This window comes from Numenius arquata, chromosome 1 (genome assembly GCF_964106895.1).
Source record: "Numenius arquata chromosome 1, bNumArq3.hap1.1, whole genome shotgun sequence".
NCBI classification, from domain to species: Eukaryota; Metazoa; Chordata; class Aves; order Charadriiformes; family Scolopacidae; genus Numenius; species Numenius arquata.
Window position 1 is genome coordinate 82783564 of NC_133576.1, and position 106843 is coordinate 82890406.

A 106843-nucleotide genomic window follows, 5' to 3' on the forward strand; every position below is an offset into this window, starting at 1 on the left:
CCCTTCGCAGTGATGAATAAATGGCATCGCTGCCACCGGATGAGTTTGGGACCTTGTTTGTGTGATGGGTGATTCCCCTTCCCAGCCCCCTGTCCTTTCTGGTGTTGATTGGACTTGCAAAAACACAAAAATAAGAGGAGTTGATGACAAGAAGACGACAATGAGTCACAGCCTTTGTTGAGACGCTCACACCGAAATCACAAGAGATGCGTTTTTCCAAATGACTCGAGCTGGGTGCTGCTGCCAGGAGGGTGGCAGGGAGCAGGGGACAGGCCTTTCACAGGCCCTGCGGGTGCTGCTCCCGTTATGGATAAGCTGCAAGTTTCATGTCTGTTCTTATTCCAAGGGAGAGGGCAAGAGCTCGCGAGGCGCCGCGGAAATGGCTGTTGCGGAGGTTGCCGTGTTCCCGCCCGCCAACCTCACCTCCAGCAACCAGAGCAGCTGCAACGTGCACAACCACCACTTCTCCGCCAAAGTCACCTTCTCCCTCTTCTACACTGCCCTGCTGGTGTTCGGCGCCTGCGGGAACATCCTGGCCCTCTGCATCACCTTCCAGCGCAGGAAGAAGAAGCTCAACTCCACCGACCTCTACCTGGTGAACCTGGCTCTCTCCGATGCCCTCTTCACCCTGGCACTGCCGGGCAGGATTGCCTACTACATCCTGGAGTTTGACTGGCCCTTCGGGGACTGGTTCTGCCGGGCCACAGCCTTCATTTTCTACATGAACACCTACGTGGGCATCTACTTCATGACCTGCGTGAGCGTGGACCGCTACATCGCCGTGGTGCGCACCAGGCATCCCGGCAGGATCCGGAAGATGAGCCGTGCCAGGGGCGTCTGCATCCTCATCTGGTCCTTGGTGTTCCTACAGACGGCGCCACTGCTTCTGCGACCCATGACGCGGAGGATGGGGGACAAGCTGACGTGCATGGAGTACTTCAACTTTGAGGAGATTCCCAAGCTGCCCTACCTGCTCCTGGGGGCCTGCGTGCTCGGCTTCTTCCTGCCTGTGGGCATCATCTTGGTGTGTTACGTGAGGATCAACCTCAAGCTCTGCCAAACGGCCAAAGAGAACCCTCTGACAGTGAAGAATGGGCACCACCGCCGGGCCTTCACTGTCATCCTGGTGGTGCTGCTGGCCGTCCTTCTCTGCTTCAGCCCCTACCACCTCAACATCGTCCAGTTCATGGTCAGGAAGATCCTCTACCAGCCATCCTGCCGTGAGCAGCAAGCCTTCAAGATGTCCCTGCAAGTCACCGTGGCATTCATGAACCTCAACTGCTGCATCGACCCCATCATCTACTTCTTCGCCTTCCGGGGGTACAAGCGGAGGCTGCTCCGTATCTTCAGGAACAGCGGCTCCATGGCCACCTCTTCCACTGCCAAGACCCCTTCCGAGAGCAACAGCAACAGCCAGCCGCCTGGCTCCGTCTCTGTCTAGTGGCGCAACCCTCTCCCTTCTGCTCTGGCCTGCAGCTCATGAACCATCCCCGACGGCAGGAGCTGGAGCCGGGCTGCAGAGCAGGACCAGCACCTCTAACAAGGCTTCATCACTCCCCTGCTTGGAGCTGGGGGCTCTCACAAAGCCAACCTGACCGGGACACAGCCCTGCCTGGCTCCACTTGCCTGGCTCCATGCTCAGCACTGCTGGACCTGCCATCCTGGAGCACGGAGGTGCCCATTTTCATCCCCACACCAGAAGAGGCAGCTCGTGCAACCGCTCTGGCTGGCAAACACCGCTGGGGGTTTTCCAGCACTGCACTGTGCCAGCCTCCCACGTCTGTCCCGCATGCCCTGTGGTTGTAACCACCATGGCTATCCCTGCCTCCTTGTCCCCTGCACTGACACCAGAGCGCTGGGGCAGCATCCCTGTGGGGCTTGGGGTGGCCAGCATGGAGTGCACGGACTCAGGGCATTTCAGGAACAGGCTGGGATGCTACTTGCATGCAGAAAGTTGCCTGCAGATCCATCCCCGCACCACCAAACGGCAGCTCCGCTCTCCCCCTGCCCAGCATCCTGCTCCTGCATCCAGGCGCTGCATGGGGTGGGCGGGAAGTGCGGAAGCTGCCAGAAAAGCCCTTCTTCAAGGGAGAGGGGCAAGGAGAAAATTTGCAGAGCTCCCAGGAGCGCTGTTGCCTGCGTCTGCTGCTTGGGTGGCTGCTTCTTTCTTCCCCAGGGTGCCCTTCAGGCTGTGGTCACCCCAGGACCCGCTGCCAGGAAGGGGATGTCGGGGCTGGCCTGGCTCCCAGCTCAGCTGTAAGGTTGCAGACCCATCCTGAGGGTGGTACCTTCCCACCCCTCCTTAACTTGAAGGGCGTGGAGGAAAGGGGACAAGGACACGAGGACTGAGGGTGTCCTGATGTGACCTTGACTGACCTTTGCTTGAACCCGGTGCCCTGACGAGTCCGAGAGCCCTGCTAAGGGCAAGTTACACGTGACGATGGCCAGAGCGAGAGGAGGAACCCCGAGACGCTGGGTTCCCATCAACATTTGAGCCCGTGCAATGAGGAGAAAGTCAGCAGGAGCAGGGACCTCCTTGTCTCTTTTCCGAAGTCGCTGGGCTGTGATAAAAAAACCCACAGGTGGGATTTCATAGTTCCTGGGACGGCCGGTCTTACGCTGGAGGTTGGAAGGGACAGAGACACGCACAGAGACATGAAGAGTGGAAAAAAAGCAGCTTTATTTTGCTGAAAAGTAAAACTGAAGACATTTCACAAACGGCCACTTTTGATTATGACAAATCATTCTTTAAGGTAATAACCCTTCTTTATGGCTAGAAAGTTGATAATAGTGTCACGTGCAGCCCTTTCTTGTTTAAATGCACATGAACGAGCTTTCGGATGACGGTGGTTTTACTTATGGTACGGGTAACCGTAGCATCCTGACGGCTGACTAAGCGGGATGCCTAAAATAATTCAGGTGGGAAAGGGACTCCAGGAGGTCCTTTCAGGAGGTTATCTGAGCCCTCCTCAAAGCAGGTCTAACCTCAGCGCTGGTCTGAAGAAAGCCTGTCACCTAAAAAGCATGTTACAATGGAGAAAGAAGAGCTGGCATGCAATAATACAAGGATATCAATGGTCTGAATACCCTGAAGGAGCCTGGCTGAGCTGCCGAACAGTTCTGGTGCACTGTTAATTTATCAAAGAAGTGTTGGCTGGAAAGGAGCTCTCTGCATCACCTCGCCCGACAGCCTCCTCAAAGCAGGACCACGGCTGGCATGATGTCAGGCTGCCCATGGCTTCGTCTAGCTGAGGCTTGGAAACTCCAGGCAAGGAGGCTTCCCCCGCCGAGGTGACGGTTCCAGTCAGATGAAAACATTTTCCCCGCTGTCCCGTCTGAACCTCCCCATCCTCAGCTGGTGGCTGTCACCCCTAACATCACCCACTTCTGCTCAGAAGAGCTTGGCTCTGTCACCTTTGTAACTCACATTCCTGTATGACTGTGGTGGTTCGGGGTCTGCCAGGAGAGCAGTGGTACGTAGCTATGGGTCTCAGCGAGCCTCCACACGAACACCGGAGCACAGGTCTCCAGCGGTGGCCAACCCTCCTTCTCAAGACCAAGGCGTAGAGACCTTTTTCCAGGCTGGAGCCTATGGCAGAGGCAAAGGCAAAGCTGTCAGGAAGCCTCCTCAGGAAAAGGAGGAGTATATACATAACCCACACGTAAACGGGGGGCTCGGTGCAGCCTCCGCGGCGCGGCTCCGCAGAGAGGAGAGGGGCAATGCCGGTTCCCGCCGAAAGAGGGAGTAGAAACCTTTACTCAGGGTTAAAAATACACCCACGAACCTGAAATAAAAAAAAAAATATACACTCGATGCAGCTGGTGCTTCCCACAACGCGTCTCCTGCCACGCAGGAACGCGGAGGATGGTTGTGAAGCGTATGGCAAGCACACGGCAGCACACTGGGATGGATGGATAGATGGATGGATAGATGGATGGATGGATGGATCCCTGAGGGCTTTCCAGGTAGAGAGTTATTACCGCACAGCACGCGGGTGTTTCTTACCTCACCCGAGGCCGCAGCCTATTGCCACACCGCCTCCTAAAAAGGGAAGATCGCATTTTTATCTAAGGGCAGCGAGCTGTTACGCTTTTTGTGGTCACACACTACTACCGTTCCTGCGTACGGATTACACACCTACGGGGTGCGAACTGAGATTTCCCTGGCAAACTCATGCTGTGACCCTCGTAGCTACCCCTTGTGAGCCAACCACTCCCCCCCAACACAGTGTATTTCAGGTTCCCCCTGAACCTCTGCAGAAGGGTGATTAGCTCGTGCAATCGAATGGAGTGCAGGCGGTAGACAGGATCTCTGCAGATGGCCTGCCCTTCTGATGGTGTCAAAAAGGCCATATCTTGATGGCAAATAAGCACGTGGAGCTCAAACAGCACTGCCTTTTTCCCCTTAGCCGTGGTTCCAAATTTCATGTTTTCCAGCTAAAACCAGGATTTATTTCCAGGGGAGCGCTGGGGGACAGCAGCTCCGGGCTGCAGTTAGACGTCACCTGTTAGTAAACCCCCCGCACCGCGCAACACACCTCTTCGGTCTCTGCTTTAAATGGTCCCGAGTTAAAGCTATTGCACGTCGCGACATCCACCTTTGCAAGCCAGTAAAATATTGTCATGTAAAAACGCACACATCCACTTCAAATAAAAGCTTCTCACCGCCAAGTAACAAGCCCCGGTGTGATTGTTCGGGCCAGGTAACGTGGGTGACTGTTCTCCTCTCAGAGAGGCACCCGTGCCTCTCCTCCCAAGCAAAGCCAACGCTCAGAAGGGGCGAGGGGCAAGCACAAGGTCTCCTTCCCACCCCCTTTACGCAGGAGACGCCCGTTTCCCCAGGAAGGTGGTGTGCTCTGATGGCACAGGGGATTTATAAATAACCTGGAGTGGAGAGTGGCGGGACCTGTGTCCTTTCCGGAGCAGGTTTCTCAGCAGTTGGGATGGGGTGCCAGAAGAGTCGGGTCGGCAGCGCTAAACTGCGCTTTGAAAACCAGCAACATCTGCTTTCTCGCGTCCTGTGGTGACTCCAGGGTTTGCTTCACTGCCGAGTGGCTTAGGGTTACACCGTTTTCTCTCTCGCTTACAGGTACTATCATACAAAACCAACAAAATGGAAGGATTCCCCTGAAAAGAGAGTGGAGTTTCACTACAAGATTAGCCACAATATTGATTATTTGCATTTTCCGCACAGAATCTCTGTGAATTCTTTCAAAACCGAGCGGAGCGCAACGTGACATCCCGCCCCGCTTCTGTCATCAGGTCTTTTCTTTCTGGCCTCTGCAGTCTATCTTCTGCTTTGCTCCTTTCCTCTAAACCCTTTATTCCACTCGGTTCCACCTCCCCAGTCTCCCTGAAGTCCTCTCCTTTGCTAATCTGACATTTGCGGTCTCCACTTGTCTCCGGGCAAAAGGCCAAATTCTGCTTTCGGTTCAGCCACTATGCCGGAATTCTTCACCCAAAGTACCTATATTCCTGCCTTCTCCAACCCTACTGTTCAGGTTTGGAAACAGTCCCTTACAAACATGCCTGAGCCCAGCCAACTTCTTCTTTCCTCTAAAACTCTCCTTTGCAAAAAAAATCAAATGACAACAGCTGACCGAGCCATTTGCTGAGATTCTCACCAGTCGCACCCATCCACCAGGTGGTACCGCTCCTGCGCTCCCAACATCGGCTCCTTGCCTTCTATTTGGTCTGAAAACAATTGGTGCAACCTGCTCTAGGTGGACCTGCTCTGGCAGGGGGGTTGGACTAGATGATCTCCAGAGGTCCCTTCCAACCCCATATCTTTCTGTGATCCTGTGGTAGCACGTACCCCTTTCAGTTAAGAGTGGACTTCCTGCGGTCAAAGCATCCCTTTGTATATGGAAACAGGAGGAAGGTAATCCCACCAAAAATTAAACCAAGCCCAGCATGTTTTAAATAAACACATACACATATCTATAAAGAGAGTAAAATAGGCATACGTGTGCATATATATAAATGCGTATAGTGCTTGTGTGTTCACGTGACTCTCCTAATAAAACAGTATTTATACTTATTTATATAAAATACTTAGTATTATGGCTACCCAGTTAAAGGAAGCTAATCTCATTTAGGTTTATCTTCTGGAAGAACACACACACACAAAAAATTAGTTGCACTGATCTATCAAAACCCCCCTATTAGTTCAAATTTGCACTGGGCATTTATTTTTCCTCAAACAGACGCAGTTCCCCTGCAACGTGGCAGCTGCAGTTTTTTCAAAGCGTTTTCAAATTTGGGTGCCTTTGCAACCACATATATACTCCAAATACACACGTTTGAGAGATGGGAGTCTTTGAATACAGGCTTTTAATTTTCTTCAACAAACTCTTAGCTCCAGTTAAACTCATCAAACCAATATATAAACATTCTCACTCACTCTCTGTATATATACATATGCATAGACATATATATATATGCACGTATATATATGTGCACAAACAGGAGCCAAACGTTACCATTCGCCCAGTACCTTGCGATAGGTTTTGCGTGCTTGTTCTTCTGCCTCAGAGAAAATTAACGAGACCTTTTCTCCATCCCATGTTCACAAAGGCACTGGGAAGCGTTAGGACGGCACAGGCTGGTACCCGAACCAACTCAGACAGCCTGCGTACCCACACAAGCAGCAGCCAACCTTTGACACTTGTTTTGGGAGAGGAAAATGGTTTTGGTAGGTAGGGAGCCCAATCGTTTCTGCATCTTAGCAAAAATTTAATGCTTGAGAACATGGTGGCTTCTCAGGCAGGTTTCCACAAATACAAACCTCGCTGTGGGTGTATTTCAAAGTATCACAAAGCCATCTAGGAAAGTCCCCAATAAATTACTCCAACGTTGTCTCAAAAGACAACATTCTCAGTCTAGCAGACAACATTTAACAGCAGCAACTACTTTTATTTGAAAATACCAAATCTTGGCTTTACTAAAACCCGCATGAATTTCCCAGGCGCTCAAAATCCTCTCCGTAGAAAAGTGTTCTGCATTCTCTCGCTGCCTAACAGATAACACTGGGACACACAGGATGTAGAAACTGTGTGATGAGATACTCAAAACCCTATCGACAAACACTGTGTAGGCTGTGAAAAACACACTCCTTGCATTCCCAGAAATGGTCCATCATGAAAGTTTCACCAGCAAGTGGAAACCAAATTGTTTTCCAGCTCTGACATGTGAATCTTTCTTCTATGGTTCTTGCACGAAACAGGAACTGTGTTCAACGGCATCCGAGACCCCTCCTTTTACCACTTCTTTTTTTTCTTTTCTTTTTTTTTTTTTAAATTGGAAATCACAACCCTGGAAGCGTTTTGAGCACAAACTGTTCCCACAGATGTCAAGGGGAGTTTTCAACTGACATCATCAAGACCTGAATTCTACCCCTTATGATTGACCACGTTTTGTGAAATGCCCAGCAAAATGGGGTTTCCAAACAACTGTGACACTTGGATACCCCTTGTACAGATAACAGTAAGAAAGGATTTAGACTTGGAGAATATCTACTTACGTGTCCCGGATGCCACTTGACATGTTTTAAAATTCCAAGGAATAACTGTTCTTTGTGCTTGTCCCTGGAGCAGGGCAATGCCTGACAGGGCAGAGGTCATATTTAGTTTACCTTGGGCTCGGTGGACCTTTATTTCCTACAGACAAAATTTGACTTCTGAAGTAATTCACTGGTCTTTATTGCTCCTTTTGATAAAATATTTGGGAAGGAAGAAGCTGTATGTTTCAAAATTAAAAATCTGTACTTGTTTCAAAACATTTAATTAGTTTACATACACAAATTATTGTAGGGCTTTTTTCTCCCTTACATTTGCCCATTCCTTTGTAAGACAGCAGGTTTCCAGAGTTCTCTGGGTACAGAAACGTCTCTAGCCTACACACACACACACACACACACAGACTCTCAGCTTCACACAAACAAAACCTTTCACTTCAAAAGCAGATCCTGCCTAAATAACGTGATCACAGCAGCAAAGCAAACCCTGGACAAGATTGATCAAAGCCCAGGAAAACACACGGTCATTCCAAAACCCGCTTATTTCACCCACTGGAAAACACTAAAAAATACATACAGGACATTGACTTTATTAAAAATGATGTCATGTGTTGAAAGCTGCACAAATTTTATGTCATTTCTGGATAAGGACCTGAATGCCTGAAGAACTTTTTTCAGTTTTATCAGTCAATTAAAAGAAAACAAAAAAGGAACAGAAAAAGGTATCTCTCTCTCCCTAAATCCTGTCTTGTAATTTCCCAGTAAAATTTCCAGGACAAGTGAGACTCTGCAGGTCAGTACTTTGGTACACACATGTTTGTTTGGATGTTCAAAACACCCTTTGCTCCTCTGTATTCTTTCACTTCCTTCCCTTTGCACCCGCTATGGCCTTTGTTATGCTTCTGATGATCTATATCTTATTCTAAATATATGTATATTAAATATGCCTGTGTGTATATAAATAGACACATACATTCACACAATGTACAAAAAAAAGTACATACAGAAACAGATTAAATGCTTGAGATACATGTGTAGATTGGTTTCATGGAGTCACAGTTGGGAATCTTGTATTACTTCACCCTGGTTTTATAGAGATGTTCATCTCTCCCCAATCCATCTCCTGAAACTCCTAAGGTGCTAATACTGAGCACTTCTGAGAGTCAAGCCAAGTAAGTTTGTTTATCAATCTAAACTTCACAATCAATATCGTATTACCTTGGCATTAGCATCCTGTTACCTCCTGTGTTAGCCTGAATCACCCTTTAAATTAATATTCCAGTCTGTGACCAACAGTAAGTTGCTTCAGACAGTGAGGATTCAGCAAATGCAGGGTCATCCACATCTTTGACAGTAGAAAACTAGAACTATATATAGAAAAGTTAGCTTTTTTTATCATTTTCTTTTAAGACAGTACGTAGCCAGCTCAAAAAATGAAACCAGCACATAGTACACTGAGCATACATCCATCGTTACGGAAGTCTGTCTGAATTAGACATGGAAGTCGTTCAAACCATTTCAGTTCTGATCTTATTGTATCATTTGATTCACCTTTATTGCTTGCAGTGAATATCTTCATGACCTGAACAGCAAATCACCCAGTTTGTAAAAATTTTAAATTTACAGAGGTCACTTACCATAGCTTGCAATACGCACATGAATTTTCTCACGCCCTATCTGCGTATTACGTGCTGAATGACAACTTTTATTGAAAAAGGAATTCAAGAAATAAAATATTACAAGCATTAATAAAACTTTCTGAAGAATGACATAATCGTCCCATAAACCTTTACGGAGTTGAAAATGAAGTGATCTTCAAACCTCTTATTACTGCAATCAAAAATCAAGTACTGTAAAATAGCATGTAAGCAAGAGAAATTAGACAGGTAAATGAAGAAAATGTGATTTTTCTTAACAGGTAAATCTAGTCGTTGTGGCTGTTGGAGCTTCTTTTCCTAGTCATTAAGTCTGATAACATGTTTAACAAGGATTTACAAGAAAAAAACCCACCTACTTTATTTTAAAAATAAATTTAGGTGATATCCAGTAATAAGTAGAAACTAAAGTTACTTCGAAAAGGATAACCGGACTAGAAACCACCAAGTGATCTGAAGGCTTGGGAACAGTTCACGTCATTTGTTAACATCACTTTGAATCACCAGTCACGCGGAGCCAGTTTCTCTTTTCTGACGCTCGTGCGGGGACGACCTTTGTGAGTCTGTCCAGCAGGTGGCTTTGATCCCCTTTCAGATGTGTACAAACCCATCGAGTGGAGTTCCTTCGCACAGAAAACCCATCAGTGCTGCAGTAGAAAATTAGTGGCTACATTTAAGTCATTATTTGAAGCCCTCAGAGCTTCTAGGGCATCTCCCCTGGAAAATCCCATTTCCATAAGTCGTGCAACCTGGTAAAGAAATAATACCGCTTTAAAACCAGGGTTTTATTCATGCTGTCTCCGCATTAGTCATATCGATAGTGTCAGAGATCACTTTTCCACCGATCAGGCTGTTCAAAATCTTACCTTTCCAGACAAAAAGCAAGCATGGCTATGCACTGTCACAACAACGTATCTGGGACAGCATGCTTGAAAACATTGCCACAGGCAGAGATGACTGCTTTCTGATAGTTTATTCACAAGTTAAGTTTGAATGAAATGTAAGAAATTAATTCAAACGTAACAGTTTGCTGAAAATGCCACACCTGTATTTTTTTAGCCGGCCCAGTTTTGGTAAAAGGGTAAAATAAAAAGTATGGCACCACACACACGACAACTACAATCTAAATATTCTCAAAACAGCGTAAGTCAATGACAGTTGACGGAAGAACTACCTGGAAAAGGGCATATTAAGCCAGTGATTTTGGTAATCAATAACCACTTGACCATCCCTCTTCATAATATCTGGTACTCGACACCTAAGCTTTTTCCTCTGTGCTAACAGATACTCACATCACCACATTTAAAAAGCAATGTAGGTATAACCAAATGTAATTTAAATTGGTTAAGTCTAATCTTAAGTATATTTAACATCTACAATTCTCAATTACATATGACTGAAAGTCACCCATATAACTAATTCACTTTTATAGTTAATCTTCCAGAGAGGGGAAAAACAAGGGGAGGGGGGGCAGCAGAGAGCAGCGTGTAAAATTAACCGTGGCCACTGGCAGCATAAGGTGTTCCCCGTCCTGCTCCAAATGGCTTGTGACCGCTTGTGACCAGAAACCACAGCTGCTGAACCTTGAAATTCTGGGCTACAGGAGCTCTCTGGGAGCTACTGCTGCTCCTCTTTCTTCTGTATGGAATCTGCGGTGCTGGCAGGATGCAGCTGAGCAGAGGCCGTTTACATCTCAGGAGGACTCTTCCCAGGGTGCAAGAGCAATATGCACTAGTACTGAAAGTACTTTAAATGCCTTTTAAAAGAAAGGCGCCATTAGAAGCAACCTCCCCTTCCTCTAAGACACCTCCAGAACTTTCAGTATTTTTAATCTTCTCTGCTTTGGCAGCTTACTGAGAAATACACTACTGCCAAGTAAGCCCAGAGGCAGGGGACTTCATTCCCTTAATCTAAATACACCGTTACAAAACGTTTGAAAACAGCTACCTTGGCTGCCACAATACCCAATATGCTACCAATCATTTCCTCCTTCTTCCCCCCCTTAGAACCCAACGTCTGTTTCTCACTTTCTTGTAGAGAGAGGAATGAATCGCTGTTTTCGACACCTCTGCAACAGTAGTGCAACTTCAAACTGGATTTCATAACCCGTAACTTTCTAAAGTTTCCTCTGTCTGATTTTTCATCTAAGACTGAGGTTTTTTATGAGAAAAAGGGCAAGCAGTGGAATAAAAGCTAACCACAGAAATAAATTTCAGAAGGAAGATTTTTACCTTAGTTGACATGAATTCTAACCTGAAGAACTGGCAGATGGAATTGTAACGTTCCCAGCAAGCATCGCGGGGAATAGATTCTAACAACAAAAAGCTCTTTTCATCTGAGTATTTTAACCACAGGAACTGAATCCAGCTCCAGGAAACAGAGATGTATACCGGTAACAGTAATTTAGGGTGCTAAAAAACCCACAACAAATGCAGAGATTTTTGTACTGAAAGCATTGCAAACGCTTGCAAATTTTATCTGAGTAACAGAAGAAAACTTTGCATTTCTGCCATTCTAAGACAGCTTGTGCAGTTATTAGTGTAGTCCTGAGAAATCAAAGGTGCTTAGATTACTTTTTCCTTTGCAGGGTAACTAGACAGCATTGCAAATGACAGCAATCAGGTGGGCTCTACAACTGCAATGCATGAGAAAATATAAGCATATATTGCTTTCATAAACCTGGGCCTAAAGATTTCAGGTAAGAATCCAGCATAAGTCAGACTAATAACTATTTCATTAGTTCCAGCCCAACAATAAAAGTTTCCATAAGCAGAATCTGTCAAAGAACTACAAAGAAACAAACGAACCCAGCAGGGAAATCTTTTGGTCCACCCCGTACCTGGCACTGAGGCCAAAACTAAGGCTAAACCACTTCAGGCTGGCCAAAACTTAAGTTTCTGGGTTTTGTCTCAGAAGGTGTTCTTTGGCATTCTTTTTGCCTTTTCCTATGTAGCCCAACGGGTTTGCAGTCAAAATCGCCAGTGCCGAAAAGGCAAAAAGCCATGACTTGATTTCTAGTTTTAACATTTTGAACATAATCTAACATTGAATTAAAACTAGAAATCAGATGATAGCAAAGATTGCTGTTTGGGACGATCTAACTTTAAACTATCTAGTAGTGACAGTGTGGTGCTAGCAAGGGTATCTCCCAGAAAAAGGGAAAGACAAACTCACCCTGGAAATCTACTCTTGTTCAATACAGAAAAAAACCCAATCTTAAATTCCCTAGTAAATCATCCTCTCTTTTGAGAATAAAACTATCAACAAAAGTCTGAAAGACTAAATCTGCACAGTAAGTCTAAATCTATCCTTGGTAGAAAAGACAAGAGACTTCTCTGTGGCATCAGTATGTGAAATCAGTCAACCCCATTATTGAGGGAAACATCCAAGTTTTACACCAAGTGTGTGTTGCAGTCCACAGTTGACGTAACATTCTTATTTCCAAAAAAACTACATGACTGAATCGGAAACTTAAGCTGGAGACCTCAGTGAAGGAAAACTTGCATGTCTACAATGAAATCTATTTGTCATTCTTCCTTCTTTGAAACATTTATCAGATTTGAATAGCCCTCACTAGTGAAACTTTCTCCTCTTTAAATACAAAAGGCAGTTACACATAAAAGCAGAAACTCCCAAGCTGATTTGTAACTCTGGTTCGGATGGCAATGACAGTTTGTTGTCTCTGTATTGTGACTGTTATCTGATATTCTAATTTATGCTACTACAGAGAATGTTTAAGAAACCACGTCAACAGATGATTAAAAAAATAGTAGAGGTAATTCCTAACCAGTTTTCAAATGCCATTTTACAATAGAGAAATGTTTACCTGCTCTTCAGAAACCTCGGTAGGTGGAGGTGTGTCTTGTTCAGACGGGCGATGATCTTGATAATTCGCATTATGTCTATGACGTAAAGGAGGAAACAGTCTATTCCAGTTAATCATCCCACCCTGAAACCAGACACTGCTGTCAGTCTTTGCAAAAAGAAGGACAGATATTTTTAAACAAAAAGATCATCCACTCCACATAATATCAAAGGCAAACATTTCAGTAAAATACTTTTATTTTAAACAACAAAAACTGCTGCAGTCTTTTATGCAGTCAAAATTGGTACTGGTTACGGCTTTATTAGTTATTATAAGGAAGAGTGCTGATAGAAGGAGGAAAGGATGTTTCACATCCATTGCAAAAGATTTGGTTTACTAGAGTGCTAGATTTTTGAGAGCTGAAGGCCCTGCTCTCTCTGCTAACAGGGATTTGCCTGGCAAGAGACACAACAGCGGGTCCTGCAAGTGCTTTGCAAGACTGTGCTGGAGTTAACCAGGGAAAGAGAGTGGGAGATATAAATCAGGGGGGACAAAGCAAAAAAGGATTCTGAGCACATCAGCAAAACCATATCAGGAAACTTGGAACAGTTTTGAGATCAGAAGCCTTAATTTTCTGTTAGATTAGTGTGAGTTAATTAATGTCTTGATCCTAATGAAGCACTTGAGCGAGAGACATTCATAGCGTTAATGTGAAATGTGTCCCTAAGGATTTTTCTGGATTGGGACATAAAACTGAAAGAGGGGAAGTTTAGATTTGATGTTAGGAAGAAATTCTTTACTGTGAGGGTGGTGAGGCACTGGAACAGGTTGCCCAGGGAAGCTGTGGATGCCCCATCCCTGGCAGTGTTCAAGGCCAGGCTGGATGGGGCTTTGAGCAACCTGATCTAGTGGGAGGTGTCCCTGCCCATGGCAGGGGGGTTGGAACTCGATGATCTTTAAGGTCCCTTCCAACTCTAACCCTTCTGTGATTCTATGATTGTGATTTTCACGCAAGCGATTACTTCTGTGATACCAATGCAACTCTTGCAGACACAACGACCACCTCACCTAACTTCTGTGTATTAAGCACCATTGCAAGATCTGGCCATATTCCAGTGCCAAAACATTTTGTAACTACATAGTAATAATAATAATAGTAATAATAATAATACAAACAACAGTAATGTATGGTGTAAATCACAGAACCGAAACTTCCAACAGCCAAGATTCAAGTCTTGTAATGATAAGATGTTCAGAATATGAAGTACAAATACTAAAGTAAAAGGTTGAAAGTTGTCCAGAAATAATCCATCTTCATTTTACTAGCTTACACAAACATTTTTTAAGGGATTTTGAACCACACCAAAACCACAGAGGAAGAACAAACCCTAATTTTCTCTTTTCTATACTTTTTGTTAAAACATCTTTTGCAGTTTGTGTTGTCCTTTTCCTCCTCCCCTGCTCCCTCTGTTACTATGGAGAAGATCCCCCCTCCCTTTCTGTATATATAGGACATGGACTTCCTTCCTCTAGTTGCTCTATTTTAGTTCTATACTGTCGTTTCTCAGAAGACCTTCCTCTTAAGAGAATTTTTTCTTTTCTCTCTCAGCGAGGTCTCTTCCTGCCTTTATGCACCCCTAGAGCATTAAATGTTGTCTGCTCAATCAGATCAGCAACAACTAAACCTGCTCCTAGACCAAAAAAATAAATATTTAAATTTATTTAGTTTTCCTGCCCTTTCCTTTGTTTTCTTCCTTTCTCTCCAGAGGAGACCCAACCAGACCAGACACAACAGGGGGCAGTGCAATCACCCTTAGTGATTTTGAATTTTTAAAAATGATTACGTATCTACCTTTCTCTTTTGCGCACTGTATAAAACATTTGCGTGAAAGCCATGAGGTTTTAAGCAAAGGGTTCCGTATAAGCCTTACGTTAGCCAAACAGCGCAGCGTAATAAAAAGGAGAACTGGTTTGTAGTTTAAACCCAGAGAGGGATCTCAGACCTCCCACTGACACCACTCCACTGCTCTGTGATCTTGGAAAATCACATCCTGTAATTCCCCGTCTGTAATTTTCCCCAACTCAGAATTATGTTGAGTTTTAATTCATTAACTTTGAACTTCCAAAAGTCTGCTAAGTTCTATAGTTCAGCAAGAATGCTGCGCTAATGCTGCTTTACCTGTTTTTATTCTTTTGAAAAGACCTGAGAGGGAAAAAATAATGCTTCCAAGGGTCATTCACGTTAAATTGGTGAATTGAAAAATGCTTACAGGACTATGACACATTTCTTTGTCAGAAGTCATACAGAATAATGCTTATGAAATATAGATTCAACAATAAATGAATTAATTTAGCAGTTCCAGTGTAACTGCTAATAATTCCAGTGTATCTCAAGATTGAAACAAAGCACTTTTCCATCTGTGCCCTCAGCTTCACTACAGAGCTGCCTATTCCAGTTTGGTTTTACATCTTCTCTCTCCTGTGCGCTGTCACATAGCACTATAAAGAGACTTTTCTACCTGCATACCCTAAACTTACAATGCATTTTAAATTAATTACTTTCAGTAAAAAAAAAACGCAGTTTCTTTACTAAGTCAGCTATTAAGTTTTGAAGATTTACAGCAGATATCTTGGTAAACTATAGAGACTGATGTATTCAGAAGAGTTACATGTGAAGACTACTAAACCTTTCCCAGAAATAAGACTAGACAAATTAGATAAAAATAGTTGTGAAAAAATCTTTTTCAATTGCCCTCAGAATATTCCAACTACCTTTGAAAACTGTGACAAACCCATCAGTTCTTAACTATATGAATGAGGTAAGAATATCCAACATATAGTGACAAGAATTAAAGGCTGAAACCCTTAATGGTATGTGAACACTGATGTTTAAGATGAATCTCAACACTACGGTCCATTTCTCATCTGCGCGTTACTTTACAAACTGCACCAAAACCAGGCACATTAGGCTTCTTTATCTTGACTGCAAGAAAACTGTTTCCCATCACAGACTTGCTTCTAATTACATGATGGACATGAACAAAGTCAGGTTTCAAAAAGCAAAGATTCAGGGAACCGCAGCAGGAACTATGGGACCAGTACTGGGGCCAATCCCATTGAGTAAAGGTAAGGAAAAAATTAGGAAGTGCAAATAATGTCTCAGATCCACAAAAGATGGAGATCAAGGCCATGGATTTCCAGTATGGATGGTGACTGCATAAAGACTTTCAGACAACCTTAACTATCACAGCAGAAATAATTCTAATCTGTGAATTTTAATTTGACCCCAAGCCAAGAGCAACACATCTTCATTTGAGTGAAGATTGCAAATTCCAGTTAAAAAAATGTGCAGAAGGAGATTTCCAGACCAATACTCGGCCTTGCCTCACAGAAACTATTTTGCAGACTTCACCTTCATAATGTTATGATGACTTCTGTATTCTAGTGGGTTTTGACTGTGCTAACACACTTGCGCTGCGATAAGTCAGGAAGATTTCACATCAAGATATCCAATCTGATCAATTTATTTAAGGGGTGCTTCTAAACCATCTGAGAGTCCCTACTGGGGAATCAGCAAACAGTATTTATGCACTTTAGAATATACCTGAACCCTGGCAACAGGGTGCTTTGTTACTGCCTGATAGGAGACAAAAATACCTAGGAGACCTTTTTATTGGTCTCTGATAAACCACTACTAGAAGAGGACTAGGAGAACACCAGTGATGCTGGAACTTCTGTTACAGGAAGACGGCAAACCAGTCACAAGTTTAGATGACCAAAGAATGAGATTTAAGAATGGACTGGATTAATGGAATGGGAAAATGGCAGCTCTTCATCGCAGAAAAAGTTGTAAGGAAATGCCATATTGATGACTTATTTTGGAGAGCTGCCAGAGTTCTACGTACTGAAGTTGTGCCTTATGAGGTCACATCCTTGATGTCTTTTTTTGTTTCAGGTTGTTGTTTTTTATTTTTTTTAATGGTGTCTGGGACAATACTGTTTACAAGGAAAGGAGTATCCTCTTTTCCTACAGAATAAGGAGGAGATACACATGCCAGTCTAGAGCTAGCAAATGTCTCTGTACAGCTTACTAAAACCTGAGCTATGGAATTTCTTTTCAAGCAACCTCCTTCCTTTTTTTTTTTTTGAAAAGGCAGCTCTACCTGTTTCCCATATATATACCTGCTCCTTGGCGTATTTTGCAAAACCACTTCTTATCCAAAGCTTGACAATTGAAAATGCTGTATTATGGACAATTAACAAATATCCAGTTAAGTAGCTGTGACATCTGCACCTATTTTAATTAGATTAATTTAAAAAGAAATGGCATAAAATGCTTTATAAAAGTCCTCTTGAAAGTGATGCATGTGGTTAAGATATTTTGATAATGTTATCTCATATATATGGTTAATGCCAACTCGCCATCTGTTTGCACAAACAGGAAGCACCTCCTGATATCTGTCCTGTTCACCTTTTCTTAACATAACAACCGCAGAGAAAGAAAAGAAAAAGGAAATTGCTTTGCATTTCATCTTTTAAAGTAACATTTTCAAAGTTTGCTACTCTGACATAGGAGCCGTTACTTGGTACAGACATAAATATTGTCTTACTTCTTTCATATAGAGCTTCATTTTTAAAAATGTACTGAAAGCAAGAAACACTTACTTGCTTTTCAGACGTAGTTTTTTCTACAAATTATTGACTCCGAAGTGCACATACTGATGATATAAACAAAGAAAAAGCATAGCCATGAATGACACAATGATACCTGCTGCCCTGAACACTGCATGAGAAAGATCAATGGCAACGGTGAAATTTCCAGTAGATTTATTCAAATGCCTAGCCTGCCTCTTATCTGCACAGACAAAACTTCTCTGGTTTTTTTGGTTGGGATTTTTTAAATTTTTTTTTACTTTATTAACTTCCTTCTTTTGGAAGGGGGCAGAAATCTAACAGTATCAGTGTTGTGAGCATTGTTCTTAGCGACGGAAAGAATTTTTCACCAAGGAAAGCACTCCAGCAATTTCTAATTTCTTCTGGAAGTTTATCCTACAGACAAGCCTCTTTAGCCAAGAAGCTCTGTCTCCAACTCTTAGTTCCTGCATCCTGAACTTTGATGCCTGCACTGTCCCAGAGGAGCTCGTGTATTCACAGAAGCTCAGAAATCCACATGTGGTCTTTTCTGAAGCCTGATCAGCTATTTCCTTTGAAATCGAGAAGGAACACCTTACACTGGCCTCTGAAGCTGCCTGAGAGACAATGGAAGGGATTTCAGCACAGGCACGATGCTTTCATAGTAGCTGAAGCCAGAAACGCCATCAGGCAGGCATATCCGCTCCTTGGAGGCAAGGTGGGAATGGCTGCTTCTGCTACTGCATTCAAGGGAGGTGCAGAGAGCTGCGAAGGCTTCCTCGCATACTCGTGCAGACCCAAGCCCTTGGTCTTCTAGCCCAATGCTCGTCACAGACTACGGGATGGGGTGCCATTATTTGACTCAGACACACGACTGGCCGGCAGCAAGTCAAGAGCTGCTTAGGTGCTCCCAAAAACTGGCTGTTGGCTCAGAACACTGAGAGTCAGACTACTCTGCATTTACCCTGCTAAGGTAAGGCTAAATACCTGTTCTGGACCGAACTGTGCGTCACGGTAACATTCACTTTTCAGTACTGCCGCGACGCAGTAATTCAGCCAGAAAGTGATGGACCACTATGCCAAGAAGAAAGAAGATTATTTCAAATCAAGCAGAAGTTGAAGGATGGCATTTTGGAGAACTGATGTTATTTCATTCATCTAACATTACGGAAGCGTGGATCAGGATTCTCAGACTTTGTTTGCACTAATAAATGGGGATTTGGATCCTCCCTAGACTACAGAGGCAGGTCTTCAACCACCTTTTCAAAGCATTTCCTATTCCAGGCTTTCCGCTTCACTCTTGCTCTTCATCCAAACTGGGCCCTTGCTGGCACTGTGACATCACAGATATGGTCATGGCTACATCAGTTGGAAACATGCGTCAACGACATGCTATTGGCAGTGGGGCTTGTCAATTTTTCCCCACAGAATCTTAGGTATATATTGAAAAATAAGTTCCCATTATTAAAAATGAATCTTTGTAGGTGAGTGCCTTCTAAGAAGTGAAGCTGTCAATCATAATCACCACCTGAATTTTAAAGGAATGACATGATATGGAGCTGTTTTTATGTTGGGCGTTCAACACTTGCTGAGCGAGATAATTGGGTAGGGGGGTCCAGTGTGCCAAATGCTGAAGGCAGGTCCACCAGCACGAACACAGAGTCCGTACCTGATGAAATAACGTTAGCTCCATTTTAGACATTTTACACAAAACAGAGACAGCTCTAACACTTAGCACATGGCTCTTTGGATGCTGACTGGCGACAGTGAACTGTTATTAAAGCATGATGATTAGACAGAAAATCCTTCATTCACCTCCTGTGCACAAACCTTTTCAAAGAGGAATAAGTAGAGGCTGAAACAAAAGTGAGGAGTTGGAGTTCCAAGATTGTTTTGATTTGACAAGCTGAGATAACAAACACTGGGCACAAAGAAAATTCAAACCCGAATTCTCCAAGATACTAGCATAAACACAAATACTTGAGTATATAATGGGCTATTCTGTGACAACATAGGGAAAAAATCAGATTAGCATCCCATTTTGGGATGTAAAGATTCAAGTTCTGTCTTAGGTTGCAAATAGGATGGGCTTCCATTTGTTGACACCCCAAAGTCAACATACAAGGTGTCATACCTGCAACACTGGTGAAACTTTTTGTATCTATTGTGCCTCCTAAGAGCAACTGGTGAAACCACCCTGCGATTGTTATGTGCTAATATCAAGAGTTCTAATCAGGAAACCTCAATCGCACTAAGATGGACCACTTATCATCTGAACTACGTGCTTCTTGGTTACTACATTATATGGAAGATGGCACTAGAAGAAGGAATGGCCTCCCATCAAGTCTCTTTCAAGTGCAGACTGGAAGGACAACAGAAACAGCCCTGGAATCCAATAACCGACCAGCCCCCAAACTGGATGCCTCACTTACCCCATGTTCAAAGCTAGAAATGAAAGGACAGGTGCATCTAAAAAGAAACTGGCTTTCACAGAATCACAGAAAGATACAGGGGTGGAAGGGACTTCTGGAGATCATCTAGTCCAACTTCCCCACCAAAGCAGGTCCACCTACAGCAGGTTGCACAGGAACATGTCCAGGCGGGTTTTGAATGTCTCCAGAGACGGAGACTCCACCACCCTGGGCAGCCTGTTCCACTGCTCTGCCACCCTCAAAGTAAAGAAGTTCCTCCTCATGTTTAGATGGAACTTCTTATGTTCAAGTTTGTGCCCGTTACCTCTTGTCTTGTCCCTGTGCACCACTGAAAAAAGACTGGCCCCTTCCTCTTGACGCCCACCCTTTAAGTATTTACAGGCATTGATCAGATCCCCCCTTCAGTCTTCTCTTCTCCAGACTAAAAAGACCCAAGTCCCTCAGCCTTTCCTCATAAGAGAGATGTTCTAGGCCTTCTGTAAAAAGAAATTGATCAGGCAACAGAGAGTTAAATACTCTGGAAATGCTTGGGGAGATTTGGACTCTAGGAGCTTTCTTATGGGGAACTCCCTCAAGTTAAATTGTCAGAAGAAGAGAATATTGAACAATCACACAGGAGAATAAACATTCTCTATTTCTCAAAAAAAATATTTGCTTTGAAATAAAATAGTATTTTGCTTTAGGAAGTTGCCCAACCACTGTATCAATGACTGCTTCTCTAGGGAAACTGATTACAAATATCAAACCAAATTCAAAGGCTACAGCTCAAAAGCCCAGTCAAACAGAAAGAGAACTTCATAATCCCCGTCTAAAATGACAGTTCAACATGTGAGCAGCATGCTACCAAGGACGAAGAGTCAGAGCCTTGGGACCATGACAACTAGAATAAGCTGAATGAGATACATACTAGTACTACTAGTGTCTGTCAACTTGCAGAGTTGGCAATACCCATGAAAAAGAAAAATAAAGTGGTCTGTGGAGGAAATAGTCATAAACTGTTCATTACCTGGATCAGCACCCTGGAAATTCAACATTTTTAATTTCATACCCGGAATCCATGAAAAAAAGTTATACAGAAAAAGAAAACAAAAATATCTAAATAAAATGGGGTATCGACTGCAGCAACATGTCATTGAAATGAAACAGTAAAAAACCAGCGTTCACACACGCCAACATCTGCAGTCTATGCAGTTCTTACACTCAACAACCTCAAAGAGTAAGTCTCTCCTTTTGAAATTAAAGCAGGCTTATTCTCAACACAAAGAAAACATTATCAAACAATTACAGAGAATAACCAAGATTTGAAAATGCCAGAAGAGTGCCAAAAAGCAAAGGATGAGTTAAAGACTCACTGAGGTCTGAAGGAGAAGATACTGTTTTCTCTATAAAAATGGAAGCTGTCTGTGATTTCAAAAAAAAGCTTGGGGTTTGTCCACACGTGTACATCAATATGCAGAGGAAGGAAATAATGGAGGAATACTGAGTCTAAATTTAGCCCCAATGACTATTGCTGCAGCACACGTGCTTCATTCACGGGCTGAAACAAACCCATAAACCACCGATTAGTTAACAGAGTTCTTTAAAAATATGATGCCAACAAAAATATGATATACACACATGTCTCAGGAGTCTGAGCTCAAAGAACTTTTGTATCCCATTGGTACCCTACATATAGTTGTCTTTGAAGTTTATAGCACAGTTGCTAAAGGCTGTTTCTGTCCAATTATATCACAAAATCCCGAAGTACCCTTAAGTAACACAGACTAGTTGGAATGGAAACCTAGTTAGATAAGAAGACTTGCGTAACACTTGGCTGAAAATCTCAGCTGTTTATTCAGGTAAAGAAGTCTGGTTGATTCCTTCCTGAAAATAATATGTACATATGTGGAACAATACAAACAAGTTGCTTCCATCCAAAGTCCTGGCTGTGACAGCAAGAGTTTATATGGACCCAGCAAAGTTTAGAAGTCACAGGTGGTCTTCAGGGTTCACAATGTTTGTTTGGAGGACTTCTTGTTGGTACTCAAACCTCTGAAATTATCCAAGAAGACTTCGCCAAAGTGGCATCTGTCAGTGTGGGAGAGCTAAAGAATATGCTGAGGTCTGGTTCTTAAACTTCTTTGAGAAGGCAGAAATAGACTGTCTGGAATTATATTCACCGAGGAATTTTTTTTTCTACCACCATGAATGAGGATAACATTCCTGAGGAAGAATTCTTGTGCCAGGAAAGTCTTCGGTCCATTAATTTATTTTTTCCCAAGGTCAGGAGTTTACCACTTAGGTACAACCAGAAGGTAAATCATCAATCCAGCCTCCCAGTCCTTAGCTGAAAACACATGAAACTTGCACATTTCTCAGGATACAAGACTCCCCATAACAATAAAGACACTCAGTGTGCCTATCCACAGAGCATCTCGCCAGTGTCCCTGGAGAAAGACACCTAATGAATAAACAATTAGAGGAAGTCACATTGTTATAGAAGAAATCTGGTCTTTGCAAGTAGAAGAATCTCATATAGAGGTGCCATGTGATATGAATCAAGAGAGTCTGGCCTCACTGAAAGGTAAAGGCAGCCTGGAATAGAAGAACAGAAAGACAGGAGGCAAAAGACAAAATAAGCTCAAAGTGGAAGATGGGGCAGAAAAGAGGTAATGAAGATTTTCATATATGGCTGTAGACTTATCACAGTCTGAAGCAACCTGGTGAAGCTCTTTTCTGAGCCAAGAAATCTAAGAGAAACAAAAAAGCAGGCAATACAGCGTTTTTAACATACTCAGCATGAATGAAGGAGTAAATGATTTTTTAAAGATGGAGGGACTGAGGTTCATACATCACCCCCCCCAAAGGAACACAGCGATGAGAGCTCAAAGGAGAAGTGGTATTTAGTTGACAACATAAGGCACTGACCACCTTTTCTGCAACTTTCCACCACCTTCCACATATCTGTCTTTAGTGACAACAGCGTTGTCAACAATACCTAGGCACAGACTCTTGCAATTTGGTTATTTGCCAGCCTCCCTCCAAGTTTCTCAATAGGAAGTGAAAGTCAAGTTGACTCCCTACTACCACATTGGTGCACAGATGCAGCAGTTGCTTCCCTTTTCCCACTGGGGCTTTCACTTGGGTTACAGAAAAGATAAACTTTAGAAAAATGCTGAGAAATGAAACAATCAAAAAGTAGAAAAGTCAGGAGAGGAAGACCAAAAATGTTCATTGATATTACAGTATCAAAACGATAAAATCGTACCCAAACACCTCAACTACATCTTGTCTGAACCAGAGAAAGGCAAGAGGCATCTACCCCTAAAATCCAATGAGCTTCACGATGCATCAGCAAATGATTACTGGTGGTGAGCGTGTCGTGACGGGAGAGAACATCCCCCAAAGGGAAGAAGGATTTTTTACAGGAGCAAAACCAAAGTATTGGAAACAATGGAGATGAAAGGGAAGAGATGATGAAAATATGGGAGGAAAATGGCATCGTGGGGAATGAAAATGTGAAAGTGACATGAAGGGAAAAAAGAGATCAGATTAATGGGAAAAAAAAAGAAAAGTAAGATAAATTATTTAAATTAGAAAAAAGGACAGACAAAACAGCAGGAAAGAAAACTAAGAAACTGAAGTTTAAAAGCAGTAGCAAACCAGCAAGCTGGTATTTTTTGAGGGAATGAATACATATGGCACACATTTTATTCTACTGCCTCCAAAGATGCACGGAGGTGATGTATGAATTTATCACAAATTATGAATTTGTGAAAAATTCATAATTTCTCAGGATTATCTGTGGAAGAAAAAAAAAAAACAAACCTGAAAGTTTTCAATAGGCACACTACCATCTGTTTAAGGGCTGTATCCACAGCAACTAAAACCCAAGACAAAAATCAGTCACCATGCAACCACACACCCCTGAGAAACTAGCAACGTAAGATAATTTTTTTCAGTTTCTAACAACATATTCAGACACGGTGCCACTGAATATTTAAGGGCTAAAATGAGGTACATCAAGTAATGAAGTTGGCGGTTTATTTTCAAATTCTACCACATACTCAACCTACTCCTCAAAGTTATGGGTGTCTGACAACCCAGCACTCACACGCACAGCCCTGTGCTTTGGGTTCCTCATTTCAGCCAGAGAAAGGCTGGGAAAGATAAAGGTCAAAGAATTGCCAGTGAAGAAATTCTGGGGTGGTTGGTTTTTTTTCTTTTTTTGTAGAAGGCATCCAAAGTTAATTTTGCTTTGGATAAAAGAGCTCAGTGAACAGCAGAAAAATAAAAGAGGTAAAATTATTTACATGCCAGTATCTTGGATACTACAGTATCCAAGTACTGGTTTACTACAGTAAAAACAACTTATGAAAAATGTTTTTTCTCCAGTTACTTTCCCTGTTTTGGTTTGTTTGTTTGTTTTTAATTTTTTAAAAACTTTTACTCTTTTTGTGTTAGCTTGCCTAACTTGTCAGCCTCACATTCTTCAGAATTTCTTGCAAAGACTGTAAGAATAAGCTTACTACAAAAAGTGTCTATTTAAGAAAAGGGCCTCCTTATGGCCAGAACAGTTTGCCACATTGTTCAGGCAATGGAGCACCATTAAAAGAAACCATCATGTTCTTGTGTTCTCCTTCCATATGCTACCGATATGCAGGGAAACCTCCTTGTCTCTTTTCTCAAATGATGAACTGAAGAGTAAAGGAGTAGGAGGCACAAGCAGAGCACGTTCTCAAGGGGCAACTACACAAAATTGCTGCACTCTGGCATACAGAGGAAAGTTGAAGTTCACTTCCCATGTCAAACGAAATGGAAGGCAGGAAAGAAAATGTTAATTTGTTGCACCTATGGCATATTACCTATGGACAGCATATTGGGACTCCAGAAATCTGCACGACATTCTCCTAGAATATAATTCAAAGCCATATTTGATGACTGATATATACTTCACAGCTTTTATTATTTTCTGTTTCACACAAAAAGCTCCCTAAGAAAGTGATCTGCATTCTTTACCGGCTTCACTCTGACAGGGAAATTATCATCTAAATTCTGTAACGTGGTCTGTTCAACTGCACTGTCTTCAAATTATACCTTTCCAAGCCTCTAAAGGCAAAACAATTGCCCAAGTACAACAACCCGGAAAACGTTTTCAATTTTTTAAATACTGAGATTGAAATCAGTCTGCTTTTCATTTTTACCACTGTATCTCATCTGTGAATGATGCTTTTTATGATTTAGTCAGTGGCCAGCAAATTCGTTGAGTGAGTCATTAAAAAAAAAACAGGCTGGCCAAAAGCTTTCATGACATCTTTTCTGAAGAGCCTCTCTGAAACGTTCACACATTGATCCCATTGCCTTCCGATCACTGGTTTCACAGATTAGCACTATCAGTTAATTAAATGATGCACTCAAGTTAAAGGCTAAACATGAAGGCAACTTGAAAGTGTTTCAGCAACGTGTAAAGGGAAGCATCTTACTGATGTTCAAACAATGTTGATTTATTTTGCTTAAGCCTCTCCACCTCTTTAAAGGACTCTATTTGAAGTCTAACATGAAAAGATGTTTTTGCACTTTCATTGTTTATACCCTGAGGAAAGGAGAAGATGAAAAGAAAACGTTATCAACTCTTCTTTTATCATTTACCATTCTGAACTTATTTACCACTTTTTGCAATTAAAGATGTATTATAAAGATTGTCCTTCGTAACTTGAAATGGCTTCTTCCTCCTATCTGAAGAAACTTGGCTGCACTCTTCCCAACAACTTGTAGCCCAACAGACACTTTCAATTCATTTTCTATTACAACGGCAACATTCAAGATTTGAGTAATTGTTAGTTCAGTTCTTTATGTTAACACTGATTAATGTTCTAATGGGACTAGAGAAAAGGAGATTAGGATCTTCTACCTGAGGAACAATCGTTATCAGACCGAAATGTTAAGATATCAACAGAAACAGAATTATGTTATCAGGGAATGGAAACAAGGATTCATACTCCAGTTGTTGGCCAAAGCTTTATGCTATCACACCTCTAATTCTGGTAACACGTTAACAGTAATATAGCTGTACCTACTTGCATTATACTACCTTGTGTATCCATACAGAGCTGTGTTTCAGGCAGAGGAAACTCAGTAAAGACCTCAAATTGGCAGGCTGTAACTAAATTATGAGCGATATATGTTCACACGGAGCAATTAAAGGCCTGTGTGTCTGCTTGATTAGTTTGATAGGGTAGTAACACATGCAGCTAAGGTACTGGAAAAAGTGAATTGAGCCACCATCTGCCTTGTTTTACTGCCCTACAACACAAAGTATGTGAACATCTGCATTTACTGGTTTGACTAAAACAGAGAAAATAAACAGGCTCTGCTATTCTATTAAATAACGAAATAAAACAAGAGCATTAAACGCGGCAAACAGAAAGTCCCTGTGGTTGACCTCTGTAAGAAAGTTAGAGAATTTAATTTCTGCATTTTCTTAAAAGACACAAGCCTTATTCAAAGTACATCTGCAAAAAAAGGAGTTATGTAGACAATTTTCAACCTCTCTGAAAAGGATGCTAACAATACAAATACTCAGAAGAGTCAGGAGCATTTTGATTTCTTAACTTTCCACAATGGCTCTGCTAAGGACCACTGACAGGCTTTAGCCTGTCCTTCTAAGGACCACTAATGGACCTTCTAAGGACCACTGACCACTTTAGCTTTGAGTCTCATTTTTGGTGAAAGAATGCCAGAAGTACTGATATCCTAATAGGACTGTCTGATATTCCACTTACATCTTGTGAAGCAGTTTTAAAATATAATGCTATATAAAACACTTAAATAGCTATTAGCAGTACAACCGTGTATGAAAGACTGGTGGAGAAGAATAAAGAAATACATCATATTTAAGAAACAGGAACCACAAAAGATATGTAAATCAAAAAAGTATTTTTCCCATAACTTAATACAATCCTTACAGAATGTATATTGATACCTGCTGCTGCCTTTGCCGCCTCATTTGGGCAACCTGAGACATCATGATTTGACGATCCAATAACTCCATTCTCTGCTGCCTCTGAATGTCAACTGTTGCTCCCATTCCCACTCGAACTTCATTTGTTGGCTCCGCAGATGAGAAGATTGGTTCAAGAGTCCAAGAAAATATCTTTGCTACCCAGCTGGGTACACAAAGAATTCGATGAATTTTTAATATACTGCTGTTGTAGCAAATCCCAGAAACCTAAAACCAAACAAAAAAAATTGTTAAAAAAACCCCCAATCCAAAATTTACTTTGTATTTAGCTGCAGATAGCAGTTGGTCTTTCTGTTTTTTAAAGGACTTTTTATTGTATTTACCCAGAGTTCTCAGTCAAGAATCAGAGAAAGATTAGGGGATTTCTTTACCTCCAACTTCCCCACAGCTACAGACTTACTTTTTTAAATCTGTGTACTGCATTGCCTGTGACTCAGAAAGCTGCTTGGGTTTTTTTGTTTGTTTCAGGATCCAAGCCCAAACTAAGCGACCCTTTCTCAAACAGCTCAAAATTCAAACAAAATTTTCATTTCTAGTAAAGGAACTGGTCAGGGTATGCTGCATGCTGCCCTGAAAAGATTTAAGACTGCCATTGAGGATGCTGAAGCATTGTAAACGCTCCTCAAAAAACCAACCCCCTTAAGGCTTCTGCCCCCACCACCCAAGTCTCTCTCTTCTAGTAAAAACAAACACAAAACATCTGATTTGAAGTTAATTCTCAAGAGTATGCACAGACTTATTCCAAAAGGATCCTATCTACCTTCTAGGAGAGAAAAAAAAAAAAAAAGGTTCAAAACCCAGTTCATTAAAAACTGTGATATTGAAAAAGCCTTTGTGATGCACTTCTCCCACCCATAAGAAAAAAACCCGTTCCCTGCATTCACACTCATGCTTGCCTTGGGGCTTGATTTCATTTCAGATTAAGGAGGAGCAACAGAAATCCATGTGTCCCATCAGCGTTTTACAGCCATCACTCAACCATCATTTTAAATCCTATTACAAAGCTCTAGCACTTGAGCCCAAAGTGATCCATCATGAAGGCCAAAGTTCTTGCACAAATTCCGAGTCTGCCATTCTGCTTTATGCCACATTTCAGTATTCGTGACTATTTACTGTCTGTTATGCCACAAGAATCATGTTATGACAACAGAGTGAAATGAACAGGAAGAGATATGAACCCATAAAAATCCGTAAACATACCCAAACAATGCACTTATGCTAGAAGCAATGTAGAAACTCCCCATCTGGGCTATTTATTTGGGGACACTTATTTTATCTCACCAACATTTGTATGAACATACCAAATGCATTGCTGCATATCCAAAGGGAGACAGTATAGGAAAATGCAACGTTCTTTGGGAGGGGGCTATTTGTCACATTATCTACAAGGTTGTTTTTAATTATCCAGTGAGATAATGAGACTCTTAGCAAAAATACATTCTGCTTTGGGAAACACTGATTTTCATTTTATTCTACTTTCATTTTATGACTGTTCTCAGGCTTGGATGTAATACCAAACACAGGCTACCATTCTAAAATAAGAAAGAACAGCATTAAACTATCTATAACCCCTTAAATCTTTTTGTGCTATGAGGAAGGAGGTGAATGGGATGGGATGAGAGGAAGGCCATAATCTGTGGCATCATAGTGAAGGCTGCCTTTAAGAAAAATTTTCTATATTCAAAGAAAGGTCCTGACTGGACTCCAGGAATGACAGGGCACTGGAACAGAAGCTTCTTCATGACCTTAGAAATTCTTTCCTCAGCTCTAGTGAAACTGTTCCAGATGACTGTAAACCCATGACCAAAACTTGCACACATCAACTGGAAACTTAAGATAGAACTATAATGGCCAAAGAATAAGTGGAGGAAAATTCGTATCACTTCTGCAATTCATCTACTTTTGGTATGTAGTACTTGAGATACCTACCTAGCAAGAAGGTCCCTTAGAAGCTAACCACCTAGTCCCAAGTTATGTAAATCGGCTCCTCACTCAAGAAAACCTAGATTGTAGAGTTACCAGGACGGTTGCTTTTTTGGGAGCAAGAATTACTGAACCAGGTTGCAAATACTACGTATACATTGAATCTGATGATTTGTTAGATGCAAAACGCACAAGCAGCACCAGAGCCTACAAATTATCTTCCTCCTTCTCACCTCACATCTTTAGGCTATGGAGCCAGGCCCCCTCTTTGGTCCCAGGGATTTTGCATTACTGGTTGCACAGATGGAACCAGGCACGGAAAGAGCACTCCAGCTCAAAATACTTTGTCTAACATCACACCAGCATTCCTTCACTTCTTCCAAATGTCCCTCCCAGCTCTGATCTCTACCCACTCTTATCACCTACTGTCCTTTGGTAAGTTCTAATGTTTTCAGGTCACCCTAAATCTTGAACGGGTTCAAAAAGTCACAAGAAGCAAAACAAAACAAGTGGTGATAGGAAAATCTACATCTCCCTGAATGTATGACAAATCTTGACACGTGTCTGAACACAGTAACCACAAACAGAACCAGTCTTTTATCAACTCAAGACAGAAAATACAGCGAAGAGATAGCAGCAGCAGCACGTCTTCAGTGCCAGTACTTTGGGACTTGTTTGTCTCAGAAGGGAAAGTGTACTGCAAGCACCAACTAGTAGCTGCATCAGTGAAGGCATTCCCATATTTTTCCCAGTAGAGACAGCTAGTCATAAAATCATTTAGGTTGGAAAAGACCCTTAAGATCATCAAGTCCAACTCTAAACCTAACACTAAAAACTCCACCACTAAAACATCCCTAAGCACCACGTCTACACATCTTTTAAATACCTGCAGGGTTGGTGACTCAACCACTTCCCTGGGCAGCCTGTTCCAGTGCTCTCCTCGGAGAGAGAGGTGGGAAAGAGCATCTGTAGTACGATCCAGTGGCCAGTCTGGCCCAAACTACGACCGCTTGATAACCCTTTTGGTGAAGAAATTTTTCCTAATATCCAATCTAAACATCCCCTAGTGCAACTTGAGGCCATTTCCTGTTGTCCTGTTTGGGAAAAGAGACTGATACCCACCTCGTTACAACCTTTCAGGTAGTTTTAGAGAACAAGTCATTTCAGAGTACTTAATCAGAAGAGAAGGCTTTATAAGGCTAAAAGTTTATAGACACTGCTCAAATGGAGAATGGCACTTAGCGCCGTGTGTGAGACTTGTACACATGGCTCCTACCTGCCTTCCTAGCCTCACTGAGCTCACTGGAGTAGCATGCTTAGTCTACAGGCAATGCACCAGTTGCGGTGGGCTGTCTTCTCTCTCCTTCCTGCTCCTCAACAGCAGTAGTAGTGTCTTGGCCCCTCCTTGTCCTGCCTCAGACAGAAACTCATTGCGTAACCCAAACCTGTGGACTCCTGTGCTCACAGAGCAGTAAGTCAAGAGGTCTGACAGCATAAAGTTCACAGTAAAATCTAAAATAAAAAGCACCTGGTGAAGGAACAAGAGAAAACTCTGTGAGACTAGCAGAAGAGACGTATCTCTTCTACGTATAGTTGCCAAGAAACTTTTTGTGGATCAGTAATGGCTCAGAGTAATCATGTGATACTGCTGATCTTCACAAGGGTAAGCAGATGGAAAGACAGACTCAGCTGTGAAGAGCACCAAGTATACACTGGCAATCCACCTTGTTACCTCCACGTCTGTTAGGATTTCAGTGCCACCCCCCATTTTTTCTCCCTCAATTTACTACTCCAAGCTGTTACATGGAAGTATAAGGAATTTTAAATGCTGTGCTCAGTTGTAACAAATTTTCAAGAAGTTTCGTCTAGTGAGGAAGAGATACCTATTTGCATATTTCCAATAAACCCAGAATGGAGACATTTGTAGTTAAAATAGGTCTCGTGATTCAGTCTGGTTTAGTGTCATACACCCATCTTAATGTCAAGTATTTCCAAAGAACTTCCTCTTTGGCTGGTTCATATGCAGAACCTGATATAGATAATTTTTTTAAAAACCACGCTTTTATACCATTTTTGTTACAGACATGTAGTGAATTTTTAGTGTTTGAGAAAGCAGACCAACTTTGTTTATTCAATGACGATAAGGTTCTCATAGGAATGAGATCAAATGATGATCTCATTATATCCCAACTTCAACACTGTACATCAGGTTAAAGGGCTAGTTCCCCCAAACAGACAAGCCTCCAGAGTATTTCAGGCTCTAAAAAGTCACCACAGAAAGATGTTGCAGTTAAGTTCACACTGTTAGAATGGAGAATTTTTGGCTGGCAACATAAAATTCATCTTAGTTGTTTTCTTGTAGTCAGATCACTATAACCTACAACCTCATCCACCATATCACATCAGGCAAAATGCTAAGCAGAGGAAATGGAGGGTGCTGGAAATTGCCTGGCAAAATTGCGGAAAAAAGCATGCTCACAGTTTTTCAGTTTCTTAACATCATGGCTTACTACTGGTCCTTCATATGAAGTTTCCTCCCCTCTTCCCACCCCTGTAATAAGCCCAACTTCCTCTCCCCTTCCCTCATGTCCCTCCAAAGATGTACACTTTTCAGAAAAAAGGAAGTAACTGTAGTTTCTCTTTCACATTAGGTAAACCAAACGTGGAAGCTCTCCAATATTTTACACGAAAAAGACACATATGCTCCACTACTAACTGAAAACTTTAAAATTGCTGTACTTGATTAACATTAAAAAAAGAAATCAAACAAAAAACCAGTAGGCAATTGGTGTAGAAAACTATGTTGAAAATTATTTTGCCTAATGGTGACAACTTGACAGAATTAAATGTCAGCAAATACTCAATTATTTTGTTCTGAATAATTTAAATATATTCATTGTGTGTATTCAAGACTTTGCTATTTTCATATATCAACAAACTGAAAGCAAACAGCAGTATTAAGATAAAGTGACATTTTAATACCTATTTAATCTGCTTTATTCTTAGTATGCTCTGAATTCTATACAACTAGAATCAAAACAAGGGGTTAAAGTTTGTGTCAAGATCCTGTACTTAACTTGTTTAGAGAAACACATTTATCAAACCAAGAGAGATCGTGTGAAAACCACCCAACAAGTAAAATCACTACACATGTATTTACAACCTGTAGTCATAACCTGCAATGTAATTGTTGCACAACAGATCATTTTGTTTGGGTTTTATTTGTGGAAATAGTCACTAAGACTATAAAATCCTTTTGCAATAGTTAGCTAGACAGAAAAATAAGATTATTATAATAAACAAATTTTCTTCAATTTCCTTCCCAACTGACTGGGCTCATAAATTTCCCAGATTTTTTCTTCTTCGAAGTCTATCAATGCTATCTTCATTGGTCAGGTGCAATCACTTCCAGATCTCAATTGTTCTTTGTGTACGTGCAAGTATGACTGTACTGCCATTTCAGCACAGTACATCTCTTCTTAACTTGCACTTGTGACCTAAGGATAGGTTCCTGTGGGTCTCTGCTAGAGCTCTGCAGGTGATCGTCACCATATTGTTAACCAAACCTAAAACATAAACCAAACCAAACATAAAAGATCATGATTGGATTTATCTGACCCAAGTAAACATCTGTAATTTAAAAGCTTACCTATGAGCTGCTTGTTTGAAGTCTGTTTCATAGTCAATAGAGAGAAACGAGCACTGCTAAGATGTGACTCATCCCATGGCAGACATCTCCAAAGTACACACACAGCTAAATTACTCTCACGGATTCCCTCTCTAAACAATGGTGATTTTGCAGCCACGATGGTGTTCATGTACAAGCTAAAAAAGCTTGATAGAAGCAATCTAGCTCTTACTGAACCAGCTGGCACAACTGACAAAGATTTCGGGCACACAAACTCTTCCTCAGATCTGAGAGAGAAACTGAAAACTTAAGTGAAATACAAACAGAAAACTAAAATCCATTTTTCTACAGGATCTTAGAAGCCATGGATATAGAAGAGAAAGTATCTTCTGGCACATCATTACCTTCTCCCCTCTCCCACTACTTTCTTTCTCCTTCTTCCAGAATTGGAAATATCTGCATCTCTCTCTTCCACAAACAATTACAACCTGACTTCCACACTAACATCTCCTGTATGCCAGATGGATCTACTACTTTTCTTCCCAGGTGCTTTAACTGATGTAGGAGTAAATTGCCATGTGTTTACATGTAGATGTCTAGATAGGAGCAAGGTGTCTAAGCTCCCACCACAGAGGAGATACAGTCAATACAGCCAGCAGAACATAGACAATCACCTGAAATTGATGGCCAATGGCATCCTGGCCTGTATCAGGAATAGCGTGGCCAGCAGGAGCAGGGAAGTGATCGTGCCTCTGTACTTGGTCCTGGTGAGGCCTCACCTCGAGTACTGAGTTCAGTTTTGGGCCCTCACTACAGGAAGGACATTGAGCTGCCGGAGCGTGTCCAGAGGAGAGCCACCAAGCTGGTGAGGGGTCTGGAGAACAAGTCATATGAGGAGAGGCTGAGGGAACCGGGCATGTTTAGTTTGGAGAAGAGGAGGCTGAGGGGGGACCTCACTGCCCTCTACAACTACCTGAAAGGAGGTTGTAGAGAGGTGGGTGTTGGCCTCTTCTCCCAAGAGAATAATGACAGGACCGAGGAAATGGTCTGAAGTTGCGGCAGGGGAGGTTTAGATTAGGTATTAGGAAGAATTACTTTACTGAGAGAGTGGTCAGGCACTGGAGCAACCTGCCCAGGGAGGTGGTGGAGTCACCATCCCTGGAGGTATTTAAGAAACGGGTAGACATGGCACTTCAGGGCATGCTCTAGTGCCCGAGATTGTGGGTGGGTGTGGTGTGTGGTTTCACTGAATTTCACTGAATTTTTAGAGTTGGAAGGGACCATAAAGATCATCTAGTCCAACTCCCCTGCCGAAGCAGGATTGCCCAGAGCATCTCAGAGCATGTTACTCAGGACTGCATCCAGGTGGGTCTTGAAAATCTCCAAAGAAGGGGACTCCACAACCTCCCTGGGCAGCCTGTTACAGGGCTCTGTCACCCTCACCGTGAAGAAATTCTTTCTCATATTCGAGTGGAACCTCCTATGTTCCAGCTTGTGCCCGTTGCCCCTCGTCCTCTCACTGGCAACCACTGAAAAGAGCCTGGCTCCCTCCTCCTTCAACCCACCCTTTAGATACTTAGAAGCATTGATAAGGTCTCCCCTCAGCCTTCTCTTCTCCAGGCTAAAGAGTCCCAGCTCTCTCAGCCTTTCTTCATAAGGGAGATGCTCCAATCCTTGAATCATCCTCGTTGCCCTTTGCTGGACTCTTTCCAGTAGTTCCCTATCCCTCTTGAATTGGGGAGCCCAGAACTGGATGCAGTATTCCAGTTGTGGCCTCACCAGTGCAGAGTAGAGGGGGAGAATGACTTCCCTCGACCTACTAGCCACACTCTTCCCTATGCAGCCCAGGATTCCGTTGGCCTTCCTGGCCACAAGAGCACACTGCTTGCTCATTGTCATTTTGCTGTCTACCACGACCCCCAGATCTTTCTCTTCAGAACTTGACTCCAGCAGGTCCACACCTAACCTGTAGGTGCCTAACATTCTTCTTCCCCAGGTGCAGGACCCTACACTTTTTCCTGTTGAACCTCATGAGGTTCTTCCTTGCCCAGCTCTCCAGCCTGTCCAGGTCTCGCTGGATGGCAGCACAGCCCTCCGGGGTGTCAGCCACCCCTTCCAGTTTGGTATCATCAGCAAACTTGCTGAGGATACACTCGGTCCCCTCGTCCAGGTCGCTGATGAATATGTTGAACAGGACTGGACCAAGTATTGACCCCTGGGGGACACCACTGGTTACAGGCCTCCAGCTTGAACCTGCTCCATTAATCATTACCCTTTGGGTCCTGTCACACAGCCAGTTCTCAGTCCACCTCACTGTCCCCTCATCCAGCCCACACTTCCTTAGTTTCCCAATGAGGATGCTATGGGAGACTGTGTCAAAAGCCTTGCTGAAATCAAGGTAGATGACATCTGCTGCCCTCCCCTCATCCAGCCAACCAGTTATGGCATCATAGAAAGCTATCAGATTGGTCAAACATGATTCACCCTTGGTAAATCCATGTTGCCCACTTCCAATAACCCCCCGCTCTTCAACTTGTTTGGAGATGACATCTAGAATGAGTCTCTCCATTACCTTCCCAGGGATGTAGGTGAGACTAACTGGTCTGTAGTTCCCAGGGTCCTCCTTCTTGCCCTTTTTGAAGACTGATGTTAGCCTTCCTCCAGTCTTCAGGCACCTCTCCTGTTCTCCATGACCTTTCAAAGATGATAGAGAGTGGCCCAGCGATAACATCTGCCAGCTCTCTCAGCACTCGCGGGTGCATCCCATCAGGGCCCATGGATTTATGAATGTCCGGTTTGTTGTGGGTTGTGGGTGTTTGTTTTGGTTTGGTTTTGGTGTTTGTTTTGTTTGTTTTTTGTTTGTTTGGGTTTTTTTTCGGTTGAACTCGATGATCTCAAAGGTCCCTTCCGACCAAGAAGATTCTGTGATTCTGTGAAATTAAGCCATCTACAGTCACTCATCTGAATATTGACCATTGCCCACATGCAGACACCTCACGTTAGTTTTGGGAGGGATTCAGCACATCTGTTAGCTTACATATGGGTATCTGCATCCGTTAGGACAGACAGACAATGCTTCTTTTTCATTCCCCAATCTTTGTTCTTCTATTGCTTTTCTGTTTCTTAATTCAGGCTATGCACTTCACAGTCTATGTGCTGAGGTTGCCCAGAGAGTTGGTAGAGTCTCCATCCTTGAAGATACTCAAAAGCCGTCTGGACTTGGTCCTGGGCAACCAGCTCAGCGTGCCCCTGGGTCTAGATGTCAACCTCAGTGATTCTATGATTCTGTGAGCTCCCTTATCACTTGGGCTTTGGTGTGGAGTACTATCAACAAAGTACTATCAAACAATCACAGCAGTTACAGATAAAATATATATTTTCAGTTAGGAAAATACTTCAGCATATGCAGAATTTTTAATAACTGAGTAGTCTCACTAGTATTAGCAATACTACTGATACATATGTTGTAAAACCAATATTCAGAAATCACAACTCAAGTTCTGAAAAGTCACTACTTAGATTGCCTTAAAATCATAAGCAGGTTTTTTGGTTTTTTGTTTTGTTGGTTGGTTTTGTTGTTGTGGGTTTTTTTATTATTATTTTTAAAAAAGTTTCCCTCATTATTTCTAAGCCTTTGGGGTATTCTTTTGGATTTTGAAGCAGTAGTTTGCTCAAGGATTAAAAGCTTATTTTACTTCTAGAAAGCTAACATTCCCCCAAAACTCCTGATTCCTTGAGCTGGGACTTCAGGAAACACTGACAAGAAAAAGAAGAAAAAAGAAAACAAATCAAAGTGTTGCTCATACTTTCTGCATCTTTACAAACTTTCCCAAAAAAGAGCTGAGGTTATCCATATATAATCCAAAAAGGACTGGTGCTTTAATTTGAATATTAGGTGTTGAAGTTGTATCCTGGTCTATATTTTCATTCACATCTTTTATACAATAAACCAGTTTTTTAGAACATAATCCTCAGCAATTTGCAATATGATCTAACTGTAGAATAAAGACCTCTATATAGGTGAGGAGTCTGGAGAATAAGTCTTATGAGGAGAGGCTGAGGGAGCTGGGGTTGTTCAGCCTGGAGAAAAGGAGGCTGAGGGGAGACCTTATTGCTCTCTACAACTACCTGAAAGGAGGTTGTAGGAGGCGGGGGTCGCTCTCTTCTCCCAAGTCACAGGTGACAGGACAAGAGGAAATGGCCTCAAGTTGCTCCAGGGGAGGTTCAGATTGGATATTAGGAAAAATTTTTATACTGAAAGGGTTATTGAGCATTGGAATGGGCTGCCCAGGGAAGTGGTTGAGGCACCATTCCTGAAGGCATTTAAAAGACGGGTTGACATAGTGCTTAGTGGCATGGTTTAGTGACGTTTTTTTATTAGAGTTAGGTTGATGGTTGGACTAGATGATCTTAAAGGTCCCTTCCAACCTAGACAATTCTATGATTCTGTGATAGCGCTTTGTTACATGGGTAGGTATGTATGTTGGACCTTTGCTGACCAGTAAAACAGGACCCATGCAAGTGCTCGTCTGATCTGGAAAGCCCAGCCCACAAAGCAGGCACAGCAAGCGCAGCTCTATACAGAGCAGCCCTGTGTATCTCCAGAGCAACACCCGTGGGGTGTTTAATGGGATTTCTTGACAGTGTGGTCAATGACGCTGGGCAATCAGCTGAAAATGATGTTTTGGCTCACTGCACCTGGCGCATGTGCTCAGCTCTAGCTGAACAGCCAGTGGCAGTTCCAACTCCAACCAGGCATGCTGATTTCAAACACAAAGGCTTAAATACCAATTGCAGTTAAAGACAAGACAGCAGCAGGAAACCTTTAAATAATCCACCTTCTCAGATTTATTTAAATTTTCTTAGTTATTTCTTCTAAAAACTATGTTTCTTGCTACTGAAAATGATAGAAATATGTTCCCCTTGTGATCATTCAATGTTTCCACAAAACTAAGGACTTGAAAAAAAAATAAAAATCAATGAGAAGGTTACAATATACTTCTAAGACTATTCAAAATTTAAAAGATACTGTTAGGGATACCCCCCCTTTTGTGTCAGCTTTTCAAGTCAGAAATGCACTGTAAGTAGTCTGTTACCAGGCATTTGGGTGAAAACAAGCTGAAGATGGAAAAATAGCAATCTGAGTTTTTTTAAAGTGTTATTAATGTTATTATGAGTGCACTAGATTTAAACAGTAACAATATTCAAAACAGAAACACATCATTTAATTATTTCTTAGTATTGTTTTATTTAATTCACACTTTTAGTAAGTTTTGCTTTCACCATAGCTTTTCATCATTCCAAGTTTAAAAGAATGAATTAAAAATGTGATTTCACTTATTGCAAATAATTCGTTTTTATCTATCCCGAACTCCAATTCAGGTATGACTTGGCTACAAATCAACAGCGCAAAAAACAACTAATGCATAGCTTTCATCTACTTTTTTTAAATTATCCAAACTCACACCTATTATACTGACCCTCTTTTGTGGCACCAAAGCACTACCACAAGACATCAAACTAGATGTAAGTAGACTTATCTGAATCACCATTTATAATTACACAATTACAAAGAATTCCAGGAATATCATACTTTGACATTGACTACAGACCTACATAAGGCTAGATGTGGATAAGTTGAAGATGTCCTCCAGACTAACTGGGGGATGAAGAAGGACGCATGGCAGGACATGAATGTGAAAGTAACTGCGTAGTACATTATCAGGCTCTGATCAAAGATTCTCTTCAATAAAATCGGCATGTATTTAAGACTAATTTTAAGTATGTAGAAGGGATGATATTTTAAGTGTGAATACTGCAGTGTGGAGTAATACAAATGTTTCTGTATTTCCTTCAAAAACTTTTTAAAACCAAAACCAATTCAGAGTAAGGACTGTTTAAAATCACTTAAGAAAGATGTGGAAGAGGAAGAACAACAACAAGAAAATCAACGACTCTTAGATCTGATCTGGTATCAACTATATAATGTTGTTTTTATATCAAGAACTACAAAAGTGAAAGTCTGGTTTAAATATTTTGGTCCCCAGCCCAATCACATCTTATCTTAAAAAGGATGATCAATCATGGACAGGAATTCACTAAAGCAAAACACCTCAGCCAAACGGATAGCAAACAGAAAGGATGAATAAAGTTCTTAACAAACAGAACTCAAAACAATCTAAAGTACACTCGAGCATTTAGCAAACAGATACCTGTAGTCTGTGTTAAAACCAACTCTAGGGAATTCAAATTCATGAATAAGAACTAAAGCACTCAAAAATCAGAACTGAAATTAAAACTAACCACTCAACACTAAACTTTCTATCTTAACCTTACTTAAGCCTTTAAAGTACATTCCTTACAGATTTTCAACATCTAAAGTATAAAAAGCACAACTTTTCATACAACCTGAGAAAAGTAAATCACAGCGTAGCATAGAAACAATGCAGAAGGCACTGATTTTGGCTTGGTGAAATCTGCAAAGTAAACAGGGTTTTAGAAACTTCAGAATTTGTAAGGCTAAGACAATTTCAATTTCCTCAAGTTTGAACTGAACTCTACACAAATTCAAGGCAGCTCACAGAATACTCAGGATATTCCAAATTTTGAACTTTAGGCAATGCATCTCACCTTGCAAACAAATAAACAAATGACACTAGATAAGAAGGAAGAGTCTACAACACTGGTATCACGGAAAAGGCCTGAAAAATACCTTTCCTCGATGAAATACAGAACTAGCTACATGGTTAGCAGAAACCCTGGCACATGAGCTGTATGATGACAACATTATACTGATGAGCAGAGGGAACTGCATGTCCCAGCAGGCACATTTCATCTGCTGGTACCAACCTCAGCTTACTGCTTGAAGCAGGTATGCTGTGGCTACAACTGAGTGAGCCTTGACATGCCCCTCAAATTTCAATCCTGCAAGAGTGTAACAATGAGAAATGCAAGCTGAGAACGCGAGAGATTTTCAAGGGGGGAAAAAGAGGGAGAGAAGATGGGTCGATCTGTATGCATCCAAGGAAACATTCAAATGGATACCATTTTCTAAGGTGTTTTGACTGTTTTAAAGAAAAAAAATAGTAGGGAAACTGCTTCTGGCATTCATGAAACTGAGTAACATGCACTATATGGAAGCACTTCTATAAACAACTACTGAAAGAATTTTTAGCTTAAAGTCAAATGGAAATTGTATGACTTTCACGATACATCTGCATCTCTAATATGAAGTTTCCTTATTTTATGACATAAAAAAACCCCTATAATAAGAAACAGATCTGGACTGTATGTACCAAGTATGGTATATTCCTGGCAAAACAAATCACAAGAAACTAAATCAGTCTCATAAATTATAAGAAGAATAACATTACAGATTACTGCTTACATCAGCTTTGTGAATTTGTTTACAGTCTACTTCTTAAATTTTCCCTTTTTGTAAATAAACATCATGTATTTAAACAGCACCTTTTACACAACACACCAGCAACTGGAATGACCAGGCCAATATTGACATACCAAAAGAACAATATTCAAGAGGCACTCCATTTTCATCTGGAGAGTAAAAAAGCTGCCTTTAAGAGTGTATTCCTATGCTGATTCAAAATTAGAGATCTAAGAAGCTCTACCTTACGGCAAAGACAGACACAGCTGACCTTTTGTACTCCAGTAACAAAACACGTACTGCAATCTCAGTAACTGAGAACAATCCAGCATCAAACTACAAACTGTCTAAAATTCCCTATCACCAGGCACATTACGTCAATGTCTACTTGCATACATAGACACACACGCGCACACACATGCACATTTCTGTTATGATTGCATCACTTAAAACCACTGAAAACAAGAACTCAAGGTGGTAGAATTCCCAGTTGTTTTACACCCTGCCTGGAATTCACAGGGAAGTCTAACAGCACTAGCAAGGATGAAGACACATTAGCAAGAAATCAGTCTCCAGTGCGACACCTTGTACCTACAAAGTCAGATCCCATTTAAGTGTAAGAGTGTTGATTACACGTTAAACTATAAATTGTGAGAATTTAAATAAACCTAAACTGGGAACATGGTGAAGAGAAAGTGGGAACTGGCAACAATTCAGAAACCGTGCCGGCACCATCCATTTTAATTCTCCACATAAGCAGAAGTCCAACAAAAGCTAAATTGCAGAACAGCATCATATACAGTCATATGAGTGTCTAAGTGATCTTTAGAGCTAAAAATACACTGATGTGTCTAACAGACAATGAACTAGTGACTAAATATCACACCTAATTGACTTGCTGTTCGTGCATTTACTCAGCCTTTTTGTACAAATACATGAAAACTTGATTCAACAAAGATAGAGTATGTTAGAAAATGTCAAGAGCAGTAAGAATTACAAAAATACATAGGTTTTCAGAATGATTTAATATAGATTTGACAACCTGTGTATTTCTGTAATTGAACATATACATATGTTATCAAGTATCTACACTTCTAATGTTAAAAAGTGCCTTTATAGTGTTTCATATCGCTCTTCAGATGATTTAATATAACGTGAAACCTTACTCCTTTATCAAGTTTTCTCGAAAGATGCCAAATTATCATTTACAACAGAGGTGAAAGAGAGACTTCTTATTCACAGAAGCGTGAAGAAATTCATAACATGAACTTATTTCCAAATTGTAGCAAATTATTACGAAACAGTAGAATGCAGTTCTCTGCTTGCTGCAGAAAACAATGAGACTGTAAACACATCATCATTGATGATGACTTAATTAATGCTGACTGAAGCAATATGAAAACTTCAAATCATTTTTTTAAGCCGTCCTGTGACACAGAGAAAGCTCAATTTATTCCTATGGATTTATACCTATGTCAAACATACTGCCAGCCTGCAATTAAAAAAAAAAAAAAAAGTCATTTATGAAAAGAATCCTGAGAAAGTTGCATTATACAACTGAATAAAACTGTACATTAAAAGGGAATTAAAAAAAGAACGGCATAATATATTATGAAAAAAATAATATTTGAGCCGTTCTTTATAAGTCTGTATAACCAAGTATACACACAGTTCCTGCCACCAGGAAAGAGAGAGTTAAAATGCCTTTCCTTTCCTTTCCTTTCCTTTCCTTCCCTCTCTAATGAACACCTGTTTTAAAGGAAGGGCTATTAAAAGAGCCAGAAGAGTAACAGGAAGGGTAGTGCGTTTGAAGGAAGTCACAAATCCTTAGGCGGGCACAGAGGCTTGGGCCGATCTCTCCACCAGAGAGAAACTCTGGTTTGTTAGTTGCCCTGTTTGCATGGATATTTATGGTCAGACCAAACAGCTGAGCAGACTTCATTCTTTACTGCTCTGTCACTCTGGTTAGTTATCCTGTGAGCTCACACAATATTTTGGAACAGCCAATGCAAATGGTAAGAGACCAAACTCCTGAATTACAGCAGCAATATGTGAAGCGTCAACAGGCATTTCACTCTGAGCTCACTGCAAATTCAAATTAGTAGGTTCTAAATAGCAAGGGCACAATTTAAGTTCTTCTTAAGATTGCATCACCTTGAGAGTCAGCTGATTTGGAAGAGCTGGCACCTTCACTGTTGCAAAAGCACACAGTATTTTGGATCTAGAAATGAGAGTCTGAGCTCCTAATTTCTAAGTCTGCAAAATTTAAAAAGAAGCTTATCGGTATCTAACAATCTGGAAGATTTAGTACAATCTGGTTTAGCACTAAGTGCCTTAGTACTAAGAACAGAGTCGGAAAGGAAAAAGACAGACCACACTGGCTTTATCTGACTGGTGTGAAGAGAGTGATTTTGCGCTCTTACTGCCTTTATCATAGTGAGAAATGGTTATACAGATGTCCTAGGAGAACAGCAAAACATTAAAAATCCTCACAGCAAAGTTGTTAAAAGCTGCTTCCTGGAACAAAACCTCGAGTCTTACTGAAAACTGGAAAAAAATAAATAGGGTAAATATTTCTACCATTTCCTCAATAGTCTCATTTACAGTTGTGGGTCTAAAGCTGTATCCATGGCAGTAAAATTAATTTTAGGAGGTCAGAGAGCAGTGGCAACCTGCAAACATTAACCAGGACTTCTGTTGTCTGCCCATTTATTACCAGCCAGTCAGTGCTTTACACCTTTGGAAGCTAAAGATGAAAACCTTCTACTTACCATTACAAATAAAAACATTACTCAGTAATTTCTGTTCTTTTGAAGTCCACATATACTGGACTGATTGTATATATAACACAGTGCTTTAAGCAACACACGATTTTTAAAACAGTAGGACTTACCAATCCACTTAAGGCTAAAATCCAGATGTAGGAACCAGAGGTTAAGAGCTAGAAGACAAAAGCAGTGATTTAAAATTTTAATTTTACATAACTGTTGTTGTCTGAGCTACTACGTTGCAATATGACGTAGGCTGTGTACTTATCACGACAATGAGAGAAGTCAGACACCTATTTCTGAGAAAATTCAGTTTAACATTAAAAAAGATGTATTCCAGAAGTAGCAGAAGTGGAAAAAACACAGGGATCCAACAATTGTTCTCCTTCTACAGAACAATACATTTTATTTTCCTATAGCGTACTAAGTATAACAGGATGTCAGTTATAGGCTGCAGAGAAAAACAAGTCTGAAAGACAGACTGAAGCAAAGGAAATGACTCAGCAGCAAGAGGAGAAGAGTTCCAAGTGGGGCAGGCAGTGCAAGTGAAGCTCTCAAACGTGCAGCCATGGAGAGACTAAACGTGAGCACCAAAATTAAAGAAATAAAGTTCTCACCCAGTGGCATATTTGTCGACATGAAATCATACAAACAGGTTGGAGTGAATTTTTAAAAAAAAAAATCCCGATAAGCCAACAAGGCAGCTCATCGTTTCTAGTAAAGTATGTGATTAATCACCTGGAGAAGGTTATTATCAACTGGAAAAACAGGCTGAAAATCAGACTGATACTGGTTACTAAAATAGTTCTGCACCCTGCCGACTGAATCATGAGAACACCTTCCTTCTACACTTCTGCCTACGGAAAGAATGACTTGAGATAAGGGCAGAGTTTACAAATAAGGAGAAGGCAAATGATTTTTCCCTCAGCCTCTGTGTGACGGCAGCAATCGTTCTGTACGTGGCAGGGAAAGATCCAGCGAAGAGACAGTGATTAGTAACAGCAGAGATCTGTACTGGAGGTGGTGTGTGTATGAAAGCCAAAGGCAAAGGACACGATGGAAAAGAGCTCAGATTATACCATGGTTTTCCCACAGACCGGAATAATAGCAGTATCGATGGGTTTGGAAGAGAAGAAACAAGACTTCCCTAAGATCAAGAAAATAAAGTGCTGGAGCAGAAATCGGAGGAGTCCAAAGGCTGAACAGCGAAATGGTTGAATGAAAGATTTGTGTGGAGCATGAGTCAATATTCTGAAACTGACCATTCATTTTAAAATACTTTCTGCCACAGTTCACATAACTATGGTGCTTTCCATTGCTAGTGCTAGAGCTATTTTTGAGTCCCTGGAATATATAAAAATGAGTATAATTTCTTATAATTTTGCAGACCTCATGTTTCATAATTCAGGTTGTGACATGACTGTCCATTCATTTCTAGGCTGCTGGGGTTTTTTGTTGTTTTTGTGAATAACTACTGCCTTTCTGTACCAAGTACCTATATTTTTCCACTCATATTTAACATATTACTACATGATATCACTGTGCTCTAGGTTACATTATTTTAAATTACCTGTAACATGGTAATGCTTGATATACAAATAGTACTAATTTATATAAAAGTGGAATTCAGCCAAAACCGTAATCATTTACTGAGAGTCTTACCATGGAAAAATAACTGTATTCTATAGCTTTTTGTGATCTCTAACAGACACGGGGAAAATAAACAAAAGCAAGAATATAAGCAAATTAGAAAGGTGAAAGATACATATGCCTTAGCATTAGGTTCCATCTATTTTCATCCAGTTAATTTCATTTACCAAAAAAAAAATATAATTACAGAATTGTCTATTATATTTTCCTGTGCAAGACAATCAAGGTAGCAGACAATGGAAGAAGAGATCATTTGCCCACCACTCCAGCATATAGAAATGCATACTAGCAACACATGTTTTTCAATATTTTAGTTGATGGGACAATCGCTAGCTAAACATATGTGGAATCATAGGCATTGGAAGCATCAAAATTCATAGACAAACATACTATTAGATAGACAGACTATTACATAGACAGAAATACTATTACATTAGTAATTCATTAAAATATGAACAAGCAAGTACATACCATACCTGTAAACCCAGTATATAGACCAGCGTCTTGTTTGTGATAGAAAAGTGGCCTAATACTTGTGTCACCTGCACTCTTGGAATGGAGGAATAAAATGGTACAAACAGAGCAAACACAGGACCCAAGCTGCAAAAAGAAAGATAGAGATGCTTAATGAGAATGACAGTAGCAATAGTAGTGTAAAACAATCAAAAGTAATTAATCCTAAGTACATAACAAACAAAATGTAATACCACCTTGCAAGCAAAGGTCTTTTTTGGGAAGCAATGATTAGGTAACTTGTGGCATTCAGGATAACAGATTCATTAGCAAACTATGAACCGCTAGTCTTCGGTAAATATCTTTGCACAGAAGAAACAGGTGACAAATAGTATCTTATTTCCAGATGCTTAGGACCGGAGGCAGCGGAGAAGGCAACATATTTAGTCTAATAGCAGACTGTTTTTATAAAATACAGCACATAAGAACAGCAGTAGTGTCCCGCATCAGAACAAAACTGCGTTGATCCAAGCAGACAAAGGACAAGGATTATATATATCCCAAAAATTCATAGAAACCACTTCATTTATGAAGTTAAGCTTCATATTCACCATGTTTAGGTATTAGAGGATTGCTGACAGACTGCAGCATCTAAGATGGGATACTGACAATTTAACTTCCCTTTGCCAGTGACTTCCATGGCCCTACAAATAACTAACCTTCTTCAGGGTCCTCACCTTAATCACAGCACAAGATGTTTATTAAGTTTCTAAACCCTTGTTTATTAAGTTTCTAAAGTTTTGTAGAATCTGAAACTCAAGCACCTTTTACAATGACCAGATACCCAGACTGAACTCGTGAACATAACCAATGGATTTCATATGCCCAGATACAAAACCTCTGTTCCTCACGATAAAACATCCAGAAAACTAAACCACATATTAAAAAAAACAGAAGATGCCACAGCAGAACCAATGCCAAAGGCATGGATATGGGAGATTCTGGAAGAAAAACACTTCCTAGGATGGAGCAGGGGAAGAAAAAAAGGTCACTTCAGCTAGATGCGACCTGCTTCACTGGTGGAGCTGTGGTGGTGGTGACCTCCAGGCAGCAAGCTGCAGGCAGGAGGAGGCTGTCAGCAAAGTGCACATCTGCCCCAGCTGAATCCTCGTCCGTGCTTCCTGCTGTCTTGTCCCCACAGGTGTGGGATTCTCCATGGGGTAATTTTTCATGGCTCACCAGCTTATCAAAACTTGCAAGCCTTGCAGTTTCCACAGGTCTTTACATGAAAGGGATCTTACTGCCCTGCCCATGGCAGGGGGGTTTGGAACAAGATGATCTTGAAGGTCCCTTCCAACTTAAACCATTCTATGATTTTACGATTATACTCAGTGGGAATTCTGCAAACAGCATAAACCATGAACTAAATAACTTGAAGCGTTCACTCAAAAATACTTTTCCCTTCAGGAGGAGCTACTGATAGGAGTAATACTATGTGAAATGATGGTCTGAATATTAAAACTTACATTTCCTGAGTAACTGCCAAGTGCAACACCCACAGCTATGAAAAAACCCCTTTGAATATTAATTTTACTCATTTAATGGGCTGTGGCTTAAGAGCATTTCGTTGATGTTTCGTTTGTTATATTTGAAATTCAGCTTGCTGAAAAGCTTCCTCTCTGAGGACTTAAATACAATTTAATTATAGAAACATTTTTAGTATCATCTGCTTAACACACAGTAAGATGCACTTGAATGTATAGAGAATGCTAACTCGGGAACTACTAAAAATGTTTAGTTTTGCATATAATCCTTCTTACATAAAAAAATCCACCTGTATAAACACAAACAACACATTCTTAAAATAAATTGAAATTATTTAAGTTGTAGGAGTTGATAGGCACAGCTAAAGAGCGCCACATACAAAAATAATTCTTCATCAGAAGTGTTCCATTGTAGACAATATTCACTGAAGTAAATCTGGCTTTCTAAGTGAAGAGAGAAGAAAAACATAGAAAAAAGATCTCTTGCCCTCTTAGACAAGTCATTTTAAATTATTTCTTTCTACTCTTACCACATGACCTGAGGGAGTACCAAAATTGTGGCACGCTTTTCAGGTTTTATTCCTCCTGTGATAAATAGTGACTCAGACACAGAGATTTCACATGCAAGAGTGCACTCAATCACAAGATGGGAAAGTACAAAAAGGAATTTCCTATGACTGCAAGTGCATTTTATAAAGAGATTAGAGAATGTTAAAAGGTTCTTTAAATGTTAATATTCACCATTAACGTCAACAAAGACCATAGAAAACACCACCCCAGTCAGCCCAGGGTAGTGATCCGTGTAGTTCCAAGTCCAGTGTCTGACACCGCTCGGTACCTGACAATCTAGAGGAGCTAGAGGAAACCTAGTGATGGACCTTTTCCCCTAAACCAGTAAGTTTGTAGCCACCACAGAAGTACGCCTCCAAAGACAACGGTTTTTGGATTGTTAGACAGAGTTTACATCTAATATAAATAGATATTACACAAATATCCATTCAGGTATCTTTTTTTTAAATGTCAAAACTAGTGCCCTTCAAAATATCTTGTGAAACTCACTCCTGCAGGTGAATCCACTGTGTGAAAAGCGATTCCTGTAAATTTAAAACCTTCCCTGTCAACTTTCATTATATAATTCCATGCTTCTACTTGGAAAATTTCAATTAATCTTTTCTGTTGCCTTCAGAATTTTCTATGCATTACCTGTCTCCTGTTTTAGAGTATCTATACGGAGATGCTGTTCATCTATAGCAGGTCTTTCAGAGAAGTTACCTATGAAACGATACTAGAATATGACTGACACATCATGGGGCAGCCAAAGGGTCACAAAGGAAAATGTGGACCCACTGCCTGGTGGAAAAAGGGACCTAGTGACAAAGGACATGAAAAAAGCCAAATACTGTTTGCCTTTTTTCCTTCAGTTTTCACCAGTTAGTTTTGCCCTGAGGTCTCCCAGGGCCCTGAGCCTCCTGCAGGACTGGAGCATCACCTGCTGTAAAGCAAGAGAGTTTGGAAGCTCTTGAGCCCAACTGGACGTACCAGAGTCAATGGGACCAGATGGGATGCAGCTCAGGGCGCTGAGGGAGGCGGCTGGTGTACTATCACTGAAACATTGTGGTGATCAGGGCAGGTTCCTGATGACTGAAAAAACGCAAATGTCACCCATCTTCAAAGAGGGCAAGAACAGGATTCAGGTAGCTACAAGCCTCACCTCTATCCCTGGGAAAGTTATATAGCAAATCTCCTAGAAGCCATTTCCAGTCACATAACGGACAAGGTGACTGCTAATAGCCCCTGTAGATTTACCAAGGGTGACTCTGGCACTGCGGGCAAGGAAGGGGAAGGCAGCAAATGTTGTATGCTCTGACTTTAGGATGCCCTTTGACTCAATGAACAGAGAGAAGTTGTTCAATCTCCTCTTGTGTCCTTGAAGAAAATACGAGGAGATGAGGACCGGCTAAATAAGCAGACTGGAGGGAAGCTGGCTGTACTGCCAGGACTCTGAGGGTTCTGGCCAGCAATACGAAGTCCAAGTGGCAGCCAGTTACTGATAGTTTCCCTCAGGGATCCACACTGGGGCCAACACTCTTTATTGTCTTTATTAATGACCTGGATGACGGGGCAGAGTGCGCTCTCAGCAAGTTGGTGAACGACATCAAATTGGAGGAAGCAGTCAATACTTTGGAGAGCTGGGCTTCACTTAGATACTCCTTGATGGGCTGGAGAAATGGGCTGACAGGAACCTTACGGAGTTCAAGAAAAGCAACTGTGAAGTCTTCCACCTGGGTCAGAACAACCCTGTGCAATGGTATAAAATAGATTTACAGACAAGGAGCTGGAGAACCCTTTGAATGTTAGTCAGCAGTTCACCCTCCCAGGAAATGCCAATCGCATACAGGGCTGCATTATCAAGAGTGTAATCACCAGGCCAAGAGAAGTGATCACTCAGCACTTCTGAGCCTGAACCTGAATCACTGTGTCCATTTTTGGGCTCCTCGCTTCAAGAATGGCATTGATATACTGGAGCAAGTCCAGCCGGGGGTAATGATGGTCCAGTACCGTACCAGGTTGCCCAGAGCCAGAATCTTCATCGTCAGAGACACAACCTGGACACACAGCTCTAAGTAACCTGTTCTTGCTGGACATGCTTTGAACCAAGGTTGAACTAGATGACTGCCAAGGGTCCTCTCAAACCTAAGCTACTCTATTATTCTGTGATCAACCAAAGCCCTGCTCTTAAAGTTCATAATCACTAGAGGGATTTCTGTTCCTGTATTTCACTAGACGCACACAAACATCCATCCATATACTGTAAATAACAGGACTCATTCTTAACTCTTTTAATTATGTTAATTAATTGTTTGGTAACGTACAGTGAGATTCAACATCTACAAGTGCAAAACATACTTTTATTGGATGACTACTACAATTCTGTCTTTTCCTCTTATTTTTGCTTTTCCCCTTGTCCCTTTTCATCCCCTTTCCTCTACCTTCTCTCCTTTTCCAGAGACCTTTGTCCTGGCCCTTTGTTCATTATATTATGAGAATTATCAGGAACATCCTTTCAAGTGCTATGATTAACTTCTACTAGAAACTTGAGATGTCTGTGTGCAAAGAAGGGCCACAGACACGCATGCAGACTCTAAACAGAGTTTATGCCCACTTCATGTTTAGGAAGTTAATTTCAGCCATGTTGGTTAGAAAATAAAATTTTCAAACAAAACAGAAAACTCTAAAGCCCAAAAGATTAAAATACAGAGTTTGAACACTCCATATGGACAGCATGTCTATTCCAAAGGGGTACGGTAATAGCAGGCTCTTTAACAATTATACCCTCATTGTGGACAGCATGTTAAATTTCAACATTTGCAGTGAAAAAGAAACACAGTAGACAAGATGGGAACATTCTACGTCGTATGAAGTGATGAGATTGGTTTTGCACAGATTAAAAAACAACTTGAAGAAACAATAAGCTTGAAAAAAATAAACCAGAGATGTAGAAACTACTAGTAGAGAAGAAAGAATCAGGGGCAAGCACTTTTCAGAAGAGAAACCTGCTAGTTAAAGTTTAAAAGGGCAAATATTAAATGCAGATTAAAATACAACATTTTAACATTAGTAAATATATGCACAAAATAGAGAAAAAAAATAGTTTCAAAATGTATGAAGAAATGGGTAGAAAGCTAAATGTTACTTCTGCAAAAATGTCTGCTGTTGTGAATGGAAGTTCTGTGGGATTAAACTTACAGAAATAACCTGTTATTTTATTCAGAATGACTCACAACACTTACTAACTGCGGTGCTGTATTTTTCTTCATTTAAGTTCTTCATAAAAACATTAACCTGACAAATTCACAACCGCATTTTTTTTAGGGACTAAAAATATCAGCTATAAAAGCAGTTGCAGATAATCCAGAGCATGTAAACAGTGCCTGTAATTCAAGTTACGAAGTTACTTCAGTGCTCTGCGTTCCTACAGCATGTCCAGACACTGCCGCATTACACTTTAAGGTGCCAGCCTTTATTCTGAAAATGTCAAACATTCTCAATAACATCCCTTAAAATTAGGTAACTCCCTGGAATATGACCAGCCTGGAGAGCTGGGATCCTCAGCCTGATGGAGCCCAGGGCTCAAAGGAACCATCTATTGCACCCAACACTTTGCTACCCAAGGCCTCTCAATACCAGCAAAAGCCTTAGGCTATGTAACCCAATACTCATGTATCTAAATGCCAATATTTCACAGGAATGCAGAAAATAAGCCGGAAGAAAACGCCAAGACAAAACTTGAAGTTGTGCATCTTGAGGGGAAAAGAAAGGTTCTTCCCATCCATGGATATCTCAGCAAATCACTGCAATTTTGGTTTCATTAAAATATGAGACCAACCAACCACTTTCCAATCCCCTCATGCAGACATAAGTCAGACACCTAAAACTTCTAAAAAAAGCTTGAGTTTTTAATGCTAAGACCATCCAACAACTTATTCCATAAACTGTTCAGCTCCATTGCAAACCAGTTTCAAGTTCCTTTCCCTTCCCATTGGTGAGCTATTCCACAACTTTCCTTGTCTGCTGGCTAGAATCTTTCTTCCAATTTCAGTTTTAATTTAGTCATCATTAATAAGATGCTAACATATGTAATCATTATTCTCTAGCTTTTTCTAAAAAGGTCAGTTAATCCTATCTCCCCCAAACCTTTGTTGTGCAAAGCTGACTCACGGTACCCGACCATTGCTATTCCACCAGCCTGCTGCAAAACACAACGTAAGATTTCTTCAGTTAGGCATTCACAATGTACTGTCCTCAGGCAAGGAATTACTGCAGACTATCAAAGAACTATTCAGCTTATAGCACTATGAAAATAAATCTTTTTTTTTTTTTTTTTTTTTTTTTAAATCAAGACCCCTATCCTTTATTTAATATATGATTAGCATGCTGCCATTCATGTGAAGGCCAAAGCATGGAGATACAGATGAAACGAAGGGAGCGGTACAGGAATGGCTGGCCAAACTCTGTGCCACAACTGAGCAGAGTAACCCAGGGACAACTCTTTACCCTGAACTGATAAGTTATTAATGTCAACTAGGTGTTACAGAGTTGGTTGCCCCTGCTTACCTACTGACAGTTGCTGCTCTGCATCAGACGTCTGCAGCAAGTGATCGATGGTGACAGTTTACCAGGTGGCTTTGCTTTCAGGGCTGATCATATTAACCAAACCAGAGTTTGAGCTCAGCAAGAGAGAGGAGCTTGCACCTTTCTAAAAGGCAGAGGCTCCCAGTGTATCCCATACTTGGCTAAATCTGGCACTGACACTGGAGGTAGGCAGAACACATATGAAGGCACGAGGAAACTTTGAAGAGATTTAGATGGCAGAGTATTTTGTAGAGGAGGTACAGTTCAACAGCTGTACTGAAATTTTTAGGGTCCCAAATTCATCTAAACTTGGGTGCCCAATTTCTTCTTTTTCATCTAGATTAGTCTAATACATTTTATTTGGCCTCTGCAGAGTTACCATGACTCACTGGTGATTCATCATTTACTGTTCCTCTAACTCAAGTCACTTGAGAAATCGTGTTTGTCCACAAAAAAAAAGACAGGATTCAGCTACAGGTTAGTTCTAGATACCTGACCTATCTCCCAGAAAACAAAAGCAATTAGGTTTGGAAGGAAAGGCAGTTTTGCAGTTAAGAAACAGCCTGGCTGCATTCATTTTCTGGTTGACTCATAAACAGCCTGCGGAAGTCAGAAGTCATTTCTTACCTTGGGTAGTAGCTCTCTAGATATGGAATTGTAAAGCTAAATCCAGTACTATTTGTCAACTGCTAAAGTAGAGACGGGACTAAGTAAGCAGACAAAATAAATCATCACAGGCACCATAACATATAGTGGTCAAAATATTAACTGCAGTGCTTTGATGTCACCACCTCCGAAAGTAACAAGTTAATATATTAATTTACATGTTACTCTCCTTGCACGCCAAAAGCAAAACACTAAGCTTTTTGTGCACAAATTGTAAAACAAAACATGTATCACACTTTTTGATACATGCCCTTCCTTGGTTTAAATGCTCAAATCCTGGGGCAGTCAAACAGATATTGGAGAAACAGCAGCTGTTTAAGAACAGAAAACAAATAGCTAGAAGGATAAATAGTATAATTTAGCTCAGGTAATTAACTTCACATCATGCTAGGCAGAATTGGTAGCTAAATACATCAGTGTGACTAGAAGGGTACAATCTAGTAATGTATCTTAATCAAAGGCAGGCAGTATTTTATCAGATCAGAGCAGGAAATGCATATTGGCATTATTTTATAATAGTGAGACTATTTTGAAATAAACATTTCCTTTAATATGAAGCTGTGGTACTAATGTCAGCCCTTGAGCAAAGACTACTACATGCCTGTGTATCTCAAAATTTCCCATTTCTACTACGTATTTTTGCTGCTGGACAGGGAACCACACTGCAATATTACTTTGTGTACGTATGAAGCAAGTTCCCTGTGCAATTTCCCTTTAAACAGTTTTTAATTCTCATTACTTCATGTAAAGAGACTCTACTCTGTGATGATGATGAATAACTAAAAAATAATTCAAAAACGAGAAAGGAAAAAATCCAGAGTACGACCAGTAAGCTCTCTCAAAGACTTTCTGAATCCCGTGTTTAGAAGATAAATGCCCCACAAAAACTGAGGGACTGGGCCCTTCAGCTCCGTGGCATCTAAGGGGAATCAAGCCACGTGTGCACTGGGAGTTCAGCACCAGAAAAATCAGCCTATAGCACCAACCAAATGCTCCAGGTAGGCATAAAAGTAGCTCACAAGGCTCTGCTTCATTCTGCTATAGCAAAACCATTTGCCATGAGACAAGGTACATTTAGTACAGTTTAACTTTGTTGTTAGATCTGCGTTTACTTTAGGCTCTCTGATGAGATGGACGTGTTAGCTGAGATTGTATCTCTGCGCACCTCCAACACTGCAAACGTCTGCAAACGTCAGCTTGTGCCGTGAACGCAGCCCTAAGAGGCATTTTCAATGAGGCATTCCACCCTCTGCATGGGTTGGACCCGCCAAAAATAGCATCATCATGCCTACTTGCTAGTTCTTTAAAATCAGGCCACCAAATGAGGCCACTGTAAAGATAAATAGCCCTTTGCAGTCATGAGCGATCAGTATGAGCTTTTGGGGAAAATCCCAGGTAACTCTCAACCACAGCCTCTAACAGCAAACGACAGGATTTTCCATCTATCTCTGATCTCCAAAACCCTCTTAACAAACACGCAATTTAGCTCTTACATCAATGGTCTTTACCCAGAAACAAGGTTATTCCAGGTAACAATGGGTTACCTCGCAATTTGACATCCCATTCCTTTCCTATTCCCTAGCCACCCATTCTTATCAATATCATTTTAGGGGAATTAGATTTGTATTTTAAAAGCTTTTTATCTTTAATGCACTTACCTTTCATATGTTGTATTATTATTATTAATATTATTATTACCCTTGCTCAAAATGCAATGAACAGCTTCCAAAGGCACACATCCTCATTAATCTCTCAAGCCACCAGAGTTCTTCAACTCCCTCACATATTTTCAAAGGGCATTTCTGTAAAGCCTCATCATTACGATACTAAAACAGTGCTGGGAATGTACACGGGCTGTTGAGATGTCTGTTTTCACACAGCATCTCAGTATATCTCAGTTCTGAGGTTTTCTTGTGCTGTGTCAGATCTAATCACTAAGAAGCAGTTTTAAAGCACGTACTGATCATACAGCTCTTGGGTACAAACTAAATTTAAGTTATTTTTAAATGGCATATAAACAAAGTTTTTCACTCAGGGATTTTAGCTGGGCAACAATTAGTCAAGTAAACCTCTGGGTAAAGTCCCTTCTATGAAAGTCAGTAATGCGTAACTTCAAGGCAAGGCAGGAGGGGGGGCGGAGGGGGAGGCAAGCGGGAGGGTTGTTTCTAATTACTCTGTTTGAGCGGACTAATTGTAAAAGGATTAAAAATAGATGCTTTCACATCCCATAAAACAGTAGCAGCAAATCAAGACCAGCATACAAACAAGGTGGTTTTTTTTTTTTTTTAAGCACTCGAAAAAACCTACCCCTCCCACAAAAGAGACTCACGTAATCACTCTTGAAAACAATGTGCAAGGGTAAACTTTCGCAGTCAAGCCATCCTGCTAATGCCCTTAACTGCTCAGAGGATCCAAGAAGCTACAGATATGTAAGTACAGAAAAGAACTGAAAAGAATTCACTTTTGTAATAACTTTTTTTTTTTTTTTGACTGTACAACAGCAAACAATTCCAGAAAGATTATTTCTTTTTTTGCATTATACTGAAAATTTTCATGTGGTGGGAAGGATAAGTCATCTTTGGATGGAAAAGACAAGGCTTGTGGAATAAATTCTGTGATATTTTACATATTAATATGCTGCCAGTTAATTTTTATTTAAAGGATCTGTTGACCCACAGCATCAACAAGTTATTTCAAGTCCTTTCTTATAATACAGCTTTTTGACAATCACAGGGAAACATCTGATAATTGCCTTAGCTTAGACAATTTTTTAGCAATAGTAATTTAAGTTATACTAATGCAGAAGTAACTAATGCACAAGTAGCAAGGGAAGCACTGCAGCTCTTAAGTCATTCACTGAACCTCACAGAATGCTTCAATAGAAGGAGAGAGCCTTAAAAGAAATCTGTACTATGGTTGTGAATGCAGTTTGCTCTGTCACATGTGCTCCTTGTCTATGAAACAGCCTTTATTATCAGCGCAAGAAACCCTCAGTCACTCTTCCCACATATAGATATTGCAACAGAATGTTTTAAGAATTCAAAGTTTTATGAGTTAATTCCTCTTCTACCTTCTGACACGCATTTGTTTCCGAGTTTTTAGAAGGAATTCTTTTTCTGAATCGCAGCCACCAAACATCTTTCTCCTTATTACTGATCTTTATGCCACAAACCTAAAGAAATATTACAAGTGATAGGATTTTTATGCGTCTTCTCTATTAAAAAGGATCCACTTTTCCTAATATACTGGCAAATCAAGATACAACTGTTCAACAGACAGTAACTCGACTATCACTTATCTTAAAAACCAGAGATGGCATGCATGCTTTTGAGCACAGAATACAAGTGGTTTGTCTAACATTTCCATGGTTCCTCCTGAAGAGACAAGGGAACTGAAAATTTACATTTGGCAATTAGTCTTTAAGAGCTAAAATCTCATTCCTTTCTGTTCAAAAGATTGAGGACTACATATAAATGTAATGAACAATAAATTTAAACTAGAGTTCTGAAGTTGTAATTCCTAAAATTAAAGACTGTACCTGTACAGGTTCCGTATCACTCAGAAAGAAAAAAAATCAAATGAAAGGTATGTATGTTTTCTAGTACTAAAATACAAACTGTTATTTGACCCGTTTTCTTCTGCTTGCAGGAGTGTAACTGTAACTGGCTTAGGTTTTTATTTTGTTTATTTGCTATATTTTAGGCTCTCTCCTTTTTACATTTAGTACACTTAGGCAAGTAAACTGAAGGAAGGTTAATCCTCTCAGCATCAGCACGGCTCTTCACGTTAACATGCATCTTTGGCAGAGATGATTTATGTTAGACAGTTCTCGCACTTTTCATAGGACAGATCACATTTGGAAAGAGAGAATCAACAGATAAGAGCTAGAATGCACACTTCAAATGACTTCCACTTTTTCTTTAACTAGTTATGCAGCATTGCAACTCAACTTCTTTATTTCCATTTCGCTTACTGTAGCTTCTATTATTTTTGAGCACCAAATACAACTGTCTTACAACTTTGCAAAATCTACCGTAATAGAGAAAATCAGGATCATAAAGACACCACATCTGCAAATTCTGTTAAGCACTTAAAGAATATTATAATTCTTTGTAGCCATCATTAAGACCATTTCATTCATGAAATGCATACTTGGGATTCTCTGATGCATGGCTTACAAATTTGGCTTTAGTACCCCAACAAATATGGGTCTATACCAAGGATGCGCTAGCCTGGAAACTATCTCACCAAAATCAGCTGTGGGTTGCGACCTGAGGATTCAGTCTTCAGGTTATTAGGGCTATTCATGGTCATTTAGGACACAAAACTCAACAGCTTTTGAAAAAAGGTAACTTAACATAATGCACTAGAAGCGTACAAGTGTTAAAGTATTAGAAAGAAATGGGAAGCTTTAGGACATGCCTGTGTCTTGCTTCAGCTTTTATTAAACCACATGTAGTTCCCAAGCTGCCAATATGTACACCAAGATATATGTACCTTAGGTATATGTTCTTTCTATATGAACAAAGCATTCTATTATTCAACTCAGCATGCACACTTTTAAATAAACATAACTTAGTTGAATTTAACCTTTTTCCTCATACAGAGAAAACACTCTACAATGAAAATCACTTGTATGGTAAATTAGAAATTCAAACAGTAAATATGACTGGTCAAGGTCAAAAGAAAACAATTAATTTTAGAGATTAAGGAAAAATATAAACCTACAAAATGAGAGCACTGTGTATTTCCCATCTTCTACTGGTTTTAAACTCTGGAAGACTTACGCAGCTTACACCTATAGAGGACTGTAAACTCAGTAAATCCTCAGGTCAGGAGTTGCAGGGAAAGAGAAGTCTCTTTCCCGACTAATCCTTTTAACTCATTTATACTCTATGGTTACATGAACTTTATTCCCTGATACTGTGTGTTAAAGAAATATTGTTCATCCATCTCAAAGTGACTAAACCATACTATGCATAGCCAGTAGAGATGTTCGTAATGATCTGCTGTGCCATCCCAAGAATTTAATTGGTATCCCTCTTAAATTAGCTACTGGGCAGATGGACCAGGTATTCATCTCCAAAGACTGAAAATTATGAAGAGAGACAGACAAATCACACATTAGACTACAATACACAGTTAAAGCCTTTTACATGTTCCCTGTTCTGCTGAAAAGACAGATGGTGCTCCTTCAGCAAAAGCAGGAGATGAGAACAAGAAAAAAAACCTCATTTAGCATACAGGGAGCTTTGTATCACTGCTTGTGCATAATCCAAACCCATGTCACCTGAACTTGCAACACTGCAATTGCTGGCTCATAGCTTAAGTCTATGCTTGTTAATAGTTAAATGTATGCAACATTATTATACTATATGTAAAGCTCATGATACATGAACATCTCTATGAACCAGGGCTTTGGATTATATAGTACTTCCAGACTGGAGCCACCATTCTGTCCATCAAACACCTTTTGCAGTGGGACTCTACTCTGAGCTGAGTTCTTGCATACTGCAGTATAAATCTAAAACAAATGAATAACGCCAGTCAAACATTTTCACAGAAAAACAGCCTCGTAAAACAATCTTCCTATGCAGTGGATACTATTGCTACCAAACATCAAAAAAGCACACAGAACAGATTAAAAGCTGTAACTAACAAATCTCATAAAGTAATCAGTTAAAGAAAACCTTTTTTCCATTGCTGATCAGAAAGCAAATACAACGCTAACACTTGAAATGGCAAGTGAGAGAGAACAACCTACACTGTACACTGATTGCAAGCCTGGGCATAATACTAAAATTAATTTTAAACTCTCCCAGGTGTAAGGTCCAGCCAGGTAGAAGCAGAGAGCATTGGCCATGCCCCTAGACCGGAGATATCCTAGGACACAGTGAATATGAAAAGTACTGTGGGATCACAATGAACCAACATCACAAACTCCCAGAGCAATGCTACACAACTGGAGTACTGCATCCAGCTTTGGAGTCCTCAAGCACTGGAAGGACATGGACCTGTTGGAGAGGGTCCAGACGAGGGCCAGAAAGATGATCATAGGACTGGAGAACCTCTCCTACAAAGACAGGCTGAGAGAGTTGGGGCCATTCAGCCTGGAGAAGAGAAGGCTCTGGGGAGACCTTAGAGCAGCCTTCTAGTACCTGAAGAGCGCCTACAGGAGAGATGGGGAGGGACCCTTTATCAGGGAATGTAGTGATAGGACGAGGGGTAATGGTTTTAAATTGAAAAAGGGGAGATTTAGATTAGATATGAGGAAAAAATTCTTTACTGTGAGGGTGGTGAGGCACTGGAACAGGTTGCCCAGAGAAGCTGTGGATGCCCCATCCCTGGAAGTGTTCAAGGCCAGGCTGGATGGGGCTTTGAGCAACCTGCTCTAGTGGGAGGTGTCCCTGCCCATGGCAGGGGGGTTGGAACTCGATGATCTTTAAGGTCCCTTCCAACCCAAACCAATCTATGATTCTATGACCTCAGATAGCTAATCAAAAGAGCAGAAAAAGCAGGGACGAGTGGTGAGTATGCTTCTGGGTACACCAACACCAAGAGGCATCTGGAACCCCATCTCCTGTGTGGGACTAAGCTGGGGTTAGAACAGATGTCACGGGACTATTTTGCCTTGTGGTGAGCCATTTGAGAAGTTCACCTTCAGTTCTCAAAACCATGGGATTGTATAAAGGGGAAAGGCTCAACAAAAACTCCAAATTAATTTTAGAGAAATTTAAATAAGAGACACCCACATTTTTTAACAGGGAGGGTGACTGACCAATAAACACAGTACAAATAGCTAATTCGCTTTCTCTTCAGCTCTCCAAATCAAGACCAAACAGCATTTTGGAAAATATGCTTTAAATGAAAAGTTAGTGGAATCTATACACAAATAACTAAAATAATAACATCACCTGGATTTTACAGGTGGTCACATTAAATGAGTAAGTGGTCTCTTTGCACTACAACTTCATAGGTCTGTGTTATTTGAGCGCTGTGTGTCTGCAGACCCAGAAAACAGTAAAAACCTCAAAAACTTTCTTTAGATTACCAATATAGAGACAAGAATATTAAATACTTTATGCCTTAAAATTTTGCATGTACAAAAAAATTGTGGTATTTTTTCTAAAATTATTAAATTGGTGAAGTAAATTAATGTAGGTTTTTTTGTGTTTTTTTTTTTCCAAAGATGTACTTCATAATACTATTGTTAATAGACTCAGAAAGCCACTGGGGAGGGGTATTCAATCCAACAACCTAGAAGAGCAAATATTCTGGTAGTGATTCTAGAGGGTAGCTTCATTAGTGCATTTGGATTCATGACATTAAATGGCCATATTAAATGACCATATTCAGTCACACAGCTCATTAAAATCAGTAAGAATCAAGTCCAGCTAGTTTGAGGTTTGCAGCAGTAAGGAGGTAACATTCTCCATTTTTGCCCCAAGAATGCAAAACATGGGAAAAGTACACAAAAATGGGCCTGCTCCTGTTTTTTCAGTTACATGCTGTAGAGGCTGGCATATGCTCTGAAAGTATAGTAAGCTGATCACTAAGGATTGCTTCCAAGAAGTCAGCATCAACCTGACACAAGGAATAGGACTCAAAGAAAAAGTCTTGTTTTACTTAACAGTCTAGACACCTGTTAGGAATAAAGTATGTTTTCAAATGTAGCCCTGTTCAACATTGACCAGAAAAAGTGAAATACCTGCTGAGGTGAATGTAGTTGGTCCAACAACAATAAGAGCTCAGATGTACAAAGAAGTTAGCATAGTTCAGGTGTTGTGCATTAAGTTGTCAGATGGTAGCAACTTTATCATCTGTTTGGGCCCCAAACCACATACAGTATCTTGAGGATTTTTTTTTTTTAAATAAATAAATATATTCAGGTAATATAGCACCTAGACGCTATGGCAACTGCTCAAAAATGCCCATACATACCTACATTTAGACAGTATTATAAAATGGGCTCCCTACATTAACAATCAAAATACTTGGAGGATAACAGAGGATTAGAGAGAACACTTTCCCCACCTAGGGCTGACTCCCACAGCCAGCAGAAGAGCCTGCTGACATCCTCTGTCAAGGAGCACAGCTTAGCTGAAGTACACGCTGCCCCCAGAAGGCCCATGAGCTGTGGTCCTCCAGTTTTCTTCTCATCTGTTTGTGGCCAGCTTGTCCTACCATGGAACTGCTCCCCATGCATACCCATGCTAGCACCATGGATAGACAGCTAGAACCTCCTGCTCAATATAGCCATGGTTTTATGTGAGTGTTACCTGAAACAAAAGCTCTCAAAACCAGAAGCAGTTTCGAGAGGAGATATTGCTTTATTTGACGTCAGGTGCTAGGTGGAAATCCAAAAATCTAGCACACCTTACTAGGGACTTTCACCCATTATTTATACACAAAAGATTCTTACTATTCCACCTACCTAATACGTAACTCCACCTAGGCTTACATATTCATTAGGATGACGGAATAGCCCTTTTGCACATGCTTATTAAATTTTGCAGCATCTGCAAAACACTTCTGCACAGGCGTGAGTTCCTCGATGGTTGTTTGGGTAGGGATACCTTTCCTCACATTATCCTTTTAAGGTATCGAGTCATCTCAGGACAGTAAAAGTTTACTGTAAGTTTGCCAGCTTCTTGAGAATGAAAAGGATGTTCCTTTAAGTAGCCACTGCTCTGTCCTAGTTGGTACAGGGGTACATATTTTGACATATGAGAGAACCTTGAAGTGATGAACTACATCTTGTTATCCCATCCTTATCACTATCAGCTCAGTGACCAACTATTTTCTCACACAGTAAGAAGCTCAGTAATTAACTCATTTTAGTTAGCACATGGTTAGAAACAAAGCAGAGATCTGCCTTTGGTAACACAAGGGTAAGCATCCTAGTTTGAGCAACAGCAAGTTGTAGATGAATTTGTTACATTAAAGATCCTACTTCATAGCACAAAATTAGGTAACATGAGTTTTACGAAATTCTACTCTTGATTTTTTTTAAAAAAATAAATCACTGAAATTACCAAATTTTTCCTTAACCATAGTTAAACGTGTTTGTATAATAGATATTCTACACTTTACAAAAATTTATAGGAAGACAAATGAATGCACATGACAACTACGCACATTATTTGCGAACCAAAACTATTATAACTTTACACTGAAAATAAAATTAGGCAGCTAATATGCTGTAGCTAGTTCCTGCAGTAGAACTGTTTATCATAAATATTAGATTAGAAACAAAACAAAATACCTCACCGATTCTTATCCAGGTGCCTGCACAAACCCACACCATTTTTTGCAAAAAGCAGTCTGTTACACTTACGTAAAACAAGAGCCATCCTACACCCCTCTATAAGAGAAAAGACAAAACAGGAAGAAAGTATAGCAAAACTATCCTCAGGGTAATAACTACTGTATTAATCAATCATCAAACACACCAACACCAAGATACCACGAATGATGTGGAATTAACTAATATAAAATCACAGACATTCTTAAATCTGCACTACAGCTGGAGTTGCTATTTACCAGTTTAATTCTCTTATTCAAACCACAGAAGTCCCAGTTCAGACTTGACATCTAACCCTGAATGCAGTATTCCCACTTCTTGACACATGGTACATACTTCATGGGTATGAAAGAATCAGAACATTGTACATCTATCAGTCAGAAATCACTCACCTATCTTTCCTACTGCCTGTGCAACACAGCAAATATAGACTTAATATACTATCTGGATGCTAAATTTCTTCCTTAAACATATGTAATATAACTCATTTATGTATTTTAATACACATCATCCACTATCCGCAGGTTTACTGTTTACAGAGAACCTTATGCATCCCTGCTAACCTAGCCAGAAGTCTGATCAGACTGGCTTAAAATACAGTATGTGATGCACATACACTAATTGTGAACAAATTGAAAAAAAGTAGGACAATCTCGAAACATGAAAGAAGATACTAACCTCTTAATGTTTTCACAAGTTAATAAAAAGATAATGAATACTTTCTAAAATGTGTTAAAACCCTTAAAACTGAGAGGTATTTTCTAGAAGGACTTTTAAAAAATGTACAACAGGTTACAGCTTTTTGTAAATATTGTGTGTTGAAAGGCAGATCCTCGGAAATAACTTAGACATTTTAATTAATGGTCCCAGATGGACTTAAAACTCAGATTAAAACAGCTTTTCTCTCCAGATAGTATTTTGCATTACAGCAGAAGCAATCTTGGTTTGACTGCTGTTTTAATCCAGAAGTGGTACCTCTAAGAGGCACCATTTTGCAGAACAGCTGCTCAAGGAGTAACGTCAGATGCCCCGTCCTTTCTGATATTTATGCTTACACTATCCAACTGGCAGGTAACAACACACCTAAGAAATATTTTGCACTGAAAACAATATCAACAGGATGAGGTCCTTTCCATTTTTGAAGTTCTTCCGGATCATTTTTTATATTTTAAGTTCCCCAAATCATTGCCACTTTGCAGCTCTTCCATGATACTTCTGATTGTGCAGGTTAAACAATTTCTAAAATCTACTAAACTCACAACATGTAAAATATTTCAGCTGGGTTATCTCTCTTTTGCAGCACCACTAAAGACTGACTAAAGTCTTAAGAATGTAACAATATTTGAATTAGATTCCAAAAGCCAATTCTTAGAACTAGTATTAAACAAGTTGAATTATTATGTCAATATGATAAGAATGCTGAAAAAATTTAGTTTCTCCAAGTTATATTATCACAACATGAATTGTTAGAAACAAAAACTCCCTAAAAATTAACTGAAACACATTTAAAAGATTTTGTCTGCTTGTCTGACCCTTGGGAATTTCATATGATCCTTTATCACGTGGTTTCTTCAGACTCCTTTTTCCTCTCAGATTGCTTTAAACAGTCTCCCACCTCCTGACCATCCATACACTTCACTTTCCAAACACATTAGATCCTTGGTTTATTATTTTGGTCCCTGTGTCATTTTTTTCAGGAGAGAAGGAATTGGGATCAAAATAAAAAAAAAGCTACAAAGACCCATGTTTTTGTTTGTTTTTCAAGGAGCCTTGAAAAGTATTTCACCATAATGAAGTTTCATTTCAATTTTTTTACAATCTTGTTTTTTGCAACAGAGCTTGGCTGTTGTTATGCAGAAAATTTTATCTACACTTATTACAAAATATTCCCTTTTTTTTCTCCTTTTTTTTTTTTTCATATTAGGGCTACTGAGCTTCCTGCAACAACAGTGCTTACAGAAATGGACACTTTCACAGCTACTGAGACAAACAGCTCCACCTGTGACTTATACGAGCACAAAGACACAGCACGGATACTACTGTCTGTCTTCTACAGCTCCATCTTAATTCTTGGGGTGCTCGGAAACACCATTGCCCTCACCGTCATTTTTAAAAACAGAAAGAAGATCAACTCCACTACCCTCTACTCAACAAATCTCGTCTTCTCTGACCTCCTGTTTTGTATCGCCTTGCCTACAAGGATAGCCTACTACGCCCTGGGATTTCACTGGCCCTTTGGAGAAGCGTTATGTCGAATAACTGCTCTCTTGTTCTACATCAACACCTACGCAGGTGTAAACTTCATGACATGTTTGAGCATTGACAGGTTTTTCGCTGTCGTCCACCCCTTCCGATACAAGATCAGAAGGATTAAATATGCCAAGGGCATTTGTGTCTTTATCTGGTTTCTTGTATTTAGTCAAACTTTCCCATTACTCATACAGCCCATGTCACAGGAAGAAAAAGAAAGGACTACGTGTATGGAATATCCAAACTTTGAAAAAATAGCACATCTACCATTTATACTTCTTGCTGCCTGTTTAGTAGGGTACCTTATTCCCTTGGGGATTATACTATTTTGTTACTCTCAAATTAGCTGCAAACTTTTTCAAACAGCTAAGGAAAATCCACTGACTGAAAAATCGGGGATAAACAGAAAAGCCATCAATACAATCATATTTGTAATTATAGTCTTCATCATCTGCTTTACCCCTTATCATGTTGCAATTATACAACACATGATTAAGAAGCTTCAGAATGAACCCTCATGCACTGAAAATAAAATTTTCCAGAAGTCACTCCACTATACTGTGTTCCTGATGAATTTTAACTGCTGCCTAGATCCCTTCATCTATTTCTTTGCATGCAAAGGTTATAAGAGAACTGTAATGAAAATACTGAGACGACAAGTGAGTGCATCAATTTCAAGTGCTGCCAGGTCACATCATGAAGAAAGCTCACGTGACATAGGAGAAACACAAATGATGGTACTTGCAAAATCCTCCAATGGAAAGCTACCCGAAAAATAAAGTCTGTAGCATCCTGCAGTGAAGGAACCTTAAAAGTCCAGGGTCCGCAGTAAAAAACTCTTAGTGCTCCCTGTACAGCAGCTTACCTAAGATTCTGTTTCTCAGGATGTCAGGAAATCAAGCAGTGATGTTGGACTGAAAAAGAGTTGTCACAGGACAGTAGGAAAAATCAGCATTACAATTTCCTAGCTGTATCATTTTGACTGATCTCATTATTTTTTCCAGGAAGTATGCACCTCTGTGAATGTTCCAATTCCATACTGCACATACGTATGCCTGGATGTTATTAACTCAAGCAAAGACTCAATTTACAGTTTAACTGGGTGTCTAAGAAAGGATTAAACAAAAATAGCTTACTGACCGCAACCAGAACATCTGAAAATTGCAAGACCTCTACCTGAGCTCCAATTACAGCAATGGTTTTCTTAGCCAAGTCACACAAGCAAAGGAATAAACTCGGAGATAAAACAGACAATTTCTGTGCCTGTTTGACTATCACAAGTGCTTAGTTTATAGCCCTCTGGAGGTGAAACTGCATTTTGTAGTATATGGAGCATGAAGGTCTTATTGGACAATTCACATAGATGACATTGTCAAATGAAAGAGATGAAAAGTTAACGAACTCTTCTGTTCTCAGCAACACTGCTATGTATGTGTCTCCCATGTGTCAAATCACTCATCTTTGCAAGGTGTATTATCTCTTTACTCCTTTTCCTAAAGGAGAACTCCTCTTTATGGTGTGTATTGTAAAGAGTCTCTACTTTTGTTGTATATAAATTATTTATAAACACAAAAAATAAGTTGAAGCAAGAGACTTTAATATGAAAACTGCACCGTTTCAGTTAAAAGAGCAGCGATACAGGGTTCTTCAGAACTTCTGCTGAAGTCAGATCAGACACGGACACAAGACAAACGTTTAAGAAGCAAGAATAAGTGCTCACAGCTGAAGTCACCAAAAAAGTAATTTAAAGGGTAATTCTGATGGTGTGAGATGGCCACCTCTTTTTACGTGAGAGATCAATAAATGAGGACAGCAGATTGGGTGGGAAAGCACTAACTTTCCCATTGCGCCTTCACACAGTGTAGCTGGGATCCCTTTGGGCACAATGAAATCAGGCCAGCAAAGAGACCAAATGACTTAAACACATCCTGCTGGAATTCGCTCAATACCAGTTGAGTATCCAGGATGCAAGCCCTGGGTTCCTGCTGTCGTGCCCTTCCGTCATGTGTCAGTTTCCTTCCCTACTTTATTCCTGGACCCCATGTCTCTTCTTTTGTCTTCCATCTTATTAACATGCCTTCACCTGCCAACAGCACTTGGTAATTGCACCATGAGGTTGTGATGGAAAAGGAAAATTAAAGAGTGCCTGATAATTACTGGTAAAAGCTATGCCAGATGTCAGAATAAATGTTATTTATTGGAGCCGTATCTCTCTGGCATTGAGGCTATAATGAAGTCAAACAAACATAGTTGCACGTGTCAACTCTGCAGTTGCTTCCTTCCTCACATGTTGACCTCTGCCTACCTGCAAACATGGAAGGGTCATATCTGAATAGCAGCACAGAAACATTAAATTAACGATTACTTTCTCATGGGAATGAAAACGCAAAATCCCGTCTATTTCATACCACTTAAATTGTCAAAATTGAGTTTCTAATTACAAAAGACACTATGCAACTACAGAAAAACAGAGTAAGACAAATCATTTTTAACAGAAGTTCTACTTAATTCTGTATGCTATAGCAGTTCTGTTCTTTTTAAATAAACTATTTAAAAATATTATTTAAGAATTTGTTCCTATTGGAGTAAGCAAATGATAACCAGATAAAACCACAGACAGACCACTCATGAATACCTAGAAGGTATAGAAATAAAGTATCTCTATTATTAACATCGCACCAGTACAAGCTCATTTTATTCTACTAATGTCTACTTTTTTATTTTGACATGCGTTTCATCTACCTGTGATTATAAAAACTTAAAGTCAAAAAGTCTTTTTTTATATTTGTCTGTAAAATATAACTCAAATATATATTACAGCAGCACATAATGCAGATATCTATTCTCTTCTAAGTGGAAACAAAGTGAAGATCTAAATTGAAAATCTTTCTCCATCCCCATTTTCTGCTGTTAGCAACTCTGTTATTTTCAAATTTAGACTTTTTTTAAAAATCACATCAACATTCTCAAACAGCTAGCTTTACATCCAAATACCAGTTTTGCTCTAGTAAGCATTAGAGTGTTGGTCCAGTTAGATATGGGCTTGAGAAAAGCTAGTTTTTTCTCCTTATTTTAATATTTCTCTAATGCTGAAGAAACTAATAAAATAAAAACCTTTAAAAGTTAAGATAAGCTCAGCTTCCTGACAAGAACAGACACACAGTCAGTGACAATTTCTAGCTGTGGCAGCTGATGTCACTACTTCCCCTCACTGGCAGCACACACTCACAACTCATGCACACTCCTATCAATGAGGAGCTGCTTCTCTGTCTGCTTATCTGGAACCACCAAAAGTAGCAGTGGTGGTTTCAGTTGGCCTAGGACACTGCACTGGAATCATTTAGAGAGCATCTGTCCTATTTCTTCTACCACCTGTGCTGTGGGGCTGGTAGCCACCACAAGAGATATGGTAACAAGCTGCTGCACAGGAGCAAGTGAGAGCAGTAATACTGAAACCTTACAGGTGTTCTCAAACAACTGGTTTTCTTCAAGACGCCCTTATTCATTCACCCTGCTGGTACTCTTCCCCCAGTACGGTTTGTTGGAGTATTTTTATGATAGCAGTTCCCTGGAGTGGGACATCTCAGGTTCCTCTCCTCCTGCCTGCTGTACAGACATGAAAAAAAGGGGTAAAGCCACACTTAATATCATAGAATCATAGAGTTCTAAGCCCCCACCATGGGCAGGGACACCTCCCACTAGAGCAGGTTGCTCAAAGCCCCATCCAGCCTGGCCTTGAACGCTTCCAGGGATGGGGCATCCACAGCTTCTCTGGGCAACCTGTTCCAGTGCCTCACCACCCTCACAGTAAAGAATTTTTTCCTCATATCTAATCTAAATCTCCCCTTTTTCAATTTAAAACCATTACCCCTCATCTTATCACTACATTCCCTGATAAAGAGTCCCTCCCCATCTCACCTGTAGGTCCCCTTTAGGTATTGGAGGGCTGCTATGAGGTCTCCCTGGAGCCTTCTCTTCTCCAGGCTGAACAACCCCAATTCTCTCAGCCTGTCTTCATAGGAGAAGTGCTCCAGCCCTCTGATCATCTTCATGGCCCTCCTCTGGACCCATTCCAGCAGGTCCATGTCCTTTCTGTGCTAAGGAAGGACTCTCTTTATCTCCAACACTAAGTATATAACAAATATGTCTGTCTTAAAAGACATGAGCATGCCACACCATGCAACATGTGGCTGAAGCAGCATGAGCTTTGCAAACAAAAACAAGCTTTTGCTTTGGTAAAAGCTTTTGATACATTCTAGGAAATGCCCCCTTCTACATGAAAAGCTGGGAAACGCTCATACAGTTCTGGAACTCACTCTTTTCATGTATAAATAAAGCAGCTGACAAGTAGGAGCAGGTTCAAATGGCTTGCTCATTATGAGGATCTGACTGAAGTTCTTTGGAGAAACTGGGTCTCTCTGGAGGGTGAAGTCTAGTCAGGATCTTAAAACTCCTGTTAGTGATAATAGAATATCTTTTAACTGTACACTTTGGAGTGTAGGGCTAGGGCAGTTGCTAAGAGGACTCCAACTAGACTATGTGTCCAGCGCTGGTATCTCTCTCAAATCTTATCTGGTAGGAAATGTGAGAGAGCACATAGAAATAAAAATGAAGACGGAGTTCAAATGGTACATTTGGGCTGTCTCCATTCAAGTCCAGAAAAGAGAGTTGTATAGACCCCTGTTCTTGAACACATAACAAAACTGAAGGTATATAATGTGAAAACCCCCCAAACAGACACGTATTTTCAGCAAAAGAGCATTTAGTGCCTTCACCTTTTCTTTCGCTGAGAATGCAAAAATAATAAGTACTACATTAAGTGCTCAGAGGGGTTCCTTCAGCCACCTTGGGCTTGAAGATATTGAAGCCTAACTGAAAGTGTGGTGATAAAGAACATAATCTCCTTGTCTTACAGTCCCAGCAGAAGAGGACAGGTATTCCCCAAAGCATAGCTGCCTGACTCTTTTGGCTGTGGCCCTGAAAGCTATGCAGATGAGGAACCTCTCAGCAACATTGTCATCTCCTTGCAAAAGACAGTAACAGCAACTGTCCGAAGTGGTAAACACGCTACCACAAATATCATGATTCCTCGAGGTGGTTAATGACTCCTCTTAAACCAGCAAGTTCATTAGTACAAAGAGCTAGGCTAGCAGGAGCTAGCTTTGTACCAGGAGCTAGTACAAAGTTTTGTGGTTTGGGTTTTTTTTTTAAACAGATATTGCATTAAGGACTAACATTGTTCTGAAACTCAAAAGCTTACAGGTAAGCAAGGAATGATCGGACTTCAAGAAAAGTATGAGACAGCCTGCAACATAAGAAAAATAGGGTGCAGCTGAAGAGAAGAGCAGCTTTGCCTTACATGACCGGTTTTGGAGGAACTGAAAAGCCGTGACGTACTCTGTCTCTTCTGTCTCCACATTTGTGGTACAGAGCAGGGGAAGAACTCAAGACAGACTAAGGTTTGTAACTTAGCAGCATCCCACTATGCTGTCATAATACAGACAAGGTCAACGGACACCAAGAATCACTAGAAAAACGTCAAATTCATATGAGCAAAAAATTTCCTAATACAGTCTTGGCTAAGCCACTGCCTGCAGACTAAGGCTATAGTACCAAATGAATTCAGGCAAGTTCATTTTTGTGAAGAAAAACAGGGGAATTTCTATTTGTGTAGTAAATGCTCAGACATATTTCCTCAATTTTTTTCCCCTCAGAATACTCTCTTGGCTTCCTGCAATGTCTAACTTCAGACTTCCTGAGGCAGATGTCTCATATATGCACGTGACATTCCTCAATCAATTTTTCTTCCATCAGCCTGCCTGGTCCCCATCTGAACTCAAATAAAATGTCTGTGCCTGAAGCATCTTGCAGCAAGAAGTCCCACAGACTAACTACCCATGGGTGTGTGGAGCCGTTTTCTTTCACTTGTGAAGTTTCATGTGAATTCTTGTACTAGAAATGAGTGAACTCAGTGATCCCCTATTTACCCTGTCCACATTACTTGTGATTTTGTAGACTTACATCAAATCCCCTTCCTTCAAGTCATTTAGACTTTTCTCCTATGAACAGTAAGATCAAAGCTGTTCACCACTTCATCCAAATTGTAGAGAGAGGAAGGAAAGAAGGTGAAGTCCAAAGAAAGAATGCAAATCCAACTGTGCTCGAGCTGGATGGCAGAAGAGAACAGGGTATCTCTATACATGGGGAGATCAACAGTGTACTGATTCACTTTTCCTACCACAGTAGCATAGAGTTAAGTCTCAAAATTGGCATTTTTCCCCCATGACTTCCAGATTTGGATAACCTTGCTCAGGCGCATTAAATAAAGAAGAACAGGACTTCAATGGGCTGGAAACATGGTCTCCCAGGAACCTCATGAAGTTCAGCAAAGTGAAATCCAAAGTTCTGCATCTGAGATAGAATAACCCCACACAAGAGTGCAGGCTGGGCATTGTCTGGTTAGAAAGCAGCTTGGCATAAAAAAGGACTGGGCTGCTGGGGGACAACAAGTTCAAGAGGAGTCAGTAACATGACCTCGTAGCCAAACATGTATGGGACTGTGCTGGAAAAAACGTCAAGGGAAGTGATCTTTCCCCTTCCACTCAGTAATTGTGAGATCACACCTGGATTCCTGTACCTAGTTTTGGGCTTCCCAGTGCAAGAAAGATACTGACATATCCAGCAGAGGGCCACCAAAAAGGATGAAGGGACTGCAGCATATGTTACGGGGGGGAGGCAGAAAGAGCTGAGATGGTTCAGCCTGGAGAGGGAAGACTAAGAGAAAATGTTATTGCTGCCTTCAACTGCCTAACGGGGAGCTTCAACTGCCTAACGGGGAGGGGTACAGAAAAAATGGCAACACACAGTAAGGGGCACAAGTTGCAGCAAAGAACAATTAAACATTAGGAAGCATTTTTCCATCAAGAAGTTAGAAGTTGGGAAAGGTAGCACAGAAAGCCTGTGAAATCTCTCTCCTTAGAGATACTGAAAACTTGACTGGGCACAGTCCCGATTAAATTGGCATTACCAGGACTGGACAAGACAATCTCCAGAGGCTCCTTTCAACCTGCATCCTTCTACAACTACCAATTTGATCAAAACTTTAAGTTATACAAGAAAGCAACATGAAACTCAATGGCCTTGCAGTAAAACCAGCAAATAATGTAACTTTAAAATCTTCTAGTGTTGTCCTCTATTTAAACCTTTATCAAAATGCTGTCATTAGCATCCTCCAAAAATAAAGAAAGCTCAAGACATGGCCTAGATTTCTTTCCAAAAAGCTGCGTTCATTTTCCCTTGGTGCAAAAATATGAGTTTCTCCTCTTCCTCTTTTCTTTCCCTCAGTTGTGACAGATGTTGTGCAAAGGGCCAAACTGAAAAAGCAAGTTTTGCACCTGTTCTGAAGGCAGCAACATTTGTGGTTATCCTATCCCCTCCAGAAAAGTATACATTGTCTTATACCATGCACAAGGAGAGCTATGTTCCTCCCTCTAATAAGCTAGGCTTAGCAGTTTCATCCTTCCTGTGGCACGTAACTTTCGAGGGAAGTTGTGGTTAGTTAGCAGAAGGCAGCCTACTTTAAATATAGAGATGCTGAAAACTGATTATTCTCAACTTACGAGCCTACAAAGCAGCCAGATAATGTTTTATCAGCAGCTGCTGATACTAAGGGGCTAAGAACTTTATGAAACCTTAATATCACAACTTCTAAGTATGGAAAGTTACAATAATTCTGTCATTGTCCCCAGTTGAACAGGAAGAGATGAAGCATCTCTTCCAGCTGCATGTGTGAGGTATTTTTGACAAAAAGACAACGGAAGACTCCTGGACCCCTGACAAGTTATCACACTATAAAGATTACTCAGAGACAATTCTCTTTTTTGGTCCCTTAAAAAATAAATACAGTGTATTCACAATGCCAGCTATTTAAAACAGCTAAACACCCATCAGAATCCCACTCCTTCACTCAGATGACTGCAAACCAAGTATTTTAAATGTGTCAGGGCTAGCTACTAGGATAGACACATAATAATGTTATTTATGCTAAAAGAGGGATAGAGGCTAAAGTTTTGCATTTATATCCCCAACACTTAGCAACATCTCGTGATCTCTCCTAGTGATTTTGTCTTAGACAAAAACCAACAAAAATGATCACAGGACATCTAGAAAGAGGCTGACTAGAAGATAACACATTGTATGTCACTATTAAAAAGCTGACCTGGAAGACAGTATCTCAGTTCTGTGGAGAGAAAAAAAAATAATAATCAAGCCATCTGAAATTACTGACGTAACAGATTACACTCCATTAATTTCATTAACGGAAGGATCTTTCCTCTTTAACTCCTCTTAACCCACAAGCTAGAGCTCTAAAACTAGCATGCTTGGATATCACCACTGGCAAGCAAAACTAGTGACCACAAGCACGAGGGACAACTGCAAAACAGTAGCTTACAACTCCGGGCACAGCCAGGCAATCTCTTTGCCCCTCCTTGCTTTTCTCCCACACTGTTCCAGCCATTTCTACCTGCATCCCATGCCCTTGGCCATGAGGAGTCCCTCCATACCCAAGAATGCAGGGACAGCTGACCACTGCTAGGCAAACCTGCAGAGGCCAAGCTCGTGGCCAAGAGCAACCTGACGAACACTGTAGATGGAGAACCTAGGGTCAGGGAAATGCCTCCTGTTTTTTGAACTGATTTTACTACCTCCATGAAAGGTCTCTTTATGTTTCCTGCACTGCATGTGGTAGCCGTACTTAGAAAAAATAGTTCTCCTTGTTACATCCCTGCCTTCCTAATAGTGTGGTTGCTGGTGCTGGCAGAGACACTTACTGTACAGCTCAGAGACTCTATTCAAGCAGTCAAGCACCACACTACCGTCATATATCCCTCTGCAGTGATTCTCATGCTGCAACTTGCAAATTCCTGCTGAAATTAAGTGATTAATGATCAGAATTTTAATTTAAAAGTGTCCATAAAAAGATTTTTGGAACAGATATCAATAAAGAGTTATAACATATTTTAAGCACAGATGAAGTCTCATTGTCATATGGCCTAGATAAGGTCTTCACAACTGAAAAAAAAAAAAAAGGAAAAAGAGTAGTATTTGTCTTTAATGTTTTAATCAGTCCTTTTAGGACTGAGCAATCTTTACAGATTAATTTACATCCTCTGTCAAATTAGCAAGGCATAAAGACGGAGCTTGAATTCTAAAATTACTTCTCAGAAATCTGTCTCTCATGGTTTTTCACAAGGTACCATTTTCTTGTCACAAACAAAAAAAAACCAACAGGAAACAAGTGCACCTAACTGGCCACAGACACGTTAAGTGGAAGAAGTTTTTGCTACTTTCTTTTCACAGTTGTATCCACCTTTATCAGCATCTCAAAAAAAAAAAAAAGGTCTAAGTAAATAAGAACTATGTTTTACCCTCCATCTGATCTGATGGTATAACTCAACTGCTCACAACTCTCTCACACACAGGACAATGACAGCAGCGGCCAAGCGGGAGGGGAAAAATGTCAAGATGTACCAGCAAGATGCACCAAGAACTGCAGAGTCTGTCAGAAGTATAAAGGAAATTTTACTTTAGTTGTGACCTTCGCTTAGAACAGCAATATTTCTTAGATCCATAAGAAATCAGAAAATCAGCGGTACTTTGAACCAAAATGTTTGCAACTGCAGAATTAACCTTATCAATAATGATTTATTTATCTACTGTATTAGGTACAGGTGGATGGCTATTCTGTGAAGAGTTAATGATCCACATAACTACTAATCGAGGTGTATGTCTCTGTATCATGGATACTATGTGATTGCTACTTAATCAAGGCATATCAAATCAATGGTATAATAAATCAATGTATGCACAGTCAATACATAATGCACATTTAAACTTAAGTATACGTATAGTTTATTGTCTCATTCACGTGAATTATTATACACAACAGTTCTGGGACTGCAGCTTTATTATTGAGATAAGAATAAGAGAGTATGTTGTCCAAGGGAGTCTTAAAAGCTAAGTCTTCACTCCCAGCTTGATTCCGTCAGTGACTGATGAATCTGTACTGTCAGCAAGACCATAGAGGAATACTAGTGATCTCAGAGCTGGTGAACCTCACCATGGATGGGATCTACCCTATGTACTGTCCCTGACCATAGATCCAGCCAATGCTGTAACATCTCAGGATTCCCAGCAACAGAAGAGACGTAAGATTTCCTAAGTTGCTATTGGGTTTTCTGGGCTATTAATTAATAGTTATCTGCCTTACGAGTGTTCGTGCCTTTCTTACTGAGATCCAGAAAGAACTGTCTGCTCCCTGGGGCAAAACACTTAGCATTTTATTTATCACTTTTCCAACTGCCAACACAAGTAGGGTAAAAGATGAGTCATAATACTTTTTCTCCAAAAGAAAAGTACTCTTTCAAATAAAGAAGATTAAAGTGACTATGTTAAAAAACTTAAATTGTTGAATTTTTATTATGAGCAGAATGAAAGTGGACAAAGTAATGATAGGGCTTTGCAGAGAATAATAAAAAAAATGCCCACAAATTACTAGTCATGGGGAGCATAGCAGTGAGCTATCCTAAAATCTGTGAGAAAGAATCAAGCAGTGCTTCCTTTGAAAAAAAATGTAATCAAACTGTAAGAAAACAAGGAATTAAAATATGAATCTGAAAAAATTCCCACCTTTTAGGGTGTTTACAGTGGCAACAAACACACAAAAATATAACAACCAATTAATGCTACATGAACTTGTGAAAAATGGCTAAACATTTTTAGTGATTTCTGTGCTTTATACATAAAAGCTTAAATACTAGTGTCAACAAAACCACAACTATCTCAGAAGTTAAATAAACTTGTATTTTATTTGTTCAAAACAAACTGGTGAAATAACAGTACTCAAATAGTAAAATCTAAGTTTTTAAATTAAGGGATACTTTTATCTGTGCTTCCCAAAAGACACTTGTTGGCCATTGGTAACAACACCAAGCAAATGAAATACTGTGGGCAACATCACAATTTGCTCTCCCCATTTGGCTCCGATTTTAACTTTTTAATATTTTGCAACAGGCTTGAAGCAAAGATTACCATCAGAGTGGTTAAAATTCTATTGAAACGAACGTTTCCACTCTTAATATCTACCTCCCTCCTAGAGAAACTGGCTGTATGGAAAAACAACACCTGATTGAAATTTTAAATTATTTTATTTTTAAAAAGTGTATTATTGCAGACAAAAATAGTGTCTATTTTTAAAAGTTTTGTTGAAATATAAAAGATAGTAATCCATTTATCTTTCCTCTACTTTCAATTTAATTTTTAAAAGTTCACAATGTCGGTACAAAGTAACTCTAGGCAGCATCACCACCACCACCTCAACCCAAACTTCATTACTATTTCTGTTTCCTCGCACATATTAAGCATAATGGGAATTGCCACATCAAAGCACATTTCTCTCTAATCTGCTACCTCGATTCTCATAGACAAATACTAAATCACTCAGAGAGATGCATCTCATAATAATATGCCTATTGTGCAGTTTCTTCATAACAATTACTGCTTCTTCTAATAGTCCTTGTTAAAAATTACCCAGTACAGAAATCCAATTACAGCTCATTTATCTTTAAAAAGGGTTAAGACAGCTAGCAATATTTAGTCAAGCTGGCAAAGACACATAAAATGTTTACCTCCATAAGCTGCTTACAGAATACTGACTGCAAAGGTTAATCCTGCTGCAGGGCAGACCAGCTTCTCTCCCCTTAAATAAAAACACACTTCCAGTCTGAATAATTACACTTCGTTCACAGATCTCTAATAATGACATGCCTGGTACTATCCACTTAATAAAAGCAATTAAAAAAGGTAAGTGTGAAAGTGGTGACAGCCTGCAATTACAAATGCCACTTAGTACTCTCTGAATTTGAAAGGAGCAGCTCATCTCAGGGAAGCCTGTTCAAAGGTGTACCACTTTGCTTCCAGAGATATTCAACCACTGGTAACACTTTTGTCAAATTACCTCCTACTGCTTTCGTCATCTTAAATAATACCCAATTGTGTATTCCGGGCATCTGTGCCTGAGAGGTGCAATAGGACCCATCTCCCAACTGCAATACAGAGGTAAGTATCCTAATTACTGTGAAAATGGAGCATTGCCCAATTTCAAAAACACCCTCAAAATCCTCAGCAAATCTGACACCAGTTAAGAAACAGCTGATTATCCATTTGTTATTATAGTCTGATATCTCAGATGGCACAGCTTATTATAGGGCAGAGCTTTTGGCTGATAATGACTTTTTGCTTTCTTCTTACTGTTATTAAAATCAGGACTCAGCGTGATAAACTGTGGAGAAACCCAGTTCAGAGGTTACAGTCTTCTGCCCCATCTGCCTCCTTCCTCTGGCAGAGGTCACTGACTCTACAGCAACAAGTGCATTAACCTCAAGCACCTGAACGTGGGCTGAAGTAATCAACTGTGAATCTTGTGGTACAGAGTAAAGGAAGGAGAAAGGCCCCATTTCTGCCTTCCAGCTCCACATTCCCATTGCTTTCCTCGCTCTGGTGCTGCCATTCAACCACCCAGAAGTGAGCAGGTTCAGAAACTTAAGCCAATGGGAAATGATCCCTGCAAAAATATCTACGTTTTATTTTTAAACATTATTTTATCTCCCTATAACCACTGCCTGTAGGAAGTCAGATGACTTGCACTGCAAGTGGTAGATAGGAAAGTGCAGGCTGCGGCCAAGCTCTTGCTCCTGTAAGAGGCAGCCTACACTTCAACCGGCTCAGCCCTGCTGTAAAACTGCACCTTCAGCGGTGAAGCGACGCCACAAGTTTGTTCTTGCTGCCTCCTTTGCAAGGCTCTGGTAGAGCAGTGGAGCTGGGACTGTTTAGTATGAGGAAGAGGAGGCTGAGGGGAGACCTCATCACTCTCTACAACTACTTGAAAGGACACTGTAGAGAGGTTGGTGCTGGTCTCTTCGCACAGGTAACTAATGACAGAACAAGAGGGAATGGCTTCAAGCTCCAGCAGGGTAGGTTTAGACTGAACATTAGGAAAGAATTTTTCACAGAAAGAGTGGTTGGGCATTGGAATAGGCTGCCCAGGGAGGTGGTTGAGTCACCATCCCTGGATGTGTTTAAGAGATGTTTAGATGTGGTCTTGGGGGATACGGTATAGGGGGGAACTTTGTAGAGTAGGGTAGATGGTTGGATTCCATGATCCCAAGGGTCTCTTCCAACCTAGACGATTCTATGGTTCTATGATTCTATAAACACAGCTGGGGAACCCATGTCCGTGTTTTGAACTAGCACAGCTCTTTCCATCAGCTGAACACGAGGCAGAGCCCTCAGCCCAGAGTAAGGGTGCCTCCAGTGCCCTTACACTGGTTGTCACTTTGCATGTGTTAAGAGTATTTTTTTTTTTTTGTCTACCATCATTCTACTTTTCTGCCCCAGGTAGTAAGATCTTCATAGTTCTCTCAAAAATTCTAAATACGCTAGGTTTCATTTTCTGATCCTGTCACCTTACTCTTCAATCTCTTTTCACAATCACTACTATATTAAGCAGAAATTAATTGAGTTTACTGGTGCACATATTTGAAACAAGATTGTTTTGGGGATGGGATAAATAATTCATAGTCTGGAAGTGCATAACTTACATGCTTAAGGGCAAAGACTTTTAGCTTAAGAATACCGGTAAGGCGGACTCCTGTCTACTTCCCTTGTTGGTTGAAAATACTGTGGAAGGAGCGAAACACATCCTGTCTTTCCCATTTGTCCATCTCTCACACTTCCATCTACTTCAGAAGTAGATGAGAAGATGGAGGTACGCATATAGACACACATCCCAATCTTCAAGCCATCCTTCTTTTCCTTTGAATGAATATTTATGTGAACATTCACTGGCGTTACTGCAAACACTCACCTCTCTTAACTGCAGCCCAAAGAAGTTACCTGAAGAAGGAATGCAGTGCTCAGGGTGAGAGAGATCAGACTGCACAACAGCTACTGCAAATGCTGTCTCAGACCTGTAGCCAAAGCACCGCTTTCACTACAGCATAAATGAAACTCCAGTTTTTATTTCTGGAGTGAAATCTTCCTTAATGATCCCATTTGTGGACACTGAGGCTCGCGCCTGGTGTTTACCCCTAGTTCCCATGCTGTCTCACAGTCTGCTGTTCGCTATGACAGTCAGTACAGAGACAGTTATCGCACTGAAGAAGCAAGAAACACCCCTGAACGACTTTATAAATATATATATAAAAAAAAAAAAAGGTGTGTTTGACATCCAGGAGGTACAGAGATGCCCCAGTTGTAGAAATATGAGGCTTTACATGAAACACCAGCAGGCTGATTTTCTGGCAAGTGATGCATTAATCTAGGTTGAATTCTGAGGAGAATCTTAAAAAGAAAAGAGGGGAAGCACAGGAAGTTACACTGCTTCAGCCACGCTGGCTTGATTCTTCTTTCACACTTCTGGCAGAGCACACAGCTACCAAAACATTATCTTCATCAAAAGGTGAAAAGAGCTGGTGACCACAGGCTCAAAAAGCTGTAGTGTGAGGAAATACAGCACCAAATTAACATCCTATTATGGAAAAGGATCATTAAGCAGAGGCAAAACAAACAAACCAAACCACCTCTCTCAAGCCCTTGATAAAACCCACGGTGACAAGTGACTGAAAAACTCTCCACAGAAAAGCACAGAGACTACTGCCAAGTATCTCTTTATGGAACTGATTTTATTTTCTTAAGTGTACAAGACACGTAAGTAAAAATGTAAAAAAACTGAACAGAAGTTTTAAAACACAGAAAGGTATTGTATCTCACACCACAGGGAAAAACATTTAATTTAAGAACTGCAAGAGAATAAGTGCTTCTTCTTGATTGACTGTTTCTTACCAGAGTTTAGTGGACGTGCTTTACCAAACCCAAAAGCTAACCCCGGACCAGAAAGCAATGACAAAACACAAAAGAAGTAGATGTGAGGTGACGGCACTGTCAGCTGAAGAGAGTCTTGAACGAAAGCTGCCTCTCAGATGGAGTGGTGCCATCACAACTAACTCATCTGCATCCTGACCAAGCTCTCTGTATTGTCAGAAAACTGGAAAAGGTGGTCTCAACGTCTGATGGGCTCCAGAACAAAAAAAAAAAAAAAAAAAAAAAAAAAATTTTTAAAAATAGTCCTGAGAAATCATGCCAGATTTCCTGCTTGTGACACACCTGACTTCAGCACTCAAAACCCCACTCAATAATTTGCCAGTAAGTAACTCACACCAAACGACTGACATCCCTAACCAAAGCAAGAGGGTGGTATGTCACCCTTCACGTCTGCATAATACACCATGGTACTGTCAGCTATCACTGCTTGGGTAAGTTCAACCTTAATGGACAAAAGGGTCACCTAGCCCACCTTTTCTGAAGCTGTTGCATGTCTGATGCACAGACAGGGAAACTGAAGACACAAGGTCTCTGTCCCTCCAAAGATATCAGAGAAGGTTCCTGGTTTAGGTAATAGAAATCTGTGACTACATACCCGATAACTGATGAAGACAAAAGGCTAAAATCCTGTAGGTATGTGTCCTACCACCACTGTACACTCTCTCAAACCATGCAAGGTGAGAAATAAGCAAAGGATCACGCATGGACATACTGTCAAGTGGCTCACTAAAGCTACACCAGCCCAGAGGAATCAGAATAATTTTGGTTGGAAAAGACCTTTAAGATCATCAAGTCCAACTCTGAACCTAATACTACAAAGTCCACCACTAAGCCATGTCCCTCAGCACCACATCTACGCATTTTTTAAATACCTCCAGGGTTGGTGACTGAACCACTTCCCAGGGCAGGCTGTTCCAAGGCTTGATAACACTTTTGGTGAAGAAATTTTTCCTGCTATCTAATCTAATCCTCCCCTAGTGCAACTTGAGGCCATTTCCTCTTGTCCTATCACCTGTTACTTGGTGATACTCCCAGCCTAGGTAAATTGCCCTCCACGCCTGGACGCAATCAAACTCATGTTTCTATGAGGGTCAGCTGAGCCTTTTACAATCTTTATAAATCTAAAAAGTAGAGAGCTGTCTAGTAGTTGTTAGGGATCCTGACACTTATTCTGGTAGCCTGCCATTCGTGAGCCACTCTACTGAACCAAAAAGCATGGGCAACTTCATTTAAGACAGGAACTTACTTCAAGAGGCTCTCTCTCTTGAGAGATATAATCTTAGAAGTAGAACCTTATACTGGGAATGGTCCAATTTTAATAGGGATTGGCAGTCAACTCTGTATCTAATATATACATTTTCCTTCTGCAAACTTCTTGCCTTAGAGAAAATGTATTTGATCAGTAGTGATCCAGGACCCTGATATGTTACGCACCTGAATTCAAAGAGTTATAATTTCATTTGCTTTTGAATGTGATTAGTTTGGTAGCTATTCTTATTTCACATGAGAAATATTTTCTTTTTAAAGTGTGCAAATCCTACCTGAACTTAGGGCTCCCATAACTTCACCGGTTTCATGTTTCTGGTGTAAAGGAAAGGCAGAGAGAGGCACAGGGCAGCATCAGCCTCCCAGAACCATTTGCATGGACAAGTCTGACTTTGTGACAACTGTCTGTGCTGGGGAGGGAGACGTAGGCACCACAGGTGAGTAGGAGCTTCAGTCTTTCCCATCAGCTTCTAACATCCGATCTCCCACTGTGCTATGACTTCCCACGTTCCAACACAGAAACCCCGTTTCTCTCCACCCTCCTGATCCCACATACCACCCACACCACCCTGTCCACACCTAAGCAACCCCAGGGGACATATCTCATTATGTGATGGGCTGAAGAGGGTCTTTGCTCCCAGGTCCCTGCTAATTTAAGCACTAAATGATGATCTTTTATCAGGATCTGGTTTTAGCATAAAGCTTGGGCAGAGCGGAGCCAAAGGATGGTGATTTATGACCTAAGTTGCAAAGCACAGAAGCTATTTTTGCCTCATTTATTATGACCTATTTTCATGGTAGAGACAGTAAATGAGAACTAACTACTGAACTGTGACTCATATATCCACTTGTGGATGGTTAAAAAAATTATAAAAAAACCCCACCAAATCTCTTCTCATAACTTACCACATTATAATTAGTACATTGTAACTGATATCATAACATCTTCAAAGGCTAAGGACTAGTAAAAAGACAGGTTTTAATGTTCATCTTATTCACACAGTTTGGCTTACTTCACAATACTTGAAAATAAAATGCTTCCCACAATTTTGGTTTGGGTTTTTTTTTTTTTTTCTGTCAAGACACCATTCACACTTTCTGTTGATTTGTGGCTATAGCTCATTTTTATTTTCTTTTTTTTTTTTTTCCCGAAGACAGCTCTGTATGTATTCTAAGGCCCAAGTTGCTGGCAGGAAACTGTTTAGCTTGTTCATGACAAAACAGAAACAAAATAGAAAAGCTGTAGCAAAGAAGTGATTTCTTTGCAAAAAATACTTCCCCATTAAGACCACCATCTAACCCTTTTTCACAATTACAGACCAAGGTGTCTGAAGCAAAGTGATGACTAAACAAAAGGAGAGAATTCGGTAAGCATAAAATAAAAGCAAACAGGAAATTTTAAAAGAAAGTCATACCAAAAAATCTTGTTATTTTTACAGAAAGTCTGTAAAGTCCTTTAACTCTGAAAAAGAGGTGTTCTAATTTCTTAATTATTTAGTGAAGCAACCCCATTAGTTATTTTACTAATTATATGCACTGTCTTGTGTCTCATGCGTATTTGCTTTTTTAAAGTCTCAATCATACAACTGTGCCTTCTTAAAAAACCACCGAAGTTACTGAATCAACTTCTGTCCATTACTTTGGTAAATCAAGAGGACTTTCAAGCATCAAGCATCAGTCACTGCAAGACCTCCTTTGTGAGGTTAATTCAGTTACACTCCTCCTCTTTGTCTTAAGAGAGCAATCATACAGCCTTTATTTTGCAAAAAGACATGACAGACACACTATCTCCTCATACTAGTAACATCTCCAATGGCTTTGAAGAATTATTCATCCATTTTTCTTCCTTTTTCCTCCACCTCAATCAAATAATTAGCTGCCCTAAAAATATGAGGAGGAGGAGAGGGAAGAGAGATACATAGACCACCATTGGAATGGAAGCAGTTCATTCCGTGACGGAGGGGGATATTTTATCCCTTATATGAAAGGATATCAGACCCTTAAAACAAAAATGTTGTAGCAATCCATGCTGATAGCAGAACTTCTACAGATAGGAGACAACTGATGTTTCTAGGAGGTAATGACTACTTCGAGATTGTTTTCCTTCAGCTGAAGTAACATGGGGCACCACTGACAGTAAACCAATTTGCAAACAATAGCTGAAATTATCACTTGTACAGAATTGTTTGGCACAGACATCTACAATTAGATGCAGGATTTCCTTTTAAATTCCAAAGGGACTTCCACATCCCTGTCTTCCTTTACTATGGTTGAACAAACAAGGTGTTGCTACTTCCTGAAAGAGGAAGAGAAGGGGGGGGGGGGGGAAACAAGAGCTGCCAGTAAAGACAGAAAGAAAAGCTGATATTTCTTAGAGTGGATCATCCCCACGTAGACTGAAAACAACCTTCAAGGGTCAACTATAAGCTAAAAAAAGAGGCCCCCTATTCTCACATGGGAAAGAAGGCATTCTTTATTTTCATGAAATAATTTAATCATGAAACTTTTAGAACACAAACACTCACTCCTTCAGAAAAATGAAGTGCTGTGGTAAGAAAGTTGTTGCTATTGTGTCTTACTTTGATAGAGACGCATCAGACAAAACACAACAAAATCAGGTGGTGGGTAGCTTTAAGAACACAGAGTTACTTAATTTTTAATTTTATTTTTTTATCCCTCCATTATACAGTAAAGCCAGAAGAAGAAGGACAAATGTTTTTTACAGTCCTTCTTCTCCTTCCCCCACTAGATGTCTTCTAATTCTTCATTTTTCCTGGGTAAATTCAGACTATACACAGCAAGGAATTGTTCGCTTGTAACCCAGTCTCAGAATTGTACCTTTTTGTTCAAAAAGAAACACAAGCGGGAGACCTGTATGCACTGTAACTCTTTGAGCAACAACAGAATTTGCAGGTCTACACCTACAAGAGCGATCAAAGGATCCTCACCACGTGGTACTTCCTTCCAGGGGGAGTCAAAGTGGTTTTCACTCTTCATAATCAGTTTACCTGCACATGTGACTAAGTAGTGCAGGTGTATAAAGGAATGACCCTATGACACCGGTTTTCTGCTGTTCCAAAGCTCTGTTGCTATGCTAACTAAAGATCTGTAGATGGCAGCATTGATACAGTAATTAATCTCACCCCAGCAGAGGTCAAAACGCGTTTCACAGAACTCCTTACTGGAGCCTAAGCCCTATTTTCAGATATCAGAGACCTTAGCGCACTGGGCAGTGTGAGCATTGGGCCAGGAACTGTCTGGCAGTAAGGAGAAACCAGATGCACCATCGCTACTAACAGATACTACGCCAAGCACCCACCCAGTAACCATGACAGTTTTAGGCCCATCATCTTGGAAATGAACTACATCTCAACAGTAACAAGTGCTGTGAGCCATGAGCTGCTGGTATAGTTCTTACGATTACCTCCATATGCTGTGAAATTAGAAAGAAGAAGGAATACAGAGATGTCCCACACTCCTCCACCTTTATCGCCCACCCTTCCTCCACTGCACCTTATTCAAAACAAGCTGTGCGCTCCCTCCCATTTCTGCAGTTTGGGCAAGTGCTATGAATTTGGTGTCCCACATCACCATACAGCACAGAGCTCAGCTGCAAGCAAATAAATGTAATGTCCCAGATGTTCTAGGACAAAAACAAAAATGCACTGGCAGCCAGTATGATTTGGAGGCAAAGGATGAAAGTGCCAGAGAATTCTACTCAAGTCCCTGTTCAGCTTCACTGGATCATCCTCTCTTAAAGCTATCTTTACCAAAACAGTGTCTATGTAAGGAAACTTGCTGCTTAAATTACTGAAATTCAAATCTATTTCCTGCCTTACTCTGTGAGGCTTCTTGTCATAATAAAGTTCAGGAGTTTCAGCCCCTTCCCTTTAAAGTGCATATGTGTGTGTGTATAATATAAACATTTGTATTTTAGAATCATAGGATAGAATAGTTTGGGTCAGAAGGGACCTTTAAAGGCCATGTAGTTCAAACCTCCCTTGCAATGAGCAGGGACATCTTCAACTAGATCACGCTGCTCAGAGACCCATCCAACCTGACCTTGAATGTTTCCAGGGATGGGGTATCTACCACCTCACTGGGCAACCTGTTCCAGTGTTTCACCACCCTCACTGTGAAAAATTTCTTCCTTAAATCTAGTCTGAATCTTCCCTCTTTTAGTTTAAAGACATTACCCCCTGATCTATCGCAACGGGACCTGCTAAAAAGTTTGTCCCCATCTTTCCTGTAGGCCCTTTAAGTACTTTAATAGTTTGTCAGAAAGTATAGAGTCCTCTGACAGGACCCAGCACTGTACCTAGTTGAGATACAATGAAAAAGGTGTTAAGGGCCTTTATTTCTTGCCTTTGCAAGTCTAAAGGAGAAGTGGATTTCAAAGCGCAGAAAGGAATGGCATTCTGATAATCAGCCTTCATGGAGCAGTTGGGTAGTACGCCTCCCTCAGTATTTTTCACACAGCAGAGACAGCACACAGGGATATGACAGAATGCCGTGTCTGTATGTCAGGTGCAAAGAGAGTGACTTCGCTGGAATCATCTGCTTGCAGCCAGCTCTGCTGTCTTCCTTTGCCAGCTCACAGCATCAGTTGGACTTGTGCTCAGTTCAGGTGCACTGAGCATATTCACATTCAACTTCACCTCCATTTCCCTCCAAGGACAGTGCTGAGCCTACACATCGAGCATCCCTGCCCTGCAGAGATCTGAACTAACCACATCCACTGCTGTGTGGCAGGAATTGAGCTGCTTTGTCCCGGTCTGGATCGTGCCAGCCCCTTTACCACCTTGGAATGCTCCCTCTTCACGTCAGCTCAGCTCCACCGCAGCACACTAAGCTTCACAACCTCAACACATCATGGCGTTTGTGAACCTGCACAGCTCCCTCTCACTTCAGGAACTCTTGATTAAACACTTCAGAAGTTAAATAATTACAAAATGCTGCATATGCTTTAGCATATGTGTGATTACATATACTCAGGCTAGTCACTGAGCAGAGAAGTTGCCCAAGCTCCTGAACTTTGGAGAAGTCAAAACGATTTTCCCTACTTCCGCACTAGACTTCATCAAAAGATTCTGAGTATAAGCCGCTCCCAATAAAGACATTTCTCTTCAAACATTAACTCTATCCCTGGGAGGCATATCGAGTTTCAGAACAGTACTCCTACGCACCTGAGACTTTTAAGAGCAGTTTAATAGTAAAAATATTACACAACACTTAGTAAGGAAAGAGTATTTGAAAAAGTTCTCCTAAAACACTTCCGAACTGGAGCAACTTGTTGCGTAGCTCCTGACAATGCATACAGATTTAAAAAAGAAAAGAAAAAAAGATGACTATTCATGAAGGTTTTAGACAACTACGAGATATTTGTCATGAGAAATCTGTACTTTTTGGAGAAAAAAACCCCTGCTTCCCAACACAACAGAACACACAAGTGGAAAGCAGAACACAGACAACATTTTAAGACATCTGCCAAAGGCAATGTGGGTTCATCAGCAAGCATGGAGCTGTGCTGGAATTTGCCATGAGTTAATATTAGACTATATACATTCTAAGACTGCTGCTGCATAACAAACCACTGTCTCTAGTCCACTACCCTACTCTCAGACATCTTAGAGATGTAACTTTCATTTCAAGTAATTTTTGAAGTATTGCTTCTTTCAAAGGCTTACACTGCTGAACAAATGAACTAGAGGCCAGATGCACTGGATATTTTTAGGGTATTTAGTGACACAAAGTGCATTCTGGCTGTACAAGAGGAGCGGGGGGGGAAGCAAAAACCCCAGGAGAAACGTGGAATGTCAATTTCTTTATTGATTTTGTTTAAAAGGAAAAAAATCAGGAACTCCTTCCTCAAACCATACCAAATTCTATCAAAACACAGAAGAAAGACGTGACAGTAATTAAGACATGTCAGGTACGGCTAACTATGATGCAGTCCTCTCAAGCTGCTCTGCTTCCCGTTCCTTCAGCTCTGCTGCACACGGCATTTATATTCATGCACAGGTTGAGGTGTGGGAGAGAAGGGACAGCTATGCCATGATGCAGCCTCCGAGTAACACACATACAGCAAAACTGGAAACAATTGCAAGAAGTTTATGTATTCAGTGCCATGACAACTTTTAACCAGTAGTCTATTAAACTTTTGCTATGGTACAACACAGTATGGGAATAAAAAAATGAAGCACAATTTCATCAAGGTTGAGAACAGTAACCCAAAACTGCATGGGAACTCGGCCACAACAGCAAACCAGTAAATTAACGAACTGACGCATGGGAAAGTTGCTTCCTGCCCCAGCGGTGCACTGGACTGTGCAAGAAGCTTCAGTTCTTGCTTTTCAACAGGTCCAAATGCTGGAAAGTTCAGAAGCAGAAGGAGAACACAAGCTCAAACCTGCTCCTTACCAAACTGAAGTAGAGGGCGATCCTTCTGCCCCTCTGCATGCAGAACTTCTCTGCCTGAGCTGGACAAAGCTTACATTACACGGTAAGTGGACAGGCAAAACATACTTTTCCGTACCATGACTAAGCCACTGAAAGAGAAAGACCCAGCAGTACATTACTCCTGGAAAAGCAACAGCATGAAGACAATCCCTTCATTACTGCACTTTCACACTGTTGCAAGTGACCTCTAAGGCTTATCGCCAGTTAGTGAAGGCACCGTAACAGACCCCATGTGCACTCTGCCTTATCTTCCCACATGAAGTACATTGGCTTAGCTTTGAACTACTCAAAAACAGCTCTAACACAACATAACGCAACTAAAATGATCTTCTTTATTCCCCAAACTTCAGAATAGCAAAAAAAGACCCTGGAGGGAACTGAGCATTTATTTCAGTAAAAGCTGGAGTGGTGGAAGTACTCACCCATCTGAGGGAAACCAATGCAAGACACTCATCTCTAGCTGATAAAACAGTACAGAAGGAGAAAAAAACAAAAATAGAATCAGGTGCTTCCTACAGCAGAAACCAAAGCGCCAGGGGAATGCAGCACAGCAGAGCGGCCCACTGCCTCTCTCAAACCACAGTCAGTGCAACTTTTCACTGGCGTCTTCACCTTCAAATGTTTGTCACCCTGCAGCTGCAGCCAGCCTGAGCACCTAAGACAAGAATGAGCATGTTTGCTGGTCCTGCAAACACTTCTTTTCAGCACACGGCTCCAAGCTCACAGAGAAGGCCTTCCAGCTTGTCAGCAGCAGACCTGTTTGGCTGCCTCTTCACCAGGTGGACTGTGAAAAGCCTGAGTGAAAGCAGAACATAGGCTGGCATGTATTATGCTATGGCAAACCAGCTGGATGGCTAACATGCCCACAAACTCAACTGGGCTGCTGTTATCCACCTGTGTAAACTGCTAAGTTAGACTTGATTCCAGCTGCCCTCAGAAGGCATGACCTCCCCTGCAGAGTGGAGGTGTCACCCACTCCCTTCAGACAAAATGAGACACTGCTGTAAAACCTCACGCTCCCCAACCTCCCCCAAGACGACAGCAAGCCAAGAGGCAGTTCACTGCATACAGCTTCTCTGATCCCAGCCTCAACATCCACCTGGTTTCCATCCAAATCCAGAATTACTTCTGTACTCCCGCTTTAGCTAAGGGGAGCGCTCTCTATCCACTTGCTTGTTTTGGTACATTCATAGTGCAATTCAAGTGGGAAGGGACCTAGGGACATCCACACATTATTTTTCTCAAAATAAAGTACTCTTGCCTAGGAGAGTTCAAAAGGCTACTTATTCTCTTCCAGGAGTCACACACTCTTTTTAAACATTTTAAAAATATATGTCACCGAATTTCAATGAGCTTTCACTAAACTTAAAAACAGTATGAGTGACTCATCCTGATGGAGCATGCTCCAGAGTTGTCTTGCTAACGATAAAGCCAGTGAAGAGCCTTCAACACTAGCTAGTCCTTTTAAGATACTCCTTAATCCTAAAATATTCAGCACTTTTTAGTAGATTTATATTTCTATGGGATGGTCTGGGTAGGATTTGCAGCTCAATGCATTTAAGAGGTCTTTGGAATGATCAAAAAAATTAAGTTTGGTATTAGTTCACTTAAACAGGAAAGGCCAAATATTTAACTATATTATTAATCTACACATTGAAAACCATACCCAGGTCCTTCCCTGTGATTACTTCACCCATCACACTGACCTACACAAATACCCACACATTACCACAAGCCCATTCAGCTGAGATAAATTACATGACTCCAGCACAGAGGGTATTTTTCACGGAAGTTATCTTTAGCACTAAGCGAGGATCACCTACCTACATTACTTTTTACAGTCAGTGACGAAAGATGCCCTCAGAAACAACCCCGATACTGGCTGCATCTGAACTGCAGGACTCTGTTGCTGCTGGCACCACATGCACATCCCAACAAATTCTTGACTGCATGCCAGGAGGAAACCAAAATATTACTGTTCCCTTCCTCAAAAGGCATCTCTCTGCTTCATTTTGGGGAAAGAAACGGAGGCCACAAGAACTAACAAACTCTCCATAGTGTGCTTCAATGTCCCAAAGACCGACAGTCAGAGACCTGGAGCTAGCGAGCACTCTACAGAGAATGATATCCTTCTCTGAATGGCTCTTTCAAAGGCTGGATCTTTTTCCCAAGTTGACAAAAGAGAGAACGGAGGAACTTAGTCTTCTTTACCTGTTAGCCTTTGCGCATATTCTCATCCTACCAAAGGTGTCTGTTGCAGTGACACAGTTCAGAGATTTGACTCCATTTTAAGAAAGACTAAACCCGCTCTTCATACAGCATTTTTCTGCAAAGCTCTTAATTAGGCATGTTATTATTTTAGACAGCAAATAAAATACAGAAACACTGTTGTTTTTTTTGTAAAATATGGTGAGTACATGCAGATGAACCTAACTTCTCATTTCAAATGTAGCAAGTTTCTGTCACTTTCAGACTGACTCCTATCCAAGGCAAATATAAACAAAATGGGGATTTCCACAAAAAGCAGACTACACGTTACAGAAAATACATTTACATTGTGCTTATTAGAAGCTTTTGCATAACCAAGATGGATATTCTTCCAGATACCTTTGCATGTAAACATCAACATATGCTTTCTTATACCACAAACGCTTTAAGATGTATTTTAAAAAGCTACGTAGTGCAACAGCCCAGTTTGACCACACTGGAAATATCACAAAAGCTTGTCTGTTCAAAGGTACTAGAATTATCAGTTCACCGACACCACACGCAAGTGAAATTTTAGCAAGACACTTTTTAAGTATGACCAATAAAAGTCCAGAGCTAGCTGGATTGCGTCACTGTTTCCTGCCTGCGAAGAGGAGCTATTTTAGCTAAGTGAAGCTGAGCAGAGAAGAGGAAGTCTAAACCTTCTACAGAATTGGGGCTATGAAAGGAGCATCTCTGAAGAAACTTTGTAGTGAACCAAAGGTGAGTAACAATCCATTATACTATTCCAACAAAATAACTTGGATGTCCATGTATGTTGCTAAGATAGACTTCTTTAGAAGCTGAACATGGGCATTTATTCTATAGAACCATAGAATCGTCTCGGTTGGAAGGGACCTTTAAGATCATTGAGTCCAACCGTTGTGAAAAGAAATTTAATTCTTTAATGCACTTTCAAAGTATCAGCAGCTTTCTATAAATAACATACAAAGCAAAATGACTGCATTTATAAAAGCATAGTAACATAAATACTGTTGTTTAGGATTTTAACAAAAAATTTTAAAATATGCAGTAACAAAAAGCATTGATAAGTATGTTATCACTAAAGGGAAAACTGAAATCAGGAGAAGATCTTGTTGCCTGATCTCTCTCTGCTTCACTGAAAGCCATGTCCTCCTCAGGGAAACGTGAGCAAATGTAAGGGACAGCCAAAAGAAAAAAAAAAAAAGGGGGGGGGGGATTGGGAAGAAAGATACACACACAATCATCTAAATGGAGTCCCTGTTGCCTAACTCATAGTAAGAATCTGGAGGAAAAGATTTAATTCTGGTTTTGTTCTGGAAGTCCTTGTTCTCGTACACAGCACCTAGATGGACTTCACATTCACATCAGACATTCAGAACCTCAGCTATCATTAAAAAATTAAAACAGATTGATAAAACATATGGACCAACATCACAGTAACCATTAGCAACACAGACAGACATCCGGAAACCAGTGACTCCAGGGGCTCTTCAGCAGGCACTTTAATCAATACCAGTTAAGTAAGTGTTCCCATTATGAAAAATGGCAACTAGGGCAAAACTATCCACCCAGAGGCGCCCAAAGGTCTGCTTAGGCTGACCTGGGAGATATCAACATGAACTCTATGCAGATGACTACTGATGAAAAAGCAGAACATCTGCATTTGCATATAAATGTGGATAGTTAAGTACACATTTTTTAAAAATCTCATTATTTCTTACCTACGTAAATTCTTACATATTAAATTTAGGAGAAATACCTAATTATAACACTGACATGCATTTGAACTAACAAAATTTGGAAACAGTGTCTTCAACAACTAAGCAACCCTCCTCCCTCCCCCCCTTTGTGTAACAGTAGGTCCATTCTTTGATGTATCTCAAAACCGGCGCAAATTTGAAATAACCAACAAACAAGGCATGGAACCACAGGTTTTCCTGATAGAAGCTTATGCCAGATTGAGCTTCCCCCCTTCCCATCAACATCAGCCTACTGGTTATTTCAGAAACAGGATGTGACCAGCAACGATTACAGTCACTGCAAGTCAAAAGGAGAGAAGAGCAAAACCAAAACCAAAATTCATGCTATTTATTAACATACATCTATAAAAAGTGAATTCTTCCACCAGTCCTATACATTACCACTCAGTTCACCTGCTATATCAGTCAGGATCTTGAGATAGGTAGTCATGCACTGCATCATACACAACCACTAGCAAGAGAGAAAAAAAATAGAAAAAAGAGAAAAAAAGCACTTAAAATGTGTGTGTGTGTTGAGCAATATTTGGACAATTTTATGCAACAGTAATGGGAGCGGGACAGTATACCAGATAACATTTCAACTGTGCTACAAGCATGTGCTACAAAAATTTTCTTTGAAGCATATGCCATCTACCTTTCAATAAGGTCTGCTATCAAGCTTTAATTTTTTTATTTTTAGTATTCTTCACACAATGAGCATTCATACAGATGCCCTCCAAACCTCTTCTTCTGTCAGTACTATATGCATAGTTTTTCCCATACAAAACGTAAATTCTGTTATATGTTCTAATGACCTCATCTGACCAGAAAACACACCTTTTTGTTTTGTGCAGCTAATAAAAAAAAAAAAAAATCTTTGAGAGAAAAGTTTAGGGCTAGATACTTGTAAGCATTTTTTTTTTAATCTGTAAACTGGAGAATTGTAAGAAACTCAGAAGTCCAAACTTCATATTTCAAGGCAGAAACTAACCTGAAAAAAGATTTAAGATTTAACCCTTAAAAAAGGTCATACTTAAGCTAGTTGTTCCATTGATACTCTTCTCAAAAGCAGCTGATCCTTGCAAGTGTCAAACCAGAACACTAGATTAAAAAACACTGGTTCAATCCACCACGTATTCCTAAACCACTGAAAAAAGTACCTGGTAACAAACATTACAGTGAAAGCATAAACCAGGTGAGCAGTAACAATAAGCTTTTATTTAATGCACTTCTCCACTTTTGGAGATAAAACACACAGGAACTATCCACTCTTCTGCTCCAGAAGAGTTTTGGTGCCTAACTGATGCTGTAGAAGTTACTTGGCTATCTGTCACAACTGGCAAGATCAGACAAACTAATTCTTTCCTCCTCCTCTTCTCAAAGCTGCCACAGGGCTGGATAAAAGGCCAAAGAGGAACCCACCCATGCGAACTCATGAAACTGTGACCACAGCAAGAGCCAGGAAAGTGTGGGTGTGTGCGTGTGTGTGCAGGTGAACCAAAGCACCCATGCAAACACCAGGTAAGGTCTGCCATCCTCAAACAGCCCCAGAGTAAACCAGAGGATAATCTCTTTCAGCTGTCATCACCGGAGTCTGCATAGTGACATTTCAGATGTCCAACCCCTACAGCCATGAAGCTGAGAGAAGCAACACAACTGTGCTCCAGGGCAGCTGGGTACCAGACAGCAACTTTTCCCCCAAAAAATACTGTTCACGCAGGCCCTGGTTGAAGACTGTGCTGCTTCCCATCTTTTTACTGTTTTAACTAGGAAGTTTATCAATCTATTAATCTCATTCACATGTCAGATGGTTGGTTCTGACACCCTGGGAGTAATTAGAAGCTACATAGCTATTAAGGTAGCTTTTAAATGTCTTTTATGAGCAACAGCATGCACCTATTCTTTTGGGAGCTAAGTAGGTCCTTACACAGATAAAATGCAAAGCCAATACTTCGCTTTGCATACCCAAATGTCACTACATGCCATGCTCACTTATTTCTTTTTATAACTAGTTTTAGTCATTAATTTTTCCACAGGGACAACTTGAAGAAATATTTTCTTTAGAAAATGGCTCTCTTACCTCAGTTACAACAGTTTGAATCTATCAGCTACTAAAGCACACTAAAAATAGCTGGTCAGTCTTGACTTTTTGATTTCTTAAGAAATCTCTTAAGTAATTAAAAATATTTAATTAAAACTAGCTTATAAATACTATTTCTCACAAGTCTGACAGTATGTACGTGTACTTCCTTCAAAGCACAATAATGTATCTGTAGTCAGAAAAAGCAACAAAGCTAGCACATTTTCACAGCTAAACAATACAATCTCATCACTAAACCACATCCTACAACATTTTGTTTGTTTCTAAAGAAAGTTTTTATTTGATTGAGAATAACTTTTCATATTTTATCTATTTTCAGGGTATTTATGGAGTGCAACAACTATTTCTAAATTCAATTAAAATATGATGCCTGGAAGTCAGCACCCTGAAGAATACAGGATTGCATCACTGGTCTTCTACAGTTTTGTATTCGCAGTGGGACTGCTGGTGAATGCCACCGCACTATGGGTTTTCAGCTGCACTACCAAGAAGAGGACAACGATAACTGTATATATGATGAATGTGGCGTTACTTGACATAATTTTTATATTTTCCTTGCCTTTTCGGATAATCTACCACGGGAAAGAAACATGGCCTTTTGGAGATACATTCTGTCGGATAATCAGTGCTTTCACTATATTTTATCCAGCCATTGCTCTGTGGTTGCTCACTTTTATAAGCGTAGACAGATTTATGGCTATTGTCCAGCCCAAACATGTCAAAGAACTAAAAAATACAAAAAAAGCTGTGCTGGCTTGCACTGGAATCTGGATAATGACCCTCGCAACAACATCCCCATTGCTGTTTTTACAATCTGATCCAGACAAAGCCTCAAATTTCACCACCTGCCTGAAAATGCTTGATATCATCCATTTAAAGGAAGTAAATACATTGAACTTTTCTCGCTTGATATTTTTCTTTTTGATTCCCTTGTTTATCATGATGGGGTGTTACTTAGTTATAATTTACAATTTTATCCGTGGCAAAACTTCCAAACTGAAGCCTAAGGCTAAGGAGAGATCCATAAGAATTATAGTTACTCTGATTGCTCAAGTACTCCTCTGCTTTGTACCCTTCCACATTTGCTTCGCCTTCCTGATGTTGCAGGATGATGGTACAGCTTACAATCCCTGGGCAGCCTTTACCACCTTTCTCATGAATCTCAGCACGTGCTTGGATGTTATACTCTATTATATCGTTTCTAAACAATTTCAGGCCAGAGTCATCAGTGTAATCCTTTATCGCAATTACCTTCGAAGCGTGCGCAGGAAAAGTTTTCGAACTGGGAGTGTAAGGTCACTCACTAATATCAACAGTGAAATGATATAAAAAGAGCGAAAAAAAACGCAGGGGTTTATTCTTCTTCTGAATTCTAGCATTTTTACTACACTGAAAAATGTTCTATAGCCAGAAGAAACAGGTATGTTTGTTGTACTGTAAGTATGAGAGAAGCAGAATAATAATTGCACCTCTTTATATGTGCTCAACAGCTTTTGTAAATCTGACATGAACTAAAACCTATTGTCAGTGTTAAACTTTCCAATGCCTTTGTCATCTCAAAAGACTGTGAATATTGCCAGACATGAAATACTAACTATTAGTATAATAAAGCAGACAACACTGAAGAATTCTGATGCAATGTATATATTAATTTTTTATATTTGCACAACCAAATACTCCTGGAACTACTGTATATCCCGCACTTCTAAAATTAGCTTCATTCTCTCAAGATCAACGTTAGCATGACTTAAAGAGAAAGCATATGTAACATTTGTATTTCATTCAACTAAAAATTTCTTTGATGTAGATTTCTTTGTAATTGACAACACTCTGCAGTCATAGATAAAAATACCATCAAAAGGTATAATAGTCAAACTGTTCATTAGTTCCCTGTGGGTGTGATGTGCACATTTATTACACCTTACTCTTGTACAAAGTATCTTTTTACACAAATGAAAATACTGAATTTGTCCAGACACACTAGCAGCCTACGTCCCAGCTACAAACTTCAAGGAATAAACATGATGAATAACTGCAGTACTACTCAAGCTTTCCACTCCTTTTGAATACTCACGCACTACAAAAAGATATGTCTTCATAACGTCAAACATATGCTTGTTCTTCCTTATTAAATCAGCCTTAAAGAGACACACTAAAAAAGTAGAAGTAAAAAAAGCCTAGCATGGTGTTTAGTATTAAAAATTTTGCTCCAAGAGCTTTTATTGTGACCTCAGGGTGTACAACACATGGAAACTCAAGCCTGTGTGAGGCTGATGTCGCTTGTCCAAAGCTTAACCACAAAGGCACTGCAAGCTCTATGATTTACTGTAACATGTACAACTCTTATTAAGTGCAGAAATCTCAAATACAGATTACACGAAACTGAAGCACTCAATAAACCACCTTAAAGCTTCAAGAACTTCAAATGCAAGCACTAAATGGAGTAACATGCTCTAGCACTCAACTGTTGAAACACAAGCATACAAAATACCAGTATGGAATGAGTATAACTGCATATGCATTTAAAAGTGAACATAAAGATATGAATTAGTTGTGCTGTCTTTGTGATTTAAGAAAGAAATCAGCACCAACCTGATTTCACAGAATCACAGATTTACCAGATTTACCAAATCAAACAAAACCAAATACAGCAATAATTTGTGCACTGCCAGTCATGTTTCAATCATGCTGATAGTGGAAATAGGACTAACAGAATGGAAAGTAATCATTATATGGATAAATTATAAATTAATTAGCCACAGATCACAGCTAGGAAACCAGTGTTTGCAAATATATTAGTTGTGCCAAGAACCTTTACACTGTAGTTCAAAATTGTATTTGAATTTAATTTAATTTGAAGGGTTACACAAAGAAAGTTGGGGTTTTTTAAAATTAAAATCTGCACAAAAGAATCCCTTGAAACCAATCTATAAGGATCTACTTACAAACCAGAAGGCAAGCTGTTGATGGTGATGCCAAATATATACTGAGCGATTTCTACAAGGAGAAGATCAAACAAAGCTGAGAGCATCCAAGCACCCAATAAAAAGGACTGGAAAGAAAAAGTTTAATTTTAATTAATTCAACAATTTAAAAACAAGGTTTTAACGTATCTTTAAATAATAAAGAAAAAACAAGAAAATCACTCTATAGTTCAATTAAGACAAATAAAATCTTTAGCACAACATAATTCCACATCCACATGTCTAGATACTGAAGAATGGAGAGTTAGATTTGTTACCAAAATTAAATTCTATGGGTCTGATAACTTTCAACTGATACAGCTGCAACTTTAATTAGAATAATCCACTGCCTGCAAGATACTATCAACAGAAATGTAGATTTATGGAAACCAAATTCTCTTTAAAACCCTTTAACATAAATTTCTGTACAAAATGTTAGTAATAAAACTGCAATATTAAACCAAGACTACAAGACTCTAAACAGTGTAGAAAAAACTTTCTGTTTAAAAAAACGTAACTGGAACTTACTGAAAATTTTCTGCTGCCATATCTTCTTTCAAATATTCTAAAGTTGTAAATGAGCAGACTGCTGCAGAATGTGTCTTTCAAGTCAAGACATATTGTTCTCCCACATACAAGTCTCCAAATCTAGAAGGTTAAAGATTGTCACGTTAAGTCTCTCTTCCTTCAAGAAAATTCTTTATAGAATTTGTGCTCAGAGTGAATATAATACCAAATTCAGACAACAGGAATGCAGTACATTTAAGGAGGGAAATAAAGAAAGTAGAATGCTATGCAGAGTTCAAGAAGTCTGTTTAAAAATAAAATATTTTCAAGGAAGAAGTCTACCTGTTAAAATAAATCTACAATTGAAATGAAATAGTACTGATACCAGTACTGATCTTTGAGGGGCTCTCCCCTAATTAATACCTGCCAATTGGACTTTGCACTAATGACCATAACTCCATTGAGAATCCAGTCAATTTTCCACCCACCTTCTTGTCCAGTTACTCAGTACATACCTCACCAATTTGACTTCAAGGATACAATGGGGTAGTGGGTTAAAGGCCTTGCTAAATTTAAGTATGCAAAATCCACTGACTCCCCCCTGTCAGCATGTCTGCAGCACCACTTGCCTCAGAAGAAAGCAACCAGTTGGCCAGGCGTTATTTTTGTAGAATCATAGAATGGTTGAGGTAGAAAGGGACCTCTGGAGATCATCTAGTTCAACATCCTCACACAAAACAAAGTCAGCTAGAACAGGATGTTAACTGACCATATCCAGTCTGTTTTTTAATACCTCCAAGGATGGAAACTACACAATTTGTCTGGGGAAACTGTTCCTCTGTTCCATCAGTCTTACAGTAAAAAAGCTTTTTCTTTAAATAGAATTTTTTGTATTCAGTTTGTGCCCATTGCATCTTGTCCTTTCACTGGGCCTGGCTGCCTCTTCTTTGCTCCCTCCCATCGGTATTTACACAACACTGGTAAGATCCACCTAAGCCTTCTCTTCTCCGGGCTAAACAATCTCAGCTCTCTCAGCCTCTCCTCATACATCAAATGTTCCAGCCCCTGACCATACTGGTGGCCCTATGCTGGACTCTCTGCAGTATGTGGAGGTCTGCTGTGTACTCAGGAGTCCAGCAAAAGTGACAGGACTCCAGATGCAGCCTCACCGAAGCTGAATAGAGAGGAAGGATCGCCCCACCAGGCATCCTTGTGATGTTCCTCCTAATGCTGTTGGCCTTTTTAGCCACAATGCTGCATTGCTGGCTCATGTTCAGCTTCATCTCCACTAGGACCTCCAGGGCCTTTTCTGTAAAGCTGATTTCCAGCTGCTCAGCCCCCAGCCTGTACAGGTGCATGGGGTTACTCCTCTCCAGGGGCAGGACTTTGCATTTGCCTTTGCTGAACTTTGTAAGATTCCTGTTGACCTTTTTCCCCCCTCTGAATGGCAGCAGAACTAACTGGTGTATCAACTAGTTTTACACCATCCACAGGCTTTTTGAGAGCACGCTCTGTCCTGCTGTCCAGGTTATGAATGAAGACACTAAATAGTATTGGCCCCCATATTCATCCCTGGTGTACACCACTAATGACTGGCCTCCAGCTGGACTTTATACCACTGGTCACAACCCTGCAAGCCCATCAATTCAGCCAGGTTTCAATCCGCTTCACTGCCCACTTATCTCATCTGTACTTCATCAGTTTGTCTGAGGATGTTATGGGACACAAGTGTAAAAAACTATACTAACGTCAAAGTAAACAACATCAACTTTTCTTCCCTCACCCATCAAGACAGTGATCTACCTCATCACAGAAGGCTATCAGGTTAGTCAAGTTTTCCACTTCATAAATCTGTGCTGATCACACCTCATCATTTTCTTCTTCGTGTGTCTGAAAATGATTTCTAGGAGGATTTGTTTCATCACCTTCCCAGAGACGCAGATGATGCTGACTGGCCTGTAGTTCCTCAGTCTCCTTTCTTGCCTTTCCTGAAGATAGGAATGACATCTGCTTTCTTCCAGTCCTCAGGAACCTTCCTTGATTGCAATAAGCTTTCAGACATAATCCAGAGTGGCCTCACAGTGACACAAGCCAACTCCTTCAAAATTTGTGGGTGTATATCATCAGGTTTCGTGGATGCGTGTTATCTCCAGTTAGTTTAAATGTTCCCTAACCTGATCCTCCTTCAGTGAGTTTAAGCCTTTGTTGCTCTGGACCTTTGCACTGATCTCAGGGGTCTGGGACTGCTGAAAACAAGTCTTACTAGTAAAGAACTGAGGCAATATCAGCACTGGATACCTCAGCCTTTTCCTAACCCACCCCTGCATGCTCGGACATTGTCTCCATATTCCTCCCAGATGGCTCGATCTGCTTCCACCTTTTGTGTGCTTCATTTTTATGTTTGAGTTTAGTCAGGAGCTCCTCGTTCATGCACGCATGCCTCTTGACACCTTTGCTTGACTTCCTGCATACTGGATGAGCCATTCTTGAGCTTGGAGGACATGATCCTTGAAAATCAACCAGATCTGCTGGAACACTCTTTTTTCGACAATGGTATCCCATAGGAGTCTTCCAAGCAGATCCCTGAACAGGCCAAAGTCCACTCTCCTAAAGTCCAGGGTTGAAATCCTGCAATTCGCCTTGTACCTTCCTCTCAGGACCCTGAACTTCATCTCATGGTCCCTACAACCAAGGCTGCCCCTGATATTCACATGCCCAACCAGTTCTTCTTCCTTGTTTGTAAGCATGAGGTCCAGACACAGTATCTCCCATCATCAGCTCCTTGATCATCTGTGTTAGGAAGTTGCTATCAATGGGCTCCAGAAACCTCCTAGACTACTTCTGCCCTGCTATGTTGCCTTTCCACCACATTATCAGGATGGTTAAAGCCCTCCATAAGAGCCAGAGCCTGAAATCATGAGGCTTCTTCCAGGTGTCTGAGGAACACCTCATTTACTTCTTCATGACCAGGTGGCCTGCAGCAAACACCACCACCAAAGTTGGCTGTGTTGTTCTGCCCCCTAATTCTGACCCATAAACTTCCTCATATCCCAAGACAAAGCTCTGTGCAGTCCTGCTGCTCTTTCACATAAAGAGCAAATTCCAGCCTTGGCTGTCTTTCCTAAAGAACTTGTATCTGCCTGTTGCAGCACTCCCATCACACGAGCTAACTTACCACATCTCCGTGACCCCGAGGTCGTAACCCTGTAGTGGCATATGACCTCTGATTCCTCTTATTTGTTCCCTATGCAACAGGCACTAGTGTACAGGCACTTCTGAGAGGCACCCAGTCATGCTGATTTCCCAGAAAACGTATTGGTGTGTTCCACATAATGCTGTCCCATAGGCATTATTTCCTTATTTACGTGCATACACTTGAAGTAGGTGCCTTTCAGTCCTATTCTGCTGATAACAAGATCCCTTCTATTCACATCACTCTACAGCCTCAGCTGGCTAAACCAGTCCACTGCCTATTAACCTGACTCTCCTTCTCTCCTTCCTGTGCTGTTCCTGTCTTAAAGTCCTCAGCAGGTTGGCCAGCCTGTTAGCAAAGATGCTTTTGTCCCACTCAGTCAGGTGGATCCCATCTTGTCCAAGTAGTCCTCAGAGAGGGTCCCATTGGCACAAAACACTGTTGCCCACACCAGCTGTGCAACCAATTATGACCCACAGGATCTGTCCACTTCACCATGGTTGGCTGCTCCCAGTCACCTCTGTGCCCTGCACGTGTTCAGAAATGGCTTCTAAAAAGATTTGCTCTGTGAACTTCCTAGGGAGCAAGGTAAGGCTGAGTGGCCTGATATTACCTGGATTTTCTGTCCTGCCCTTCCTGAAGACAGCTGTGACATTAGATTTTCTCTAGTCACAACCTTCCTTCTGCCAAGATCTTTCAGAGACACTAGACAAAGGTCTCACAATTACACTTCCAGCTCCTTTGGCATCTTCAGAGGCAGCCCGTCTGGTCCCATTAACTTGTGTGTGCATACTTGGGTTAGGTGATCCCTAACTATTTTTCTCAATGGTGGATATTGCTTCACTCTCGCAGACTCTGCTAGGAGGTTTAGGTACCTTGGAGGCCTGAAGGCAAAACATACTAGTACAAACCAGTAAATATATCTGCCCAAATATCTCAGCCTTTTGCATATTTCTTGTCACCTAGGTCCCCTGCCACAATAAGGACTGGGCCCATACTCTTCTTAAGCCTTTATTTTGCTGCAGATGTACTTAAAGAAACGTTCCTTGCTGCCCTTCATCTTCTTTGCTAGTTTCCTTGCTTTAGTTTTCCCTGCTCCATTTCTTACGCCAGAGCCTGCTAGGCATTCTCCCCTCCGTGGAAGTCCCAGTGCCAACACGCTACCTGAGCCTTATGTTTCTCAAGATCTTTAGGCCTCAACCGATGATTCTGCTTCTAACTTCCCCGGCATACCAAAGGATTGAACAAGAAGAAAGAAGCGGGACCTCACCCTTCTAGCTGTCTCATATCAACATGCCCGATGTTTAACCCCAGCCAGTAGCATGAGTATCACTCCTCCTGAAGGCCCAACTGGCAGGGCTGTGACATTGCAGCTCAACACTTCATGATACACATTAACTGAACAGCCCTCACATAGATTATGGAAGGCTTCTAAGCCTAATTGCTCTTTACTTCAGCCAGCTTAAAAAATACATAGGTCTAATGTAATCAAGATCTCCATTTTACACACAGCATCTTCATTGCTCTTGAGGATCCGCTTTATGGAGAACAAAGATTTTTTTAGTTTTGGACAGTACATATTTTACCTTCTAAATCAAATGCAGTCTTCTTCAAGCACACACTTTATTTTCTATGCTCTCTACCAGCTTTAACAAGTGTTAATATCCAAAATGTCTGTTCAGCCTCTGGAAAAATTCCATTCTGTTAAACTCATTCCTGTAGATGAATTTATTCTAAACAAATTTTAAGTGCTCTCATTTGAATATTAGCATTAGATGGGCATTAAACGATCTGGTCTCCCTGATCTCAGGGGTTCACAATTATATAGTATGGAGCTTACTCCAAAGGCTATGACAATAAATGAAACAACAATTTCAGGAAAGAAAAAAACTGAAACCCACAAGTTCCCCAAAGCATCACAATAAAAGTATCATAGTTTCTACAGATGCTTGCAAATGTTTATGCTTAAGACACAGTAAAGATGGATTCTTTGAATAAAATACAGCTACTACTGTTTTTCAGCAGATCAAACAAATGGAGAGGACTCTTCTAAAGAAAAACTGCAAAACAAACAAGCAAACCAACCCCAAACCCACAAAATTTCCATTTAAAACTTGAATAGTTTCTCAGACTTTCTCCTCCCCCTCCCCAAACACTTGGTTGTAACACTTTTAAAAAGGCAGACACTGATTTATGTATTTTTGCTGCACAGCTTTAGATACTTGGAAAATATTAGCAGTGCTTGTAATCTACGGCATGACAATAAAGCTCTTGTTCTTGACAAGAAAGATCACAGAGAGTGCAATAGCATGGAGAACCACTTGCTAGGCCTAATAATCTTTTAGGCTACACTCAGCATCCTCAAAAACATTAAGTTGACTACATACTTCTTGCTGATGTAACTGTAAAAAATGTAGGGTAAGATAATTACAGATGCATTTGCTGACCCTTCACTGTTGAGCAATAGTATGCCATTTCAAAAAAACCAAAAAGACCAAAAAATCCCAACAAATCCCCACAAAACTTATCTAATCTCTTCTAAGTGTGTTATTTTGACAATTACAACAGATACTAGGGGATTCTTAATTAAGCTGAGAACAAAACCTTACAAGATGCAACACCTGAAAGATGAAGTATCTCATTTTGAACTGGGAACATGCAAGAAATGTCTAGTAAGATAAAGAAACAATTCAGCACATTACTGGGAAGCATAGCAAATTCCCCCATCATGTGAAAACTTCATATTAGAAGCAGCAGTTCTCTTCGGCAGACAAATTCTAGTTTCCCACAACTAACTACAGCAGAAGTTACAGAGTGAAAGTTATGGCCTCTGTTGTTAGAAGAAATCATATTTACCGTCATATTTAACCAGAGTACCCAATCACAATAGCCCTCCTCAGCCTCAAAAACTAAGCACAATAAGATATTGACATTCATATCAAAATACTTATATTATTACATGGGTTAGATCACACTTTAGTCACAGCAAGCTTCCAAATGCCAGTGGCTGGAAAGAAAAATAAGACAACCCAAATCATTTCCCAGACAAAAGAACGAAGTGAAAAGCTACATTGATAGTTTCAGATCAGTTTGTCCTCACTTTTTCCAAATAGTGGCCTGCAGGAGTCACATAAAAAAAAGTTAAGAACAAGCTGGTCTACAACAGTGAACAAAGGGTCAGAACAGGAGGAGAAACAGAACCGGGGGCAGGTGGAATCACATATAAGAACATAGTTTGCAGTCTCTTTCCACACAAAGTGAACTGACTCTTACCTGAAAATCCTCTTTTATAGCTTGTAGGTTATATGCAAAGAACTTCTGATAATGTTGGAAGAGCAGAGTCAATAAAATCGAGATGGCACTTGGGACTAATAACAGACTCTTTGACAAAGGTGCCTTATCTTAAAGACAAAAAACAAACAAACAAACAAAATCTTAGAGAAAAAAAATTCTCACATTTAAAGAGTGACATATTTAACAGGTGATTGGAAAACATAATAGCAGTGGCACCTGACTTTTTATGTCAACAACTTCCCAAGTTCTCAGCAACTTGCAAATAGATAGAAAAAACACACCAACCAAAGGAAGTCTTTGGAGATACTAATGACAGATAAATATTAATGAGACCTTTGGTTTTCACCATTCTCTCATGAAATTAATTGTTTGGCTATAATTAAACTGAAACTCTCTGCACCTATAGAGGTCATGCACTCCTCTGCAGCCCTCCTAAGGCTCAATCTTGTTTCAGGAAATAAAAAACCCACTCTTTTTCACTAGTAAAATACACACACGCATCTAGTTAAACCACATACCTGTTTCCTTTGCATTAGGGATTAAGATTATCTTTTATTCTAGAGGCTATGACGCAGGAACCACCTGAATAAATGTCCTGAATAAATTGACTTTCTCTTCACCACACTTGGATCCACCGTTCAAGGAAACGTCTAAGTTAATGTAAGTGACATTCATCTTACTTCCATTCAGTCATTGCAATTATTAATAACAAAATTAATAAAATCAGGATGCTTGTGAAATGAGAACTTCTCTTCCCCTAGTAGCATGACTTTCAGAAAGGACATTCAGAAGAAAGCAAGCAGAGAACAGAGAAATCTGCAATACGCATTTACTAAAAACTGCTAAGTGGTACATCCAGCAAGAGCATACCCAGTGATTCATCCTAAATCATTGGTGTAGTTGATGCAACAAAATGCAAACTCTTGCCCAACAATTCAAACCAATACAGAAACTCTGAAATATTATTTCTTATATGACTTTTCCCTTTTCATACATGCAACTTTAATCATATTTACTTCTTTCCCAAGCATCCCAGTTACAGCACAGAACCTACAGATTTTCAGACAACTGCTTTTTTACATGGTATTATGAAATCTATAGCTCTGTTGTCATTATTCTTAGATAACAAAAGAAGCAATAAGACTACTTTAAAAGTATTAACGGAAAGTAAAGAGCAGGAGCACAGGAAGAACAAAACTGCATTAAAGAAGTGTAACGCAAGAAACATTTATTATGTATCCAGATAAACTGACCACCATAAATGATTCTGTCAACATCTGCTGCACGCTAGACGAGTGAACTGCTAGAAAAGAAAGACGGTAATAGGCACCAAAGCCAAGATTCTAATCATGGCACAATCCCACTGCCATCAAAAATATGGTTCTTACTACGTAATTTAAGCATGATCCTCATCCATGTACTAACAAATGACATCAAGAACTTTGATAGACACTGTAACTCTTCTCAATTCACGCCACCTTGAAGTCTGCAGTCTTCTGATGTTCGCCATGTGAAGAAAACATTTCTTCCTATGTATATTGTAACGTAAACTTGTACTTAAAACTCCTCTTTCAAGACCTTTGAGTTCGTTATTTACACACACAGTTTTCATTTAAGCAATTAATGCCTTGAAGAACTATCCTTTTATAGGATACTATGGGCAGTACAGGAACTAGGCAGTGATTTGGATTGACACAGGTTGATGTTACTCTGCTAACCATAAGCTCTACTCTTATGATTAGGTTTTCTCTGATAGACCTATCAGGAGGGCAGAAAGTCTGGTTGATTTTTTTTTTTAAATGCAATTAAATTATCCACCTTTCAATTTAATATCTTTCTTTGGATTTTTTTGCTCTCCAAAAATAACGTCTGTAGTCTTTAGATGTCCATTTTTAAAATTATTCATTCCTCTGATTTAGTTGGATGCTTCAAAAGTCTGAAGCCATCAGAGTAGTGTAGAACACTGCAGGGGAAAAAAGAAGCTGGAGCTGCCTGAAAGTTACTGTGCACACAATGCACACACATATTCACTTGAAACCTCAGCCAGTGCTCCTTTAGTTAACTTAACTTAGTTAAATTAACATTTCTTAATGTGAATAGGTCTGTTTTATAATCAGGACACAATAGATATTTGATAGTATAGCCTAAATCAGAACAACAGCAGTAGTCACAACAGTAGACATTTCTGAACCAAAGTTTAATAAAACTTGCTATTTTACTATCAAATACATTTACATTATTTCATTAGTTTTAATCAATTTTTAAAAGAACTCATTAATCCTGTAATAATTTTCACATAAGGATCATGCGACCAAAAAAAGTGACAAACAAATCACTAGATTTCCCACAGTGACTATGTATTTCTATAATGTATTTATATTTTACTGTAATCTTCCTATCATTAGATTATTTTTACATCACAGGTAATACACACTTGAACTACTTTAGCTTATCAAGTTCATTCCTAATTTGAATGCTTTCAAAAATAACCAACCAACAGAACCTTATCTGTTTTCTCCAAAAGTGTGAACACGCATTTTTATTATAAGCCTCCTTTTAGCTTTCAGCTTAGACAGTTTAAACCTTGCTATAGAGGAAAAGTACTTACTTTTAAGCGTGTCACCAAGTTAAAAACCACAGAAGTAACTAACCCATTAATGCGACAGTCACCCACAGGGAACGTCACATGAGTAACGGAAACTTCTACTCTCAAGTTTCTCAAAATGTCATCACGGTTGATAAGTTCATTCTTGCCCAGTGAACTTGAGAAACAAACTCTTCCAGATAAATAACACATCTCCTGAAATGTTTTTTCCAAGTGTTTCACTGTAAAATGCAGCAGTTTGCTTTACCCCTCAACAGCATACAGATCCTTATCAAAGACCACTGTGAGGTTACCAGTGAAGGAGCAACCCTCCCACTGCTGTCAAATGTCTCAACCAGTAAAACCAAAAATTACTAACAATCCCAGATACTGCACAATCAGGCATTCTGACACCCAAGTCAAATTCCTTACTTAGAATGTAAAGGTAAAATCAGAAAACAAAATTCTAGTCCAATGGATTTGCAACTGCGTGCAGGATGGAAACAGGTACTGCCAACCTATACTGGGCACCAGTGTCTACTGGCAGCACCAAGGAAAATGTGCACAAGGAGGAGAAAAACACAGTGCCTCTATACCACAGAAAGAAAGTAGAACGAAAGGATAAACTCTCATTTTGACAATGAAGAATTAAAATAAATCAAATACTATCTTCAAAGACCTTGGAATAAATTCGCAATCCCGAAGTGCTCCTTAAACACCAATTCTTTCAAACAACAGGCAGTAATAGCATTGGTGCTGCAACACAGACACTGAATTTCCATCTAAGTGAACAGGGTAATTTTGTAATAACCAGCAAAACACACCCATGCTATGAGGAAGAGCAAAGAACCAGCTTCTGCTACAGAGCTTTGCTTCCCTCTGGTGCAACGGAGAAGTTCTCCCCACAACTGCCCTCATAATCTAACAGGCAAATGTCACAACTTTTGTGCTACCACTGCGCAACGTGAGGCTGATCCTAACATGCAACGTGATTGAGAAAACCACCTGTAAGTCTTCACATTCCACCCCTACACTCATTACAAAGCCCATGAATCCTCTTCTTCCACAAGCTACTACTTTTTTGGTTGCCAATACCCCTTTCAAAGTAGAGAGTTGAGGAAGAGATGCGTCTCAAGCAGAAGGGAAGGTTTATGGCACAACTGCTCAGGTAGTTGCCACTTCAGAAGCCCCCATTGCACTAATGAGAAGAATATGAAAGTTGTGGTAGCAGCAACAGCTACAGTTTTTTAAACTATTTTCCTGTTCCCTGCCTGTTCACCACCCCCAGGTGAGAAGAGACAGCAGACGAGCATGGCAAAACAGCCAGCCACACCAAGCTACTGTTTCAGAAGGGCTTTTCAGGGAACAACTTCATGCCCTGGATTGCTATTCTGAGCCCAAGACTCACGCACTGACTTGGGCGAGGACCTCACTGCCAATGCCAGCTGACTAGCAGAGGCTGCAGAAACTCAAATTAGCTCAGATTAGATTTTGTGGGGGATCCCTACTGAGTTTACAAGAGTGCTGCAGATGAAACATGCTGTGTAACAGCTTATTTTTTGTTTCACTATCACCTGCAAACTTCCCAAACCCAGTTGCTATATGGCAGACACATCGCTTTCATACAATTAACTCCTGGGGGCTACTATGATGGCATGAAACACGCACAAAACACCTTTTAATGCTGATACACAAGATCTGTGAATCTTTTAAACCGTAACTGATGCACATCTGAATGCACGGTACTTCCCAAATGCACTGATGGAATCTGTATTTTGGGTGGGTTTGTTATTCCTGCATTAAGCTGTCATGCAGATATTCA

The 106843-nt window shown here is 40.4% G+C and overlaps 4 protein-coding genes across 4 annotated transcripts; 3 read left to right on the forward strand and 1 right to left on the reverse strand.

Annotated features, from left to right (window-relative positions):
• The first annotated feature begins 379 nt into the window (after positions 1-379).
• LOC141470913 (G-protein coupled receptor 183-like) lies at positions 380-1441 on the forward strand. Its single transcript, XM_074157226.1, has one exon. It carries the CDS (start codon positions 380-382, stop codon positions 1439-1441), a length of 1062 nt encoding a protein of 353 aa, XP_074013327.1.
• A 6646-nt stretch (positions 1442-8087) lies between these two features.
• UBAC2 (UBA domain containing 2) lies at positions 8088-102538 on the reverse strand. The gene is made up of 8 exons (XM_074153550.1): positions 102417-102538; positions 95972-96091; positions 95426-95532; positions 44870-44993; positions 42869-42916; positions 27002-27247; positions 12998-13120; positions 8088-9920 (listed from the first exon to the last, which is right to left on the reverse strand). The coding sequence occupies exons 3-8, from the start codon at positions 95509-95511 to the stop codon at positions 9813-9815; spliced, it is 735 nt and encodes a 244-aa protein (XP_074009651.1). The 5' UTR covers positions 95512-95532; positions 95972-96091; positions 102417-102538; the 3' UTR covers positions 8088-9812.
• Positions 54578-64522, forward strand: LOC141470082 (G-protein coupled receptor 183-like). Its single transcript, XM_074156011.1, has 2 exons — positions 54578-54618; positions 63418-64522. The coding sequence occupies exons 1-2, from the start codon at positions 54578-54580 to the stop codon at positions 64520-64522; spliced, it is 1146 nt and encodes a 381-aa protein (XP_074012112.1).
• Positions 92844-93809, forward strand: GPR18 (G protein-coupled receptor 18). Its single transcript, XM_074157788.1, has one exon. It carries the CDS (start codon positions 92844-92846, stop codon positions 93807-93809), a length of 966 nt encoding a protein of 321 aa, XP_074013889.1.
• Positions 102539-106843: the final 4305 nt, after the last annotated feature.

Excerpts from the sequence above, each read along its gene's own strand:
- LOC141470082 (XM_074156011.1), top strand. The coding sequence starts at position 54,578 with ATGCCCTTAACTGCTCAGAGGATCCAAGAAGCTACAGATAT. Across the intron at positions 54,619-63,417 it reads ATCCAAGAAGCTACAGATAT|GGCTACTGAGCTTCCTGCAA; the intron begins GTAAGTACAGAA and ends TTTTCATATTAG.
- GPR18 (XM_074157788.1), top strand. The coding sequence starts at position 92,844 with ATGATGCCTGGAAGTCAGCACCCTGAAGAATACAGGATTGCATCACTG.
- UBAC2 (XM_074153550.1), bottom strand. The coding sequence starts at position 95,511 with ATGCTCTCAGCTTTGTTTGATCTTCTCCTTGTAGAAATCGCTCAGTAT. Across the intron at positions 13,121-27,001 it reads GGCGGCAAAGGCAGCAGCAG|GGTGGGATGATTAACTGGAA; the intron begins GTATCAATATAC and ends GTCTGGTTTCAG. Across the intron at positions 9,921-12,997 it reads CCGAGGTTTCTGAAGAGCAG|GTTGCACGACTTATGGAAAT; the intron begins GTAAACATTTCT and ends TTTCTTTACCAG.
- LOC141470913 (XM_074157226.1), top strand. The coding sequence starts at position 380 with ATGGCTGTTGCGGAGGTTGCCGTGTTCCCGCCCGCCAACCTCACCTCC.